This window comes from Cololabis saira, chromosome 11 (genome assembly GCF_033807715.1).
Source record: "Cololabis saira isolate AMF1-May2022 chromosome 11, fColSai1.1, whole genome shotgun sequence".
Taxonomy (NCBI): domain Eukaryota; kingdom Metazoa; phylum Chordata; class Actinopteri; order Beloniformes; family Belonidae; genus Cololabis; species Cololabis saira.
In genome coordinates this window covers 9,218,012-9,360,377 of record NC_084597.1, presented here as the reverse complement: position 1 = coordinate 9,360,377, position 142,366 = coordinate 9,218,012, and the positions used below count along the sequence as shown (strand labels likewise).

The 142,366-nt window shown below is 39.7% G+C and overlaps 1 protein-coding gene across 2 annotated transcripts; it reads left to right on the top strand.

Moving 5' to 3' along the window:
- Nucleotides 1-42,651: 42,651 nt before the first annotated feature.
- On the top strand, nucleotides 42,652-109,415 carry ccbe1 (collagen and calcium binding EGF domains 1). Of its 2 annotated transcripts, none has more exons than XM_061733268.1 (11): nucleotides 42,652-42,800; nucleotides 42,888-42,968; nucleotides 81,311-81,363; nucleotides 81,694-81,828; nucleotides 83,737-83,874; nucleotides 85,506-85,612; nucleotides 88,806-88,914; nucleotides 89,331-89,461; nucleotides 96,988-97,023; nucleotides 107,198-107,233; nucleotides 108,902-109,415. In XM_061733268.1, the coding sequence occupies exons 1-11, from the start codon at nucleotides 42,697-42,699 to the stop codon at nucleotides 109,160-109,162; spliced, it is 1,191 nt and encodes a 396-aa protein (XP_061589252.1). In that variant the 5' UTR covers nucleotides 42,652-42,696; the 3' UTR covers nucleotides 109,163-109,415. The 2 variants fall into 2 exon arrangements, with proteins under 2 accessions (XP_061589252.1, XP_061589251.1); XM_061733267.1 differs by having other exon boundaries at nucleotides 85,503-85,612.
- The last annotated feature ends 32,951 nt before the right edge of the window (nucleotides 109,416-142,366 follow it).

The following is a 142,366-nucleotide window of genomic DNA, read 5'->3' as shown; positions in this document are numbered from 1 at the left end:
TTCATGGCAATTATTTATGCCTTCCTTTTTAGTAAATTAACATTTCGTTTTTTTGCGTTGGAAACTTCTCGCGGGCCGCATGAAAACCTCTCTCGGGCCGCATGCCGCACATTTGACACCCCTGCTTTAAGCCAACCAGTCATCAGCTTTCCAATGTCAGCTTGGGTGGCCTTCGCCCCCAGCCTTCCCCCCTGGGTAAGTCACCTTCGCCTCTAGACCCTTCCAGACGAACCTGGGTGCGTCTTGGGACATGATGACATGGTCACAGCCCAACCATTACTTGTACAGACTGCTCCTGCTGAATCATACCCTGACCTTGCCAAGCCTTGTCATCTCAGGTGATGTCACAAAGGGTTTGTCCAGTTCTTTTTATATACTGTAATCTATAATGCAGTATTTGACAGGTACTGTAGATTAGCACAAAAGTAGAATTGAAATGAATATTGAACGATTGGGAAGTTTCTGTGACACACTGGTGACTGTTTGTATTGCATTTGTGATCAAAATCTGTTTATTTGTGATATGTCCTGCAGTGTAAGTGATGTCATAGCCATTACTCGAGTTGTAAAAAAAAATCAGGGGGGATGGTGGATTTTATCATATGGGGACAGATAATATGTGCTGATTACAAATAATATAATATATTACAAATAATAGCAGTGACCAAAACACCTGCAGAAATACTGCAGGAATGACATAGCAGCAGTTAAATGCAGCCTTCTGTAAGCTTTAAATATCCACTGGGCTTACATCAAATACATCAAAACACAACAATAAAAAACACTTTTCTGAACTTATCAATATGACTCTGTCCTTCACAGGATAAGTAAAATGGATCACTGCAAAAACTCTAAATCTTAACAAGAATATTTGCTTTATTTCTAGTTAAAATGTCTCATTTTAGTAAAAAAAAAATTACACTCATTACACTTAAAACAAGACTCATCACTGGAAAAAACAACAATTTTCACCTGTTTCAAGTAGATTTTCACTTAAAATAAGTAGAAAAATCTGCCAGTGGAACAAGATTTTTTTGCTTGTAATAAGAAGATAAATCTTGTCCCACTGGCAGATTTTTCTACTTATTTCAAGTGAAAATTTACTTGAAACAGGTGAAAATTGTCAAATAAGTTATTTTTATGGTGTTATTTTTCTGGTGATGACTCTAAATGTTGAAATAGCAGTAAAAACACATTCATTGACGAAATGACATAAGGGATGGAAAGGGGGGATGGCAGTTTTACAGAGGGGATGATTTTGACCGTTTTTATTTCAGGGGGGATGCCATCCCCCCTCAACCCCCCTCAACTCGAGTACTGCTTATAGCATCACAAATGCGCTTTAGAGAGGACACACCAGGAAGAAGATCTGCTCAATACCGAAGTCTGCAACAAAAGAAGTGTCAATCAAGATCATGGAAAGCCTTTTCAATATTACAGAAATGTGGGGAGTGTTGCTCTTACTTTTAGCCCCTTTTTTGGAATCATTCAGCCTAAATTGCTGTGATCAACATGATGAGCCTATGGTCACGTTTAATCAAAGCATTCCTGCCTATATGCTTTCTTGAATTTCACTCTTCATCTGCATGTTATGATATTGATTAATACATACAAATAATGAACATTTGCTCAACAGATATGCATGTTTAACAGACAGTTATCCCCAGTCAGGCTTCTCTCCAGATCAGAGAACTTACTCACAAGAGGAAAATGTTGTCAATTAGTTAGTTAGTTAGTTAGTTAGTTAGTTAGTTAGTTAGTTAGTTAGTTAGTTAGTTAGTTAGTTAGTTAGTTAGTTAGTTAGTTTTTATTTGGTCCATTAGTAAATCAAAACATGCACCACAGTAAAGCTGGATATATAAATAAATGAACTAAAAAAGGTGTAGACTGAAGCTGTAGCTTATATAATGCCTACCCTTTTTTACAATAAATCACAACAAATCAAAATAAAAAGTATTACAGTGATCAATTACAACAAAAGCATGTGATATAGAGGATTTACAGGAGAAGCTGCTCTTGGTCATAGTTTATATTTATCCATTGCCCTAAATTTAAACATTTTTTTGAATTTGCGGATAGAACTACACATTTTTAGCTCATTACAGAGACTATTCCACAAGTTTACCCCTTTAACAGAAACACATCTACTTCTAAAGTTTGTCCTTACCTTTATTTTTTTAAACATACAAGTGCCCCTGAGTTCATACCGACTTTCTCTGGGTGAAAACATTTCCTGAATGCAGTAAGGAAGTAGGTTGTTGTGTGCCTTATACATTATAAGAGAAGTCCTTAGCTCAACTAGATCTACACATTTTAAGGTATTTAGTTTAATGAAGAGTGGGTTCGTTGGGTCGCAGTATTTTGAATTATTTACAATTCTTATGGCTCTCTTTTGTAATTGTAAGGAACATGTGTAATAAACAATTTATGTTTCAAGGAAGCAAAGAAAGTCCTAACATTCTCAATTATTCTCATAAACATTATGCATGAACTGTATATCTAATTCTGGATATAAATCAGTGTTTTGTTCTGTATTTTCTTGTTTACTTTTTTATTTTGTTTTCTTCTCTTTTTTTCGCATTAAACACTGCAGTCTCTTAATTTTTTTTCACAACTGAAATCATTTCTTTTATCTTGCTTGTCTGTCTTTACCTTGTTTTTATGTTCGGTGCGACTCAGATACAGAACTGCATTACATAGAATTAGGATTTGGGGGGAAAAGAAAACAATCAATTTCCATTTTTCATATTGGCACGGTGTCTAGCAGTGTAATAGGTCTAAAACCAACCACCATATACTCTTAAAACAAAGCAGGCAAATGAATGAAAATGTATGAAAACAGATGTGGTGAAGCAATTGCACTGCTTCTGCCAGCAGCATTTTAAAGGCAGGAATCATGTAATCAGCAAGCAAAAAGGCTGAAATTAGAAAAAATTAGATCCAGTCTGTTTAACAGTGTAGGGAAAGAGCTGCAAGGGTCATTTAAGTACATTGTTGTGAATCTGATTAACAGCAATTACTGAGGATGTGTGCAGTTCACTGGAGCTGTAGGAGATTTACTGAAAGAAAAGACACTTGAAAAGATTATGACTAATGCAAACTGACATGCAGTGCTACACTTTCACATTTGTTTCCACCTTTAATTCATCACTGCCTTGGTAATCAGCATGCACAATCTTGTCTTAAAGGAGGAGTAAGGATTTTAGGATTAATTCATTTGAGAAGTATGTTTTACATGGATGTGGAAAAAAAAGAAAAGTCAATTGCGTTGGATGGTGAATGAAGAAATGCGATTGAATTGTACTATATGCTTGTGTCTCAAGTCATACTTGTCAAATGTGAACTACCGAGAACACAAGTCATCCCAAGACAGAGTTTTTTGTTAAGAGTAAATTACGCCAAATTACCCCAGCATCTGATTTTGGTGGGGAAGATTAAAGCACACTGATTATATGTTTTCATGTTTACATAAAAATACATAACCACCTCAACCAGCTTATTAACTATAACAGAAATCAGACTGCAGGCAGCTTTAGTGTATACTGTCTTCCTTAAAGGAAATTAGCTCTGAAACATGGACATCATGTCCTCCAGTTATGAGCCAGTTGTCCTTTCTTTCCTTTTTTGTGTTAGCCAGATGTGTGGTGAGTCACTTTAGCCTTTCCCAATAACCTTGCAGTCTCACAGCGTTTAACCTCAGATGTGACTGGTGGACTTCTGTAGCTGACCTTACAGCAGAGGCTAGAGGATTCCTGTTATCTCGTAAGTCACGTGGACCCTCTCTAACACACACACACACACACACACACACACACACACACACACACACACACACACGTAACACAGAAGCACCCACATACTCTCTTCCTGCCTTGAGCGAATCCCTTCATATGTACAGCATTAGCAAAATCCCGATTATGAGTGAGCAAAGTGCGCTGAGAGGGCAGCTTACCTCAGAAAAAGAGGTTCGCGAACAAAGAAATGAAAGCTACATTTTGCTGCAGCAGGGACACGTGAAGCAAAGTTGCAAGTGAATGTAATTAAATTTGCCACCTACAGGTCCTTCGTGTAATTCATGCAAGCTTGCCTTCAACACTCAAAGGCCTATTGATGAACTGTCAGCACAGAGTGTTTGTCATCTCCTTCATGCAACACGTCTTTCCATCAATTACACCTGGAGGATTTCTTTGCCCTGAAGCCCATTCGTGCATCATAAATTTCCTTCCGTGACCTCCCGACAGCCTCTGATGTGCCATCAATACCAAGTCACGGAGAAGAAAAAGCATGTGCGCAGAAGCAAAAAGCTTTAATATATTGGACTGAGTTTATTGATGACAATGCCTGAGAATCCATTACAATCTCAAAGCAAAACAAATATCATGAGTTGAGTTAAAAAAAGGGGGAGTAAAATCCTTTTGAAATGATCAGTGTCATAGACCTACAGTATTATTTACAAAATTTAACTCAGACCATCATTTATCTTCAACGTACCTCTACAAATTCCCTTCAGATAACATAATCTCTCAGTTGTTTATAATGTTGAGTTTGTCACTTAGGGTGAACATCAAACCTTTTATCCAAGTGGTATTGCTTTGTGCTTCATTTGATGAGACACACTCCTAAGACGGAAACATCATGCTATGAGAAGGGGATTCGCTAAAACCGTGTCGATCAGCAGATTATCTTTCAACTGTAGACAGAACAACTTTCAATATCCCTTCAACAGATCCACTCTTCCTATCTCTGATGTTAATCCCCCTGAAAAAAAGCGAGGATTAATATTTTCCCAGACAAAAAACAGCCTATAAAATGAACAAGTAAAAGAATAAAGGTAAACCTGACCTTTTTATCCACCTGGTGTCAACGCCCTACAGCAGATATTGCTGACAAATATCCACTAAGGCTGAATCAGATGTACAGTACACTCAAATGATCCATGGAATTTAATAACACTGATGATTTTGGATGGTGTTACTTTAAAACTTTGACAAAAACTCTTCAGGTTTAAATGTTATTACACTGAACTGTCTAGGTTTTTTTTCTTTCTTACTCATACCTTCAGTTAGCACAAAGGGCCGTTTTCATGTGGAAAACATCAGTTTCATTTAAAGGGATTGTGACATGAAAAACAAATTTTTCTTGATTTTTTGTGTTTAGTTGGGTGTCTTGACATCAATTACACCCAAAAAAAACGAACTTTTAACATTCAGTGTATTGTGTGCTTTCTGGGAATTTCCGCATAATTATGCAAAAACGGCGCATCAGGTTGGGTGGCGCCGCGGACCTATACGTATAGGTCCGCTAAATCACCGCCCCCTCCACCCAGCTCCCTGCCCATCAGCACTGAGCCGCGGGCTGGAGGGAGAGAGACGGCCATCGCCTCTCTCCTGTCCACCCGCGCTCTCCTTTTTTTTTCGCCTACGACCTCAGATCAGACGAGACAACCCGCTGAATTTAAGCATATTACTAAGTGGAGGAAAATAAACTAACAAGGATTCCCTCAGTAGCGGCGAGCGAAGAGGGAAGAGCTCAGCGCCGAATCCCCATCCGAGCGGCGGGCGTGGGAAATGTGGCGTACGGAAGACCGCTTGCCCGGTGTCGGTCGGGGGCCTGAGTCCTTCTGATCGAGGCTCAGCCCGTGGACGGTGTGCAAGACAAAATCACATACCATTGATCCACTGTCTGCTGTGTGCGGGGAGTTTGGGGGAGAGGAGGAGTGGAGGATGGGGGGGGGGAGGAGGAGCGGGGCAATGATAGACAGGAAAGGGGGAAAAGGACGCGTTTTTCACTGCGCAAAAAACACCGTCATAAACAAAGCTAGGCATGGAGTACTGGAGTGAAGTTTTTCTTGTTACACCATTTTAGACACATTTGAGGGATATTGGCCAAGACTTTTAATAGTGTTAAAAGCATGTTAAAAATTATGTCACAATACCTTTAAAGGAATATTAGCTACTGTGCGCTAATGGCAAAAACCTATCTTGGTTGACTTTTGCAACAATTGTGTCGTACAATGTCACATGTGAACAATGATGAAGCTAGCTCATAGAGCTACACTGGACATAATGCTAGAGGTCACTGGAGGACTCAAATTGAATGAGTTATCATAATCTTGGACAGTATCATACAAGTGACTTAACCTCTTTGCCAATAGGCAGACCCAATGAGTTACAAATTATGGAATAACAAACACATGAAATAAACAAACACATATTGCTACTCTCTGACTCTGTTTTTTTGTTGTTTTTTTTTAATAAAATTATGAATTTAAAGAAAAAGCTTAGTGTTTGGAGAAAAAATGACAGTGTATACTGTTTTGATTGTTGTTGTTAGTGTGATGAAAATTCAACCTTGGCCACTTGATTAAACCAAAACTGTTGAGAGTAGCAAAATTGGTCCGACTAAGGGCCAAATCCACAAAGAATAGATTTCGCCCGCAAATAGCACTGTGAATTGCGCCGCATTTGCGCCCGCAATTTGCCCCGCTTTAAGGTCCTATTCACAAAAGATTTTGCTCTAATGATATGCCGGCGCAAACACGCCCATAAAGTCTTGCAGCTGAGTGCAATTTTCCCTTGTCTGAGTAAGTGAGCGGGGCTGCAGTGTTCTCCATATTTCAGCACACAGATTGGTCCATAATGAAAACTGCAGAGAGCACAACAGCCTCAACTTTCACGTATTTGTACTTCTCTAATATTTTGCATGTATGACATAAGCTAATGAAATGTCAAATGTTAAGAGGCTGTGCGCATTTACGCACAAGGCACAGCACCGGTAACTGTTAACCCGAATAAGTTCACAGAACTCAACATTTTTTGTGTAACTGGATGCATCTGACAATGAGTTGACAACTTTAAGTTTCCACAACTTAAAACTTTCTATTAACACCGGATCGGGATCAGATCAGGATCTGACGGTAATTCATGTTCTGTGTTTTGCTACACACACCTACAGGTCAGCTGTTAAACACACACATTCTAGATTTATATGTTTATATGGTGGAATTGTTTGTAATAAAGCAGTCCACAACCCCACTTGATCTGACTGTCTACAGTCATGTCTGACTGTAGATTTCACCCTTAATATCATTCAGTATCACACAGGCTTGAATGATATTGAAGAGAGAGAGAAACAGAAACAGAGCGGGAGTGAGGAGTGAGTTTGCGCGCAGTTAATACACGCTTCGAAAAGACGGTATTTGCTCCACTATTTTTGCGTGTGGCAAATAGCGCTGGCCTTTGTGAATTAGACGGTTTTTGCAATGAGGCTTATTTGCATAGAAAGGGGGCAATTTTGTGCCAAATGTATGAATATTACCAAATTTACATGCATGCAAATGGCACAGGCGCACAATGACACTATTTGCTTGGCAGCGCAGTTTGTGGTGCAATTCGCCCTTTGCGGGTGCTTTGTGAATTAGACGCTCTCTTTTTGTCTCATTTGCACCGGTTTAGCGGCCGCAAAAGCCGCGCAATCCTTTTGTGGATTTGGCCCTCAGTGTACAGACTAGTAGTCTGCCCCAAAACGATTAACATGACCTTAATGATTTTGTCTACTAGAATCATAAGAATGAATCATCCTTTATGCCTTAAAATCCTTCCTTTGTAAAATCCTTCCTTTGTTTCATCATAATTGTGCATGGAGACACCTCATGTATGTTTTGACCCTTTTGCATGAAACTGTTTAATTAAAAGTACTGATATCTGGATTCTCTCTCAAGTCCTTATTGGTAATTTATCAGTTTCAGCCTGAATATTCACCTAATTGGAAAAAACATATTAAAGAGCGTTTAATAGGCTTTTTCACAACAGTTAGAATACAGGATTCCACAGTATAAATAACTGTACTGCGACACAAATGGAAACCGGTCAAGCTTCCGCTCCGAACGGCCCGCTGTAACGGCACATTGTATTATGGGATGCAGTTGTCCACTTGTTGTCCCTGATTGGCCTTTATTTTTCATTGTCAGATCCTTTATTAATCTTCAATTGCTTTAGATTGTTTAGTTTAGTTTTTTAAGTTCTTTATCTTGCCTTTGCTACTGTGGGGGTCTGAATCCAGCTTCAAACAATGCAGAAACAAATCCTGAACGTTATTTTTTATTAACAACTTCTTCATTATACTTTTTTATTAGAAATTATTTTGACAATTTGTTCATGTTAGTGACTAGTTTTCCTGATCAAGTTCAACTTAAGTGAAACAAAATGTTCACCACTTTCACCTTCAGTTCCTTCTTGTCAGTGGGTTTACAATATAATGAGCTCCCACTTAGAGAGGATGCTGATTAATTTAGACTTCCCATTAGAGTGATGGAGCACCACACACAGAGAAGGTTACAAAATATTTCAAAAGATTAATTGTCATCCTGATTAGAATGCTAAAGTAGTAATCAATTTATACTGTGTGGATTATCTGGATTCTTTTACACTGAAAAACCTTTGCAAACCAAATAATGAAAAAGTGTGGTAAAGTGTCAGTGCAAATGCACACACACCCACACACACACTTATACACAAAGCCTCACACAATTAAGCCCCTTGCATATGCATAGTATGGGACTGTTGACTTCTTGCCTGATTTTGGCTGGATAAGCTAAAATAGTTTAAAGCAGGAAATTTACTTTCTTTTTTTGGGGCGGGGGGTCTAAAAAATAACTGCACTTTGTTGCTGAAAATGGCTCTCAGTAGCAACCATGTCCTCCAGAAGGGTTAATTCTGTGTAAAACTGTGTAAATAAAAGCCAGGACGTGACTTTGATATGCCTCACAAATGCCGTAGAAAACTTGTTTCAGCTGTATTGTCAGTTTACTTTCAACATTAAAACAAAAGATTATTTTTGTTCAAAGGTTGACACAGTGTCCTGAAGTTTTAAACTAAATGTTTGTGACACACAGGGGCGAATAAATCCAGGGGGGGACAAGGAATAAAAGTTTTAGCCTTCCTTTAATACAGCATTTTGACATTTTCATCTCTATCTCGCAAACAGGCAGAAGACCTTTCTTAGAGTAATACAAAACAATGGTATTAGGTGGAAGGTGGCAATAATACAGCACATCTGACATAATACACTGCAAAAACCCACAATCTTAACAAGAATATTTGTCTTATTTCTAGTTAAAATGTCTCATTTTTAGTTAAAAAAAAATCTCATTACACTTAAAACAAGAGTCATCACTGGAAAAAAACAACAATTTTCACCTGTTTCAAGTAGATTTTCACTTAAAAATCTGCCAGTGGAACAAGATTTTTTTGCTTATAAGAAAAATCTTGTTCCACTGGCAGATTTTTCTACTTTTTTCAAGTGAAAATTTACTTGAAACAGGTGAAAATTGTCAAATAAGTTATTTTTCTGGTGATGACTCTTGTTTTAAGTGTAATGAGATTTTACTGTTTATTATTATTTTCAATTTCGGTTTCGGCCACAAATTTTCATTTTGGTGCATCACTACTAAATACTACTGCATTGTTCCAAAATTATTAATTCTGTCTCAAATGATTCTAGGGGGGGACAGCTTTACTAATGGGGGGGACTTGTCCCCCCTGTCCCCCCTGGGATTTTCGCCCCTGGTGACACAGTTGGCTTCTAATACCAAGAGATTAACACAACTGACCTCCCAACACTGCTCTGTTCACAACAGCCATTTACTCTCACCTTTGGTGTTTCACCAACATGAATCATATTCCACTGAAAAACTCCACTTCCTCCACTCCAAGTCTCTGTTTCATATCAAAATTGTAAAGATCCTCAGACTATTTCTGTTGGCAGTAGGAACAAAAGCAGTCGATACTGAGCCAGCATCTTGGAAAGTATAAACGTTTTTCTTTTTTTTTCTAATCGGATAATGGCTGAAATGATTTGTGAACTGCCGGTCGATTCTATTGCTGAGGATTTCAAAGAGGTGTGGATGAGCCTGATCCGTCAAGTTGGTCCTGAGAAATTGCTTTGCACCCACACAAACATCCACGGCTCAGCGATGAGGGCGCACCTGCATGAGGGCGCACATCGCACTTAGGAAATTAGTTGACACAAAGGAACCCAAAACAGCCTGGCCTGGTCCGAATCAGAATCAGAATCAGAATCAGAATCAGAATCAGCTTTATTGGCCAAGTTTGAACATTGCCCGACAAGGAATTTGACTCTGGTTATTTCACTCACTATACCCAGATTTAAAAATAGAAAAACAGTAAATAAACAAATGTGGCACTTATTAACATATATACAATTTAAAAAAAAACGAAGGTGCAGCCGTATGAGGTAGACATGGTAATGACGGCTCTAAATAACATATATGCAATTTTTAAAAAGTGAAAGGTGCAGCAGAATGAGGCAGACATGATTATTGTTGGAAGGTGCATTGTTACAGCATGTGATAGTGTTATTATAATTAGGGCCCGAGCACTTACAGTGCAAAGGCCCTATTGTATCTGTAGGAATTTTTCTCGTTTTTATTTTTTTCGTTTTTTTTTTCCTTCTTCCGACGAAATAAGGGCCTTTTTGCCCCCCTAAACGTGCCCCAAAAGTCACCAACTTCTGCACGCAAGCCAGGCCTGGCAAAAAATGTGATATTTAATGGTTTGCAATAATGGGCGTCGCCTTATGGCTCAGCAGCGCCCCCAAAAAACTTTGTGCCTCAAGCCCCACAATACGGTTTGACGTACATCCACGGAAATCAGTACACATTTGTATCATGTCGCAACTTAAAGAAAAGTCTCTTGGTGCCATGGCCGAAACCGAACAGGAAGTCAGCCATTTTGAATTAATTGTGTAATTTTGGCGAAATATATGCCATTCCTTCGGCAGTTAATGCGGCCCGAACCGTAACGTGCACCCAGTGTGTTATACATCAAAATGTGCGTCTCGATCCTGCAACGATGGGCATTGCTTTTCTCAGTCAAAAGCGTTACCATGGCGACAATAGACGCCAAAAAGCGCAGTCCCCCTTCATCTGGTTGGTCCATATTTGATAGTTCCCCAAAAGTCACCGTATTTTGCACGCAAGCCAGGCCTGGCGATAAATTTGATATTTCATGGTTTGCATTAATGGGCGTGGCCTAATGGCTCAACAGCGCCCCCTAGAAAACCTTTCTCTGCCATAACTTTTGAACGGGTTGTGATAAAGACATGTGGGTGGTATCATCTGACCCGGTTTTGACTCCTTCACCCGCCCCTTCTTCTGATTGGTCGATATCTGATAGTTCCTACTATCTGCCATAACTTTTGAATGGTTTGATATAGAGAGTCGTGGGTGTTGTCATCCGCTAAATATCCAGGCCTGAAGACATCTACATGCAAGTCTACAAGCACTTCCACTGCAGCACGCTTGAACGTGCAAAAGGGTGCGAGGGCCTGTTCATCGCTGCTTGCAGCTTTAATTTTTATCGTTATTGCATGGTGATTGATTTCTCTGAGACTCTATTAGTTGTGAGAGTTCATCAGAGCAGCAGCTTGGGGGAATAAATTGTCCTTGTGTCTGGAGGTTTTGGCATACATACATTCTGTAGCACCGTCCAGAGGGGAGGAGTTCAAACAGACTGTGTCCTGGGTGTGAGGGGTCTGCAGCAGGGTCGGCGCCAGAGCAAATATTCAGAGGGGGCACGAGGCTTATTAGGGCGGGCACAAAATCAGTCGTGTAGGAGAGCATTTTAAGGAAAAAAGTGCATTCTCACTGCTTTCCTATTAATAATCTGTCTAAAACAGCCTTTCTCAACCTTTTTTCAGTCATGACACCTTTCAAAAGTGAATAAAATCTCACGACACCCCAGAGTAAAATATCATTAAAAACCGCACTGCATCGCTCTGACTGTAAATGCATAAGTCACGTTTATTTTGTATCAATAACTTGAACACGATAACTGCACCAGAGTAGAAGTCATCGTTCACTGTTGTGCTTGGTCGCCACGCTGATGGACAGAAACTATGGTGATTTTTAAAAGAAAGACTGCCTAAAGAGCTTCACGCCGGCCGTTCAAAGTGAAGCATGATTTATGGTTCTGTGTTAAATCGACGCAGAGCCTACGCCGTAACGTACGCGACGAAGCGCACCGTACTTGCGAGTAAATTCGGACTGGCATAGCTGATTTAGCGGAGCTCTTTAATTCAGAAACAGAGGATGAGACTTCGATGGGTTTGATTAATGTAAAAACTGAAATAAAGTACAATCAAACAAAGTTTTGCTCCCGATCTATTTTTAAATATGCACACTTGTGTGCTTGTGTGTGTGTTCTGCGGCACGCGCGCGCATGTGTGTGTGTGTGTGTGTGTCCGGACCAATGAGCATACATCCCCACATGTGACGCAAATATAACAAAAAAAAATTTTTTTTTTTGTAAATGTATTTTTTAAATGTAATTTACGAAGGATGATTTCACGTTCAATAAGATAAGTAATCAATAAAATACAAAGTTTGGCACAAAGGCTTGGCCTGCTTGTGGGCGAGTGGAGGGGGGCACCATAACTCATTTGGGGGGGCATGGCCCGCGGATGACCCCCCATGACGCCGACCCTGGTCTGCAGAGATGTTACCTGCCCGTTTCCTGGTCCTGGACCGGTACAGGTCCTGGATAGATGGGAGGTTAGTCCCAATTATCCTCTCTGCAGACCTGATTGTCCGTTGCAGTCTGTGCCTGTCTGGTGGCTGATCCAAACCAAACAGTGATGGAAGAGCAGAGAACAGACTGGATGATGGCAGAGTAGAAGGTGATCAGCAGCTGCTGTGGCAGGTTAAACTTCCTGAGCTGACGCAGGAAGTACAACCTCTGCTGGGTCCACTGTCATCTCCACAGTCTTGAGCGGGTTCAGCTCCAGGTGGTTCTGACCGCACCAGTGGACCAGCTGTTCCCCCTCCTGTCTGTACACGGACTCGTCACCCTCCTGGATCAGGCCGATGACGGTGGTGTCGTCCGTTACTTCAGGAGCTTCACAGACGAGTCCCCTGAGGTGCAGTCGTTAGTGTAGAGGGAGAAGAGCAGTGGTGAGAGGACGCACCCCTGGGGGGCGCCAGTGCTGATGGTCCGGGTGCTGGATGTGATGCTCCCCAGCCTCACCTGCTGCCTCCTGTCACTCAGGACTTAAAGGAGCATGAGGCTCCTTTTAAGAAATGAGACTCTCTAGCGCCACCCTTCAACACGACGGCCGTTGGGGGTACTGCAGCCAACAGTGAAGCCGGCACGGGAGAACGGGGAGAACGTGCATGCAGCGTCATGTGACGTCACATCCGCAGCCCAGCGCGGGAAATTCAGGCCCAGAATTGCAGCACATTTTGCAGCACACAGCCTGTTCAAGGCAAAGGAGAGATACACTAGAGGGCTCATTCTTTTTGGTTTGGAACGCTTCATCTGACATTATTACTAGAAAACTTAACACCTATACGGATTCTTTTCATAAATCCTGCCTCAATCCGGCCTCAAGCTCCTTTAACTTCTCCTGTGATATCATATGTACTGTTATTTCTTGTAGTAGTTATGAGATATATCATCTTTGAATTGTTGGAAGAATCTGGAGTACCCACAGAAACACCTATGACACATGCCAAATCCACATGAACATCACTGTGTATTAAGTGATTTCCAAATAATTGGCCAATCTCATGTTAGTTAACGCATACTGAGTTACGTTAATAGATTTAGTACGTTTTTCAAAACACTTAAGACACAAGCATTTTCCTTCAAAATCACACAAAAATCACATAACTTCTCCATCTCGATACATCACAGCTGATCATACATAAAGTAACATCACGTTTAAACAAATCTAAACTACTTTAAAGTGGCCTGGCTTATAGTATTATGCCTCTTTTCTTTGCAACACTGTTTATATATCATATTCACACCCACAATTACGCTTGGAAACCTTTTAGCAAAGAATCGACATGCCCTTAACGCAACAATGAAAAACATTGATCAATAATAGTGAATATACAATTCTTTTAATGCTGTGATCTGACCTCAAACAATGTCACACTAGGAACAACAAGAAGTTATCTGCAGAAGTAAAAATATCAATACAATGAAATACTTGAAGACTGTTATTTAGGTAAAAAGTGATTTCAGACAATATTCTTTATTAACGTACCATCGATGAGATGAAATACTTTGTTTACACATTTTGATCCCAGTCCTAAATTACAGACACTGCTGTTTGATAATAATCAGTGTGAAGCTTTCTTGATCATATTTGCATGTTAAGGGTACAAAACTGTAATCTGCACAACCACATTAGTTAGTGGGATGTAGCTGATAGGTTAAAAACAGACAAATTGCATGTGATGTTTACATTTTACCAGGGTGTGACGTGTGTCCTTATGTAGCAACAGGAACTTACATAAGATTACGTAATTGCAAAACAGATCATGACATTGTATGAGTTATATCACCAAAACAAGAGTGGCCAGTTTGTATGACTGTTGGAGGTAAATCTTTTCTTCTGTATCAGAGAACTGCTGGCAATAATTAATAACTAGACTTCAGCGGCGCTGGATTACATGTGATTCAAGGAAATAACATCTACATTGTGTTTAAGTGGTTTTGACCTTGTATATGAATGAAATGTCAAAATATTTATGATATATTTTTTGGCAAGTGAAAAAATAAATCATAAATATTAAAGGAGCTTGAGGCTCCTTTTAAGAAATGAGACTCTCTAGCGCCACCCTTCACCACGACGGCCGTTGGGGGTACTGCAGCCAACAGTGAAGCCGGCACGGGAGAACGGGGAGAACGTGCATGCAGCGTCATGTGACGTCACATCCGCAGCCCAGCGCGGGAAATTCGGGACCGAATTGCAGCACATTTTGCAGCACACAGCCTGTTCAAGGCAAATGAGATATACACTAGAGGGCTCATTCTTTTGGGTTTGGAACGCTTCATCTGACATTATTACTAGAAAACTTAAAATGTATACAGATTTTTTTCATAAATCTTGCCACAATCCGGCCTCAAGCTCCTTTAAATATGAAATATTAAGGTCTCTTTCTTGATGTGATGCACTACATCTGTTATTGCACTGCTCAAATTGTCATATGTATTTACAAAATTGCCTGCAGCAGAGTTGCTCCGACATATAGACGAGTACTATCTGTTTATTCTGTTGCACATAAATATGCTGAGCTGTTTCTTTCCATAGACATGTCAAATGCCAAATGCCAAATGTCAGCAAAATTGGCATAAAATGAAAATGTGACCCTTTTGTACCTGCAAATATGTCTTTATCCTGCACAAGACAGCCGAGTGTTTGCGATTGTGAACGCAGGGAACCTGTGTTTATGCATCTGCTTACACTCCGTAGATGGACTGAGGTGCTGTTCATTCAGTGTCAGCCATCACTAAAGACGACTAATCTGGTCAGTTAGAGGGCAAAGAGATGCCAGAGGTTCCCTCTGATGTACAGGCCTGCCCATGTCCTAGACTCCATGGACATGTGACACCTAAAGCCTCCGGCCTGACTGTAAATAATCCTTCCATCGTTAAATCCAGCCAGATTAGGGAAAATTCCTTATGAATTGAGTGTTTGTTGTAGTCTCCATAACCACATTAAAGGTAATATTCAGATTTTCCCATCATTTTCCATTCCCTTTATCGTCAGCACATGAATGGGAACAGATTGTGCAGAACTGCTGCAATACACCGTAAATCAGGAATGTATCCATGATGCTGAGGGGGGAAAATAGTATTAAAAAAATAAATAAATAAATACACAGGCTAGGAAGCAGACCGACAGGGGCGGTAGGATGTACAAAATATGTATTTGTAATTTAATGGATTAAGGAGCAAGTGACCTCTGCAGCCTGTTAAATCTAAGCTGCAGAATCCTGAACCGTCTGTTGGACAACGTAAGCCCTTATTTCTCCCTGTCGCTCTCCTTTTTTTTCACCGCCCTCAAAATAAATTCAGAAAACAATTTGCTGATCTATCATGGTCGTGCTAGTTCCTCTGATGGTGCTAGTATGTCTGTTTGCATTGCCGGTTGGATGAGTAATGAAGAATGTGCACCTTCCAGCATGTATTTTTACATCAGAAATCCATAGGAAACCTCTCCTTTCCTCCCCTCTTTTGTGCCCAGAGAGGTTAACAGTCAGATTGAGCTGCAGCAAAGGAAAGAAAGAAAAGAAGAAAGCACCCTTCAGTGGGGATGCAGGTGCTTCATGCCTTACTCGGACTCTTCTTCTTAATGCGCAGTCCGCAGTTTTATTTCATGCCTGCCTTCAGCAGATACTGGCTCTGCAAAATGCATATAAATTCATTCAGTGTACTATCATTTCAACTGCTAGGTCTAATGCAAGTTTTAGTTCATCGCCAACAAGCATGAACAGTTAAGACTTTCAGCTTCAGTGACACAGTTGCCTTTATGTCCCTTATTGCGTGTCAAAATGATATTAAACTCTCCCTTCCGCTCCTTAGGTCATCAGATTAAATTTCTCTTCTGTGACATCCACATATTGTGCAGTTTAGTCAGCTCCTTGCACGACAGATGTCTGATTAAATCCAAACATAATCTGGCTTTGTGCTTGGACCCAAAAAAAAAAAAAGAAACAACTTTTTTTCCCCTTTTTTCTTTTGAAAGTTAAATGTTTGTTGTTGTAGCAGACATTTGTGATTTCCTCCCTCAGAGAGCCTAAAATGAACTTCTACAAAAGTAAGGACAATGAACACATTTATTGGTGAAATTGTCAAAAAGACACCACGTGAATCTCATTTTTCTACATCATTAAGATCTACTCTCTGTGACAGTCTTGCTGATTCACCACTAAACAACAATAAGCAGATATGTACAGCATCAGAAAGGGGACACTGTAGTGTTATAAAAGTCAGGGCTTTTGCATAAAACTCATGAATACTAATAAGCTGCTCTATAGAAAGAAAAGCCTTTAAGTACAAATAGAAGCACATGAAAAGAATATATTTGAAAAAGACATATGTGTGACCTGATATCACACTTTTGGCGCAGGGACCACCTTTCCTGCTCTGATGGAAGCAATGTGATAATCAAATGGTTTCATTACATCACATAATGAACAAATACGTACAGATGTGGTTTAAAGTGGCCAACCAGACGTTTATAATCAGCCTGAAGTAATACACACACTGACTGGCCATGTGGCTGTTATGCAGTCGGTCACAGCATAGCAAGTATCATTATTAAAGGGGACCTATTATGAAAAACACGTTTTTTCTTGTTTTAACATATATAAAGTGGTCTCCCCTCACCCTGCCAGCACAGGGAAGATAAAATACCATGGAATTCTGCAGGGTCTGCTCCCCCCCCTGACTGAGTCTTCCACTGTTACGTGACCTTTTTTTGAGCCATTCTGAATCTGCGCCTATGGTGACGTCACCATAGGCGCTCATTTCCATTTTTCAGCCTCCGCGGCTGAAACCACGCCCACAACCAGCTCTCTACGCCGGCTGGAGCGGTCCATCCTTCAGCCAGTCGGACGCGGCGGCACGGCGCCGCGGATCCGGGTTAAATCATCCAGGTTCCCGGGTGGTTTGGGAGCTGGGTCCTCGGAGGTCTGTCCCAGGTCGGATCAGCTTCACCCTCCACCCAGCTCCACCCAGATTTTCAGCCAAATCTGTCGGTTTGATCACCGGTAACGGGCGATGCGCATAGGATGCGCTCCGGAGGCGATCTGTGCGCCCGCCGTGGGGTTGCAGCGCCAGCGCGCAGCATCCGCCGGGCAGATCCGGCTGAAATTCCGCTGGTCGGTCCCCGGGAGTCCCTGCTACCAGTCCAGGCGGGTTCCTGCGGCCCCGGCCGGTCGGAACTGGTCAGATTCCCTGGTTAAAGTCGCTGTGATGCGCGCTGCTCCAGCCTACTTCCTGGTTCCCAAAGCGGGGTTTCCGACTAAATTGTCCAGGTTCCCAGCCGCTTTGGGAGCAGGGATTTCTGGGATACGTCCCAGGCTGGACCAGCTTCACCCTCCGAGATTTTCAGAGAAATCTGTCGGTTTGATCACCGGTAACGGGCGATTCCCCCCCGGAGCCAGCGTTCAGCATCCGCCGGGCAGATCCGGCTGAAATAGTGCATAAATGTTATTTATATACAACTCATATTTTATTTTTTTAACAATAAAGTTGCCATTTGTGAAAATTCAGTGTTGTGATAATTTACAGGCTCAGGCTGCTCTGGCGAGGTTTATGCTCCTCCCCTGCTACACGTCATTCAGGGAGCCAATCAGCACAGAGCCTCATTATCATACCCCCCCTTCCCTTAGAATGGAGCACAGAAAAAGGCTTTAGAAGCAGTAAAACTAGTGACAGGGCCCACAGGCTGGATTTCTGATTTATGTATAAAAAACAAGCTTTAGATTGTTTTTAAGACATTCAAGGCCTGTTTAAAATATACATTTAATGCCATAATATGTCCCCTTTAAATGCATTTTGAAACACATATATATAAGTAGGAGCTCAAAAGTTCTTAAGCCTATAGAAGCTGCTTTTTAATTGTGGTGGATGAGAATTATCTCTGTTCTGCGACTGGTCTCCAAAGTTGAATGTATTTGGAGTGTTGTATTTGTAGGCTGAGGGCAGCTGAACTGGTAATGTCACCTGCAGTGTTGGCAGGTAACACAGGTGAACTCTCCTCATTAGACAATGTGGATGGTCACACAGACAAACGCTCTGTTAGTTGATAATACTGTAGAGATGCTCCTTCACAGGAACATCTGTTGTTAATCTGTCGTCCCAGGCATTGGAGTCCAGATGAGGTTCTTAGTCACATCTTGATAAAACACACAGTTGTATTCATCAACACTCCAAGAGCAAAGTGCTTTCATTTTACCTGCAACAATCTTTTTATTTGCCTTCAGCTTTTCTCCTGCCCTACATTTTCTGAGCATTGCTTGGAGAACTGTTCCCCTATATAAATAACTTAGTTTCTGATGGTTGCCCATCAGAAACGATGTTGAAAAGTGTCAAAATTTCAGAAGATCTGCATGCAGAACAGCATCCAAACTATCGTGGACATTTTTTTTTGAATAATTTTAGCTTTAACTCTTTAAGCCAGAGTCCTTACAAACACCAGGAAACTGGACCACATTACACCGGTCATGAAATCACTACACTGGCTTCCAGTGAGTCAAAGGATAGAGTTTAAAATCTTACTGCTGGTCTATAAAGCACTGAATGGTCTTAGACCAAAATACATGGTTGATCTGTTAGTTCTTATGAAGCTCCCAGACCCCTGAGGTTCATCTGGATCTGGTTTGTTGTCTGTCCCAAGAACCAGAACCAAGCAAGGTGAGGCAGCGTTCAGTTATTCTGCTCCTCACCGGTGGAACAAACTTCCTGTAGACCTGAGGTCTGCTCCAACTGTCAGCTCCTTTAAATCAGGATAAAAACATTACTGTTTACTCAAGCGTACTCCTAAATTAAATACTTACTTGCTGGACTCTACTGCCCGTATTATTAACAGCTTGTGCTTTTTATTATTTTACTTCTTTTCTTATTATCTTATTCATAATTGTAGAATAGAATAGAATAGAATAGAAGACTTTATTGATCTCCCAGAGGAGAAATTCAGTCGTGCAGCAGCCAAAACACACACACGCTTTATACAAAAAATTTAAAATAGAAATAACCAATAAATAAATAGTTAAATAATAAAAAGAGCAATATAAAAAGTAGAAAAAGAGTATGTACAAGAGAGAAAAAAATAGTAAACACCAAAAAAATTGATAATATTTACAAAAAATTTACAAATATTTTCAAAAATAGCTGAGGTATTTACTGGTTATTGCACTTATAAAGAGACAGGTTTATTGCACACGGCAGGCTACAGTTTCTTGTTATAGAGTCTGATGGCTGTGGGGATGAAGGACCTGCGGTAGATTGTATTCAATCTTATTTGTTATGTACTGTCTAATTATGTCTTGCCTCTTTTAATGCCAATGTAAAGCACTTTGAATTACCTTGTGTTGAATTGTGCTATATAAATAAACTTGCCTTGTCTTGCCTAAGATGTCGCAAAGGACACAACTTTGACTTTGCTATCAGTGTGGTGCCATTCTTGCTAAATCTTGCAAGTGTGACCGTCTTTTCACCAGCTAAATGCCACGTGTCTCATTTTCATGCTACAGCATCGGTGAGGCAGACCCCAGGAGTGAACAACCTGAGTGCAGTGTTTCCCCTTCTATAATACTTTCCATTTTCCTTTTCTCTCATGCACATCTTTGTTGTAGCTTGTGTTACAAAACATGATAAGCATCACTGTTTACTCATCCATGTAAGAGCACCTTCTCATCGCAGAGCATTATAAAACTGTTAATGGTATAGGTATTGCATTTTACAAACATACAAAATCATCAGTGATGACACATATCTGATATCTTGATGTTATTCTGACCTATTCTGATTTTCATGCAATATAAGTTTCAAATCCAGAGCTGAAGTGGTACAGGAATTTCTACAAACCAAATAAATTCTCCCATATTGTATCCAAAGAATTCTAGTGGTGACCTGACTTTTCTCAAAGGAACAAAATACCCTTAAGGCCACTTTATTAGGTACACCTGGAATCCTAAGTAAAGTGGTCGGTGATTGCAAGCCTTATGCCCTGACCGAATAGAAACAGTAGTAGGCCTGCAGTGATTTGTTACAATTGCAGGGGACATCTGTACTATTAATCCAGCATGAATGTGTTATGCTTGTAATTTACAAAGTAAAAATTCCACAGCTAATTACCCGCCATATTTAAGCAAACACAGAGAACACAGAGGTTGTGGGAGAATTGTAATCCTCCAAAAATGCACGTCTCTGTAAATAGGTGACTTGATTGAAGTGTTTGTTTTCTTTTTTTTTTCTTTTACGTTAATTTTCAGCTCTGGTGGATACAATGATTGATGATATTTGAAAAGAAAATTTAAAACCTTGTTTAGCATTTAGCACATTGAGACGCATAAAAATAAAGAAGCCCAGAGCCATCAGAAGAGATGCAACACTTTTATGCATCGTCATTATTTCACCAGGTAGTCATCCTACATCTTTTGTGCTGTGCTGTGCCATGAACAAAATTGCTATTAGATTTTCTTTTTCAATTTAATACTAAATCCATGACAAACATATCAAACAACTGCCTATTTTCATTATTATTATCATTATTTATTCTGTCAAGAGAATAATACACACAATTGATGTAAAAACTACAGTTTGAGATTGTTACAATTAATTCGTACTGCTCAACTGATTCTCAACTGTGTGCATATATCAGTGACTTGTTGAAATATTTTTTTTCTTCTCTTTTTCTTCTTTAAAAAGAAAAAAAAAATATTATTTTTTAATTAAATTATATTTAAAACAACATAATTATTCATATACTTAGAAATTGGTGAGTGCATTTAAAAACAAAAAATACACTGTTTCAATACTTTACCAAAGGAAAAGGGCTACAGGTTCACATATATTTGAGAACTAATTTCAGTATTTTTTAGTGAAATATTTTATTTTTTTATTTCACCCAGACACACGTGCACCAGCAGAACGTTCAGCAGAGCCCTTTCCCAGCAGACCTCTTGCTGGTGTGCAGCTGCTCTTTATGGAGGCAGGCAGGGTGGAAAGGCTGATTGGGCACAGGTGTGCCCCACAGGTGTGCCCAATCAGCTGAGTGGTTACTCCTCTACCCTGCCACACACCCCCATCGCCCGACTCAGGCCGGGGACCATCCGGCCTAGCCAACCAGTCTACATGTGCTTTGTGGATCTGGAGAAGGCATTTGACCGTGTCCCTCGTGCCATTCTGTGGGGGGTGCTCAGTGAGTATGGAGTCCGGGGCCCTCTATTAAGGGCTGTCCGGTCTCTATATGATCGGAGCAGGAGTCTGGTTCGCATTGCCGGCAGTAAGTCAGACTTGTTCCCGGTGCATGTTGGACTCCGGCAGGTTCATCATTTTTATGGACAGGATTTCTAGGCGTAGCCAGGGGCCGGAGGGGATCTGGTTTGGGAACCACAGGATTTTCGTCTCTGCTTTTTGCGGATGACGTTGTCCTGTTGGCTTCATCGGACCGGGACCTTCAGCATGTGCTGGGGTGGTTTGCGGCCGAGTGCGACGCGGCACGGATGAGAATCAGCACTTCCAAGAGCGAGGCCATGGTTCTCGACCGGGAAAGGGTGGCGTGCCTTCTCCGGGTGGGTGGAGAAGTCCTGCCTCAGGTGGAGGAGTTCAAGTATCTCGGGGTCTTGTTCACGAGTGAGGGAACGATGGAGCGGGAGATTGACAGACGGATCGGTGCAGCGTCCGCAGTTATGCGGTCGATGTACTGGACCGTCGAGGTGAAGAAGGAGCTGAGTAGAAAGGCGAAGCTCTCGATTTACCGGTCAATCTACGCACCTACCCTCACCTATGGTCATGAACTTTGGGTAGTGACCGAAAGGACAAGATCGCGGATACAAGCGGCCGAGATGAGTTTCCTCCGCAGGGTGGCTGGACGCTCCCTTAGAGATAGGGTGAGGAGTTCGGTCACCCGGGAGGAGCTCGGAGTCGAGCCGCTGCTCCTTCACATTGAGAGGAGTCAGCTGAGGTGGCTTGGGCATCTGTATCGGATGCCTCCTGGACGCCTCCCTAGGGAGCTGTTCCAGGCATGTCCCACCGGGAGGAGACCCCGGGGAAGACCCAGGACATGCTGGAGAGACTATGTCTCTCGGCTGGCCTGGGAACGCCTCAGACTCCCCTCGGAGGAGCTGGAGGAAGTGTCTGGGGTGAGGGAAGTCTGGGCATCTCTGCTGAGGCTGCTGCCCCCGCGACCCGGGAACAGATAAGCGGCGGACGATGGATGGTCTGTGTCTAATGGTCCAAAAGCCAAGATAGAGCAATGATGACAAAAGACAACTGTTTTGTGGATACACGCCACACCGAGACTAATATCAAATTGTCAGTTAAAGTTGTTCTATGCAACTTCTGAGAGCTAGCAAGATTTGAAAGTGGCGCCTCCTCTAAGCCCCGCCCCCCCCGCCCCCACCCACGAGCGCTCCGTCCAAAGCCACGCCCCCACAAACACGAACGCGCATTATTAAACATTTTGGACAGCACATTTACAGCAAAACTAACCCATATCTCATTCACTTGTAAGCGAGGCCGGTTTTAGGGGGGGCAGGGGGGGGCTGTGCCCACCCAAACGTGCATCCAATGGGCGGGGCTTAGAGGTGCCTCTTTCAAAATTCTTGCTAGCTCTTCCACATCAGGGAGAAAACCTTTAAGGTAATCCTATGTCTGGTTTAAGACAGGTCCTGTAGCCAGACCGGAGCCATTTTCTTCCTTTCTTTGTATTATATATTTGATATTGTACAGGTTAAACTGAAAAACAGTTGATATTTCATTCATCTGTCTGACATTTTCCACTGCAACCCACATGATCTCAGTCTGAAGCCAACATAAATCACAACATGGCCTCACATTCCTGGAACAAATATATACACTGAAAAATTAATCATTTGTAAGGGAGTAAAGATAGAAAAAAAGCACTCTTTCAAAAGAAATTAGAGGACTATTCTGAACTATTTTCCTAGTTTTAAGAAACACACAGCGTAGCAGTAAATGCTCCGACATGGAGAAATTACTAAATTTACACACAACAAATTTCTACTAATTACACTTTTAAAAAGTCAAAATCCATGTTTTTTTTCTATGTTCACTTTTCCAACATCCCTGGATGTGGACCGGTCAACAGCATTTGCTCAGCTGGTTCCAATTATTGGAAAGGTTAGGGTACCAGAGCTGTGGAAACAAAGACCTGAAATTAGCTACGAGAACATCATCAACTGCCCTATTTTGATTTCACTTACTACAAGGGGAAGTGAAGACAGGGTTATGACATATGCTACTCAAAGACCAATTATGCAATTTATGCTTCTTTAGATGAAAAAAGAAAAGCTCAAGCCTAAAAATAAAGCAATCCACAACTGTCAATGTTTATAAGTGACTTAAAAGGGAATACAAAACGCCCAAAGTCACTTGTAATACCCAGCACTATATAAACAGTGCCATGTGAGCCTTTTGTTGTTGGAGCACCAAGGGGGTAACAGTGCTTAGGATTGATCTGTGACCTTCTCCTTGGACAGCCGTCGCCACTACTCTGCAGCCACCCAGAAGCCTGCATGCATCATTACTCCATATTTGCAACAAATCAAGTTACTGTTCCATTTTGCCGAGCCTGCTGACCTTCATAACGTCATAAGTACATTCCTCTCTTGGCGGCACATCTCTCTCTGTTCCTTGTATACTTGCCTTTTGCACATTATGGTTTGTAATTCAGGTGTGGGATGCAGTATGTAAATCAATCATAATCTGTTGGACTTGACAATATCTGCTGTTTTATTAGTTGTGTTGAGCTTAAATGTGCAGACAGAACAGAAAACATTTCTCACCCTGTCATGTCATGGGATGCAGCACTCCTCTGTTTCTCTTCTGTCATACGATGCTCTGAATATCAAACTTGTCACTGCCATCCTGTGTCCTTCAGTCTTACTCTATTAAGTAAATTGGCCAAATGACTTGTACAGAAACTAATTTCAAAATTAACTTAATTTACAGCTAATTTCAAAATATATTGTATATATTTTGAAAAAGGTACCCATCGTGAAGATGATAATATTTGTTGATCAACGTCTCCCTATGATAACATATATTGATTCCTCCATAATGTATATCCTGTCTGGTAGGAAGACCTTATTCCACTTGGTATTTCTGCCTTTGTTTTTTTTTTTTACCTGTCATTCTTCATCAGTAAAGGAGAAAAATGCAAAATCCAGCTAGATCCTTGTCACAGTGCAAAATATCCCCAGAGCTATTTCAGTTCTGTACAAAAATGATTGAAAGTACACCACTTTAAAAAGGTCCCTAATAAATGAGAAATCAGCTGTTGTTAAGGCAGGTGTTGTGTAATTGCGAACCTACAACAAGTGTGTGAATGTGTATTTGTGTTTGTGCGTGCACGCAAGTGGATAGAGATTCAAATGAGTCTGTTGCTGAAGTGGGAGAGAAGGAGCAAAGTGGCCAAGACTCCTGTGACGAGACTGCATGAGACTCATCCATATTGATGCAGTATTTACCACCACCGCCTCCCAGCATTGACCTGAAAGGTAATGTTTAATGCATCACTGAAAAGGCTCGAGGGCTTCAAGTGTTCTGAACAGCATATAGACTATGAGAAGGGTTTGATATTTAATGCTTCACCAGCATCAAGAAATGCATATATTACTTTCACTGTCTTGTTAACGCTGGTACTTTTCTGGGTTTTCAATCCGTAAAGATGAGAGATGCTGGGAGTGTGAAAAACTTACGTACAGTCCACAAAGCGCCCACTGAGGACCACATGTAAAGTGTGAAAATGGTTTCAGAATGTTGTTTTGTGAGCGTCAAATGAGCAGCCAGTTAGCGGGGCCATGCTGTGTGCCTCTTTCATGATTAAAGTCATGATTACCTGAGTGGCCTGCAGTACAGTGAGCTTTTACTCTGGCAGTAGCAGATGCAGATCACTTCGTATCCAGCTGTTTTTTTGTTATGTTTTTTGGATTGCTTTTTTTTCTGAAATGCTTTTAGCCATTATACTGCAACAAAACAAGTAATTATGGGTACTAAAGGTGTGCCCTAATAATAAGGTAATTTAATGGCCACATATTACATAAACTGTTACTGTGTTTTTAAACCTCTTATTTTTGCTCTCCGCGCTGAATTGATTTAACTGATGAGCCAAGTTAAAAAAAAAACAAAAAAACAACAAAGCCAGGCTTTACTTTTCTATGGTAGCAAACTGTTCTTTTGTTTGTTTGTTTTTTTATGTGGAAAAGAAGAGCCAGTTGTGCTGATTTGGCAGCCCGTACCTGAGATTGATGGAACCACTTTATTTTTCTGGAAACCGCAATCGTAGATCATGTGTGCATCCCTCAGCCAAAGAAGCCCGGCATCTCTGACACCCCATGATTAGTAGCAATGGTATGTGAGATAGTCCAAGACTATATGTAATGTTATTCCTGTTTTTTTTTTCCTCCCCCACATCGTATTTTATTTCATAGCATTAACCAGGTATCACATTTTCAAAACCTTGCACACAAGCTTTTCTTGTCTTGCTGATTCAAGTGCTTTTACACTACAAGCCACATTCACCCATTCACAAACACGTATAAGCTCTTTCTTAGTTTATACAGGTGCTTTTTCTGTTGACTCTGTTTCTATCACACCAGCAAATACCAGTTACAGGCAGCGATATCAAGTCAGGTAAACAATATTTTAGAGACAGTAGCCACCACTCACATCCATTAATTAGTGCTTGTCAATCAGTTTTTAAGCTAAAGGTCATGAAGCAACACGTTTTTTATTTATTTTCTTTTATAGGTTTCACAACACAGTGACACAGTAAATGAAAATTACCTTTTATTCTCTGGCACATAGTTTTCTATTTATGACTCATATCCTTCCTTGCATTTCTCCTCAAAGTGATGTACCCTATCTACCAAATTTCAAACACTGAAAAAACGTTTTCGTTATCTTTAAAGGAGCTGTATGTAAGAGCAATAATAAAACGAATCATAAAATGACCCCGATATGTCAACAGACATTTAAAAATCATGTTCATTTCAAATACTTATGTCACTGACAACAGCACTCAAGCCAGGATATTCCAGTTTAAAAAGAGGAGTTGCAGCCCTCAACTGATGTTTATGTTGTCATTTTTTGTTTTGGCCTGAAGCTCCACCCTGCACCTATCTCCCAATCACCAAGTCAGTATTGTTTCTGAAGCTCCACCCTCCACCTATCTCCCAATCACCAAGTCAGTATTGTTTCTGAAGCTCCACCCTCCACCTATCTCCCAATCACCAAGTCAGTATTGTTTCGGCATCCGGGTTGCCAGCTCGGCTCTAATTATCGCAGCCATGGCAGCCTACGTTCCTGCTGCATTCTGCAGCCTACCTGGCAACCTCTGGTCGGGGGGAGGAGGGGGAGGGTACACGCCGCTCAACAATATTTGGAAAGTGACTGCAGTACCAGTTTTGGCCATTTCTTACAGACGGCTCCTTTAAATCTGAGAATATAAATGAACATGAGGTTTTATCTGTTGACAGTTACAATTAAATTAGTCCCAAAACAGACGGTACTGAGTAAGTTGGAAGTTTTGAGGGCTCAGTCACAGTAAGAACCACTTTTTTAAGATCTACTCTTTGACACAGAATGATCATGAATAATTATTACTATGATTCATTTATTATTATTATCATTATTATGATTAATGTAAAAAAACATGAACAAACAGCTTAAGTGGAAAAACCTTAGATTTTACTTAAAAGAAACTGAAGGAAGAACAATTAACGTGGCATTCCTCTTCTATTTAGTTTTACACCTTGTCTAAATAAACCTGCATTGAGGTCAAAGGTTATTTCTGATCAAAATCAAATCACTTTGAATTAATGCGAAAATATAGAAAATATTTGAAATTAAAATATTGATCAGTTCATTTTCATGAGAGGTTTATTTGAGCAAACACTACAGCTTGATGACTGGACTTCTTTCTTGGTCCCAGACTACAGGCATGCACAAGGGAATCAGTTTACCAACCAGAGCATATCTCCCAGTAGCATCCGCTTTCGGCTTGTTAGAACAGGGCTTTTCCAGTTGATCTATTACGCCACACACCAACACAATAGATAAATCTTTGGCTTAGCTGGAAGCAGAAAACTGAAATAATGAGGACAGGACTTCTAGCTCTGTACATTTTTAGTGTTCTGTACATCGAACCTTTCTTCTTCTTATCTATATTGGCTTTTTCGGCAACTTCCAGAGTTGAGAACTACTGAAGATGCATAAAGCATGTAGAGCAGTTTACATTCATTAATTAGTTTGATTTCAATTCAAATCAGTACAGCTTTAATTATGGGTTACAGCACAAAATCATGCCAAATGTCATCTCAAACTAATTCAACAATACAGTTAAATTAATTCCGAATTAATAATAAAAGCAATAAAAGCAATAAATAAAAGCAAATAAAGCCATTCAAACCATTCAAAAAATATGGCAGAAAATAGGAACTATCAAATATCGACCAATCAGAAGACTGGGCGGGACTAATTATGGTCAAAGACTCAAAGCCGAGTCCGATGACACCACCCACGAGTTTTTATGTCAAACCATTCAAAAGTTATTGCAGAAAATAGGAACTATTACATATGGACCAATCAGAAGAAGGGGCGGGGCCATTTGCATCAATTAAGGTGAAGGAGTCAAAACCGAGTCCGATGACACCACCCACGACTCTGTATGTCAAACCATTCAAAAGTTATGTCAGAAAATAGGATCTATCAAATATCAACCAATCAGAAGGAGGGGCGGGGCTAATTCATGCAAATGAAGGTCGAGTTCTCAAAACGGAGTCCGATGACACCACCCTCGACTCTCTATGTCAAACCATTCAAAGGTTATGGCAGAAAATAGGGACTATCAAATATCGACCAATCAGAAGAGGGTGCGCAGCTAATTTGCACCAATTATGTTCAAGGACTCAAAACTGAGTCCGATGACACCACCCACGAGTCTTTATGTCAAACCATTCAAAAGTTATGGCAGAAAGTAGGAACTATCAAACATGGACCAATCAGATGAAGGGGGCGGTGTGCTTTTTGGCATCTATCGTTGCCACGGTAACGCTTTTGACTGAGAAAAGCAATGCACATCGTCGCAGGATCGAGACGCAAATTTTGATGTATAACACACCTGGGTGCACGTTACGGTTCGGGCCGCATTAACGGCCGAAGAAATGGCATAAATTGCGCCAAAATTACACGATTAATTCAAAATGGCGGACTTCCTGTTCGGTTTCTGCCATGGCGCCAAGAGACTTTTCTTTAAGTTGCGACATGATACAGGTGTGTACCGATTTTCGTGCATGTACGTCAAACAGTATTGTGGGGCTTGAGGCACGACGTTTTCTAGGGGGCGCTGTTGAGCCATTAGGCCACACCCATTAATGCAAACCATTAAATATCACATTTTTCGCCAGGCCTGGCTTGCATGCAAAATTTGATTACTTTTGGGGCACGTTTAGGGGGGCAAAAAGGCCTTCAATTCGTCGGAAGAAAAACAAAGAAAAATCCTACAGATACAATAGGGCCTTCGCACTGTCAGTGCTCGGGCCCTAATAATGCCATTATTGAGTTGAGAGATGCATCATGGGAGGTCCCCCCAGCAGTCCAAGTCTATAGCAGCATGACTGGGATGTTTCAGACCAATGTCCATAACTATATGCTTCATCAAAAAGGAAGATTTTAAGCTTAACCTGAGAGGGTGTCTGCTTCCCGAACACAAACTGCACAGTTGGTTCCAGAGAAGAAAAGCCTGATAACTGAGATTAGATAAATATTTGGTGACATCATGTTGAAAATTCACTGTTTTTTTTTTCTTTGTTTTTTTTTATCATTATTTTTGATATATGTACACATCTGTATTTGACTTACAGGGCATCGTGCATTTGAAGATGCTGCATTCGTGCAGATTGTGACTTCCAGAATGCTGGATATAGACACATATTACCAGACCCGTGGGAAGTTTGAGCTGTGGCCACCACCCACGCAGTCAGCAGGACTTCCTGTTTACATCCCCGCCAACTGTTGCTAACGTACTGACATTTTAAATTCATGACTAACCAATAACTGACATTTCGAGAGGGCAAATCAATAAAAAATAAAAAATAGAAATAGTGTGAAAGCGTTGGCAAGCCGTGATTGACAACTTGGGCCGTGTCGATAAAACACAATATAGTCAGACAAGCAGGACAGTATAGCAGTGATCTGCATGTAATGTCGACTAAGTGGTGAAATGTTAGGCTGCTGCCAAAGGCCTGACAAGAAATGATGTAATTGAGTAGATGCTTTTAGGTACAAACCTGTCAAAAGAGTGAAGAGATAATAATATGACTAAGTGTATGTGAACTTTACTGATGAAAGTTGCCAGTCAATTTTACTGCCAAGATTTAATCAAGATTCTCCTTCTCTCCTTGAGAGCAGCCAGATGAGGTGGCTCTGGCATCTGGTGAGGATGCCTCCTGGACGCCTCCCTGCTGAGGTCTTCCGGGCATGTCCCATTGCGAGGAAACCCGGGGACTGCCAAAGACATGCTGGAGGGGCTATGTTTCTCGGCTGGCCTGGGAACGCCTCGGGATCCCCCCAGATGGCCGCGGAAAGGAAGTCTGGGCTTCCCTGCTTAGGCTGCTTAGGCTACTGATCTCGAACAAGCGGAGAGAAAATGGTTGGATGGATTATCAGTGTGCCATCTAAAAGCCGTTGGAGCTTAGTACCATACCTGTCAAGTTTTGATTTAAAAATACGGGAAATTTTCTGCCAACCGAGGTCCAGTATCTTACATTTTAAGACAGGTCTACAAGAAATGTAAAATAACTACCTGTCAAACATTTACAAACTACAATGATGTGCTCAGAATCTGATAGTTCTACCTTTGTTGATACTGAAATGCTGTGGACATTCCTATATATGTAATTCCTATAATAGAGCCAAATGAAAACAAGAGGGAATTAAAGCACATTTATTTACTTTAAATATTTTCAGTTTATATACACATTGATTTTCTTCAAGTGAAACAATTACATTTTCTTTTTATTTGTCAATTTAATTCATGTATCTCTCTGGCGCCGCGCTGGTGGCGCTGACGGACATCGGTCTTTCCCCCATGAGAGACACTAAAATCTTAGTTACACATCTTTCAGAACATGTAACTGAGCCCCATCCTGATCCTCTTTAGGAAAGTAAATTCAGTTTCCCATTTTTCAAGATATTTACATGAATTCTTAGTTTTTTTGGGGCAGAAATGCCTTCACTCTTGTTACATCCATCCATCTCTGATTTGTTGTTCCGAGTTTACTCCCGTTGTCGCCACTAACCTCGTGAGAACTGTCACCCAAGCTACAGCAAGGGGCAGTTCTCGCGAGATTAGTGACAATTCAGTTTGCAATTTAAAAATTATTATATTATAAAACGGGAAATTTAGGAGAAAATACTAATACGGGAGGACGGCGGGAAAGAGGGGTAAAATACGGTTGTTTCCCAACCAAAATGGGAGACTTGACAGGTAGGCTATGGTTAGCACCCAAAAAGTTAAGATTAAAGAGAAGTTGCTCTTACTTTTGTTTTGGGCAAATTATGTATGCAAACTAAAAAAAAAGTTGAAAAATATCACACCAGCCTTAGTTTCTCAAGAATTGTGCATTTTTTGCACATGCTGTTATCCGACATTGAACACTGCTATGTGAGTACGACACAATAAAAAAACTGAATTCAGTGGTGTGTGCACAAATGCTATATAAAAATGTTAAGAACCCCTGTGGCAAAATATATACCATATATACTGTAGATGTAGTTATTTTCCACAATAGGGAAATGCATGTCAACTATAAACAGTCTATGCTTTTACTTGACACAAACTGGAAAAGACAGAGGGGGAAGTAGCCCATCTACAGGAAATTCTGTCACCTTTGTGATTTCAACTTAGCAAGAATGATCATTGTGAGAGATGCACCACGTGACTGTGCAGACATTGAACTGCACATGCAGGTCAGCCTTAAAAAAAACAGCGTGTTAAATGAAAAACACCCGAACATCTTGAAAAATGTCTGCTGGAGTATAAAAATCAGGAGCAATTCTCGCAGCTCTGCAAATTAATGGCAGTGACAAGGAAACTGGGGGGATGTTAATAGCTTCATCATGAAACAGCATGGCTCGGTGTACTGGTGCATGTTGCCACAACTGGGCCGTAAATTCACTGCGGGGCCAATGTGTAATGCTTCAGAACTAATTTAAATGATGATGAGTAATTTTATAAGACCTGTGCTGCTTATGATCATGCAGTCCCAAGCTGCATGTTAAATTAAAATTCCACATACAGTCCTGTATATATAATTAACTTTATAATTATTGCAATATTTATATTTATATTTATATTATCATGTCATATTGTCATCTGTGGGAATCCAATTTCCAAATGGAAGTCTATGGTAGTATGTAGTGGCCACATCTCTTCATCCCTCTAAAATAATGTTTGTTTAAACAACATAAAAGCTGTCATGTAAGAAATTGGAACTGGATGCCTTTAAACTACTAAAGATAATACATCATTTTAAATGTCACATTAGTTTTCAGTTGGTGGTGATGAAAAGAAATCCTTCATATTCCCCTTTTCCTGCAGGGGCTGCCACAGTTGAACCATCTGCTCACCTGATTGAAATGCAAACTATAACAACCCAGTCCTATGCTGCTGAAAAAAGGAGCATCTTTGCATCTTTATCAATGACTATCCGAATCTGAGAGAGGGATAAAGATTAAATATTAAATCAAGGAGAGTGTACATGTGCTTGTGTATATATGTCTGTCTGGGTGGTAAAATTGAACCAGGAGTACTGGGGGGGGGGGGGGGGGGGGGTATAATGGCACGCCGCAGCAGTGAATTGTTGCCATTTCAAGGACAGAGCACTGACATTATATTTATTGATTGCACCTCCATTTAGGAGGCACATGCAGTTAAATGCACTATAGCTAGAATACATTCAGTGTTAGTGTAATTGTCAGTGCTGCTGCTTTTTGTATGTTATTTTTAAACTGTTTTAAATCAGCTTACAGCAGTCCAGATTTTGATTGTTTCCATAATCAGTCTGTGAGATTGAATTTACGGGACTTCTACAATTTGAGAAAAATAAAAATCAATGTGTTTTTGAGGCGTTATTAAAATCAGGATCTTTCAGCTAGGGATAACCATCTTCTTCCTTTTTAAATCCAGGGTGTGTGTGTTTTTTTTTTTTACAAAACTGTCTCTATGTCTCCTCCTCCCTGCTTTCCCTTCACTCTGAATATCCTCATACCTCCATGAACTAAAATTTACAAAAAGAACCAAAGGATGAACATAGACAGCTGCACATATGGGTAATAATGGTTGCCTTTGTTTTTGCATTTATTAAGTGAAGATTTGTGAAGAAATTAAGAAAATGTATCATTAGGAACTATAGCAGGAGAGATCATATTCCCCCAGTTTTAGCTTACTCTACATTGGCTACCTGTGGAATCCACAATATAATTTATAATTATTTTCTTCACATATAAAACTCTTAATGAGCAAGGTCAATCATATTTTACAGAGTTCAAAAATCTATATTTTCCAAGCAGACCCCTTCGCTCTCTGACTTTTATCATAAAACGTGTAGTTATAAATGGGTCAGCTGCCCTGAAGCACTCCTTAGTTATGCTGCTACAGGCCTAGACTACCGGGGGACGTCCTATGATGCATCTCTTCTCACTCTGTTCTTTTAGTACGACTCTATTCATGACACTGTCATTATTAACCTGTGTTTCTTCTTCCCAGCAGGTGCTCCTGACCTGTTGTTGTTGCTCTCCTCTCCTCTTTCCTATTCTCTCAACACCAAACCGGTCTAGGCAGATGGCCTCCAATCCTGAGTCTTGTTCCGTCAGAGGTTTTTCCTATAAAAGGGGAGTTTTTCCTTTCCACAGTCGCCCAGTGCTCGCTCAAGAAGGGGCATTTTATCAAGAAACATTTTGATACAATTTGTTGTTTTCCTTACTAAAGCCATAGAAAGGGCCCAAACACTTATAGTGCAAAGGCCCTATTGTATCTGTAGGAAATGTTCTTGTTTTTATTTTCCTCGTTTTTATTTTCCTCGTTTTTCTTCCGACGAATGAGGGCCTTTTTGCCCCCCTAAACGTGCCCCAGAAGTCATCAAATTTTACACGCAAGCCAGGCCTGGCGAAAAATGTGATATTAAATGGTTTGCATAAATGGGCGTGGCCTATTGGCTCAACAGCGCCCCCTAGAAAACTTCGTGCCTCAAGCCCCACAATACGGTTTGACGTACATGCACGAAAATCGGTACACACCTGTATCATGTCGCAACTTAAAGAAAAGTCTCTTGGCGCCATGGCCGAAGCCGAACAGGAAGTCAGCCATTTTGAATTAATCGTGTAATTTTGGTGCAATTTATGCCATTTCTTTGGCCGCTTCTTCGCCCGAACCGCAACGTGCACCCAGGTGTGTTATACATCAAAATGTGCGTCTCCATCCTGCGACGATGTGCATTACTTTTTCTCAGTCAAAAGCGTTACTGTGGCAATAATAGACGTCAAAAAGCGTGCCCCCCCTTCATCTGATTGGTCCATATTTGATAGTTCCTTACTTTCTGCCATAACTTTTGAATGGTTTGACATAGAAAGTCGTGGGTGGTGTCATCGGAATCGGTTTTGAGAACTTGACCTTCATTTGCATGAATTAGCCCCGCCCCCTCTTCTGATTGGTCGATATTTGATAGATCCTATTTTCTGACATAACCTTTGAATGGTTTGACATACAGAGTCGTGGGTGGGGTCATCTGACTCAGTTTTGAGTCCTTGAACATAATTGGTGCAAATTAGCCCCGCCCCTTCTTATGATTGGTCGATATTTGATAGTTCCTATTTTCTGCCATATTTTTTGAATGGTTTGACATAAAGAGTCATGGGTGGTGTCATCGGACTTAGTTTTGAGTCCTTGACCTTTATTGGTGAAAATTGCACGCGCGAGGGCCCGTTCATCGCTGCTTGCAGCTTTAATTAATTTTGTTATTTTATGGGCTTTGTATTAATTGATCTAATGTTAAAGTGCCTTGAGATAACATTTGTCATGATTTGGTGCCATTGAACGGAAGTGAATCATTAAAGCCTATAAATACAGTGTCAGGTAGCCAAGTTGCATTTGAACAGCTTGAAGGTACCTTCTCTTTGATTCTGCATGACTCTATTGAGGTGATGACCACCGTGCTTTCAAAATATAATCAGTCAGATGGTCAGCTAGGCTGTGATTTGTGCACTGAAAATGGCATTGCATTTGATTAGCATATTTTCATTTCCATGAAATCCTTCAGTTGCCTCCATCTATAAAGCAGACAGGGTTATTGTCAACAGTCTAACCAAACGCAGGTTCAAGGTGATCACTTCGAACAACTTAGCATTGATTCACAGTAATCAGAATGAGAGGAGGAAAACCATATCAATGAAAAAACCCTAAGAGTTTTGCTTTGTATATATTAAGTTAAGTATTACTTGCTGTAACTGTTCTACGTCCCAGAGCTTTGATTTGTCTCAAGAGCTGGCTGAATGCCACCATATAATTTTGAATGAGGGACACCATTTTTTTTGTCCTTCTCTCTTTTCTACTCTAAGCGCTATGGAAAAACAAAAAGTCATATATGGCAGCTGTGTTAAAACACTGAAAAAAAAAACTGATATTCCAGCACTACCCACAAAATTTTGGTTTCCTTTTTACAATTTCAACTGTAATAATATGTTTCATGGTAAGTACGGCTCTGGCAGACCCCCATGACCTTGTACTGGATTACACGGGTATAGAAAATGGATGGATGGGTGGTAATTAATGCATCAGAGTGCTTTCATGCATATTTGTGAATTGAATGAATGAATGAATGAATGAATGAATGAATGAATGAATGAATGAATGAATGAATGAATGAATGAATGAATGAATGAATGAATGAATGAATGAATGAATGAGAGTCTGTTGCTAGGGGAAAATTATTGATTAAAATAACAGGAGAAACATACAATCATCAAGATCCTCTTAAACAGACAATCAATTGCCATCAAACTCAAAATGCAAGCTGACTCTTTTGTCTTTTTCATCTGTTATTTCTTGCATGTCTTTTGCAACAGAATTACAACCGTGACGGGAGATTTTAGGCTTTCGTCTTTTTTTTTAATTTTAAAGAGTATCACTAAACCATTGTAGCATATACTGCCTAAATAACCTTTGGAGGAGGAATTGGTAAGTGCAATATGGATTAAGTGCGTCGAAGCAATCAACATTGTGAACTTTTGCTAAATATACCTAACAAAATGAATTATTTGGAGTTTAGTTGGAAGAATATTGTTGATTTGTGATAAATATGGCTAAAATATGTAATAATGACAAATAAGCAATAAAAAATTGAACTGCTAATGTTGACATAAGGTGGTCTGAGTCTGTGAATTTAAGCCTCGCTGACACTGATTCAGTCTGTGCCGAGCAGTTTGAGTTTGAGAGGGAGAGTGACCTTGAGACAGCAGACAGCCCTCTCCACCAACAGCCAGTCCAGTCTAAGAGTGAAACAATCCACATCAATGGCATTAAACCCTAATAGTCTCCTGTTGAAAATGTTGTTTTATGATGTAAAGCCTGGCTGCAGGATGACATGAATGTGTCTGGGATGCGGGCTGTTAGTATTTTTTTAGTGAGCTCAAACTTGCTACGGCTCTCCCTCAGTCTCAGTCTCTCTGGGCATGTGCAGAGAGGCACTGCAGTGCTGCACTGTGAAGAGAGCGAAAGAAAGACAGAGAGAGAGGAGTTTTGACAGTAGGGTGCTCAGTCACCCTGCAACATTCTCATTGTTATCCCAAGTGTGTGAAAGGATTTAGGGGATGAAAGACTATATTTACGTGCAGGCCACTGCCGCAGCCTTGTAAAATCATGAATCCATTAAAGGTTCACATTGATGTCATCAGTCCACAATATCACTTTTCATGGGGTACGTTGTGCTTGCTTTGTACATGGGTGCAACATGCTGGTTTTCTCTTGTAAAACAAATAAGCAGACACTACTTATTACCACATAATCTCAGAAATAACCACAACAGGTCAAATAAATTATTTCCCCATCCTTCTGGCAGAGATCTTGATTACAATCAATAGAAACAACCACATCACCAACTAGTTTGTTTTTCTACTTTCCCTTGTTTCTTCTCGTACAAAACTATCCACCTTTATTATGGTGCTTATCCTTCAATTGTTTTTTTTTTCCTGTCTGATTTCATTATGGAGCTGTTTCCTCTCTCAGTTGTGCAGATTCCTTCGCTGCCCAGGCAATAAAGACAAGACACAACAAGAGTTTACTTTGTTAAATTAGAGAATAATGGTGTAAATAGCCCATCAATATCAAACTAAACACAGCTTATGTCAAGAACACTCCTAAACTAGCACATTGAGTTTATGCTTGTCATATGAAATGTGCTATATAAATAAATCTGATTTGATTTGATTTGATTAAACAGTTGCATGGTGATAAGAGCACGCAGACAGCCGGACTGCAGCAGGATTTTTCCCACCTGTTAGTCAGTTTTGAGCCGGGCAGCCAGACTGACACCTATGCCAACAGAGATGAGAACCATTAAAGCAAGTGTATCAGCAGCAATCGTAAACAGATTTTTCATTTAAATGAAAATGTATAATGTATAGTAAAATATCTGCATGAAAGCAACAGTAAGGAAAAAAAAACAAAGCTTCCTATATCATTCTTGTGTGTGTGATTTTTTTATTTTCTTATAAACTGATGAGAAAGCACAGATAATTATTTCAATTTTGTAAAGCAGAGGATGTGAGTGAGTTTGTTATCCCCGTCTCTTTGATGCAGTATCAGGCTGTAACATTAATTGGTGACTTTTGCCGGTGCAGGGATGGTATCTCCGTCTCTCGGGCTGCTAAGGCATCAAAACAGGTGGAATGTAAATGGCACAGCGTGTGCACCTCAGAGTCGTGACGCACCCTGGTATTTCTAAAAGCTGTCATCCATTTTGTGGGCAATGATGACGATAGTGGCAAAGGAAGGGGAGGAGGGGGTGTGTGAAAGAGAGGTGGGGGTGATGGAGGAGGGTGGAGGAGGGTGAGATCTCTTGGTTGAAAGGGGCCATCAAGTGGCCAGAAACTGAACTGCACCATCATACCTCTGCATGATACATGATACACATGATACCGGGATACAAGGAGCTGTGTCATCAACAGAGTTGTGCAGACCTTGGTTATAAGCTAATGAGGACCATTAATTAGAATCGGGTGTGCTGAAGCAGGGTGGCATCTAAAACGTGCAGGACAGTGAAATCATCTGCAGAACAGTCTGCCTCGAGGACCACTGCAGTAGAGGCAGTACTCAAGTTGAGGGGGGATGAGAGGGGATGGCATCCCCCCTGAAATAAAAATGGTCAAAATCAGCCCCCCCCCCCCTGTAAAACTGCCATCCCTTATGTCATTTCATCAATGAATGTGGTTTTACTGCTATTTCAACATTTACCAGAAATCACCAGAAAAATAACACCAGAAAAATAACTTATTTGACAATTTTCACCTGTTTCAATAAATTTTCACTTGAAATAAGTAGGAAAATCTGCCAATATTTATCTTCTCATTACAAGCAATACAATCTTGTTCCACTGGCAGATTTTTCTACTTATTTCAAGTGAAAATCTACTTGAAACACGTGAAAATTGTTGTTTTTTCCAGCGATGAGTCTTGTTTTAAGTGTAATGAGATTTTTTTTAACTAAAATGAGACATTTTAACTAGAAATAAGACAAATATTCTTGTTAAGATTTTGCGTTTTTGCAGTGATCCATTTTACTTATTCTGTGAAGGACAGAATCATATTGATAAGTTCAGAAAACTGTTTTTTATTGTTGTGTTTTGATGTATTTGATGTAAGCCCAGTGGATATTTAAAGCTTACAGAAGGCTGCATTTAACTGCTGCTATGTCATTCCTGCAGTATTTCTGCAGGTGTTTTGGTCAGTGCTATTATTTGTAATATATTATATTATTTGTAATCAGCACAAATTATCTGTCCCCATATGATAAAATCCACCATCCCCCCTGATTTATTTTTACAACTCGAGTACTGAGTAGAGGTTCTGTTGCAATGAAGCCTGCAGACCCATGAAACACTGCTTTCCCTTGAACTGAAATCGTCACACTTGAGCAGGCCCTTTTAACTACACCCAAGGTGTCATTTTCTGCATAATAATACTAATACAGGTACAATTCTGAGTGCTGAATAACTGTAATTGGAAATATTTTATTACCTTTGTGCTGCACGGACACCCTGACTAATAATGTGTCACTAATTTTCAGAACTAAGTTAAGTAATATGTCACTGACCTCACAGATACAAAAGCACCCACAGCAAGATGTAAGTGATACCAGGATTTCCTCTACGGACTGAAGAGGTCTTGAGTTCTGCAGGTAAATGCTGCAGGTGGATGCCACATTGAGGTCAAGGTCATTCAGAAATTAGGTCAGTATAGTTTCTCCGCCACCCTCTTAAGTCACTTGACCCAAAGAGAATAAATGAGACTTACTGTACTGATGGAGAGGATGATGATCGCAGTTTGTCTTCTACTGATCATTCGTTTTTTGATGTGTTATAACGATCTGTTGAAATGAGCGAATGAAAGCTGTTATTGAACAGTTGCAATTCACAAGCTGGCCACATAATCAGTTACGTTTGGAGATGAGATTGTTTATCGAAACACAGTGTTGCTTCTGGGATCCAGCCTAGAAATGGATCTTGTTTACCCTGCAGCGCTTTAGTTGATATTTCTTGTAGATGTTCAGTTAATTCACAAACTCTGCAATTCTCTTTGAACATGTATCTTGGCTTTGCTTTTGATAAATTACCTGCTATAAATCCCTTTGTGTGTTCCCGCACAAATTAGGGCAGTAATTTACTTTGTACATTTGAAGAATTTTCAGTTAAATAGCTGCAACCTGTTTTCTGCAGATGATGTGTAGTAATCAGTTTATTCAAGATAGTTTGAGATATGTAGGTCTGATCAAATGCTTCTGAAAGTTCATAGACATTTTAACACACTTTAAAAGACATAAAACCATATGGCACCATCACAAGCTTAAAATAGACGCGAGCAAGATTATTTTGGAATACTTTGCAAGATTCAAGTGGTTCTATTGCATTAATTTTTCATAACGTAACCTCTAAATGTTTTAGAAAAATCACATCAAATCAGTGTTTGAACAATGAATGCATACAACTTCATATATATATGTACTTTTCATCAGCAAAAGTAGAAAAGATCAAAGCTGGATGTGGTTTTTAATGTGGTATTTCTGCCCTGCTTTTATCGTTAGAGTGAAAAAAAGATTTTCTTATGGTTCAGTCTATCGGTAAAGATAAACAGACCCCAAGACCCGCACACTTTCAACACAATGATATGAAAAGCTTGTGAAAACTTCCCTAAACCTTTGACGGTGAAAGATTGTGTTCGTGTCGGATGTCAGGGGAAAAATAAGCACTTTGGAGTAGTGTACTAATGTGTGTTCATTTATGGGACATAATCTCTGGAGAAGAGGCAGTCAGGGTGACTTACTCCCCTCAGATTTGTTTATCTGTCTGGTCTCAGCTGGTTCACTTGGATACAACGGTATCTTCTTGTTTTGACTTGACTGTTTCTCAGCCTTTACAAATACTGTCTTCATCGTTTCTGCATTTCTTCTCACTGTCAAACCTCAATAGCGTCAGAATGCTCCCTTACGAGGTCTGAGCTCAAATGAGGTTTACTTTCTGAGATGGAACAACTTTGCTGATTTTACAGGCTATGCAAACTAAAAGATATAAATAAGTAGGACTTTTACTTATTAATGAAGCTCATACTCTTTGCAGTAAAGATGAAGAATCAGTGTAGCCCAAATTCACAAGTTTGTCTTAGGCAGGACTAAAATATTCAGGATTAGAGAGACAGAAGACAAAATGAAATGTTGCAAATATGATTTATTATAGTTTCATCTCATTTTTTCATATATAGTTGTGTATCTGGCAGTTTTTGTTCATTTTTTATCCTTTTGTGATCATTATCTTTAAGGGATATATGGGATGATATGTTCTGCCTTGATGCCATCTTTTTCATGTTTGACCAATTTTGAAAGTCTTGTGTTTTTTTCAGGAAGTCTACTCAGTCTTTTTCTAAAACAATATTTTCATCTTTTCCTCATAATTTTGTCTTCCTTTGAAGTTACTTTTTATGACAGCGCTTCTATGTCTCATTTACATCAGTTTGTGACACAGGGTTAAATTCTCTGTCTGAAAAAAGTTCATATTGTATCTACAGTAACTTTGATTGTTTTGTATCTCATTTCCAACACTTTGTGTCCCATATCTGTCAGTGTGTTTATTTTTCGCTGTTCTGAGTATAGGAATTTTTAGTGACTCCGTGTCTCAGATTGGTCTCTTTTGTGTTTCATTTCCAATCATTTACCTTTTTATTTTTGCCTCTCGTGTTTTTAATTTTGTGTCTCTTTCTGGGAAAAGACTAATAGCTACCAGACTATATATTTGTATTGTACAACAATTCATAGGACAGTTGCATGATCACCCATATGTAGGTATAATCTGCCTGATCATGAAATTGTTCAGTGGACTCTTGTGCAACACAATCTTCATAAAGACTTTGATATACACAGTCTAAAGTGTCTTGGAATTGGTTAAAATTATGTGTTGATTTGCATCAGTGGCTTTTTTGAAGTTTCTTGAACTGCATAATAACATATAGAGAAGTGTTGCGACCTGCAGATTATGATCAGAGTTGGGTAGTAATGAGTTACTTTTACTCCGTTACATTTACTTGAGTAAGTTTTGGGAAATGTTGTACTTTTAGAGTAGTTTTGAATCACTATACTTTTTACTTTTACTTGAGTAGATTTGTGAAGAAGAAACTGTTCCTCTTACTCCGCTACATTAGGCTACGTTGAGCTGTTACTTTTCTTTTATCCCTTTTATCCGCGTACGAGTCAATCTCATGACATCACTGGGTGATTCTTTGGGAAAAATATTTGTTTTTGCATGTTTTGACACATTTACACAGACTCAAACACACACACAGTTTCTATGAGTTCATGGGCTTGTTCTAGTTCTGGTTAAAAAAGAAAAGTACAAAGGCTTGAAATTTTGTGCTACTCGTGCTTAATTAATTTTTTTATTCTGTTATTATTTTATTTATTTTATTATGTATTAAAGTACTTTAATTTACTTTAAGATTATTTTAATTTAACCTATTTTTTTATTAATTTAGTTGATTTAATTTGCCTGAAGATAATTATTTTGTACTTTTGTCTGTTAAAATGGTTGTGTGTTAAAAAAATAAATCAGACGTTACTCAACAGTTACTCAGTACTTGAGTAGTTTTTTCCACCAAGTACTTGTTTTACTTTTACTCAAGTAATTATTTGGATGACTACTTTTTACTTCTACTTGAGTCATATTATTCTGAAGTAACAGTACTTTTACTTGAGTACAATTTTTGGCTACTCTGCCCACCTCTGATTATGATGCAGTTTCATTGGCCAAACATGTTGTTTTTGTCGTCATTTAAACAAAATCAGAGCATCGACGAAGGTCCTGGTTGATCTAAGTTTTTGATCTGCATTTGTTTTCTCCTTGTGTGTATTGCATTGTAGGCTATAGTGAGCCATGCGGATTTTCACACAGCCACACGATGGCAGCAAAGATAAAGCTCGCATTAGGACCCGCTCGGAGCGCAGGTTCTTGTGCGCCTGCTCGTGGCGTTATTAGTTTTCTTCTCATTAATTTTTAACCTCTAACCGACAACTGACCGCTTGGCTAGAGGTTTTATAGTGTGTTGACAGACTTGTTAAGTCATAAAACACGGTTGGTGAGTACAATTCCGTTTTTCCTATCTAGTTTATAGGACTATAGTGCTGATAGTAAAACGTTTCTGTGGCGACACCACAAGAGATAAGTAAGAGCGGTTCATGGTTGGTGGTTGCTCACCAGCGCTTGGTGAATGGGAGGGTCTGTCTGTGTGTCTGTCTGTGTGTGTGTTTCACGACTTGGACTCGTTGGAGTTGGAGCAGAGGAGGACGCAGTCTGTTCTGGTGCTCCGTGAGCGACGTCATGCTGCTGAGAGCCAGCAGCAGTCCTCTGGTGCTCACCGTCACCTGCATGTGCTTCTCCGGAGCTCTGCTCTGGTCCTACCAGGAGGAGGACGCCACTGATGGGTAATTCATGCCACATTTAAACACTGACCAAGTTAACTCAAGTGCAGATGAATTACTGAACTTGCTCCGATAATCTTCCTTTGACAGTGAGAAGTGCTCTGACAATAACATTTCCACCACAAAATACCCATGTGTGAAGGCGACCGGGGAAGTCACGACGTGTTACAGGTAAGACAGATTTATGTGTGCGGATTGTGGCTTTGTTTGAGTAAAACGCGTATAATGGGGTATCCTCAGTACTCGAGTTGTAAAAAAAAATCAGGGGGGATGGTGGATTTTATCATATGGGGACAGATAATTTGTGCTGATTACAAATAATATAATATATTACAAATAATAGCACTGACCAAAACACCTGCAGAAATACTGCACGAATGACATAGCAGCAGTTAAATGCAGCCTTCTGTAAGCTTTAAATATACACTGGGCTTACATCAAATACATCAAAACACAACAATAAAAAACAGTTTTCTGAACTTATCGATATGACTCTGTCCTTCACAGGATAAGTAAAATGGATCACTGCAAAAACTTACAATCTTAAGAATATTTGTCTTATTTCTAGTTGAAATGTCTCATTTTAGTAAAAAAAATCTCATTACACTTAAAACAAGACTCATCACTGGAAAAAACAACAATTTTCACCTGTTTCAAGTAGATTTTCACTTGAAATAAGTACAAAAATCTGCATGTGGAACAAGATTTTTCTGCTTGTAATGAGAAGATAAATCTTGTCCCACTGGCAGATTTTCCTACTTATTTCAAGTGAAAATTTACTTGAAACAGGTGAAAATTGTCAAATAAGTTATTTTTCTGGTGTTATTTTTCTGTTGATGACTAAATGTTGAAATAGCAGTAAAACCACATTCATTGATGAAATGACATAAGGGATGGAAAGGGGGGATAGCAGTTTTACAGGGGGGATGATTTTGCTGTTTTTATTTCAGGGGGGGATGCCATCCCCCCTCATCCCCCCTCAACTCGAGCACTGGGTATCATGTGCCAATCAAAGTAGTCCAATATAAGGTTATTTGAAGTAATACTTTAACCAGATATATTGAATTGAGAGTGAGTGAAGATGAAAAAACAGCTACTGCAATGTTCACACAGGAAACATTTCCTCTGCTTGAAGAAGCACAGTCTTACTACTTGAAACTAATAATACTATGTGTTTGTCAAAATCCCTGATTGTTGCAGATGCTAAAAAGAAAGCAATGCAATGTGTTGTAATGAAATCATTTCTTGTTAAGTCAAAGTGTATTTCTCCTCATACTCGTTGTTTTTGAACCAAAGGGATCACAGCAGTCTGGATATCCGCAAACCTCCAGATTGATTTATGTTCAAATGCCGCTGTTAACGATGACAGTTCACAGACACAGCGGACACAGTGTTGCCTCGCAGCAGACCTCCCATCAGAGCCTGAGGATTAAGTTGTAAGAAGCAAATCTGTCATCATGACATGGGGGCTGCCTCACAGGCACAGTGGAAAAAGAAACTACTAAATTTAATGAGCTAGCCCATTTAAAAGAAAAGAAAAACTAGAAAATTAGCACACGTTTTGTCCAAATATTCCTGACAGTAGAAATAAGACACATGTGACAGACATTATAGTCTTTGTTTAAAGCAGAAAAGTTTGACAATTGCTTACAAGCCTTCATCGTGACCGTAAACTAAAACAAGAGGAGTTCTCCAGAAGTGCTACTTACTGTGCCTTACTGATTATATACTCTTGTCTTGGGCAGCTGATAAATGTTCAAACACCACTTTGTTGGAATGTGATGCTCTTTTAACTGGTTTATTGTGATTCATGCTGTTGTCATGTGTGTTGTGGGTTCAGAAAACATTGTTCAGGGAACTTATCTCAAACATGTCAAAGAGCCTGATTAATTGCAAATATATTTCAACGTGTCCTATTTAGGAATGATAAAAGATGATTAAGAACTAAATAAATGGAAAAATGGAGAATATCTCCGCTGATATATTTTCCAAGTGTGGACTTTAAAAGGTTTTGTTTTTGCATTGCCTAACAAACTTTTGGCCACGGTTCAGCAACATCCTGTTTGATCTTTAAATCTCAAACACACTCTTGACATAATGATGTTGGTTTATGGTTTCTGGCAGCAGACACAGTTGTTTCCCACACTGTTTATTTAAAGAAGAAAAACGGTTTCAGCCAAGTGCCACGATAACATGTCCTGGGTGCATTTCAGTTCACCTGCACAGTGTGAGCGGATCACGCGCCGTCAGTGCAGACAGAAGTTATGCTGAAGGCACCGAAAACTGCAAACGATGCCTTGACTTTCATAGCTTTATTGAGGAATTTGCACACTGCATTTTCTGCTCAAAGCAGACGTAAACCAAAACTATAGTGCCTTGGCATGGCTGAGAGGTTGAGGGGAAAAAAAAGAAAAATAAGCATAATTTAGACCAGCAAGATTCAGTTGCCAAGGGAAAATATAGGCTTATGGCATTCATTAGTCAATCTGGAGAATATCAGTACACATCTCAGAGTATGTTGTTACCGTCGTAAACTGATTTATTTATTTATTTATTTATTTTTTAATTGTGAACAAGATGCTTTTTCATAGGCAATAGTTTGCATGCCACTAAAATTTACAATATAGTGTTTAAGTTCTCTCATGGGATGACAAACATGGGTGTAGGAGCATGATCAAATATTTGTGATGATATTTAAATCTTTACTTGAAGGTTTATTTAATGAATCTCAAATAATGTATTTGAAGCCTCACTATTTGGTGCTTTGCAGATTTGTTGGGTATTATGCATTAGCCAGCTCTGTGCAGAGCTTTACATTTCTTCTGGAACCGTCTATCTGTGAGAGGAGCCGGAAGTAGGGATGGGCGATATTTTACCGTTCACGATAAACCGTCAAAAAAATTCACCACAATAAGAATTTCTCATCTCGCGGTAAAAACGATAAGTTCCCGTCGTACAACGTTTTTGTGTAAAACTGATTTATGGTTCTGTGTTAAATCGACGCAGAAGGAAGGAAGGAAGGAAGGAAGGAAGGAAGGAAGGAAGGAAGGAAGGAAGGAAGGAAGGAAGGAAGGAAGGAAGGAAGGAAGGAAGGAAGGAAGGAAGGAAGGAAGGAAGGAAGGAAGGAAGGAAGGAAGGAAGGAAGGAAGGAAGGAAGGAAGGAAGGAAGGAAGGAAGGAAGGAAGGAAGGAAGGAAGGAAGGAAGGAAGGAAGGAAGGAAGGAAATGAGCCTGAAAAAAAAGAATGAAAGAAAGAAAGAAAGAAATGAGGCAAAAAGAAAGAAATGAGCCAGAAAGAAAGAAAGAAAGAAAGAAAGAAATGAGGCAGAAAGAAAGAAATGAGGCAGAAAGAAAGAAAGAAAGAAATGAGGCAAAAAGAAAGAAATGAGCCAGAAAGAAAGAAAGAAAGAAATGAGCCAGAAAGAAAGAAAGAAAGAAAGAAAGAAATGAGGCAGAAAGAAAGAAATAAAGAAATGAGGCAGAAAGAAAGAAAGAAAGAAAGAAATAAAGAAATGAGGCAGAAAGAAAGAAAGAAAGAAAGAAAGAAAGAAAGAAAGAAAGAAATGAGCCAGAAAGAAAGAAATGAGGCAGAAAGAAAGAAAGAAAGAAATGAGGCAAAAAGAAAGAAATGAGCCAGAAAGAAAGAAATAAATGAGGCAGAAAGAAAGAAAGAAAGAAAGAATGAAATGAGCCTGAAAAAAAAGAATGAAAGAAAGAAAGAAAGAAATGAGGCAGAAAGAAAGAAAGAAAGAAAGAAAGAAAGAAAGAAAGAAAGAAAGAAAGAAAGAAAGAAAGAAAGAAAGAAAGAAAGAAAGAAAGAAAGAAAGAAAGAAAGAAAGAAAGAAAGAAAGAAAGAAAGAAAGAAAGAAAGAAAGAAAGAAAGAAAGAAAGAAGGATAAATTCCCGTTGATGACGTTTTTGTGTAACAAACATGGCAGATCTGAGAGCGAGATAGATTTATAGTTACAAAGGTGGAGTTGAATTGGTATTTTTTTTATCCTCATTTTTATCGTTATCGGGATAAATGCCAGAAATGATCGTGATACATTTTTTAGTCCATACCGCCCATCCCTAAGCCGGAGGAGGCACCGTAGACGTCCTCAGCATACGTGATATATGCCCATGTCTCTCAGTGCCAGTTTAAGCAGTTGCATTCTCACTTTTTTATGAGTTGTCTTATTGAGAGATTCTCATGTTTGACTTCTTCTGTGTTTCTCGTGCACAAGGATTCAATATATTCAGAATTTTTGTTCTATTACTATATTTACATATTAACAAAAGTGCTGTGTGCTTATAAAAGCGTGATGTGAAATGCTGTTGTGCTTACGAGTTATGCTTAGATCACAAACGCTTGGGGATTGCAACATAATGCTTTGCTTAAAACCAGAACCAGGTTTGATTAGAATGATAAGCTTCAAGCCGCTTGTTCCTCTTTGGCAACGCGTCTAGTGCCGTTTTGGTTCTGCAGCGATTCGCTCAGCAATCAGTAATGATCAGTATGGCAAGTAGTAGGGCTTATCTGTGCAAAGATTTTTGTTTCTGCTCTTTTCATTTGTTGCACAGCTGGTAATTGCTGGCCATGCGAACTATAATTTCCTTTTCTTATAGTGTATTTTTCCCAGGCCACAGATCCTGCTCCATAAACCCTCTTAGTCCGCAGACTTTTCTGTCTGTGGTTTATGTGACAAAGCAGGATTACTGAACTAGCTGACTACAATAAGTATAACCCACTGGACTTTTTTTTTTTTTTTTTTTGAGACCATGTTACTGTTTTTAAAGGGCTCCTCACATGTAGCTTAGCATTTATCCATTTAACTTGATACTCCTGTTTTTTTTAGGCAAGACCCCTGAGGTAAATAGCGGGTGTTGGAAAACTGCATATCCCTGTGTTTTCATGCACTATTTTAGGTTGAATCGTAAACCTCTCGCTAGATAATAGCCAGATCCAACGTGTTAACCATCATAGGACCGAGACACATTAATAATCTTTGTTTATAACTTTTCTCAGGTGACAAGTGGATACATGAAACAGTGATTACACAGGCTTGATTTATTGTGTACACTGTGAGCCGTACCTACCCTGTTAAGGAAATGCTTCTCCAGAGAGAAGCAGAACGCAAGCAGAGCGACTCTTTCCACTCTCCAGCTGCAGCACTAATATGTAATTGATGTGCGACATGTGTAATTGTTGCCTTGTTATTTTTCCAAACAATTCTGGGGGTACATTTTGTTTTGTCCCCCCTCCATTTCTCCACTTCTTTGCACTCTTCCACTCTGGAACTCGAGGGAAACGGAGTAAAAACACTTAGGATAGCTTTTCCTCAACCCCCCTCCGAGAGAGACCATAGTCGTGACACATGCACTTGGCTTTTGCAACTAACGTATTTTTAAAGGAACTAAATAGATTTTCCATTTACTCCATAAGCAGTAACTGATTTATATCGTATTTCTCACAGTGATTCAGACGGAATAGGTGCTGTTCAGTCCCAATGAAGTGATCGCTTAAGTCTGATTATTCCACTTGGCTATGATGCCTAAAGTCTCTCTTGTTCCCCTTGTTTTTAAAATCTGCTTTTCACATCACATTTAAATTTATTCTGCATCTTGGAATAATCTTCTCAGTTGGACTTCTGTTCTCTGTCCCAACTCAAATAGCCTTCAACACCACACATTCACATGGGGTCTTTTGTAGCCATATTGCTGTCCCTCCAGTGATCACGGCTCCATGGAAGATATACTGTGGCATATCTCAGAGAATTCAGCAGTTATATTCTGTTTTGCTTTATTGGGCTACTACACGTCTGATGTTACAATAAATGTTCTGACTGAAAGCTGGAACGGGCTCAGATTTATGGACAACGCATGTGTGGCATCTTTCATGGGAATTACATGTTGGAAAAATGTGTAAGGGTTCACTCACACTAGGCAATCTGTATTGTGCCCGAGCATGATTTTTACCCCTTAAATAGGGTTAGGTCGTGTAAGTGTTGTGTTTCATGCTCAACCACGGCACAAGCCCTGGTCTCTGACGCATGGATGCAACAGTTCCTTACGCCAACATACCAGTGTTATCCTCAAATTGAAAAATGTGCCATGTAAAACAAAAAATAAGCCACAAAGTAGTGTCATGAGGGTTTATCATGTAACAAAATTACTCTTACACTTACGCAGGTTTTTATTTCTTTGCAGACCGTGTGAACCTAAAATATTTCATGCTCTTCAAAACATAACTGTTCAAAAGTAAGTATTGTGTTAAACTTTGATAAGTGGCAATATCAACACCTCTTGACTCAAAGATTTCTAGATGGAAATGTCCATGGAATATATATATATATATATATATATATATATCTATATATATATATATATTAGGGCTGTGCGATTAATCGATTTTAAATCTAAATCGGCTTTATTAATCACAATCGATGTTAAAAAAAAGCTGGCAGCTGGCTGCATTACAGACAGAGCTCGTCTAGTCATCTTTGTTTGGTCAAGAAAATTGTAAATGTTGTCACTTTACTAAACTCAAGGAGGATTTACAGTATCTTTCAATTGCACTTCATTCCCAATAGGGAAATTTGTTTGCTATTTTTCTTTAAAATTAAAGATACAATATTTGAAACAATTTATTCCATTGTCTTTTGTAGTTTTACCAAGAAAATCGAAATTGAAATCGAAAATCAGGTTTTCAGAGAAAAAAAATCCCAAAAAATGTCCAAAATCGCCCAGCCCTAATATATAAAATATCTATATAAATAATATATATATATATATATATATTTATATATATATATATATATATAAATAATATATATATATATATATATATATATGTATATATATATATATATATATACATATATATATATATATGTATATATATATATATATATATATGTATATATATGTATATATATATATATATATATATATATATATATATATATATATATATATAAAGTTTTTTTATATATATATATAAAAAAAACTAAAACTTGTCCTCAAAGTTTTAGTTTAAATACTTTTAAAATGAAAAATGCAACAACAATGAGATTGTACCATCGCACACTTGACTATGTTTGCAGGAATTACAGGACACAACAAAAACTAAAACTCTTTATAAGTCTTGTGCTGCTTTAGGGTCCCAACGTGTTGCAGGCCTGCAGAGCGGAAATGTATGGAAGTTGACAAAATAAATGAAATTGACTGAAATTGACCTGAGGTCTGTGATGACCTTTCACCAGAAAAGTGCAATAGTAGCTAAAAAACAAAGAAAATCTTGCTTTCATGTTCTTTTCCTTATGTGTTTTGTGCTTCGTCATCAAATACCTGTAAATGCGTCAGAGAACAAGTTAGTAGACTTGATCAGTTAAGACTCAAGTGTTGTTTACCCCTGTCTCCCTCAGCACTGTTGAGAGCATCAGTGCATATGTTTGAGCTGTTATTTTATTGGCTCCACTCAAGGCTTTCTGTAAATACAGGCAACCTACCAAAAAAAGGGATTATTGTGATTTATCTGGTCACTCATGAAAGATTTCAGATTTGGTTTAAGTCGCACATTATTTCCAGGAATGACAACATTGTATTTGTTTTGCAGTATAGCATTTGAAAGGCAAGAATGCATCACGATGGAGTAAATAAGTTGTCGTATGAAAAGAGCATGAAATAATGGAAGTTACGTAGGTAACTATGGTTCTTGAGTCCCTGGATGACTGCCAGTGGCAGCAAACAAAGTGGACATGTCTTCTCGCACTCCGTGCAGGTTGAGTTTTTATGTAAATAAAGTCACGTATGTGAACTGTATGGAGGATTTTTTGTGCCAAAACTAAATAAATAAATATATCATTAATTAATTAAAATGGGAATTAAATATATCATTAATTAATTAAATGTGTCATTAATTAATTAAAATTAGAATTAAATATGTCATTAATTAATTAATACAATTCATTTTAAGTAAAAAATATATATGAGTTTGACGAGTGAAACTTACATTTCATGATTCACACGCAGCAACACGAAATCATGAATTAAATGTGTCATTAATTAATTAAATGCAGTTTTACATTTCATGATTCACACACAACACGAAATCATTAATTAAATGTGTCATTAATTAATTAAATGCTGAAATAATGAATATATTTTTTTACTTAAAATGAATTGTATTTTAATTAATTAATGACATATTTAATTCTAATTTTAATTAATCAATGACACATTTAATTAATTAATGATATATTTCATTCCCATTTTAATTAATTAATTTATTTATTTAATTTTGGCACAAAAAATCCTCCATAGAACTGCCGGCTACCTTTGCGCTTGCGCTATAAATACAGCGTGGTAGCTGGTGTTCAGTCTCTTAGATCTTTTTGACCTGTGGCCTGGCAGGTCACTTTCGCTCCGTTGATCCAGATTAACGCTTGCAGGTAAGTAAAAGGAGGACGGGTTTTTGCTGTCATCCTGCCTGTGGCCAGTTGGCTGGACTGCAATTGCTGCCCTCTAATAGCCCTTTTCCACCAAACCAGGCTGGTTCTGGACCAGTGCTGAGTTTGGAACCGGATTTTCTGTTTCCACTGACAAAGAACTGGCTCCGGGCCAGAAAAACCTGGTTCCAAGGTAGCACCAACTCTTTGCTGGTCTAGATCAGGGGTCGGCAACCTAAAATGTTGAAAGAGCCATATTGGACCAAAAACACAAAAAACAAATATGCCTGGAGCCGTCTTGTATAGTCTTGTATAAGCCTTAGAATGAAGGCAACACATGCTGCATGTATCTATATAACTGAGGGAAGATTTTTTTTTTCATTATGCACTTCGAAGAAAAAAGTCGAAATGTCGAGAAAAGTCGAAATTTCGAGAAAAAAGTCGAAATGTTGAGAAAAAAAGTTGAAATGTCGAGATTAATGTTGAAGTACAATCTCGAGAAAAAAGTCGAAATGTTGAGAAAAAAGTCGAAATGTTGAGAAAAAAGTCAAAATGCAGAGAAAAAAGTCAAAATTTCGAGAAAAAAGTCGAAATGTTGAGAAAAAAAGTCAAAATGTCGAGATTGAAAAGGAAAGGAAAAAAGAAAAAAAGAGAAAAAAAGGAAAAAAAGAAAAAGAAAAAAGAAGAAAAAAAAGAAAAAAAAGAGGAAAAAAGGGAAAAAAAAGGTCAAACATTTTTGAAAAAGCTCCAGGAGCCACTAGGGCAGCGCTAAAGAGCCGCATGCAGCTCTAGAGCCGCGGGTTGCCGACCCCTGGTCTAGAGGAAAGAACCGCTTACATAACCGGATGGGGGGGTGTTGTGAAGACCAACGGCAATAGCAATACTTGATTCCGTCTGCTAAAAGTCATGCCAATCGAACATGCTTTGAATGATGTATAGCACCTGGCACTGTTTCTCCAGCATTGTGATGTAAAGAGTGGAAGGTGACGGGCTTAACTGGCAATTCAGTTTACAAACAGCAACTGTTCAGCTTTCTGTTTTAAAAAGACCATACCAGTGGTCAGACGTACCCTATAATCACAAACTATAGCCCTGAAATCACACATAACATCCTGCAAAATAAAATACATCAACATCTGTTTTCTATCAATAGTCATAGCGGATATGAAGGCTGTTAACTGGAGTAGACTGCTGCTGCTACGGAAACTGCTGCGGAAACTGCACTGTCAATTCAAGGAGTTGACGTGAACATTTGGTTTTGCTGTCCCGCCGACGCTCCCACGCGGCTCGACATTAAAAGTATGTAAAGACATAAAGGAGGAGGTCAACTGCCATGTTAACTGATTTTAGTACATTGGATTGAAATCCTGCTGTGCATCAAAGAGGGGAATACATTAAGATGCCAAGTAAAATACTAAATCGTCCTCCTTTTTTTGTTTATTAGGTAAAATCTGACAGCAATTTTACCCTTGATATCGACATATGCTTTTCAGTGCTTTCCAGTTATTAAAATCAAAATTAAAATATTTTGTGGACATGTTGGGAAAAAAAAGATAAAATATCTTTTTATAATTAGAGTCGATTGATGAATTATAAAAATTCTCCCACATGCCTTTGGGCTTCTGTACTTACTACCCACAACATTTTAATGAGGGTGTAGCTGTTGGTGTAAAGAGGATCTCTGGATTACCTTTCACTGTCAGTAATCAATACTAACCCCAAGCTTAACCCTAATCAGTCTTGTCTTCAGGAAAGGCAAGAACTTGCACATACTTTGAATTCTCAAGCGTTCTGGGAACTCAGGAGCCTGACGTGACCTATTTAATATGCAAGGTTTGCAGAGTCAACGTGAAGTCCATCAGCAACACAAACAAACATCCGTGGGTTGCATCATCTACCAGCACTCAGACATGAAAGAGGTTAAACAAGTTAGAGGTCCAGCGATGAATTCTAGATGAGCTGAAAAATAAAGCAAGTCATTGCCTGTTTCATCTCAAGACGTTCTCCCGTATGAGGGAGTTGACATTGATGGCTTAGATTTTAGATACAAAGATGGGATATTTGTATGAGCATGTGCAGCTCTGGCTTTGTGAACCTCGTTGTAAATGAATAGAATAGAATAGAATAGAAAGCCTTTATTATCATTATACTGGTACAATGAGATTAGGCAGCAGCTCCGTAAAAGTGCACACATGCAAAGACTATGTAAACAAAGACTGTAAACAACAAAATGAGAAACAGGAAACATAAATATATATACACTATGAGAATGAGTGAATGACAGAATAATGATGCACATGAATGAGTGGAAGAATATTGCACATAATGGATGACGAATATTGCACAGTATGGGCCTGATTTACTAAAGGTTTGCGTGCGTAAAAACTTGTGCAAACTTGACATCACCCGCAAACCAATGTGCAAGCTGATCTACTAACAGCGTGCAAAGAGGACTGCGCCTCTCAAATGAGCAAAATAGCACACGCTGTTCATTTAGTACTTTTGCCCTGATGAATAATCAATATGGGGCGTACCCGCCAGAAAGCTCTAAATACTGGGAGGGGAAAATGCAAATAGGTTAATTTACCACACGCAATGAGATTTACCAAGCCCGAAAGTTATTGGGGGGATTGTGATTGCGTCTGTATTTAATACGTTCGAAAGGAAGGTGCTAATCTGCCCAGCATTACGCACCGATGGCTGCTGTTATTGTGGCAAGGAGGCGACATCGCCAAAATCAAAGAATACGCAGAGAGAGTCTTTATTCTGCTGCATGCTATTTTAAAAATGGTTGCACAAGTTTTATTAAAGGCCACTTTTTCTTTAGTTCTTCGCCTTATATCTTGCCATCTTCTTTTAACCTCATCTGCCGTTCTTTTTGTCTTACCAACTGCATTTATTCTATCGCAGATTTTCTCCCATATTGCGTTTCCTTTGGTAATGTTTAAGTTTCTTTGCTGTAGTTCATGAATGTGTTTATTTGCCTCTTCCACTAATATCTCTAACTCCAACTCGTCAAATTTCATTTTGCGCTTGCGACTATCCTGCTTTCCATCCAGACTCTCCATGGCGCAAACCTTAAGACACGCAACACCTCATTTAAATACTGCGGTTTGCACCTGTTATCAATTGCGCACGCATTCTTAGTTGATCACCCGCAAAACACACAACAACAGCACGTGCAAACTTTTTCAGTGCACACGCAATTTAGTACTCTTTATTTAGGATCTTAGTAAATCAGGCCCTATGAGGTAGCTTATTGGTTCAGAAAGTTCACAGCTTTGGGGAAGAAGCTGTCCCTGAGTCTGTTTGTTACAACAAACTGTTTCTTCGAAAATGCTCATAATGCCTATTTCATTCTATCTTAAAACTGAATCCGCAAGACTAATTGAGTACTTTAAGGTGTAAAATGAAAATTGGTTGAACTGGTTCTGAGTCGTTTCTATCGGACTCATCCTGTCTGATATCAGCATTATAAAAGTAATTAATCTATCTACATCTGCTGTCTTTCTTTTTCTTCCTACTAATTGTTTTTGTCTCTTTCTTTTATCATTAAATTTTATTTTATTTCAAATTAGAACAAGCTGTTTATGCATACTCTGGACAACAGTTAATGTGATAGGTAAAGTATAAATCCTCATTGTCGCCACCAAGTGAGTGTAAATGATCCCAGTCAGAGTGGGGAGGACATGTTAGTGTTAAGGAGCATATTTTAGTGACAGATGAAGAGCAAAAGCACCAGCTAATAATATCCTCAATGTCTGTTACTATTTTATCTGCACCATTCATGTTTTATATCAGATATGACTAATAATAATAACAATAACATAATAATAACAATAATGTGAATAACAGATGGACATTAAGAACGTTTCATTTTTACCACTTTTTCCATTTTCTGTATTTCATTTTTATTTCTTTGAAAGTTTCATTTTTACCACTTTTTCCTCTTTCTGTATTTCATTTTTATTTCTTTGATAGACTCAAATTATCCTTTTTTCTGGTTCTGGGACTTTAATCAGATCTTCTACGATAAATAGTTTTTTATTTAAGAGGGATATACAGTATATATATATATATATATATATATATATATATATATATATATATATATATTGATATAAAGCATGCTTATACCAAATGCCTGGAGTTGTTTAATCAGTCCATTTAGTTAACTATTGATGGGCTGATTTTTTCAGCTGCTGCAAAAACTGTCAGAAGTTTTAGGCACATAGATGGCCTCTTGGACATACAGTAAATCTTATCCAAATGCCAAAGCATGAACATGTCAATTTCCATGCCTTAAAACATTGTTTTAAAATACTATCTGACAGTGCATCTTGTACAATATATTTTTTAAGATGTCTGATCATTTTAAAAACATGTGATGTGTTTCTCATTCAGCTTTAATGTCACAGACACTTTTCCATCCCTAAACCATGGCCTAAAAAGTTGGGGGGGGGGGGCTTTCTATCAAGACACTTAACATTTTTAAAAATCCCACTCATGTTTCTCTTGGCAGATGCTTGTCCATTCAACTGTTTCTTTCCAGGGAGAAAACTGTTGTGTGGTCACATCTTGGTCACGCTGTGGTTTTGTGGTGGTTAAGTGATGCAGTGATAAGTACTCTGCAGGCTGCGGTTTTCTGCCTTCATGCCTCTTCCGTGCATAACCAACACTGTGCTGTAAATGCATTCAACATGGTCCTTTTTTAACCTTTACAGGAACAAATTATGCATTCAATATATAATTAAACTCTAGCAACACTTGACTTAAAGCAGTGTGTAAAAACACATCTCAGTGAAACAGGAATATCAATTCCTAATTGCATTTTTTTTTAATTAAGTAGTAGTTTTTCAACACTTGAAGACTTAATGTATTCTGTCATTAGTGAAAATAATAAGCAGCTAATTTATCAGTCCTGAACGACTTCGGTAGTAGCCAAAGGAGATGGTTTTCTGCCCCATCAAGCACAAATCTGTTTAAACACCTGTCATTTGAAATAATAAACAGATGTAGGATTTAATGTTAATAACATACTGTAGAACAGGGGTGCAAGACTGGTGGTTTTAAATGGTTCCCCTTCCTTTGAGAATTTTGCTGCTAAATTTAAATATGTGTGTGTCAGGTATAGTTCAGTTAAATGCCCCAATACACTGCTACCATAAACTGTGTTAGTCCATCTGTCAAGTCAGCCTTATACTGTAGGTGCTAGTCTGTTTAAATTAGTCTAGCTTTTATCTTCCTCCTCACCTCACCCTCTTTTCTGTATTGAAAGAGGTATATATATATGTTTTATTTTCCAAATTAAGACATGCTACTTTAAATTATAACAGGAGTTAACCATTGTTGACATTTTCTTTATGCACAGCCAGCCCCTGGACGCAATATAAAATATCAGTATAGCATTAACATAACATGAACACCAGAAAGCCTTAAGCTGGCTGACACTCAATACATCTCATGACATTGCTTACCGCATGTCAAGAGAAAATTATGAAAAGATTGAAACTTGAAACATCAACAGTACATGTAATGGTCAATTACATAATCCGAACACTAAAACGTGTACTATATAGTCGTCATCTATTCCATATGTTTTCACTCAGTTACAGATAGCAATCACTTGTATAAATCTTGTATAAGTCTGGAACAGATGAACTCTATCAAAGGTTGGCTTTCTTCCTTCTTGAAGTTTTTTTTACAGTTCCCTTCAGCTGTTTGTAGGTCTTTCTACTTGGGCTGCACGACATTAGGGAAACATGTGATGTGCAACATCATAGGTAAAAACTGCAATGATCGCATAACTTTTTACATATAAACCAATTCTTTTGTTTTTCGTGCTAATGTATTCCTGCTTTGCAACTAAAATTGACACCTGTCAGCAAATAAGCCCATGCAGACACTTGTGTAGTTGCAGTTTGTTCGTTAACAATAAATAAACGCTATCACTGTGATGAAGCATTCCTGCACGGCAAATTCACAGAAGAGAAGCAGAAGTTTGCGCTTATGGTTGCACATGCCTTCATTGTGAGCACAAAGGTGATTCCACATGGCTCTGAGGAGCACTTTCTGGAGCCACCCCACATTATCATAGCAGATGTTTAGTCTGTATTTTGACTTTTGAGACTCTAGAGTTGGAAACTTTGGTGTCCTCGCTTCTTCTCTGATTGAATAAGTTCTTGCTCCACACAGGAGCCCATCAGGATAAAGGAAGATCCTAGAGTTAAATCCACCTCAGGTCGGTTACTGGATGGTAATGATTGTAAACTAAAGGCCAAAAGGACTTATTCGATGTAATTTTGAGTTAAAATGGGAAATATGCTTGCAGCACAATGGATTTAGCTAGATTACTTGTTTAAGTCTCATACAAAACTCATAATTCCACCCAAGTGATTCTGGATAGAATCCCTACAGACAAACCCAAGTAACTGTCAATTAGTCGTAAAATAGAGGATAAAAGAAGTGAGGTTGTTCTCGTTCCATTTCTGTTAAGTTTCATTGCTATTATGTTTCAGTGAAATGTTATTGCTTACTGTATTAGTGTTCCCGATCTCCATAGGTTACGCAGTTGCAGTAGTATAAGGAGCTGTAATTGCTGTAGGAGAGATGAATAGAGTTGTGGAAGAAGTTTGCTTAATCTATTTTTTCCATCTCTAACTTGAGTGTTTGCGAGTTGCCTTCATTCTGAAATCTGTGTTTGAGCGGTGAGCTTCTTGTGCTGGAGCTGTTAGAGGTGGAAAACGATGGTCAGTCACACCTTGAAGTGGAAATTGGCTGTCACTGTGTTTGGGCTTATTTAGCAATGCTGATACGTGGGGGGTGGGGGGGTGTTGCCAAGTGGATGTCAATGGCTAGGACTGCATCTGTTCAAGTCTGTTAAAAAGATAAATACATAACTTTATAAAGCCACTTTGTTTTCATTATATATATCAATGTTTTGATCTGCCACAATAATGTGATGAATGTGATGAATTTAGAGGAAAACACCTCAAGTTGAGGGCTTTTCTCAGCAATTTTTAGGTGAGATAAAAAAAGAGATTGATTTGATTAATTAATTACAGATCTTAATTAATGAATCACTCAATTTTTCTTGACAGCACTAGTCACAATTCCAACCTTCCTTTCGTCGGACTGTAGGCCATTCAAGCACTAATGATTATTTATTCTAATCAATACATATATTAGAATTATATATGAATAATTATCAATATATATTTCATTCAATAGCGCAATACCATCCAGCTTTGGATTTGTGCAATTTATTTGCAGTCAGGATGCAGAGAGGTGAATATCTCGTGCTGTAACTGCAGCTGAGAGCAGCTGGTGGAGGACTGAGCCACCTGAGACCTTTGGCCCACAGCAGGACAGACTGCTCACTGAGAAGAGTGAGAACTATACGAGCGTAAGTGGGAGTCTACAAAAATCTAGAAATGACAACTTTTTTTTAATGTTGCTAGAGAGGTCTAAATAGTTAAATATAGCGACAAAGTCACTAAGTTGACAAGGCAAAGAAAAGTTTATTTGTATGGCACATTTCCTTTGCATGACAATTCAAAATGGCAACACTTATGTCAGCTCACTAGTTACAACTGCTACTCTGGTTAAAGGTTAAAATCTCATCGATAAAAGAAAAAAAAAAGAATCATGTAATGAAGTAAAATAACATTTAAAAAAATGAAATCATTTCTTTTTTTTTTTTTTTTTTTGTCTTTTTTTTCTTTTTTTTTTTCTTCTGATCGCAGTCTGAGCTAAGCTATCGCTACCGCTACCTAAACCCAAAAACTAGAGAGCCAGCATGCAGGTGAACAAGCCAGTGTGTATATCTATGTGTGTGTGTGTGTGTATGTATATGATCATGCGTGTGTGTGTGTGTGTGTGTGTGTGTGTGTGTGTGTGTGTGTGTGTGTGTGTGTAAATGCATGTGACTAAGTGACTATATGTGTGTGTGTGTGTGTGTGTGTGTGTGTGTGTGTGTGTGTGTGTGTGTGTGTGTGTGTGTGTGTGTGTGTGTAATAAACCAAACAAAGCTCCACCTGAAGTGTATCTATAGTGGGGGAGGGGGGGGGAGCAACCCCGCCACCCGCGAGACCAGAGGCCGACACGGAAGAGCCCGGAACCCAGGCCACCGGCAACCCCACAGAGGGGAGAAGTAGGAGGAGGCAACCCACCGCCTGCGAGGCCCCCAACCCCCCCCCCCCCCGGCGGCGGCCGAGGGGGCCCGCGGGCCGGGCCCCCAAGGCGCGGGAAGAAGCAGCCAGGGATCCCGCGGCGGACCGCGACCCAGGCAATCCCCGGCCACCCGGTCCGGGCCGGACACGCGGCCAGGAGGCCCTCACCCTTCAGGCCAACGACCCCCACCCGGCAGGGGGCCAGCCTGCCCGGAGAGACAGAGCCGCCCCGGCCGCCGACGCGGGCAGGCGCACCCGTCCCCCACGAAAGTGGCCCTCCAAGACCAGAGGGGCGCCCCGCCGCAGAGGCAGCGGGGGGGACCGGAGACGGGCCCGGAGAGAGGGAACCCCCCAACAAGGCGACACCCGTGCAGGCCCGACAACGGAGGGCCCCAGACCCAGGCATCCCATTCATTCATCCATTCACCTATCCGATACCTATACTAATAATAATATAATATACTATACATAATAATAATACTAATAATAATACTAATAATAATACTAATAATAATAATACTAATAATAATAACCATCTTTGTATAATATAATATTCATAAATTATTAAGTTTTGATGTCCTGCCAATGAAGGCTCAAATCCTCCATGGCAGGACCCTTCCATACCGCATTCTCACCGACACAGACATACAATCACGCACCGTTTCCCCCTCCCCGGGGGGGTCCAGCACTGCCAGAAGGCACCCCAGGCTGCACGGCGGGCCCCGCCAGGCCCGGGTAACCCGACCCACCTGTCCCAGGCCAGTGAGGGAACGCGGGTGATGTGGGACCCCCTCCCGCCCCTGGTGTTGAGTGCGTGTGATTAATGCCATAAAAACAGGGAGGGGGGAGGACCAAGTATCGATTGACAGCGACCCCCCCCCCTCCCGAACTACGTGTCCTTGTCAAATGTATTTATTAAGTGTTGAATGTGCAGTGTCTATTTTGCTGTTAAAACCGTGAGGCGGGGAGTGCCGGGCCCCGCGGGACAGTGCCCCCCACGACCCGGACCCCCCGCCCTTCGCCTATGTACGTATGAATCGTGTAGGGGGGGAAAGAGGGGGAGCGGAGGCCGAAGCCAGGAAGCAGGACCAGCAAAGCCGGCCCTGGTAAGACACCCGCGTCCCCCCACCGGCCGTCCAGTAGACGGGGGCAGGCCCTCCGAGCCGGGCCAGGGCCCCACCGTACCTCCAAGGGCGCCCCCGGCGCTGCCGGAGCCCCCAGACGGAGGGGGAAACGGTCCAACATCCTCCCATTCATACTGACAACATAAGACATAGATACCGCGCCCGCCCGTGCACCCCCCGGTCAGGGGAGGCCCGCTCCCCGGACCCGGCCCCACCCCCCCCCGAGGCCACCCCGGCGGACACCCCAAGGGTCACGGAGTCCCCACATCCGCAGGGGCACTTGGCCCCCGCCCAGCGACGGAGGACCAAGGCAGCAATGCCCCCCCAGCGCAGACAGCCACCCCCCACCCAGGCAGGGCCGGGCCCTCCGGGTGGGACCCCCACGTCCACGGCCCAGCCCCCCCCGGGAGGCCCGGAGACGCCCTAGCCACAGCCCCCCGCCCGAGCCCTCCCCAGCCACCCCCCCCCCACCGCCATGAGGTAACCCCCCCCACAGGCCCCCAAGGCCCCCACCGGCTAGGGACAGGGCCCCGCGGCCCCCCCCACCGCCCCCCAGGGGCCACCAGAGGCCCGCGCCCCAGACCCCCCAAGCCGACCCCCAACCCCAAGGGCTACGAGATCACCACCCCCCCGCCCCCACTAGGTAACGAAGCCAATAAACGGGGACCACAGAGAGTGCAATTCAGCCGAATGTTGTTCAGTGGAGGCAGACATTATCTCACTACCAATATGATCTGATAAAAGATTCCTAAAATGGTTGATACATAAACTGGATTTTTGTTTCCAATTTACTACAATGGTTTTCTTTGCGATACATAAGGCAGTGAGAACCCGGTGTGTCCAATTAGGATCTATTTGAGTGTCTCCCAGGTGACCTAATATACATACCGTGGGGCACACTGGGATTCTGTGGTTGATCCATGTGGATAAATCCTCACAAATCTCCTTCCAGAACCTCTGTACCGGTGTACAGAACCATAAAGCATGCATATAATTATCTGGGGTGTTCTCTGTGCACTGTGAAATCATTTCTAACTGATCCTGATCATTTGGAAATCGCATTATCTGCCCCGTTGGAACATTATTGCGGGACACTGTACTATAAAAGGTACAGAAGACATGCTGCACATTTGCCTGCTTAGACCCTGCCATTGACTGTGGGTGAAGCCTGTCCTGTCACCAGAAATAGTTTCCTAACAAGTACCAATAAGCAAACAGAAGACGCTTGACTTTGGTCCGCCTCCAAAGCGTTAATTTTTGATGACAAGTGTGTTTTGGTTGAGTGTATTCTCATCACAGCGGTCCACTGGGAGAAAAACATTTTTGCACAAAGTGCAGATGTGCACTCTTGTGTGCTTGCAGTGTAGAAATGTAGTAGAAAATGCCCCCCTTAGGATGATAGTTAGGGATTGCGAGTATTATTCAATATACTCATATCACATGCAGTCACACTTGGTCTTCACATTTCCATCCAGTTTTTAGGTGAGTAGGCTTAATTTTTTACACTTTTTTACAACTTAACATGAACATGATTCCAAATAGTTTTGTATTCAGCAAGTAAAAGGCAGCTTTTCTTGTACCTTGAGTCATTGTTCATCGATACTGTGAAGATATGTACATTCACTTTTTTCAGTATTTGAATCTCAGTCTTAGCGTAACAGTACATAACAGAGCCCCTAAAGGGACACGGATTTTTTTTTTTTTATAATGAGTTTTACGCGCGCGCGTAAAACCTTTAAGTTAGCACGTAAAGTTGTTTACGTGAGCACGTAAAACGTTTATGCACTCACTAAAAAGTTTCACGCGCTCTCGCAAAACTTAAGTGAGCGCCTAAAAACAAGTACATGGGAGTTTTGCTGGAACTGGAGACCATCCAGTTGTGCCCTGCTCTGTTTATGAATGGAAATGACATTACAGGATTTAGCTGAGCTATATTTTAACCTGGGACTCCATTATAAGGACATTACCACTTTGCTTGCAAGTAAACAACTTTACGTGCTCACTTAAAGGTTTCACGCGCACGCTTAAAACTCATTGTAAAAAAAAAAAAAAATCTGTGTCCCTTTAGGGGCTCCGTAGTACATCCCTTAACAATACACTGAAGAATTAATTGAACTGTTACTCTCCTGTGTCACTTCATCATTAAAGACCAGCCAAAAGAGCAAAGAGTTTTACATAGGGCTGAAACGATTCCTTGAATAATTCAAGTAATTCGATTACAAAAAATGATCAAGGAATTTTTTCTGCCTCAAGGAATCGTTTAATTTTGCCAGCTCAAAGCATGCGTTTAATGCGGCACAACGCGCTGACAGAGGCGGCGGGTATGTTTGGTTTTAACTATGGACGTAGAGGTAACGTCGAAGGCGGCGACGAAAGCGAAGAGAAAGGCACAAAATAAAAAGCAGAAAATGTCAAAAGTGTGGCAGCATTTCAAGCTGGACACCAAGGCGACCACTGTTGCATGTCTTCACTGTAAGACCGCGCTAGCACACCACAACAGTACGTCCTCAATGCTGCAGCATCTCCACCGAACACCCTCTTTACTCCGAGAGCGGAGGACCGTCACCCGAGACAAAGTCAAATTAAGTTAACGTAGCGCTAATTAGTGAGATTAACGTTACGGTACCTTGCTAACATAACGTTAGCCCTGTGGAGGGCTAGGTTTCTATTAATTATGACTACTGTCGATGCATGGCTAACGCATTTAATTTGTGAAAACACATAGCTGTAGAGTGATGAGGGTGAAAAATAAAAACGTAATAAAGCTAACTGGGTAGTTTTCAATTTTGGCTCTGTGGTCATTGATGGATAAAAAAAAAATAAAATAAAACATCCAGTAGCGCTGGTGGCTAATGTTCTCCAATACAGCAGGTCTCAGAATTTTATTTAGAACACTGCCAAAACTCAAAATCTTATCAAGACTTTAACTTAAAACTTAACTAGAACTTAAAATTTGCTTGACACAAATGAAAATTCAATTGAAACACGTGGGAAAAACACCTAACCTTTTAAATGATGTGTGTTATCAGGTGTAATGGCATTTCTAGGTTAGAAATAAGTACATTTCTTGGTAAGATCCTTAGTTTTTTGAGTGAAGGCAGTGAATTTGATCAACTGGTGTAAGTTCAGGGTTTTTAAATGCACAACCTACTGTATTATATAATTCAGTCTTAGTAATGTCAATTAAGCACTGACAGTGCGAAGGCCCTATTGTATCCGTAGGGAATTTTTCTAGTTTTTGTTTTTTTTCCTCTTTTCTCTCATTTTTATTTTTCCGACGAAATTAGGGCCTTTTTGCCCCCTAAACGTGCCCCAAAAGTCACCAAATTTTGCACGCAAGCCAGGCTTGGCGAAAAATTGGCATTTTAATAGTTTGCATTAATGGGCGTGGCCTAATGGCTCAACAGCGCCCCCTAGAAAACTTTTCCTAGACATCCTTATTGATCCTTAAATTGACTATGATTATCATACTATTGGTTTTTCTGAAATAAATCCTTGATTCATCAGATATTATTCCTCAAAACAATTATATCAACTTTCTAGGGTCTTTTTCTTGCTCAATCTGCTTCAAAAGCTTGAATACAACAGTTCATAAAAATTGTGTGCCACAGAGGCTATGTCCATATTTTCTTAAAGTCTGTGATACTGTTCTGTTGAATTGGTCTTTTCTGAATCTTTGATGGCTTTGTTTGTTTTCTTGTCATTGTTTTTTTTAATTTTCCACGTCTTTTTTGTACTCCCCCTTATAGTCATTGAATAAATCAGTTACCTTCTTTCAGTTCAGAGCCCTTTTTCATGTTATTTCTCCATATTTTTCCTTAAATCGTAAAAAAAAAAAAAATGTTTTTAGGAAGTCTGACTGTTAAGAAGAAAAGCACATATGCTTTTTAAACTAGAATCTTTTTATGAGAATTGTCAACCCAGCGAGATGAAAGATGTTTCCTTTCATTGGCAAATAATCTGTCATAATCTTCTGTTGATCTTGGTTCCCCTTTCAGATAGCAAGTTCTTCAGAGACCAGTTTTCTTAAAATATGTATTCATCCCAAAAACATTTTCGCATGACTAACTTCCACAATGTAAATGTAATTCGCTGTTAAATCTGTGAATAATTGCAAAGGAATTTAATTACTAATCTTCCCTTCCTTATTCTGAAATGTACGTTGCACACCCTCACACTACCGTCAGTACATGACAAAGATCAGTAATATTTGGCCTTTGGTCTGTTTTCAGTTAGAAACACATGGAACCACTGATGATGGTTTACTGCAACAGCTCACAGACAGCCGTGCTGTGAATAATTTCCCATGGCTTCATCTTCAGAGACGTCACACAGAGAGACCACTTGCCTTTAACTTTTAAAGTGTGTATTTGGGACTTACTTAAAAACTTTCCTTTACTTTAAAACAGCTGCTGATGAGATGAGAATATTTATTAGAATATTTAGTCCCTTTGTAGCAGACAACAATCTCCACTGATTATCTCTGTTTTGAAGTGTTTTATTTAAAGGTTTTTGAAAAGACCTTTCAGTAAGAGTGTGCACCTTCTTTCCTTATTCACTGAATGATTTGTGTTTATCTGCTAATACGGCACCTCCCAAAGCTCGTTGCTACCTCTCCAAACAAAAAATATTAAGTCATGTTTAACATTGTTGGGGAAGGCATAGAAAACCTGACAGGGGGAATCCAAATGAACTGCTCTGCAGTTTTAAAGCAGCAATCCACAACTATAGTGTGTAAGACTGATTTTGTTTAACAGATGTCTATATAAATTAAAAAACAACACATTTTTTTAGTTGAATAAATGAATGAATGAATGAATGAATAAAATTCAAAACTGATTCATTTGAAACAAAGAAAACCCATCAAATGTGTTACTTGGGCTGATTTGGTCGTAGCAGGCGAATAGTATTCTGGCTGTAGAGTCTAACTGTAGAAACAGTGTTGTTGGGTAACGTTGACGACGCCAGCAGGTGTGCTGCACATCGCCAGTTTACCTGCTGACTCCAGATGGATTGCAGAGGTAACATGGCGGGGGAAAAAATTACTTCAAAGGAACATTTTCAGCTACATGGATATCAGGCATCACTCAGGGAATATGTGTCTTGTTTATTATGGTTAAATATTTTCAATGCAGGCAAAACACTTTTTGGACAAACACATGATTGAGTTTTGTGAAGCTCGCAGCAATAAATCAGAAAGCCCGTTATTAGGGTCCGAGCACTTACAGAGCGAAGGCCCTATTGTATCTGTAGGAATTTTTCTCGTTTTTATCCTCGTTTTTCTTCCGACGAAATGAGGGCCTTTTTGCCCCCCTAAACGTGCCCCAAAAGTCACCAAATTTTGCACGCAAGCCAAGCCTGGCGAAAAATTTGATATTTAATGGTTTGGATTAATGGGCGTGGCCTAATGGCTCAACAGCGCCCCCTAGAAAACTTTGTGCCTCAACCCCAACAATACGGTTTGACGTACATGTACGAAAATCGGTACACACCTGTATCATGTCGCAACTTAAAGAAAAGTCTCTTGGCGCCATGGCCGAAACCAAACAGGAAGTCGGCCATTTTGAATTAATGTAATTTTGGCGCAATTTATGCCATTTCTTCGGCCGTTAATGTGTCCCGAACCGTAAAGGCTGAGTTATGGTTCTGCGTCAAAACGACGTCTTCACTGATGCGTACCTCCCAAAAATTGTAACTACGCCTCGAGGCGACGCAGACCAAACGCAGACAAGAGGGCTGTGATTGGTTCGCTTGGTAGCAACGCATTTCCGGTTTATGGTTTGAAGCCGTCGTGAACTTTCAGCGCTCTTTTCTTCGTGTATGTGTGATTTTTTTTTTTTTTTTTTTGTTTTGGTTTTTTGCACAATAGTTGTCCTTATCTCTTTCATTCACTGTGACCGGAAAAAGCCTTCACCTGATTGGTCCATATTTGATAGTTCCTACTTTCTGCCATAACCTTTGAATGGTTTGACATAAAGACTCGTGGGTGGTGTCATCAGACTCGGTTTTGAGTCCTTGAACATAATTGGTGCAAATTAGCCCCGCCCCTTCTTCTGATTGGTCGATATTTTATAGTCCCTATTTTCTGCCATAACTTTTGAATGGTTTGATATAGAGGGTCGTGGCTGGTGTCATTCGCTAAATGTCCAGGCCTGAAGTCATACAAGTGCTTTCACTGCAGCATGCCTTAACGTGCACAAGGGTGCGAGGGCCCGTTCATCGCTGCTTGCAGCTTTAATTGACATTGGCCTGTGCCTTTTCAGTCACTATTTTTCAATAATGTTTGTGTTTAATGTTTGTAGTGTGATGTGACTGAATAAAGAATTTCAATCAATCAAACAATCAATCAAAACATTGTTTCTCCATTTGCCAGTGCTTTCTTGTTATCATTGCGGTATGAGACAGAAAACGAAAACAAAAGGGGAAGAATTAAATGCATTTTTCAGGTAGGGATGTTAAATTGAACTTTGAATTTACCATGAGGGTATTCCACAGGTCTGTGTTACCTGTCATGCGCTGTAAGTGATGAGTTCAAATCATCATCAACCATAAAACTACTACTAAGGTTTAGTTGCATGTGCTATCTACTGAGAATCAGGAGTTTTCTCATTAAATTTTGGACATTATTTTGGAGATCATTCTCTTGGATGCTGTGGAGCCATTTATTTATTAATCACCTACGACCACATCTTGGTTTGTTTTTTCTTTTTTACCTTTTAGGTCTTTGTCATCAAAAACCTCTTGTGGCCTTGACATTTTTTAGGTATGGCTCCTTACCTCTCACCTCATTTACTTGACAAAGATATATGAATATGCTAACATACCCCCTCCCAAATCTCCCCAGACCAACACCGGCATGTCCCAGGCTGACTCCCGGTGATTAAACGGTAGTAAAGTTTCAGTGCATGTTACACATAATTGAACAGGTGGAAACAAGCTCATAACTTTCTTTCCACCCCTTTTTGGCAGACTCACCTATCTCTGCTTTTCTACTGTGAAGTCCTGCTTTATTTCTTCTAAACTTAATGTTTTGACTCCATCACTATGCTTAAAGGTTGCTTGCTTGAGCCATAGCCAACATCACTGCCTGATGTGAAAATAAACTATTTAATTTTCAGATATGGTCAGTGATCAACCTTGGACATGTCCAAGTTATACCTTGCCTCTTGCCAAATGACAGGTGGAAAGCCTCCAGCCTCAAACTAACTCAAAAGGTGCATATAGAAAATAGATAGTTAGGTGGATTTATGGATCATAATAATATGTTGATCCTAAACTCTTCTTCCGCTTTGTGACCATTGATAGATCAGTGCATTTTATTAACAACCTACTATAGATCCTCAACAAGGAACTAATAAAGATATTGCAATAAGTACTGTATATGAGGTATGTTAGAGGTTATATTAGTCTATGTGGGAAATACTGCAATCATCACTTCTGCACTTCTCTCATCTTAGTACAGATCATGTAACAATGAAATTATGTGTGTCAAATGTATTAAACTGTCAGAGAGCTGAGTTGTTTCTGGATGCCACGGTCAATGAAAATGCGCTTTTGGTCTTCACAGCAGTTTAAAGTTACAATGCTATAAATGCTGTCTTAAATGCTCTGCTTCCACCAGACAGAACTCCTCGATTTTTTTTTTTTTTTTTTTTTTTTTACCTTGTCTGCACACATATTAATGATTGATACCATGCAGGTAAAAAACCAAAGGAATATATCTGTGCATTATTGCTATATTGAATATATATACATATATATACGCATACATATGCATACACATACATAAATATACACATAGAAATTTTGAATTTTTATTTTTTTATTTTTTTCCTGAACTCCTCAACTTTTAAAACCTCTATGATATCAAAAAAAAATCTATGGTAATTGATTTATAATTTGTAACAACAAATTCTGAAATTTGTAATTGTCAGACAACTAAATCCAAACTGCACAGACACAATCCTGGTCTGACCTGAGGGGACTCATAATGACGTCACTGGAAATTTCCATCACAGGAATGCTGGTGCATCGGTGTGTACTTATAGTAAATCTTCTGCTACAGAGAAAATGTAGCTCGTAGCAATCTGATTTCTTCACTTTACGATTCTTCTATTTTTAGTGGAATAAGTGACCATTCAAAGAGTTTTTCATAGTCGGGAGATTTGGAAACACCAACGTATCCAAGCATTCAGGAGATGCACTCAATGTATTTTGTGTTCTTGTATGTCAGGAGATTGTTTCAGCACTGGTAGACACAACTGTGCCTATTGATGCACTTAAGTTGTGTCCAGCTCTGCAATAAAAGTGTTCTGCATTACTTTATCTCCTATTTGTCTTGACAACCGATGTGTGCTTGGAGAAATGAGACACATTTTGACGGGAATTTTGTTTCAAAATGACATTATGGGAATCCCCAGAACAAGCCTGCAGACCAAGAGGCTTTATAAATTGCACTGCATGTCTGCTCCTTTGTTTAGATTACACCATAGGGACCCTAAAACTGCAGCGGCTGTCTGATGATTTTTTATCAATGTTCTCTTAGTCCTAATAGTCAGAAAACCACAACAATGAGAGAAGATACAAGTGTATTTGTTTAATCTAAAGTTTCGCTATTTGGTTCTGTTCTAATCATCTTATGATACATTTTGGCAGGAGTGGGTTTAACTTGTCAGTTTTAGTAAATGTTTTGGATATGCAATAATGTTTCGGAATACAGGAGATAATAAAGCGTAGGGAAGTCTCCCCAAAAAGACAGTGTATATCATGCCATTAGAAAATAATCCACTGATATATATATTTTTTTTATTCAATTATTTGTTTAGGACTAACAGTTTGTTTCAATTTGTTCAATTAATTAAGTTTGGCCAATGTTTAAAAAACCCAAGGCTTTATATTGGGCTATAAGTCCTTTAAATGAATTCTCTCACGTTTGCAGATGAGCAGATATCTCTTTCTTTTTAATTGTGTATCATCAGTGCACACAGGCCAAAACAGCTGCTAAACTGTTGTACTGCCATTAAAATTGAGCTCAAGGGAAAAGGTCAAGCACACAAGTGAATGTGTCCAGCTGAATGGGTAGAAAACAAATCACTTTGTTTCGGGGTTTGTTTGTTTTTTCAAAATAGAGCAAATTCCATGTTTCGTCCTCTCAGTTTATCCCGACTAAAGGGCAGCAATTGCTTTGACGTAACAACCAATAACTTTGACGAATGTTCTGATGACTGAAATTGACTGTGTTTTTTAGCTGATAACAGAAATCTCCAAGTGGCAACAACAGCCTGACCTGAACGTAGTCCACAGCAGCAACAGTTTACTTGAGCAACATTCTTTTTCACAATACCTGTTAAAATCTTTCAGGCCAATTTGCCTGAACTTACTAGAATCATTGCTGTCCTCACGACGCAGCTGGCAGTATTTCTCACAGCTCTGGTTTTCATCAAGATAAGTGTTGCACATGCCGACGTCACATCAGTGCCAGCTGCACAACATTATCCTATCTGCGTATCCGTGATGCTCTTTAGAGTTACGACATCATTTGACTTTAGCAGCATTAAAGAATCCAGATGATCAAATTAGATACTGTGATGGTTGTGTGCATATGTTTGTACATCAATAAGATAAATCTGCTTTAAACTGTAACGTTTCCAGCATATCAAGTGCAAGTCCATGCTGATGAATTAAGTAATTTACAAATTACCAAAAACATGAACATTTAATCATGTTGATGTCTTCAGTGATTTGAGAAGCTGGGACTAGATAAAATAGCTGTTGTTTTTTTTAATGCACATTATTTATCTATTTATTTCGTGCATGGTGGTCAATCTACACACCCATGACCGAAAAGGAGCAGGATGAAGACAAGTCTTATTTTACCTGCCCCTTATTAAATACCAAAACAAAAAGAACAGTCAATGTAACCAATATTTACAAAAATATACACTTAAATAGAACCAACCACATATATTAATAATACTGCTTAATTCCCAGTCTATTCATGATCATATAACTTAAATATTTTATCGTTATACATTTTTTTGAACCTAAGTGAATTTGTGCATTCCTTTAAATCATTCTGTAGAGAGTTCCACAGTTTTACTCCCACAACCGATATACACATCTGCTTAAGAGTGGTCCTTGCATGCTGATGTTTGAAATTATATTTCCTTCTATAATCTATAACTTCTGGATTTGAAAAAACAAACAACTGCTGTAGATTACTTGGTAATACTTTTCTTTTTGCCCTATGCATAACTAATAATGTCTGTAACTCAACTACTAAGTACCGAATTAATAAATAATCTGTTGGTGTGTTCTCTGTAATTTGCTTTATGAATGATCCTCACCGCTCTTTTCTGCTGGATAAACAATGGATGTACATTGCTAGTATATGTGTTGCCCCAGACTTCCACACAGTAATTGAAATAAGGTAAAATCAGTGAACCATATAAAATTTGCAATGCCTTATAATCTAATACATATTTTGCTTTGTTCAGAACAAAAATACTCTTAGAAATCTTTTTTTTAACATGTGATATGAGCTTTCCATGTCAATTTGTCATCCAGTACAACACCCAAAAATCTAAGTTCACTTACTCTTTCGATATTTACTCCATTATCATGCAGTTTTCAAAAAGGCTTGTATAGCTCACTAGTGTCTCCACTGATGTTGGTTTAATCAGGACTAACAGGACTCAACGTGAAGATATTGAGTCCTCTTCACTTTGAAAAACATCTTCTCATGTGTGGAATGCAGACGTGTTATTGTATATCACTGGCAGCGATGCTAGAAAAATAAGCCTCCACACAAACCGCATGTGTTGTCTCACAGCTGTGTGTTTGTGTATTTGATACCCTTTAGTTTCAGTTCAGTGATTGTTCGAGAGAACAGGCTGCTCATGTAGTCTTCTTCATCCTTGTGCAGATTTCTGTGTATTCCTCCACTTTAACTTGTGTGTCAGTGTGAATTAGTGTGGTTCATCACAAAACAAAACCAGGCCAAGCTGGCGAACGATGTTGATTCAGAGGACGGCCTCTGTTTATAAGGTGATTAGAGTGCTTATGCTTCACCCCGGGTGGCTGAGGTCAGACTAGCTTATGTCTAGATTTCAAGGGGCCCTTGTAAAACGATACGTGTTGCTGGCTAAATGAAATAACCTATAGGTGAAAAAAGGCACAGGTGGCAAAACAAACAGAATGTCTGTGATGTTGTGATCACTGAACAAGTGTAGGGCTCTGTGTGTGAAAGTGAAAATGTCAGGACAACATGCCTGGATTGCAGTTGACCCTGCAAACTCTGCTCATTGGTATTCTTGAAGAAAAGTATCATGAACACAGTTAGGAAATCTTTCGCCCTTGTTCTTTCACTTGTGAATATGAATGAAATCCACATATGTTTCGGATTTGTTTTGTGATTTGCATGAAGTACACGAGCAAACAAGCAGCATGCAGTGTTCTGCATTCTCGGCATATACAATAAAACGTTGCGAGTTTCTGCGTCGTAACTCTTTGGGGTTTTGCTTTTGTACTGACTATCATGCCATTAGGGATGGGTGGTATGGACTAAAAAATGTATCACGATAATTTCTGGCATTTATCCCGATAAGGATAAAAATGACGATAAAGAAAATACAAATTCAACTCCAACTTTTCAAATATAAATCTATCTCGCTCTCAGATCTGCCATGTTTGTTACACAAAAACATCATCAACAGGAATTTATCCTTCTTTCTTTCTTTCTTTCTTTCTTTCTTTCTTTCTTTCTTTCTTTCTTTCTTTCTTTCTTTCTTTCTTTCTTTCTTTCTTTCTTTCTTTCTTTCTTTCTTTCTTTCTTTCTTTCAGGCTCATTTCCTTCCTTCCTTCCTGCCTTCCTTCTTCCCTTCCTCTTTTCTTCCTTCCTTCCTTCCTTCCTTCCTTCCTTCTTTCCTCCTGCTCTCTCCTTCCTTCTTCCCTTCATCTTTTCTCCCTTTCTTCCTCCTTTCTTTGTTTTCTCCCTTCCTTCTCCCCTTTTCTTCCTTCTTCCCTTCCTCTTTCTTTCTTTCTTTCTTTCTTTCTTTCTTTTTTTCAGGCTCATTTCCTTCCTTCCTTCCTTCCTTCCTTCCTTCCTTCCTTCCTTCTTTCCTCCTGCTCTCTCCTTCCTTCCTTCTTCCCTTCATCTTCCCTTCCTTCCTTCTTTCCTTGTTTTCTCCCTTCCTTCTCCCCTTTCCTTCCTTCCTTCCTTCCTTCCTTCCTTCCTTCCTTCCTTCCTTCCTTCCTTCCTCCCTTCCTTCCTTCCTTCCTTCCTTCCTTGTTCCCTTCCTTCCTTCTTTCCTTCCTTCCTTCCTTCCTTCCTTCCTTGTTCCCTTCCTTCCTTCCTTCCTCCTGCTCTCTCCTTCCTTCTTCCCTTCATATTTTCTCCCTTCCTTCCTTCTTTCCTTGTTTTCTCCCTTCCTTCTCCCCTTTCCTTCCTTCCTTCCTTCCTTCCTTCCTTCCTTCCTTCCTTCCTTCCTTCCTTCCTTCCTTCCTTCCTTCCTTCCTTCCTTCCTTCCTTCCTTCCTTCCTTCCTTCCTTCCTTCCTTCCTTCCTTCCTTCCTTCCTTCACGTACGTTGTGCGTGGATTTAACACAGAACCATAAATCAGTTTTACACAAAAACTTCATCAACGGGAATTTATCGTTTTTACCGTGAGATAAACAACAAATTCTTACGGTGGGGAATTTTTTTGACAGTTTATCGTGAACGATAAAATATCACCCATTATTACATGCCATGCTTCATCTCTAATAGCCTAAGCTGAATCTTTGACTGTCCCCCAAGTAGGTCACTGTGGGGGGATTTAGACATGAACAGTCGCTGCTGTTCAAATAGAGGGGGAGCAGTTGATTTGAAGTCTTGAACAGCTTTTCTGGAATCAATGCCAGATATTGCCGTTGACAGTTGTTTCGTTTATTAGACAGTCATCAAAGCAGTAAACGATCATCAACCACACTTTATGTTTAGAAGTTTATAAACAGTTAATTTGGCCATAATTTTTCTTTTTCTTCTTTTTCCTACAGATTACTTTCTACATAAATATTTTACTCTGCAAACACTACTTGGCTCATTGATTTGCATTTCAATATGTGGAAAACTCCATGTATAGTATAAACAGTCATGCTTTGTTTTTTTCTTGTATCAGCACTTTATCTCCAAGGCCATCTGTAATAGACATATTTTCCACATTCAGAACATAAATCATACAAATCATAACCACTTAAGTTATTTTATTGCTTAAGTGTTCTGACCTTAAGCCAACTATCCTTCTCCCTACATTTTACCAGCCGTGTTGTTTTAACTTCTACTTAGGTCATATCAATACAGTCTCACTTTGCTCTCAGGTTTACGTTCACAGACGTTAGCAAAGGGATGACAGAACAAATCAGCATCTTGAAATTAAATCACTTGTTCTAAATGGAAAATGCCTGATAACAATATTATTACATTTAGAAAAAATATTTATTCTGCAAAGTGGCCAAATACATTTAGAACTGTTTTTGTAATTATATGATGAGAGACTTTACAGTTAGGTGAAATATTATTTAGCATTTCCCTGAATGTTAATTCAATAACAGCTCAGTCCAGCATAAACGAACTTTAACACAGATTTAGATCCAGTTTCCATGGGATGCCGTTGCCTCTTTTGTGATCTTTTTGAGATGGACTTAGATGTTTGTTTTTTCTTGATTGTTAAGTTAAACCAATTTATTTTTCTTAGCTGATTATTTGCTATAAGTGCATTCTGTCCTCATGAGGATATTATTGTGCCATCAAATATTGGGTCACACAGGAAGTCATCCTGAGATTGACTCCCAGTTGGGTCCAAGTTTTATCCTCCTCCATCCACAAACACTACAGTATCATATACTGACGTGGAAAAATTAGACGGAAAAACATACACATTTCTGTATATTTATGTTCAAGGTACAGTGTATAGGATGTAGTGTAAATTACAGACTGCAACCAAATGAATGCCCTTTTTAAAAGGAACCCTGGCTATTAAGACATGTAGGTCTTAAAAGATAAATGTTGTTATCAATTATAACAATGTGATATAAAAAACCTTTTGGATGTCTTCGTTTTTATAAAATTTGAAAATATAATTTAACTCGTAGGTCGCCATTGTTGTTTACGTTCTGGGTAGTACGTCACACGGTGGCACCTGCTAACCCCCGTACACTGTTTTGACACCCAGAAACAGATGAAAACACAGCTAAACAGGTGACGGCGCACCAGAAACACAGATCAAAACACAGCTAAACATTAAGGTGACGGCGCACCTACAAAAAAGTAAAAAAAAAAAAAAAAAAAGTGCCGCACCATAAAGCATGCTTTCGCTCTCGCCGCCGCCGGGATGGAGACGTCACTGGGCAGGATGCACGTTTGGGTGGGCATAGCCCACCCCACCCCCCCCCTAAAACCGGCCTCGGTGCTGGGTGATGACAGACCAGAGGCTGAGGGGAGCGGAGAGCGGGTGGCGGTGCGCTGCAGGCTGCGTAGCCGTGGCTGGCCCGGGACTTTGACGAAACGGGAGGCGCAGACTTCGCGTCAAATAGGCAAGAACATCTTTATTTAATTTAATGACGCCAGATCTGGCTGGGGTTTTTATTGTAGCATCGGCTATCTGCTAGTTGAAACGTGTGGTCTGTTAGTCTATCTGAGTTTTATGGTGTTTTTATAGTTCATGCTTTATGGTGCAGCACTTTTTTTTTTTTTTTTTTTTTTACTTTTTTGTAGGTGCGCCGTCACCTTAATGTTTAGCTGTGTTTTGATCTGTGTTTCTGGTGCGCCGTCACCTGTTTAGCTGTGTTTTAATCTGTTTCTGGGTGTCAAAACAGTGGACGGGGGCCAGCAGGAGCCACCGTCTGACGTCACTACCCAGAATGTAAACAACAATGGCGACCTACATGTTAAATTATATTTTCAAATTTTATAAAAACGAAGACATCAAAAAGGTTTTTTATATCACATTGTTATAATTGATACCAACATTTATCTTTTAAGACCTACATGTCTTAATAGCCAGGGTTCCTTTTAAGCAGTAGCTTCAGAAAAAGCGACACTGTAGCCAGAGCTTGGCCTGTCTGTTGCCTGATAAAAAGATATATTCATATAAAATTGTATTGTAAGTTAAATTCAAACATATTAACAGTTACATGAAGTAGTTGAATTCACGCTTTAATAGTCTTCTAGATGCTTCGAAGAGGACCTCTTATGCTAGTTTTTATTAGCTCCATATTTCATCATTCGGCTCCATTAAAGTGCAGGATTGTTTAATGCAGAGGTTTTTCAAAGACACATTTCAAATCCACTAAGTTAAACAATTTTGAATACCTTATTAGCAACTACAGCCACTTCTTACGTGTAAACTATTGGCACTTGCAATGCAGAATAGTTTTAATACACAAAACCACTGAGGGTTGCTTAGTGCCGCCTCCAACAATACATTTGGCTTTTTTTCTTCTCCCAGTGGTGTCATTCGCTAAATTCACTACTTATGATCAAATAGTTCTGTTCATACTTATAAATATTAGATAAATATTAGACCAACGAGTTATCTTTGTTTTCAGGCTATAATGCAATACATATATAACTTTACTGTAAAGTAGAATGTATACTATTCTATACACATGTACAAAAGCTGATGCATTTATTTCCAAAGGTGTTTGAATCAGAGGAGACTGTTAGCCAGCCCAGACTGAATCCAAGTTCATGTGCATTAGAGGTGCACTATACTCACTAAACAAGCGCTATCATTAGCATATGCATTTAAGATATCATACAGTTCTGTTCTACATGCAAAATAATCCCAGCTGTCAATGGTTCATATGTCGAACTCAAGTAGTTTTTTCAACCTCAAGGTACATTAGCATTTTTGTTTCTTTAGCTGAAAAATAAATGATCATGTCAGGGAGTACTAAAGATAACAGTGCTAATCGAATGCTAGTCTTGCCGACATCAAGGTCGTTATTTGTATGTTTGTAGTTCAAGTCCAAATGAAAAAGATAAAGAAACCAGTAAAAAAAAATGTCCCCAATGATGTGGATATAAACTTACTAAGGTGAGTAGTGTGGCTTCCAGATGTGTTTAAAAAAATTCATAATAATAATTAGTTTTGTTTGAGTATACTGAAACTCAAGCATTAAAGGAGCCGTCTGTAAGAAATGTCCAAAACTGGTACTGCAGTCACTTTCAAAATATTGTTGAGCGGCGTGTACCCTCCCCCTCCTCCCCCCGACCAGAGGTTGCCAGGTAGGCTGCAGAATGCAGCAGGAACGTAGGCTGCCATGGCTGCGATAATTAGAGCCGAGCTGGCAACCCGGATGCCGAAACAATACTGACTTGGTGATTGGGAGATAGGTGGAGGGTGGAGCTTCAGAAACAATACTGACTTGGTGATTGGGAGATAGGTGGAGGGTGGAGCTTCAGAAACAATACTGACTTGGTGATTGGGAGATAGGTGGAGGGTGGAGCTTCAGAAACAATACTGACTTGGTGATTGGGAGAAAGGTGGAGGGTGGAGCTTCAGAAACAATACTGACTTGGTGATTGGGAGATAAGTGGAGGGTGGAGCTTCAGAAACAATACTGACTTGGTGATTGGGAGATAGGTGGAGGGTGGAGCTTCAGAAACAATACTGACTTGGTGATTGGGAGATAGGTGGAGGGTGGAGCTTCAGAAACAATACTGACTTGGTGATTGGGAGATAGGTGGAGGGTGGAGCTTCAGGCCAAAACAAAAAATGACAACATAAACATCAGTTGAGGGCTGCAACTCCTCTTTTTAAACTGGAATATCCTGGCTTGAGTGCTGTTGTCAGTGACATAAGTATTTGAAATGAACATGATTTTTAAATGTCCGTTGACATATTGGGGTCATTTTATGATTCGTTTTATTATTGCTCTTACATACAGCTCCTTTAACTCAGAGAATAATTTTAATCGTACAAATTTGTATTTTAAATAAGTTAATGAAAGTTGTATGATGTACAAATTAAGTTAATATATTTGTAAAAGAAACTAAGCAAATAACAGAAAGTAAGACTTATGTAAAAACATTTTTTAGATTCACACTTAATAAGAGTTCAATTATTTCAAGTCAGCACAATCAGTTTGCCTCATGTGAATACCTGCACAGCTCTTTGTCTGTGGTTTATAAATAATTGCACTAAATGACTTGCTAAATCACTCACCTAAAATGCAGCTACTTAAATGCTCAAAAGTACTCAACATGTGTCAAAGAAAAGCACTTGATGCCACAAACTGTTTATTTAAATTCAGACTTGAAAGTCTCCGGGGAGGGATTGTTCCTCTTATGCAACGACTTCTGCTGTGGCGTGGAACGTCTGAACAGACTTGAAATATGATTGTTGAAGGTTCATTTCCATTGGCGGAAGTCTCAAGAGTGGTGAAGAAAGTTCTTGTGGCCCCTCTTTAGGTATTACATTTTCTGTCATGTGATTGGTTTTCTTGGTTTCTGTAATATCCTGTGCCCATCAAAATGACTGTAAAAACAGTTGACTGTAAAAGGTAGACCCTATGGATTAGCAGAGGCACAGCGGTTATGATTTACTCTGTTTTTACTAGGATTAGATTTCTATGTTAGAGGAATCCATTTCCATTTATAACTGTGTCATTTGATTCATAGATAAAATTGGAAGTAGCAAGTGGAAAATTTCACAGCAAGAAGATAAAACGCCTAAATGAAGCCATTCTTCCTTTCAAAATCAATGTAATACACAGTCATTCTGCTCCGGGTCTCTGGGGCCTTTTTAAGAGCGAGATCTTAGAAATCCTCCTGCGTTTTGTCAGCTTAACTGCTTTCAGATAGCACACTCTATTCTTTTTCTACTCCATAAAAGTATTTCCATTCAATTACTCATATTATCCAATTATTTCCTTGTGTATCTTCTCAAGTGCATCTGTTTTCACAGTGGTCAAGTTGTTAATGTCTTGACTTTTCATACAGAGCCACCATGTGGTTAACATCTGTGGGCTTGTGTAAAATACAGATTTTCTTTTCTTTCTCCGCCTTAAATTGAAATGGTCGAAATGGTCATACTGTAGACATTTCCTATTAGCAACATGTTGACCTATATTAACACCAATCTGACGATATTAACAGACAAACACTATAGATCTAATCGATTATCACTTTAAATGCTGATGTGTACAGGAGTGAATCATGGCATGAAATAGCCCTATCAGCTACCTGGTCTTGAAGAAAAACTGAACAGTATAATCAAAGAGAGCAATATTGTCATTATTTCATTACTTTGTCATCTTTTTTGTGAAATTAACACATGGCAACACTTTTCCTCCAGGCTGTGTGAGTAAGTACTTTGTAATAACTGGTGAAGATGATGATGATGATGATGATGATGATGATGATGATGATGATGATGATGATGGTGATGATGATGATGATGGTGATGATGATGATGATGATGATGATGATGGTGATGATGGTGATGATGATGATGATGATGATGATGATGATGATGATGATGGTGATGGTTTATGAAGATGATGATGTGATAAAACCCAGCACGGAAAGTTTTCATGTAGGCGTTATACCGTAAAATGAAATATGCAATAAATAATTGTTGTCAGATGATGGAGAGTTATTTTGTTGCTTCATCTTTTTTCACCTCATTGAAAAAAGTGAAAGCATTTAACAATGAACTAGACTCTTTCTTTTGACTAAATTGAAAACATCCAAGTAAAAGAGTACACTTTTAAAACAAAAAAAACTACATACATCGTAAATAAATGTAATTGATGGAGCAGAGCAGACTTATTAGGAAGGAGTTTTACTGCTGAAATGACGTCATTGGTGGAGGATTTTGAAGATAATTCAAAGGAGTGTCATCAAACATGAACAAACAGGCAGACACAGCAAAAAGAAATACGACGTGCAGGCAGCAGTTTGTACAGTGGCGGCCAAAAGTGTTGGCACTGACACCGATACAATTTTGCTGATTCAGTCTTTGTGGTTGTGATGCTCATTTTTTCTACATTGTTATGTAAAGTGAACATATGTTCTCAAATATACTACAAAGAGCTTTATCAGCAAAACGAAAAAAACTAATCTTAATCTTAATCTAAACTTAATCTAAACTTAATCACAAAAACATAGATTAAGCTGTGTATATTCCCAGGCACAAATAACCAACTAACCCAGTGGTTCTCAAACTTTTTTTTGCCAGGCCCCCCTTTTGTACGTAACAGAATTTTCGAGCCCCCCGACCCCAACACAGACACACACATCTTTTGCATTCAAATGCGACGGCAATTTATTTCATATATTGAACATATGTGCAAAAAAATCTAGGTAAAAATAGATTTTCAACCTGACCAGCTCACAGAGATTGAAACAACAACAATACAAACAGGAGCCAAAATCTGAACATTTGCTCTACAAAAATTACACCTTTAATACCCACATCTTTTCAGTGACGTGAGTAGGCTTTCCAAAAATAACCATCTCCCTGAGGAAAAAAAAACAGCAGAAACAGCTAAACAACTTTTTTTTTTTAATTAATCTACCTTCCAACATCGCTGCGCCCCCCCTTAGGGGCTCACCCCCCAGTTTGGGAACCAATGAACTAACCTCTAATCAGCAATCAGATCACCACAAGGGAAGTTGAAACCACTTTATCATTCTGGCTAAATAAAGTGTTTCGGGTTTTTTCGGGTTTATTTTCGGGTGTGTTTCGGGCTTTTTCTGGTTTATTTTCGGGTTTTTTCGGGTTTATTTTAAGGTTTTTTCAGGTTTATTTTCGGGTGTGTTTCGGGTATTTTCGGGTTTATTTTCGGGTTTATTTTCGGGTTTTTTCGGGTTTATTTTCGGGTGTGTTGCGGGTTTTTTCGGGATTATTTTCGGGTTTATTTTCGGGTTTATTTTCGGGTGTGACAACCGGTCGTCACAAAAGGAAGTCAGTAACAACGGCATTATCTTTTGGTGCAAGAACTGCTTACCTTCAAAGAAATACATTCAGGCATTATTGCCTTCCACAAAACTGGCCTCACAGGCAAGAATATTGCTTTTTCAAAATATTAGCACCAGAAAGAACCATTTATTGCATAGGCAAGCATTTTATTAAGTAAGGGTCGATCCGTTTTAAGAAATCCTCCCGATGCAAGAACCGTGACCATTTCCTTGTGAGGATTTAGCTGAGTGATTGTCACCACAAGTGCTGAGCTTGCTCCGAAAGGGCAGCTTGAGGCTGTGAATGCATCAGCACGCACAGTGAGGCACAGGCTTTTGGATAGCAGCCTGGTGTCAAGAAGGGGAGCAAAGAAACCACTTCTCTCCAAGAAAAACATCCAGCACATACTGACATTCGACAGGAAATGCAAGAACTGGACAGCGTTAAGAAGGGGACAAGTTATTTTCTTAAACTGGGGAGGAAAAAAAAGGTGGAAGCCCCTTTTCGAGCCACAAAAGTTATTAAAAATAATTGAAAATTTGGCTGCGTTGTCAGGAAACTTCCCAGATCTGATCTCATTCCTCAGAAAACAGGTGGGAAGGTAGAATATGATCAACTCGGGGACTTATACACCAAAAATGGATCACCATCAGTCAGGATTTGGCTTTTTTACATGATTTTAAGATTAATTTAAGAAAAGAAAATGAAATCCTGATCATTGTTGTTTAGTACACTATGGTATCATGTTTAAAAACCTGACTGAATAATGTTTAAGCTGCAAAGTTTTGAATGTTAAAGGATTTTGACTTTGTTTTCTTATGATGCTGTCTTTCTTTTTTTAACAGGAAAAAATGTTGCAAGGGCTTCAAGTTTGTGTTGGGCCAGTGCATTCCTGAAGGTAGGAAAAATTGTTTGGATATCACCCTTGTGTATTTGTGATCATTTCAGACTTCCTGTCCTAAGTGACCCAGACGTTCTGCTGTTGCATAACTTACTCCTTTACTTTCTCCTTTTGCCAGTTATGAATAAAACTAAAGATATGTACTGTAGATAAGTGTGTGTGTGTGTGTGTGTGTGTGTGTGTGTGTGTGTGTGTGTGTGTGTGTGTGTGTGTGTGTGTGTGTGTGTGTGTGTGTGTGTGTGTGTGTGTGTGTGTGCGCGCGTGTGCGTGTGCGCGTGCGTGTGTTTTCCACACTAACATGCTAATACACTTCTTGTTCTTACACAGACTATGATGTGTGTGCTGGCGCCCCCTGTGAGCAGCAGTGTACTGACCATTTTGGTCGGGTTGTGTGCACCTGTTACCATGGCTACCGATACGACCGTGAGCGCCACAGAAATCGAGAGAAGCCCTACTGTCTGGGTGAGATCTTGTAATGCCTCAGTTGAATGCAAAGATTTAAAAAAATATTGTGCATCATCACATTTTTCTTTTGTTTTTCTTGAAATAATACTTGAGTGCTGTAATACATTAATTTAAGTGATGGTAGGAATTCTGGTGTTAAACTTAATTTTTAAAGCATGTTAACGTGATACTTCACAATGTGAGTTATAAGGATCACACAAACACACTGTTTTTAAAGTCGCATGTGTTGAAATTCTGGGACATTGTCAAACTAAAAACTCTACAAATCATATTCAAAGCGAGAACTGATTCACTTCCAGGCAATTTACAGAAAATGTTTTGTGACAGGGAGGGGGGTTATAATTTAAGAGGAAAATATCATTTCAAAAAACAATGTTTTCATTCTAAAAGGAAAAGCATGCGTATCTCAGTTGTTGGAGTGGATTTATGGAATGGGTTGGGTGATGGGTTGAAGCAATATACAAATATAAATCATTTTAAAAAACGGTACAAAAAGGAAGTTCTGGGAAGTTATTTGGTTGAGGAGTTATGTTAAGGAAAGATTGTGTTTGTTAGCTGGTTAGGTGCAAAGGCACAACCAATGGGAAAATCGGTAGCCTATTAGGTAATTGCAGCTATTTATTATTAATATTTATGTTTAATTTATGATAGAGGTAACAAAGGGGCAGGTTTAAATAAGTTTTACTTCTACCTGCTCCTTTTCGGACACTGTTTTTTTTTTCCCCTCTTTGTATTACGTTTTTGTTGTTGTTGCTTTTTTTCTGTATGTTTTGAATTTGTTTTAAAATCTTATATTTTTTTCCTTATGTGTTCGAAATAAACAATTCACTCAATCAAATGTTAGCGATTGGCATGCAGTGGTTAATTTGAGCTTTGAATTTTGTATCTTTAATTGTAAAACATCTACAGTATAACAGCTTATTCAGAGCAATAGAATAGAATAGAATAGAATAGAATAGAATAGAAGACTTTATTAATCTCCCAGAGGAGAAATTCAGTCATGCAGCAGCCAAAACACACACACGCTTTATACAAAAAATGTAAAATAGAAATAACCAATAAATAGTTAATTCATAAAAAGAGCAATATAAAAAGTAGAAAATGCTCTGAATACGCTGAATAAGCCTCCAAGCACATATCCAATGCTTCAGAGAACAGACAGTACCTTGCCTGAGAGCTTACGTTACCACGCGTTACAAACTAATACACAGAAAAATACATGACTGGCCGTTTTATTCTGAAATAGTTTCTGTTTCCCTTTTCTGCAATTGTACTATGCACACGGATCCTTCTTTCAGGCACAATCTCATCCCAAGTTGTTCATTGAACTGACTTAGGTTGGGAAGACATGGCAGCTGAGATAGGAGGGCTAACATGAGTCGTAACAACTTGCATACTGTTCCCATCATAATCTCGCTGTAATATTGACATGAAAAACTCCAGACTTCCCTGTTAGTTCAGCTGTTCTTTGCTTCAGTTTTGAGAGGCTAATGTTAGGATGTGTTGCTTATATGAGCTGAAAAATTGTAAAATAGAATTTCCGACGTCTGGCTTTGAAGAGTTTAAAGAACACCAACCAGAAGTCTCATTTCCTTATTATAAACTAAAAATTTTAATTTGACTTCCCACATCCCTACAATGCACCACGTTTACTGTGGCTTGATTTTAAGGTAAAGTATGCTGAATATAAAAATTAGGGAGGCAAGATAAAATCCTCCCTGAGTTTGGTCTGAGAAGCACCAATCCTCTCCAATTATGAACAGATGCTTAACAAAGTATTTAATGGTTTTTTGTATCATTAATGACCTCAAACCCGAGAATGCTCTGAACTGTAGAAAAGGTGATATTTTTAAGTGAATGTATGATATTTTAATATACACTTCCTACTTTTTCTAACACATACAGACATTGATGAATGTGCAGACAAAAACATGAGTGGATGCTCTCACATCTGCATCAACTCTGTGGGGAGCTACAGGTGTGAATGTGAAAAAGGCTTTTACCTGGAAGAAGATGGGAAAATGTGCAACAAGGGGGAGAAAGGTACGCTAAGAAATTTTCATTTGATTCAGCAGCACATCTGACATGAGACTTACATCAATGTTTGTGTATGTGTGTGATAGAGAGAGAAAGAGAGAGAGAGACAGAGAGACCATGAATGGAAAAGAATGGAAAGTGTGTGTGTGTGTGTGTGTGTGGGTGGACGGATGGGTGAGGGGTGTCTATGTCTAGAAATATAGATACACCTGGTAGTCATTAGACGACCCTGCCTCTTGTGCATGTCAGAACGGTTTTGTCAGCCCAGGGTAGTGCTCCCCCTGTGACTCCTGGTCTTTTCTGGTTTGCTGGATCCACATAAAGAAAGCACAAATGGTCGAGGTGATAAAAACATTTTTATTTTGTTTTGCCCCAGATTCAGTTGCCTGTGAAGCAGTGATGGACTGCAGATTTGCTATTTCCTCCCATGAGGGGTATCTTCCGTTACCTACAATAACATATCAGGAGAGGCTGGAGAGTGAGAAACCATGAAGCATATGATTGTGCTCCTGCCTCAAGTCTCACTGCTTTGTAATACAGAGGGGGGTGTGCGGACATTTTCACCCATCCATTAAATATATGCACATGTACAGCCGGGCCAGAGACCAAAACCGTAGGAGGTGGCCGGAGTTTATTGATGTCAGTGTGTCGATTTAGTTTGTGAGCAAAGAAGCAGTGATGTGAAAGTCAAAGCTTATTGAATCTCTAGATGTATATCAAGACTTGAACTATTTTGTATTTTGATTAGCAAAAGTAACAAAACGATTCTTTGCATTATAATATTAAGGATGTGTCATGTGCCACCACAGTAAGAACAGTCTATTTCCAAAGCTTTGCAGTAATAAGTTTTAAATAGTGATGCACCGATTGTTCGGTAACCGAAATTGTTCGGCCGAAAATAGCAAAAAAACACTTTCGGTGTTCGGTGGAATAAGTGTTGGAAAAAACCCAACAATTAATAACGGCGTGTGATGACGCAAAAGAAGTGGATAAAAAGAAAATCAATCCCTTTCCCATATTAATACTTGTATGGGAACGGGATTGATTTTCTTTTTCTTTATTTTGTTTTATCCACTTCTTTTGCACTTTTTTTACAATGCACTTTAATGCACTTAATACATTTTTTTTTTGTTTTCAAGCCCTATGTTACAGTTTTTCAGCAGTCAGTTATAGTTAATGTAAGCTCAAAGATGGTCAAAAAATGTATTTTGCTAATTAATTTATTTTCTACGTTTTTTTTATTTAAGTTAAGTTTTAAGTTAAGTTTGGAATACTTAAAAATGCGGGGAAATCTAAAAATGTTGAGTTGTTCATGTTCAATAAATATTTCTACCTTGCAATTTTGTAAAAGATTTTTTTCTTTGAAAAGCCATGCCTAAAGCACATTTATTTGATTTATGCAATGGTGAAAAAATTGGCAAAATAAATGGAAAAACTGCGAAGAACCATGTTCGGTATGTTATTTGGTATTCGGCCAAGTGTTTATTATTATTTTCGGTTTCGGTTTCGGCCACAAATTTTCATTTCGGTGCATCACTAGTTTTAAATGTTATTTAAACAAACCTTTTCTGTTGCCTAACTTTCTGAAAAAAAAACAACCTATGTTAATAATAATAATTTATCTAATTTCCCAGCAGTTCATCTCTTTGAGGAGTGTGATAACGTAATGAATGCTGGAGGCTGCTCGGCCACATGTGAAGATTTTCTCCTGATAAAGATGTCAGTTCTCCAGCTTAAACAGAAGGTAAGCAACAGGAAACATCACGCAGTTGTGAAATTCATGACCAGTTTACCTCTTCTGTCACACATCTTACACATCACTTTTCTAGTAACACTCTTGGATTCAGCTGAATGTAATGTTTCATAAAAAAATAAGTATTTTCTTTATGACTTCTTAATACTCTGGCTTTGTCTCCAAGTACATGTCTGCTGTTTCTTCTACTTTTTAGAGCATATTCTTACAGCTCTCGTGAGACACATTAACAAACTTTATTCCCCAATAAATAAGAAAAGAGTGAAAAAATTATTTTCCATACACATCAACTGCTTGAAAATGTATGTAAAACTCAACAGTTGTGTTACGTTTCCATCTGTGTAAATGCAGGTGTCTGTTGACAGTGGCACTCAACACCTTCTGCTGTAACGTATGATGTACTGCTTCCAGCTGTATATACCCCTGAAGCTCCTAAAATTCTACATATAATAAAGCATGTACAAATAGAAACTACAGTAAATTAAAATGCTGTGTTTGCTACTCACTGTTCACTTTTACAGTAATGTACATCAAAACATCAAAAAGTCTATGTTTGCAGACTCTTATTATAGGAAATTTAACCATTTAGAAACCCCCCAGTCCAAACACCTGCTTCAAAGGTTGCAGGCTACAGTCTTGCATAATACTTGTTAATCAGCAGGTGTACTCCAACCTCACTCGTTTTAGCACATGTGTGGACATTATGCTTCTGCATTTTGCATGAATTCTGACTCACGAATTAGGCTCCTGTAGCATAGCTCTGCATTGTCTGTGTTTTCCCACCAGGGTTGCCAAATCCTTGTACTGTTACGCAGATCAAAGATAACTTTTCCCACGGATGCCACTTAGCATACAGTGCAGGATCTCTGATGCTGAATAATGCAAAGGGTTTGCCTGGCCCCCATCTGGTTTGGCTACAGCTTGTGATGTGGTGCACACAAGATATCAATTTTCAACTTTGGCAGGGTACATAATTTTAACATAACCTGACTTCATGCTGGCTCTCCAGTGTATAATTTCCCTGTCCTGTTTGACAATGAAAATCTTTATGAATCATCTTATGTAAAAACATTTAGGGAACAAAACAATGAAATTGCAGTTAGACATGTGGAAATAGAGATAAACTAAAATTCCCAATTCAGTTATTTCCAGTTAACCCATTGTGGCAGGGTGCAGGATTGGGGGGCAAAGGTGCTTTTGGAACAGTCGGGGGATTAACTAGCTGGCATTCGGGACAGGATGCGCACCAGCGGCGCACCGGCCAATGCCCGGCCAATAAAATCGGTCCATTATGCGAGCCAGTGTTTTGTTGCACCCCATGTGACCAGCCATCGGGTTGGAATGAGCCGCCTGGAAAACCATTTCCCGGCGGTTCTTTGGTACCAACAACTGGGTAATAATCCGGCCAGATTTAGTGTCACGGCTCACTCGATACAACCTGTCCCTATTCAATGCAAAATGGGGATATGTGAGCACTGCATCAGGGAGCACCTTGTGACCATCAATTGGTATCACTTGGTCGAAGGCTGAGCGTAGAGTATCGTCACGAGACTGCTCAAGGGGAAAATCTTCCAGAGAGTGCAGCGGGACCCGCCGAGCCTCCACCGGGTCCCTCTCCCTCTTCGTCTGCAGCGTCGGACAACCTCGCGTCACCGCTGAGCACAGCGTATGTCCCTGGCTGCCGTGATTGCATACCCACACACTGACTCACCAAATTTCCAAACCCCTGCCAATCGTGTCCCAAAATCAGAGGATGCAAAAGGCGGGAGCTAACCGCGGCCTTTACTCTATGCTTTTTCCCCTTGTGTCTAATTTCCACTGGCACCACGGGGTACTTATGCACATCACCATGAACACACACAATCTCCACCCAGGACGACACATTCATCAATGCCTCGGGGCGCACCAGGCTTTGGTGAATTACCGACTGCATACAACCGTAATCCACCAAGGCCGAGTGTATACCCCCACGGATCCTTACCGGAACCCGGTACGTCCCTCCTGAGTCTGGGGAGGATGCCGGCGGGCCGGCCACCCGGATCACCTGGCCCACCACCATCAGCGGGCACTCCCGCCTGACGTGTCCGGGCTGGCCGCACCGCCAGCAACCCTGCCCAGGCGTTTGAGGGGCCCCATCAATCAATCAATCAATTCATATTTATTTTGAGCCATAAAACATAACATAAGTGACCTGCGTGCAACATAAAATTAAACAAATACCTTTTATCAGGTTTATCAGGTGCAGGTTCAAAATACAAATTAACTCGTTAAAACTCGAAAAGGAGTGGGAAGAAGAAAACGTATTTAATAAGGTCAGTTGGCGCGGGCAGAACAGTGTGCGGGCCGTAGGGAGAGAGGGGCGAAAAGGAGGAGAGGTGTTATTCGGCGGGCACCCCGCCGTGGCGAACCTCCGCCGTGGCGCGGGGGTGGGTCGCGTTGCGGGTCCCCCCGTCACTGTGGCCGCCGGATGGACCGCCAGGTGGTCCTCTGCGAGGGTGATGGCCTCCTGCAGGGTCCCCGGGCGATTGCAGCGGACCCACGCCGCCGTCCGGGTGGGGAGCCCCTCCACGAACTGCTCCATCACCACCTGCTGCGTCAGCCGCTTCTCCCCCTCCGTCTCGCCGGGCCTCAGCCACCGCACCGCCGCGTCGTGGAGCTGGTGGGCGAAGGTGAAGGGTCGGTCCTCCGGCCCCAGCTTGAGCGCCCAAAAACGGCAGGCGGTAGTCCTCCGGGGACCGCCCGAGACGACCCATCACCGCTCGCCGCACCTGGACGTAGATGGCACGTGCTGCTGCTGGGAGGGCGAGAGCCGCCAGCTGGGCCTCCCCTGACAGGAGTGGCAGGAGGGCCTAGCTCTGGAGCAGGGCCGCCATGTCCGACACCATCTGCGCCAGGGACGCCATCATTTTTAATCACCCAGACGTGTATCAGTACTCCGCTTTATGTCATTCCTCTCCGTCTCCAGGGCCTGCACACTACTGAAATACACAGAGCATGAATTAGGCACACCTGTGCACCATCAGCTATTCCAGCCGCGTCACCTGTGCGCCACTCCCTCGCACTTCCTCTCTCCCCTGCAGACCACGCCCCAATCCTGCACCCTGCCACACCCATCTTCTTCTTAAAACCATTTATTTTTTCATGCATTGTCTTTTTCCTTTTTTTTTATTCACATTTTCATCAGGTGGCCTTGCTGTCAAATAGTGCTGACATCCCCATGCAGAAGACAGAAGAAAGAATCCTGACGTCACCTATATATTTACCAGGGCCTCCAGGTTCTCCTGGCCTTCCAGGTAAGAAAAGCAGTTTACTGGACTTCAAGATGCTACTAGATTGAAATTTTCAGAGGTCGCAAAAACATTAATATCTGAACCACATCTTAGATGTCGAGAGATTTTACTCAAAAAATCAATGTCAGCACTATAGCAACAGGAGAGATAACCAAAGTACTAAAGAGGTAAAGATTTTATAATTTCATACTCATGAAATCTTTCTCCTGCATGATTATGCCAAAAATGAAAACAGAAAACAAATTATTATAATAGTTAATGTTTTCAATTTGGAGCCATAGAAATAAAACATACATTTAAAAAATCCATTCAATCAGCATCTAATCTCTACAGCAAAAGCCAATGCCTATTTTTTTTTTTTTTTGTTTTTGTTTCAGCGCTTACTTATGTTTCTAACTTCAAGCGATTGTTGTGTTTAGGAGATCCAGGACAAGAGGGCCACCAAGGTCTTTTGGGCCCCCCTGGTCCCCCTGGTCCCAGGGGCTTGATGGGACCCATTGGACCTACACCAGACCTGTACCACATCAAACGTGGACCTCGAGGACCAGTGGTTAGTCAGTGTATTTTGTTTTCTTCTCGTTAACAAAGCTACAGCGAATAGCCATTATGGGTATGATTGGCATGGCAATATTAGGCTTTCATTCAGTTTCTTTTCTGATATGAAGCGTAACTATAATGTAACATACATCATTAGAGGTCCAAAGTAAAAGTTCACTCGAAGTCCCTCCAACAACTTGTAGACCTACACACGTTGACCAATGTGTTGGTTCCCTCCCATTAAAGAAAACTACCCTAACTGACAATAGTTAGAATAATCATTTACCTAATACTGTCTGGTAAAAATCAGACACTGCTTTTGTACTGCAGCTTGAATCAATATGCCACTCAGCTTCTGGTGCAGGCCGGGATTAGGTCTGACCTTTATTACTGCAATCCCCTTCGTGCTGTCCTACCACTCTGTGGGGAAAAAAAACCTTTACAAAAAAAACCTGAATCAGAATCAGAATCATGTTTTTTTGGCCAAGTCAGGTCAGAAAAGACAGGGAATTTGACTCGGTTATTTTCTCTCACTGTACAATAAATAGGCAATAGACAAAATGACAGCTCTTTTTTAACATATATACAAGTTTTTTTTAAGTGAAAGGTGCAGCAGTATGAGGTAGACATGATTATTGGAAGGTGCATTGTTACAGCATATGATTGTGTTAATTATTAGGGCCCGAGCACTGACAGTGCGAAGGCGCTATTGTATCTGTAGGAATTGTTTTTATCCTTGTTTTTCTTCCGACGAAATGAGGGCCTTTTTGCCCCCTAAACGTGCCCCAAAAGTCACCAAATTTTGCACGCCAGGCCTGGCTGGCGTGCAAAAAGGTGATATTTAATGGTTTGCATTAATGGGCGTGGCTTAATGGCTCAACGGCGCCCCCTAGAAAACTTCATGCCCCAAGCCCCACAATACGGTTTGATGTACATGCAAGAAAATCGGTACACACCTGTATCATGTTGCAACTTAAGGAAAAGTCTCTTGGCGCCATTTATGCCATTTCTTCGGCAGTTAATGCGGCCCAAACCGTAACGTGCACCCAGGTGTGTTATACTGTACATCAAAATGTGCTTCTCGATCCTGCGACGATGGGCATTACTTTTCTCAGTCAAAAGCGTTACCGTGGCGACGCTAGATGCCAAAAAGCACCCCCCCCCTCCCCCCCCTTCATCTGATTGGTCCATATTTGATAGTTCCTACTTTCTGCCATAACTTTTGAATGGTTTGACATAAAGAGTCGTGGGTGGTGTCATCGGACTCGGTTTTGAGTACTTGACCTTCATTGCCATGAATTAGCCCCGCCCCTTCTTCTGATTGGTTGATATTTAATTGATCCTATTTTCTGCCATAACTTTTGAATGGTATGACATACAGAGTTGTGGGTGGTGTCATCAGACTCGGTTTTGACTCCTTCACCTTAGTTAGTGAAAATTGCATGCGCGAGGGCCTGTTCATCTCTGCTTGCAGCTTTAATTAGGGCCTGTATTTTTAACAGCTTGTGCTTTTTATTATTTTACTTCTTTTCTTATCATCTTATTCTTAATTTTTTCAATCTTATTTTTTATTTACTGTCTAATTATGTCTTGCCGCTTTCAATGTCAATGTAAAGCACTTTGAATTACCTTGTGTTGAATTTGTGCTATATAAATAAACTTGCCTTGCCTTGCCCGAGCACTGACAGTGAAGGCCCTATTGTATCTGTAGGAATTTTTATTATTATTATTGCACGGTGATTGATTTCTCTGAGTATCTATGAGTGTTGAGAGTTCATCAGAGCAACAGCTCGGGGGAAGAAACTGTCTCTGTGTCTGGAGGTTTTGGCGTACAGTGCTCTGTAGCGCCGTCCAGAGGGAAGGAGTTCAAACAGTATGAATGTGGCTGCACATTTTAAGTTTGTAATCAACCTAAAACAGGATATGTCACACCTCTTTTCTCTGAAGTACGCTAGCCAGTGTGGCTGCCCACATCAAACACAAGTCGTTGGTATTAGTCTACAAGGTTACTTCAGGGTTATTTAAGCTCAATTGTAAAGGCTTATGCATCTCCTGGGCATTGCACTCATCAGAGGAGCATCCATTGGCCTTCCCCTCTCAAGCCGATCTAAGTGTAGACCAGGGGTCGGCAACCCACGGCTCCAGAGCCGCATGCGGCTCTTTAGCGCCGGCCTAGTGGCTCCTGGAGCTTTTTCAAAAATGTTTGAAAAAGAAAAAAAAAATGAATGTTGTCCTTTTTTTCCTTCTTTTTCTTTTTTTCTCTTTTTTTCTCATTTTTTTCTCTTTTCTTATTTCTTTTTTTCCTTTTTCCTTTTTTGACCTCGACATTTTGACTTTTTTCTTGAGATTGTACTTTAAAATTAATCTCGACATTTCGACTTTTTTGATGAAATTTTGACTTTTTTCTCGAAATTTCGACTTTTTTCTCAAAATTTAGATTTTTTTTCTTGACATTTCCACTTTTTTGATGAAATTTTTACTTTTTCTCGACATTTCGACTTTTTTCTCAAGATTGTACTTCAACATTAATCTTGACATTTCAACCTTTTTCTCAAAATTTCGACTTTTTTCTCGACATTTCGACTTTTTTCTCGACATTTCGACTTTTTTCCTCGACATTTCGACTTTTTTCTCAAAATTTTGATTTTTTTCTCGACATTTTGACTTTTTTCACGAACTTTTGACTTTTTCCTCAACATTTCGACTTTTTTCTCGAAATTTCGACTTTTTTCTCGACATTTCGACCTTTTTCTCGAAATGCATAATGAAAAAAAAAATCTTCCCCCAGTTATAACTAATATAGAAACATGCAGCATGTGTTGCCTTCATTCTAATACAAGACTTTTCATTTTTTGCAGCTCCAGACATATTTGTTTTTTGTGTTTTTGGTCCAATATGGCTCTTTCAACATTTTGGGTTGCCGACCCCTGGTGTAGACTGTTCTCCGACCTGTTTCCTCAATGGTGGAACAAGTTACCAGTCTACATTCAAGAAGCTTCAACTAAGGCCTGACTGTGTTTTCTTTGTAGTGTTGCTTTGGATACAAGCATCTGCTAAACATAGAGTAGTGTAATCAAATCATGAATCTGGCCAAGAGAAAAATAATGGAACCTTCAGTTTATTATTTTGTCAAACACCTTTTAAATAGTCACTGCAATCAAGCAATTGAATTAACTCTCAGTGGGACTTCTGCACCTGCAGACTGACATTTTGGGCCATTCTTCATGAGCAAACTGCTCCAGCTGTCATAGATTTGGATGCTTTATTCTCCAGACTACATGTGTCAGATATTCAATAGAACTTAGTTTCAAATTACTGTTTTGTGTAATGTATTAGAAAAGCTCCAGAATGTGAAGCACGTTCATCTTATTTTAGAACGTTTAAAATCAATGTAACCACACTGGCAGACTTTGTTAAGTTCGGTTAAAGTTATTGGCTTCCTGGCACAGACCTCATGTTGAAGGTTAGACAACATATTTCTTAAGAAGTTTAGGTCAGGAAAGTTTAACGCTGGTCTGCGTCATCCATTTCACAATCAGTTTTGGCGTATGGTCGTAGCCACTATCTGATTAGAAGCCCAGTTGCATAAACAACACAAGATATTGTTAAGGTAGTTGTCCTTTTTCATTATTCCATCCTGTTTGGGCACCCTGACAGCTCCACTGGCAGCAGAACAGCTGCAGAACATGATGCTACGTCTGCCGCGGTGAACAGCCTGCACAGTACGATGTTCTTGGCGTAGGATGACTCGCTTTTTACTCCTTTAAGCAGACTTACGCTCACTACGGCCAAACAACTCCTTTTTTTTCTGATTTGACAACAAAACCTTTCCCACATTTTGAAAGCATGATTCTTTAGCCAAGCTTGAAGCCGTTGATACCCTGCACACACCGATGTAAAACCCATTACACTCTAGATCAGTGGTTCCCAACCTTTTTTCCTTGTTTCCCCCCCTACTTGTGTCTAAGACCAGCCGGGCCCCCCGACCCGTACGTACTAGCAGCAAAAGAGTAAAGTTATTCGTTATAAACCTTTAATTGAAAAAATTAACATTAATTATGTTTTTTTGATACATTTCTCTTTGGTTTACCCTGTACTTTGTTTTTTTCACCTTCCTTTTGTGTCACCAATGTATAAAATACGCACAAAAAATAACTGCAAGGACATAAAAATATTTCTGAAAAATGTCTCTTTTAATATGAGAGCAAATTTTTTTTACATTTTTCCTTTAACAACCTGTAATAGTATGATTAAATGTTGAATAATGATATAATAATACGTTTTTAAGTTTTTATCCTGGTAAATAACTATTTTAAAATGACCAAAATATATTTCTAAGTGGGTTTATACCGACTTGGATTACTGTATTCCATTAGGTGTGTTATTATGATTTTTTTATTTATTTAACATTTTTAAATATCATTTTTACAACTGCATATCCTCAAAGCAGACAAAGTTTCGCGCCTGACCAGAGAACTCTGGCGCCCCCCCAGGGGGGGCCTGGACCCCAAGTTGGGAGACACTGTTTTAGATCAGGGGTCGGCAACCCAAAATGTTTTAGAGCCATATTGGACCAAAAACACAAAAAACGAATATGTCTGGAGCCGCAAAAAAATGAAAAGTCTCGTATAAGCCTTAGAATGAAAGCAACACATGCTGCATGTATCTATATTAGTTATAACTGGGGGAAGATTTGTTTTTCATTACGCACTTCGAGAAAAAAGTCGAAATGTTGAGAAAAAAGTAGAAATTTCGAGGAAAAAAAGTCGAAATGTCGAGAAAAAAGTCGAAATTCCGAGGAAAAAAAGTCGAAATGTCGAGAAAAAAGTCGAAATGTCGAGATTAAAAAGGAAAGGAAAAGGGAAGAAAAAAAGAGAAAAAAAGAAGAAAAAAGAAAAAAAGAGAAGAAAAAAAGAAGAAAAAAAGAGAAGAAAAAAAGAAGAAAAAGAGAAAAAAAGAGAAAAAAAGTTTAAAAAAGAAGAAAAAAAAGAAGAAAAAAAGGAAAAAAAAGGTCAAACATTTTTGAAAAAGCTCTAGGAGCCACTAGGGTGGCGCTAAAGAGCCGCATGCGGCTCTGGAGCCGCGGGTTGCCGACCCCTGTTCTAGATAGTTTCACTGATATTCCAGCAGCTTCCTATGCCAGGCTTGTGTTGTTGTGCTTCCTGGATTTTTTTCTGGTTTCCAGATTTAAAAAAAAAACTGTTCTGAGAAACCCCTGAATGCCATAATGTTCACGTTGGTGACGCAAGCATGAAACCATCCACCTGGAACTGCAAATCATTTTGTATGAATGAGTCCTCACTTGACTTCTGAGTAATGTTGTGTGTCATGTATGATTCTCATATCTTTATCTTTGTTTTTAATGCTCTCGGTCGCATACTTCAAGCAAAATGACTAACTTATTAAGAAAGATTCCCTTTTAACATTAATTTTGCCAGAATAACTCAGATGATTCTGTAATCGTATATCATGAGACAAGCCCCAGGAGAGACAGAAAATACACTCAACCCCCTTATTTTTGCAAGGTGAAAAAGATGACACGTGGCAACAGAGAGGCCTGAATCCATTTACAGCTTTAGGTGTTTTCTTTGGCTCACTTTGCCTTTGTGCAGCGCTCGGCCTTTCTTACAAGCTTGAGCCCTGTGTTGAGGTGTGGGATTTGAATGAAGAATGTACAAGATATGGCCATGAGATACGTATCTGCTTTTTAAAACTCTTGTTTTCATAGTCTTGTGACTGATCTTGTTACTGACTTCGATATTTACACTCACGAGCAGCAGGAAGCTAAACCGTAAAGTCGTGAACGATGGTTCCAATGTAGAAAGTAACGTTTGTTTCGTCTTTTTTCATCTTTATAATCTGGTAATACATTTAAACACATGCTGGTGAGAACCAGAGATGTCAAGTAACGAAGTAAAAATACTTTGTTACCTTACTTAAGTAGAAATTTTGGTTATCTATACTTCACTGGAGTAATTATTTTTCAGACGACTTTTTACTTTTACTTCTTACATTTTAACGCAATTATCTGTACTTTTTAATCCTTACATTTTAAAAACAGCCTTGTTACTCTATTTCATTTCAGCCTTTAAAACAAAACTATCCAGTTAAATTGCTCCATCCGGATAGAGTGAATTTGGTTGTGGTTGTTTCAGATGTTCTTGTCCAGTTTTGTTCTTACATCCGTTCCCTCAGATTCCTGCAACTAAACTTGGATGTACATTCCAATAAAGGTTAGGATAAATGATAACATGCCTCTGAAGTTTGACTTTTTGTACCATTACAATACTTATAGGCAACTAGTCATCATATCTCCTGCTCTCTGAAACACATGTTAATGCTCAATAGTACACATATATTATGGTTCTTTAATATATCTGCATTATACTAAGATACATTCATTTTCAATGGCTTTTGTCCTTAATGGCTTTTTTCCCCCTTACATTACTTTTACTTTTATACTTTAAGTAGTTTTGAAACCAGTACTTTTATACTTTTACTTGAGTAAAAAACTTGAGTTGATACCAGGGTTATAATAGTTTTGAATTTTTCATTTTAGTTTAGTTTTATTTTGTTTTGACTTTTTCTCCTTCAATTCAGTTAGTTTTAATTTGTTTTTAGTGTGGGTTTGCTAGTTTTTATTAGTTTTTATATTTTCAAAAATGCTTAGTTTTAGTTTAGTTTTTATTAGTTTTAGTTCAGGTGCCGTAGCTGCCAGTTGGAGATAAACGGCCAGAGCGGAATAAATTGATCAAACCAAGAGTCTTATATTGACAGGGATGAAAACGGAGGAAATTATATCTATAATTTCAGTTCGTTTTAGTTAGTTTTCTAAACACGTAATATAGTTTCAGTTAGTTATCGTTTTAGTCTTTTAATTTTCGTTTTTATTTAGTTCAGTTAACGAAATTGTTTTTTCAATTTTAGTTTTCGTTATTTTGTTCGTTTTCGTGAACGATAATAACTCTGGTTGATACTTCAACTTCTACAGGAGTATTTTTAAACTCTAGTATCTTTACTTCTACCTGATTAAAGAATGTGAATACTCCTCTGGTGAGACCTGACCAAGAGGGTGTTGCTTTCTTTTAGAGTCTAAGCACAGTTTTGGTTTCACGTGTTGAATTGGATGTCAGGGTTTTAGAAATGATGACTGTATGACTCAGAGTACTGTCCTGATCTGAATATTGGCACTACTCCCTGTGCAATGTGTTCATGTGTCTTTGAAGATGATTATCTCAGGACAGAGATCAAAGCAGCCCCCTTGCATTGATCTAAGTCCCTCGGGAAGCGCCTGGAGCTAAGTACATTTTAGTTGATCTGGAGTATGATGAACATGACAATGTAGTACTTACAAAGTTCAAGTCAGTGTTTTTTTTCTGTTCAAATAATGAATTCAATATGAACACGTTTTTGTTTGCACATGGGACATAATGCATTGTGTGTTTCCAGGCCACATTGATGAGCCACAATAACCTTGAAAAATCAGAGAAGTGACATACAAGATTAAATGTAATTGAACTACTTTTTTTTCTTTAACAGGGGCCTCCTGGAGCAGCAGGAAAGGATGGCCTGAAGGTAAGGTCAGATGCTGTTTTGTCAATATATTGTCCTTACTGGTTATTTTTAAATATACTGTAGCTTCCTTGTAAGAGACAGTAATCTTACACCAGAGTAAAACTGCACTCTTTGGCAGTAAGAGGACATTTTGGCAGCAGAATCTTTGCTCTCTGCCTACTGTGTCACGTCTTAAAGGAAAGAAACCCAAGTTGGTGCAGAACGTTCAAAGGTAGAAAACTTTAGAGATTTGCCAAAACCATGTCAATCAAAGGCGTTTCCTCAATAACTAAATTTTTCTCATGGCGGGAAGCTGACAAATACCAGTTTATTTGGAAAATCCTCAGCTGGATGCTGAACAATCAGAGTCTGTCCCTGCAGGTGATAAGATTATTTAATGGCAGGCTGCTACAAGCTGACGGAACAAAACTGGTGTTGTATCATGAACACTAAAACAGCTGGTGGCGCCTGGAGCGCACCTCTATCCGAGGATAACTGTTAGGTGAATTCTTCACAGCTGGTTGGGTTTTTGCAAAGAAATGTCTTTGTAAACAATGTTAGTCAATAATTAAAACCTAAAGCCTGTTGCTTCTTCCTCATGACCACTGAAGACCGGATACTTCCAGTTGGTGGTGGTTGCCTGGAGGATCAAATGGATTTTATGAGCAGTGCCTTTAGAGCAGGGATCTCAAACTCATGGCCAATTGTGGCCCGTGGGATGATATTTTGTGGCCCCCACCTTAAAGGAGCATGAGGCTCCTTTTAAGAAATGAGACTCTCTAGCGCCACCCTTCGCCACGATGGCCGTCGGGGGTACTGCAGCCAACAGTGAAGCCGGCACGGGAGAACGGGGAGAACGGGCATGCAGCGTCATGTGACGTCACATCCGCAGGACAGCGCGGGAAATTCGGGACCGAATTGCAGCACATTTTGCAGCACACAGCCTGTTCAAGGCAACGGAGAGATACACTAGAGGGATCATTCGTTTTGGTTTGGAACGCTTCATCTGACATTATTACTAGAAAACTTAAAACGTATACACATTTTTTTCATAAATCCTGCCTCAATCCTGCCTCAAGCTCCTTTAATATGAAAGTTTTATATTGTAGCAACCCAGTTGTTGGCTGCCGTGTGGGACAATGTTATGATATTCTGGTTTCCCACTGTGTGCCTGTCCAGTGAATGCGGCATGCATGTGAGTGAATTTGGGGTGTGTGTGTGTGTGCTTGTGTACATGTGAGAGCAAGTGAAAGAGAGAGCCGGGAGAGAAAAGAGTGGCTTTGGATGTGCAGAGAGCAGGAGGGTGACATTTTCCGCCCTCGTTTTGCGCAGGTCATGATGCATCCAATGCTTCATTTCTAAGGCCCCGTTTCCACATAGCCGGGTATTTGCAAAAACGGATATTTCCCCCTCTACGTTTTGAAAAATTCCATCGTTTACACGAGATCGTTTTCAAAATCTCTTTGTTTGCACGAACCCGCATAAATATGCTGTTAAGGTGCTATGAGCAGCCAAACCTGCAGGGGGCAGTGTAACGAGAAGCGTAAAGTCCTGCTAGCCAATCAGAATCCTGGAAAAAAACGTCAACAAATGACACGTGTGAAGCCTGAATAATATGGTTCCGCGTTAAATCGACGGCGTAGCCTACGTACGGTACGCGTCGCCGCGTACCCTACGCCGTAGGCTCTGCGTTGGTGTAACGCGGAACCATAAATCAGCCTGGACTGCCAGTTACTTCCAAGATGGAACAAGAGTTTTTCGTTTGGAGTGACAGAGAAGTGGAGTTACTTTTAAGTGTGACTTTATAATATAAAACAGGTAAAATACAAGAAAATATTGACGGTGGCCAAACAAATTGTAAACACAGGTCGCACACATGACGCTGGTGACGTTTCTGTTGCATAATGTGACGTTCTGAAGCCTAAATCTCTGTTTTCCTCTGTTTAGACGCAAACGTGAAAACTGAGTTTTTGAAAATCTCTAATTTGGCCGGAGTTTTTAGAAATGATCGTTTTTGGTGACTTTGAGCTTCATTTTCGTGTAAACGGACGGCCAAAACGCATGAAAACGCCTCCGTTTTTGCTCCGTGTAAACGGGGCCTTAATCACAAGGTGGCCAGGCCTGGCAGCATTGGGGACCCAGTCCACCGAGTCAGCTGTGCCCGCCCTGGACTAGAAGGAACATTTTATGTCAATTTTGTCTGGGTTTTGATTTTTCCGACAGAGTCAATAAATCCGATCTATCTAGAAATGTCAATCAATCCAAACAATCCAATTGATTGAAATTAACCAATTACAGGTAAAGGGGGACGGGCTACTCTCCGAGTCAAAGTTCACGGAGTCGGCAGACTCGGCGCGTTGGAAAATGGAGTCGATAGTTAAGATAATGTATATACACTGAGTTTTTTTGTCCGTCAAAAAAGGAGGAGACTTGAGCTCAGTGTGGCCCTCCCTGTGTTGGTAGAGGGAGCAATGCCCAGGACTGACTTAGGTAGGAGCACTGGGTGATAGAAATGGGGAAAAATGGGGATACAAATATTGAAGAAAGAAATAAATGAACACAACACAACAGTATTTTGTTTGTTTTATTTTTATTGTATTTTTTCTGTTTTTATTTATTTTATTTAGTTTTAATGGAATATATTTAAAGATGAACTGCCTGTTGTTAGTGAGAGAACACTGTGGGAGTTGCCACGGAGCTGCTGTTAAGCCTGAAGCAGATAAAATATAGTTTTAAATAGGTGTTTTAAATTTGTTTCTTTTTTTAGGTTTTAAATTTGTGTCCAGTGGAGAAAATGAACGAAACACACACACTGTTAAATTGAAGGCAAATTCAAGGGACACCACGGCTCTTTTACGCACACTGCGGTGTGAGGTTTGAGGGAGCTGCTACTAAATAACTGTCAGTGATGATATTTGAGAAGTTTGGATTTTTTTTTAGTAATGTTTTTTTGTGAAATACCTGAAATACCCAGCCTCATGCAGATATTGCATCCAGCGACCCCCAGGTAATTTGAGTTTGAGACCCCTGCGTTAGAGGAAGGAAAGTAAACTATTTTTCAAAGACCTAACAAGAATGTTTTTGTTTAATCTGTTTTTCCTGCCTAAGGAAAGACGAAGTGTAATGAAAAGGATGCTCTCGCAAATGACTAAATCTCAGATTATAGTGGAACAGTACAAAGATGTTAAAAGTATACAGAGGTGGGTAGTAACGAGTTACATTTACTCCGTTACATTTACTTGAGTAAGTTTGGGGAAATGTTGTACTTTTAGGAGTAGTTTTGAATCACTATACTTTTTACTTTTACTTGAGTAGATTTGTGAAGAAGAAACTGTTCCTCTTACTCCGCTACATTAGGCTACGTTGAGCTGTTACTTTTCTTTTATCCCTTTTATCCACGTACTCGTCAATCTCATGACATCACTGAGTGATTCTTTGGGAAAAATATTTGTTTATGCATGTTTTGTCACATTTACACAGACTCAAACACACACAGACACACAGAGTTTATATAAGTTCATGGGCTTGTTCTAGTTCTGCCTGATTAAAAAAGAAAAGTACAAAAGCTTGAAATTTTGTGCTACTAATTTATTTTTTTATTCTGTCATTTTATTTATTTTATTATTTATTAAAGTACTGGAATTTACTTTAAGCTTATTTTAATTTAAGCAATTTTTTTAATTAATTTTAATTCATATTATTTTATTGATTTAATTTGCCTGAAGATGATTATTTTGTACTTTTGTCTGTTTGAATGGTTGTGTTAAAAAAATAAATCAGACGTTACTCAACAGTTACTCAGTACTTGAGTAGTTTTTTCACCAAGTACTTTTTTACTTTTACTCAAGTAATTATTTGGATGACTACTTTTTACTTCTACTTGAGTCATATTATTCTGAAGTAACAGTACTTTTACTTGATTTCAATTTTTGGCTACTCTACCCACCTCTGAAAGTATATTACACTAAGATTTACATTTGGAGATTTACATTTGGCTTAACATTTCAGCACATATCTATAGACAGAAAAAGCAGTAACATAGGTAAAAAAAGAACAATGTTGTGGTTTGCAGAGCTCCGTTTGGTTTCAGCACTGTGTTTGAATCAGCTGCAGCTGAGTTTAACAATAATCTGCTGTCATTCAGATAGAAATACACAGTATGTGATTTAATCAAGAACTTTCTGCCAGTGAATGATTTGACGCTCGTTTTTGATGAGTGCATTTGATGGGTGGTGAAGTGAGTTAGGTATGGTTTCTTAGCTTTCAGTGGGAGGTTGACGCTTCCTGATCCTGCAGGATGTCAGAGTCAATTGAGACTGAGAGCTGACAGTTTGGGATGCTTACATGCAACAAACTTTGAAACATAACCAGTAGGAATGGGCGATATTTTACCGTTCACGATAAACCGTCAAAAAAATTCCCCACGGTAAGAATTTGTCATCTCGCGGTAAAAACGATAAATTCCCGTTGATGACGTTTTTGTGTAAAGCTGATTTATGGTTCTGTGTTAAATCCACACACAACGTACGTGAAGGAAGGAAGGAAGGAAGGAAGGAAGGAAGGAAGGAAGGAAGGAAGGAAGGAAGGAAGGAAGGAAGGAAGGAAGGAAGGAAGGAAGGAAGGAAGGAAGGAAGGAAGGAAGGAAGGAAGGAAGGAAGGAAGGAAGGAAGGAAGGAAGGAAGGAAGGAAGGAAGGAAGGAAGGAAGGAAGGAAGGAGCCAGAAAGAAATGAGAAAGAAAGAAAGAAATGAGAAAGAAAGAAAGAAATGAGAAAGAAAGAAAGAAATGAGAAAGAAAGAAAGAAATGAGAAAGAAAGAAAGAAATGAGAAAGAAAGAAAGAAATGAGAAAGAAATGAGAAAGAAAGAAAGAAATGAGAAAGAAAGAAAGAAATGAGAAAGAGAAAGAAATGAGAAAGAGAAAGAAATGAGAAAGAGAAAGAAATGAGAAAGAAAGAAAGAAATGAGAAAGAAAGAAATGAGAAAGAAAGAAAGAAAGAAAGAAAGAAAGAAAGAAAGAAAGAAAGAAATGAGAAAGAAAGAAAGAAATTAGCCAGAAAGAAAGAAAGAAAGAAAGAAATTAGCCAGAAAGAAAGAAAGAAAGAAATTAGCCAGAAAGAAAGAAAGAAAGAAAGAAAGAAAACATGGCAGATCTGAGAGCGAGATAGATTTATAGTTAAAAAGGTGGAGTTGAATTGGTATTTTCTTTATCGTCATTTTTATCGTTATCGGGATAAATGCCAGAAATTATCGTGATAAAATATTTAGTCCATACCGCCCATGCCTAATAACCAGACATAAAAGTGTGCTGAAAAACCCAGGGGCATTGGTTGTGACGCTATAGAAAATAAACTTGAAATCATGAAAACAGTCAACTTCAGGTCCTTTGATGTGTAACTATGTTGAGTCTCATGCTCACGGTATTGTTTGCTTTGTTTTCGAACGTATGGAAAGACTTAGGTGCATCTGCCTTTTTGACACAATAGCTTGGTTTTCTTTCGGTGCAACTGGGATGTTTGTGTGGATAGATCTGAGGATGATGGTAATCTTGCTCTCTGAGTAACAAATCCAAACCATCTGCCAAAACACTCACAACCTCAGTGTGACCTTGAGCCTGCCTAACTGCAGCAGTATGATCAATGTGCACTACTGTAAATTAATAAGATACTATTATAACTAACTGTCGGGGATGTAGTTTCATTAAGCTGTAGTCATACACTGTAGAGTAGAAAGTTATTTACTGTAGTTTCTAGCTGGAAAAAGAAAATATTGTTCTAAAGCTACCCTGAAGCTACACAGTCATCTTAGGCCTGAATGTAATGGCAGTACTGGACCTTGAATAATTTCGTATCTTCTTTTTCTTATATGGAAAGGGGAAATCGGTGAACAAGTCTAATTTATTTAGGGGCCCCTGAAATCCAAAATTACACATAATCTACACCCAACACAACACCATCATTAATAGTGTTGGAAATTCTTTCTCATGCTCTAGGAAAACACCTAAATGTATTTCATATGGTCAAAAATAACTCAAGAACCACCAAGATGCAGGTCTGCTATAAACTAGGACCCCCAGGGTGACTGTCTACGGTCAAGCAAGTTTTTCTTGTCTTGGAGACAGAGACTGCAGAAAGAAGCCCCTGATCCAAAGTCAACACTTTCAAGCTCAACAAACGTTTATAGTGGACCACGTGGAGGACAGTTTTATGGTCAAATGAGAAAAAGATTGACTCGTTTCACCCCAGTGACTAGAGGTTGGTCAGAAATGAGTCATTCCACTCCAGGATCACCGTACTGTGAACATAAAAGCATCATGCTCTGATGGTACTCGCTGCCACTGGAAATGATATATTGCGCGTTCTGGTTGGAGTAACGAAGGAGTTAGTCTACCTACAGTAAGAACTCAGCACTGGTGTTATTTCAAACCATCACTTCGGCAATTTAAACCAGATTAGTTTTTCCAGTGTGACAGTAACACACAACAAACTGGTTCAGGTATGGATAAAAGGGAGGTGGGTTAAAGTGTTCTTATGTCCTTTCCAAAGTCTTGACATCAAAACATGACCAATCGGTATTTGTGGACTTATCTTAAAAATTAGGTTTGTTCTAAAACTTCATATTAGATTCAGTTTCAGTTGACTGTGAACTCTGCTGCTTGTTCACTTCCTGTGAACAAGCACCCCACCCATGCATACCCACTTCCACCAGTACCAATGACAAACTTATTCAGATGCATCCAAGCATCCAAGAGACATTCCTTGAGAGAGCTAAGATGGCAGCAGAATTACTAATAAGACCTGGGATCTGTAGGGGTGGGAGTTGGGGAATGGTTACAGAAGCGGGCTTGGGTCTGGAGGTTCCAGGTTCAAGTCCCTTGGTTGGCAACTGAGGTGAATAACTACAGGCGCATAACCCCCTAAGTGCTCCCACACACCCCAAAAAACGGAGACCCACTGCTCCGAGTGCAACCAGTGGTGGGATAAAAGCAGAGGACGACTTGGCTTAGTGGTGGCTTAGTGGTTAGCACTGTTGCCTCACAGCAAGAAGGTCCCCGGTTCGACTCCCAGGCCCAGCAGGGTCTTTCTGTGTGGATTTTGCATGTTCTCCCCATGCTTGCGTGGGTTTTCTCCGGTTACTCCGGTTTCCTCCCATAGTCCAAAAACATGCATGCTAGGTTAATTGATCATTCTAAATTGCCCGTAGGTGTGATTGTCTGGTTGTTTGTGGGGACTGCGGGTGGAAAATATTATTTTAATTTAATTTAATGGCCGGGTCTTTGCCCGTGGGACCCGGCCGGGCTCAGCCCGAAATGGCGACGCGGGTCCGCCGTCCCGTAGGCCCACCACCCGCCGGAAGGACGATGGCAGGCCGGTGCCTTGTGATCTGGGTAGCAGTAGAGGCGGGGTGCCTCGACGACCCAATCCCTGGACTAAAACCCTCACAGTGGGGACATGGAATGTCACCTCGCTGGGGGGGAAGGAGCCGGAGCTTGTGCGTGAGGTTGAGAGATACCGGCTAGAGATAGTCGGGCTCACCTCCACACATAGCTTGGGCTCTGGAACCCAGCTCCTTGAAAGGGGCTGGACCCTCCACTACTCTGGAGTTGCCCAGGGTGAGAGGCGGCGGGCTGGTGTGGGCTTGGTTATAGCCCCCCAGCTCAGCCGCCATGTGTTGGAGTTTACCCCGGTGAACAAGAGGGTCGCTTCCCTGCGCCTTCGGGTCGGGAAAAGGTCTCTCACTGTTGTTTCGGCCTACGGGCCGGAAAGCAGTGCGGAGTACCCGGCCTTCTTGGGGTCCCTGGGAGGAGTACTTAATAGTGCTCCAACTGGGGACTCCATTGTTCTACTGGGGGACTTCAAAGCTCACGTGGGCAATGCGCTGGCGGAGGAGGAGGTTGGACAGACCGGGCAGACCCAAACGGATTGTGAGGGTCTGTTGGGAACGTCTGGCCGAGCCCTCTGTCAGGGACATCTTCAACTCCCACCTCCGGGAGAGCTTCTCTCAGATCCCGGGGGAGGCGGGGGACATTGAGTCCGAGTGGACCATGTTCTCTGCCTCCATTGTCGATGCGGCGGCTCGAAGTTGTGGACACAAGGTCTCCAGTGCCTGTCGTGGCGGCAATCCTAGAACCCGGTGGTGGACACCGGAAGTACAGGATGCCGTCAGACCGAAGAAGGAGTCCTACCGGGCTATGTTGGCTGGTGGGACTCCTGACGCAGTAGATGGGTACCGGCAGGCCAAGCGAGCCGCGGCTCGGGCAGTCCTGGAGGCAAAAACCCGGGTCTGGGAGGAGTTCGGGGAGGCAATGGAGGAAGACTTTCGGTCGGCCTCGAGGAAATTCTGGAGGACAGTTCGGCGCCTCAGAAGGGGGAAGCAGTACTCTGCCGGCACCGTTTACGGTGCGGGTGGGGAGCTGTTGACCTCGACTGGGGACATCGTCGGACGGTGGAAGGAATACTTCGAGGATCTCCTTAACCCGACTGACATGCCTTCCACTGAGGAAGCAGAGAGTGTGGACTCTGGGGCGTGCTCATCCATCACCCAAGCTGAAGTCACTGAGGTAGTTCGTAAGCTCCTCAGTGGCAGGGCACCGGGGGTGGATGAGATTCGCCCTGAGTACCTCAAGTCTCTGGATGTCGTAGGGCTGTCTTGGCTGACACGCCTCTGCAACATTGCATGGAGGAAGGGGACAGTACCGCTGGAGTGGCAAACCGGGGTGGTGGTCCCTCTGTTTAAAAAGGGGGACCGGAGAGTGTGTTCCAACTACAGGGGGATCACACTTCTCAGCCTCCCGGGGAAAGTCTACGCTAGGGTACTGGAGAGGAGATTACGGCCGATAGTCGAACCTCGGATTCAGGAGGAACAATGCGGTTTTCGTCCCGGTCGTGGAACACTGGACCAGCTCTATACCCTCCGCAGGGTGCTCGAGGGTTCATGGGAATTTGCCCAACCAGTCTACATGTGCTTTGTGGATCTGGAGAAGGCATTTGACCGTGTCCCTCGTGCCATTCTGTGGGGGGTACTCAGTGAGTATGGAGTCTGGGGCCCTCTTTGGGTAGTGACAAGATCGCGGATACAAGCGGCCGAGATGAGTTTCCTCCGCAGGGTGGCTGGACGCTCCCTTAGAGATGAGTTTCCTCTGCAGGGTAGCTGGACGCTCCCTTAGAGATAGGGTGAGGAGTTCGGTCACCCGGGAGGAGCTCGGAGTCGAGCCGCTGCTCCTTCACATTGAGAGGAGTCAGCTGATGTGGCTTGGGCATCTGTACCGGATCCTCCTGGACGCCTCCCGAGGTGTTCCAGGCATGTCCCACCGGGAGGAGACCCCGGGGCAGACCCAGGACACGCTGGATAGACTATGTCTCTCGGCTGGCCTGGTAACGCCTCGGACTCCCCTCGGAGGAGCTGGAGGAAGTGTCTGGGGTGAAGGAAGTCTGGGCATCTCTGCTGAGGCTGCTGCCCCCGCGACCCGGGAACGGATAAAGCGGCGGACGATGGATGGATGGATGTATTTTTTAATCTTTTTTATATAAAGAACTTTAAATTGTTGAAATATGCTATACAAATAAACTTAACTTGCCTTGCCTGTTCTTCCATTGGTTCCTGATAGCATGTGAAAATTATCTTGAAATCTCCAAGTCTTCCACTCTTGCGTGTGAAATGTGTTACGGCCGGCAGAGAACCCAAAAACAGGTTGGATGACTTTTCTGAGCTTGTAGGTGGTCCTCTGCAGAGTCACGGCAGAAATCCACAGCCGTATCGTTGATGGTTGATGTTGATTATGATATTTTACATAGAAGATGATTATGCACATTAGCATCAATGTTAAGTGAATTGTTCTATTTACAAATGGTTTGCCTTTAATAGAAAAACATGATATGAATTTAAGTATCAAATTGTTTAACATGAGAGAAATAGAAAATCCCCAACAACTACCAATGAGCAAAGGTCACATTATTCTTTCACCTGAGTGAGGCGGCAATACAGAATGCCACCTGCTATTAATGTTCCCACATAAAATGTTTCTTTTTCCTGTTTTCACTCATTAAAGCATCTACTCTTTTCTTACTCTAATCTCAAATGTTCCTCTCTCAACCATTCCTCTGTGAGAAGTTCCCTGAACAGAGTATTATGAATTCTTCTCATGCCTTTTCCCACCACAGTAATTCATCTTAACTAAATATTTGTTTTGTTTCCTCAGGGGGACAGAGGAGCTCCTGGGCCTGCTGGACCACCAGTAAGACCAACGTTATCCACATAGATGCCACATTTTTGTAATATGTCACTCTCCTCCAGAACAATACAGTTGAACTAAAGAAGCGCTTAAAAAATAATGAAGGGATCTCGTCTTTAAACAACACAGCTGGTGATGGGAACTAAACTTGGAGAGTAATCCTCTTAGATAAACACGAGGGTGCTAACATTAACAAAGCCTGAAAAAAGCTCACTTGTCATTGGCCAGTTCTGACCAGGTTGAACTTTGTTGTGACCAGCCCTTCTGAGGTTACCAAGGAAATGATGCAGTGTAAAAGTCATATAACCATTAGGTCCAAGGGGTTATTCTGTAAATAATTAAGATGAAAACAGAATTTAGTTTTAGTTTAGTTTATTTATTTAGCAATATAAGACAAATATGAACAAAACATTAAAAACAATGAAATAACATGCAAGGAAAGGAAGAAGCCTGGTGGCTTATATAGAATCCTTTCCATATATGAATAAAAAACATAAAGATGAAACAATAAGAAAGTTCTTTAAATGTTTTTTGAATATTGGCAAGGATGGTGATGATTTAAGAGATTTATTGAGTGAATTCCACAAGTGGGGGCCTCTGTAAGTGATGAAAGATTGATGTTTCCATGTTCTACAAAACAGTAAATTAAAATCATCTTTATGCCTTGTGGCATAAGAATGAATATCGGAATTAACACAAAAGAAATTATGAAAAGAAGAAGGAAGATCTTGTATATCATTTTTAAATTTGAACATAAATAAACATGTTTTAAAAATGTTAATTTTATTAACGGATAATAATGAATTATTAATGAAAAGGGGAGCAGATGGCTCATATCTGTTTGCGTGTGATATCATTCTGAGAAACCTTTTTTGAATTATCAATAATTTATTAATATATGTTGAATGTGTCGAAGCCCAAACAATGTTGCAGTAATTAAGATGAGGGAAGATTAAACTATAATAGAGAGTTAAATGAGAGGAAGGAAGAACAAAAGGACAAACTTTTCTCAAAATACCAAGCATCTTCATAGATTTCATGCATACAGTATCAATATGTTTCCAATTTAAACAATCATTGATAATGACACCCAAGAATTTGGTATGAGTAACCTGGCAAATTTCAGAGCCATTGATTATAATTCTAGGTTTTTCTTTGGGGAATGTTTTGTTTTTGTTACTAAAAATCATGAAGTTACATTTTTTAATATTAAGAGTAAGCTTGTTCAGTTGAAACCATTTGAAGACATCCAATAATTCATTGTTTACATGATTGACAAGGGTATTTAAATCCCTGTGTGAGGCAACAAGATTAGTATCATCTGCAAATAAAATAGGAAGAAATGTATTACAGTTCATGGTTAAATCATTAATATAAATCAAAAACAATAAAGGACCAAGTATCGAGCCCTGTGGAACCCCAACTGATATTTTTAACTTTGCGGAATAGCAACCATTGATGCATACATATTGTTCTCTGTCTTGTAGATAGTTAGAAAACCACTAGAGAGCAACATCCTGTAGGCCATATCTTTTAAGTTTAGAGACAAGAATCTCATGATTTACTGTATCGAAAGCTTTAGTTAAATGAACTATTAAAATTAACAAATTCACAAATTAAATAAATCTTTGTTTAATTATTCCGTTTTTTTTTTTGTGCTTGATCCCCCAGGGCCCCCCAGGCTCCTTTGACTTCCTGCTTCTTGTGATGGCAGACATCCGCAATGACATCGCTGAACTTCAGAGCAAGGTGTACGGTCGGGCGATTAACTCTCTGGAGGAGGACTTTCCTTTAGCCCCCGACAGCTGGAGAGAGAGCCAGGACAACGTGGACACAGGGTCTGGGGAGGACTATAAGGAACTCCCACCTCAAACAGGCCGAAGCTCCAGGAGGAACAGGAAGAGGAAACCAGCACGAGAGAGAACAGACTGAATAGACTGCAGGGTCTTAACTGTTTAAAATATTCCACATTAGGTGTAAATATGATGAGGCTTGTTGTTTATTTAACTGAATTTTAAAAGAAAGTAATGTATGCCTTTTTTATCACAGATGTTTATTTTTGTATAATATTTCTTGTATTTTTTTAAGCAAATGTGAGTAGACTGTGCCAGTGCATGTTTTTTCTACTGTGTATTTTCAGAAATTTATTTTTTCTCTCCTCAGCACATTAAAGACGTTTCTAATATTTTTTTCTCATTTCTTCAAGCCACTGATTACATACCTAATTTTCAGAAAAATTTGCAGCAAAACCTTGAAACTGCACTGTAAGAAAAGCCCGTAGAAATTACTGTAAAAAACTGAAATAGCAACGGTGAAGGACGTTAAATGTTACAGATGAAAATCTTTGTGTCAGATTTTGTCTGTCTAACGTGTAATAACTCATTTAATGAAGACATTACTCAAAGAATTCAATGATAGTATGTAGATATTTATTTCACAACAAAACACCGCTATTAATACTACAAAATATGTTACACAACACACAATCTTTTAATAAAATAAGTGGAAAAATTCAGTCAAATTACTGTTTTATACTTAAGACTTACTTAATTACTTATAATGAGGCTTTTACCGATTAATAATGCCTCTATTTTGATGTTTTCCAGTGAAATTTAATGGGATTAGGTGTAAAATAAGCAATGGCTGCACATAAATTGTACAGGAGAAAATAGCTTTCATGAAGGCATAGTCATGCTAATTTGGCTGAAAATGGATGTTGAATTTACCAGTTTTGTACGTAAATTGTATAATGTTATTTTGTAAAGGATTACAGTTTAAAATTGTAAAATTCACATCTTTTACAGTATTATTCTGGCAACCACAGCTGCCAGTTTTTTTCTGTAAAAACGTTTTTTTTCTTACAGTGTGTTATTGTTTCAGTTCTTTATTTAATGGGCAAAAGTAAATCAAGTTTTTAAACAAATGTTAAATTAAACGCCAGTAAAACCCTTAAAATGTTTGGAAAAAGCAGATTTAGGAAGGTAGTAGTAACCTAATCTAATCTAGAAAATAATTTTGCTGGTACATTAATCAATAGAAAGGTGACTGCGCCAGGTCTGAAAATGTGATTAATGTACCGGCAAAAGAATTTTCTTTAAAGCAGAACCTTTAAAGCAAGGATATATCTCATCTCACAACTTTGTGCCAAACTCAGTCAGAACATTTTTAAAGTTAAAAACAAAAATGCAAAATGTAAAAGTGCTTAGGTCTTTTCATCTCTACAGTCCATAATACTTAAGAAAGACTCAAGGAGTCTGGGGGGTCCACAAAAGGAACTGCATTGGGTCATATTATCGGTAACATTGGGTCATATTATTGGTAACATTTTATTTCCTTAAACATATTCATTATTTCCTGCTGCTAGTAGGCTACTTCATTATCGATAGACTACTGCACTGTTAGTGAAATAAATACTGTTGCTCATCGGTTTTATGATCTGATATGTTTTATTTGCGTCCTTTTTTTGTATTCAAATGTATATTATCAGAATAGTTTGTGTATTTTTTTTCTATCCATTAATTGGATTTCATATTTTATTTGTTTATATTTTAGTGGTGGTCCTTTCTGTCTTCAGTGTCCATTACTTCCCAAAGATATGTTTTCAGTTCATGTTTCCATTGCAACGGTCCATCTGGTCCGGGTTTTTTTTCTTCTTCTTCTTCTTCTTTTTTTTTTATATTCACAGTGAAACTTCAAGTGCTGTTTTATGAATGTAGCTCTTTATTGCAGGGCTTGACTGCGGTTTCCCACAGCAATCCCTTGTGGTCGTAACAGCTATTTTTGAATGATGGTTCATGTCACAGGGCTGTCTGAAGAATCGCTTCAGGTCTAAAGTTTGCACACTACCCCTTAACATACTGGAATTCCTCCAGATTCCTTGTTGTGTTTGTGAAGTTGACAAAAGATTAAATGTCTTGGGTTCATACCGTCCACAATTAAAGTCAAGGTAAATAATATTTTTATTGTATTTTCTATATCAATCCATCTTTTTCCTTTAATATGGAAATGTAATCATACATACCTTGCACATGTAGTGTGTATGACGATGTATTAAATGCCAGGTGACTGGCGTGTGTGCTGTGTGTTATCAGCATATCAACGGTGTTTTGAGCTGTTTCTCCACCAGAGGGAGATCTTCCAACAGCAGTGAACAGCATAAACAGAGCATTGATTCTGAGTTTGGTCTATTCTGATTTCCAAACAACAGAAATGGTTTGAAGTCATGATATTGACATTTTAACAGACAGCGAGAAAGCAGTGTGAGCATTTAGCTTTGAAAACAAAAATTATGTTTGGCTTTACAATTCAATTCAATTTTATTTGGTAAGGAGGGACAGTGCACATCATTATGCATTTTACAAAATAAAAGCAGATGCACCCAAATGTAGCCTATTGGCTAATTCCCATTGGCAGTCCCCCCGGCTAGAATATAAAAACAAGCAAGTTTAAGAGCAATACAATGTTCAGTTAAAAAAAAAAAAATACAATAGTACAATAATATAACCAATATCACGATGATACAACCAACCACATAACACATTTCATAGTATTTTTACATTTATAGTTTATAAGTTACTGTTATAAGTTATAGCAGCAGGCTAAAGTAAAGTGCAAGTGTCTATGTAAAGTGTCACAGCTATAAAGTGCAGAGTAGAAGTATAAAGTACGTGGTGCATGGGGTTATGGACTTAAAGCGACACTACGTAACTTTTCCACCTTAATATCATATTTCCAGAGTCATTGTGATGGTACATCAACTTCCAACAGGTTTAATGACACCTCTTTCATGATCTGAGGGAGTCTGTATCGCCTTCACTGGCACTATGTAACTTTGAGGAGCATGGTAGGAACCCTGCCACACTAAAAAACTACAAATTTTACGGCTTTGACTGCTTTACGGCACATACGTCACTTCCCCCTCCTTCCCGATTCGCAGTCGAGACGAAAATGGGCGGGGCTTGGAGCGCAGAGCTCCGCAGAAGCTGGTAACCAGCAGCAGCTCCACATATAACAGACCAGGGAAAAGATCCTAATGGTTTAACTTTTCAACGGTTTCCTGCTCGGAGGCAGAACCACGCAGGCCAAGTATCTGATATAACGGAGTAAAAGAGTGAAAAAGTCGTCGGCTCGCTTTGGATCGCGGCTGTAACGACCAAACACACAGTAAAGCCTGAATTATGGTTCTGCGTTAAATCGACGCACACCTACGGCGTAGGGTACGTGGCGACGTGCAACGTACGGTGCGTGTCGCCGCGTACCCTACGCCGTAGGCTCTGCGTCGATTTAACGCAGAACCATAAACAGCCTTAAACCACAAACACTCACACAGACGGGCGTCGGATCAAAACACGGGTTTTATTCCCCACTTCTCCAGCTAAACGCAGTTGCTGGCCAGCTCTCTGCGGTGCAATTAACCCCAATCTTCAGATAAAACTAGTTTGTTGAGGAAAAAATATTAACTCTTATTTGTAGCTGCAGAGGAAAAAAATAATCTCACGAGGAGCCTCTTCAGCATAATACAGCGGTCAAAAAAGAAAAAGAGAGGTAAGAGGGATACAAAACATGTACTGTATGTTGTATTATACAAATGTATTGAAACATATGGCTCTTCAGTAGAGATTTCATATGGATCCAGAGCGTTAATAATCATTATTTTCTCCACATACCGCTCCCTGGCTTCCTTGTTTAAGGTATCCCGGTAAATTCCAGTTCCTTTCCAGCAGTTTAACATCTTTTTTTTGCGTTCCGTCTGTTCACTTGGTGAAACAGAAAAGCATCCAGTCTCCTCCATGGATGTATTATAGAAACCTCTCATCAAAACAAATGCAGCGAGGGGACAGGAGTTTTCCGGCAGTACGCGCTGGTGCTCATGGGAAACGTAGTGTTCTTTCTGGTAAAACACTACCGCTTTTGTCCAAAAGATGCCGCCAAACTCAGAAAAGCTGAAAGTTACGTTGTGCTGCTTTAAGAAAGAGAGAAAAAAAAGAAAAATAAACAAAACAAAACAAAAAATAATAAATAAATAAAATGAAATAAAAAAAATAATAATAAAACAACAACAAGGGGTATTGTAGGTGGAATGGGGTTGCAGCAATGCAAAACCGGGTCATGCTATTGTTTTAGATGTGGTGTAGAAGAATTGATTTTAGTATTTAGTCATTGTACTGTGGGAATGGGGAGAAAAAAAAACAATACAATGCATTAACTAAAGGAGAGGTAGTAGTAATAACAGTAAGACAGTACTACATGACAACAGCGGTTACGTCAAACATGGTCACAAGTTTGTCTGTGTAGTAACCATTTTTTCAGATTAACTTTAAATGTGTCATATGTATCACATATGAACATACAGTAGTATGTGAGTTTGTATTAAGTGTTATTTAAAAAAATAAATAAACAAGTATAAAGTATTATTTAAAAATATAAATAAAAAAAAAACAAGTTTAAAGTGCTGTCTCAAAAAACCAAAGACTGATGCTCACGTTAATGCATCTCACGGCGAGGACATCAACAAATTGAACTGTTACAAAGTTTTGCATACTCAATTTAATCACTGTTTTTTTTTTGTTTTTTTTTGTATCTCTAGATGTCAGGGTCATCATTATAAGACACATAAAATGCAAAAAAAAATTAATAAATAAAACCATCAGTCATCCAGGTCAAGCTAATTCCTGAAGAACCAAGAACGGGAAGTCCAGTTTCCTTTGAGGTTTGTTTTGTTTTTATACATCTCTTCCAACTGCAATAAGACTATACATAATTGTATGTTCCAATTTCCCCTGCAATCTTACTCTGGTCTGCCATCTCTTACCATAAAAAGTATATAAAGTATTTTCTGGGATTAACTGAGCTTTTTTGGCCCTTCTAAGGTAAAAATGAGATTTTGGCATTGCTGGAGGTTTAATGTTGGTGGAACTTTTTTTTTTCAACTCATAATCATTGTTGTTTCAGCTCTTTCTGCTGGCCTTTGTTTCATACTCATAACTTATACATACCTCTCTGTCTTTGTTTGGAAGAAGAGACTTTTTAGATAAAATCTTGGGAGCTCAAGAAAAACAAGGTGATCTCAGCTTTGTTTTCATGAAAAACACGATGCAGCAACAACTGTAGGAGAGCAGCGTGCTTTTCACATTGGCGTATCGACCAGTCCAGCATGTAAGCAAACACTCTTCAACTTGTTACGATGCAATGTTCTGCTGCAAAAAAACCTGCGTGCTGGCTGGCGCTATCACGTGACGGAAATGATCAGTGAAGAGCTTATGTCGTCATCTTTGTAGTATTACCACATATTATCAGAGGTGTCAAGTAACAAGTAACCTTACTTTTTTTTTGTTTTGATATTTTTATTAGGGGGTAAGGCACAGTTGAACAGGAATAAACAAAAAAAGATATACAGTCTACCTCCTTTTTTTTTTTTTTTGGATTAAGAACAGAACAAAAAATCCACACAAAACAATGACAAATACACGAAAATTATTGTATTCTTATATATAAGTAATATTTAAGTATTTAAGCTAAACATTATGAATTAAAAAAAATAGATGATAAAAAGGGGGAGAAAAAAAAAGAAAACAAAAAACCCAAAGCAAAAAAAAAAAAAAAAAACCCAAAAACAAAAGAAAAGTAAATAAAAATATAAATAAAAAGGAGGAAGAAAGAGAGGAATGAGAGAAGAGGGGGAGGGGGGGATCCGTCAATCAGGAGGCAGGGACTGGAGAGAGTGGAAGAATGTAAGAAAGGGAAGCCACTTATTATAAAATTTGTTGCAACTACCCTTCAGTGAATATTTAATCTTTTCCAGCTTCAGAAAAAACATGGTGTCGTTGAGCCACTGGGTACTAGAAGGAGCCTTAGTCGACTTCCAGTGGAGAAGAAGGTGGCGTCTTGCCAGTAAGGAAGTAAAAGCCAAAATGTCTATTTGATTTGAAGTAAACCGGCCATGGTCCTCTGGGAGCCCGAATATGGCAACATGGGGGAGACTTTTATATTCACCGAGAGTATTTTTGACATGGTGTCAAAATAATTCCACCAAAAGTGAGAAAGTAGTGGGCAAGAGTAAAACATATGGGTTAAATTGCAGGACGAGGCATGACATTTGTCGCATTCGTCAGTGACACTGGGATAGATCTGTGAGAGTCGAGCTTTAGAAAAGTGGACTCTAAACAGTACTTTAAACTGTATAAGTGTAAGACGAGCACAGGATGAACTTGTGTAAATTTTTTTAAGAGCAGCGTCCCACCAGTCATCCTCCAAATTTAGATCCAGTTCATCTTCCAAGACAGCCCTAACTTTAATAACTGGAGAGAGATCGAAAGACAGAAGGTCATCGTTTCGTTACCTTACTTAAGTAGAAATTTTGGTTATCTATACTTCACTGGAGTAATTATTTTTCAGACGACTTTTTACTTTTACTCCTTACATTTTCACGCAATTATCTGTACTTTTTACTCCTTACATTTTAAAAACAGCCTCATTACTCTATTTCATTCGGCCTTAAAAAAAAACTATCCAGTTAAATTGCTCCATCCGGATAGAGTGAATTTGGTTGTGGTTGTTTCAGATGTTCTTGTCCAGTTTTGTTCTTACATCCGTTCCCTCAGATTCCTGCAACTAAACTTGGATGTACATTCCAATAAAGGTTAGGATAAATGATAACATGCCTCTGAAGTTTGACTTTTTGCACCATTACAATACTTATAGACAACTAGTCATCATATCTCCTGCTCTCTGAAACACATGTTAATGCTCAATAGTACACATATATGCTTCTTTAATATATTTACATTATGATTATATGCATGCTTTATGGTTCTGTACACCGGTACAGAGGTTCTGGAAGGAGATTTGTGAGGATTTATCCACATGGATCAACCACAGAATCCCAGTGTGCCCCACGGTATGTATATTAGGTCACCTGGGAGACACTCAAATAGATCCTAATTGGACACACCGGGTTCTCACTGCCTTATGTATCGCAAAGAAAACCATTCTAGTAAATTGGAAACAAAAATCCAGTTTATGTATCAACCATTTTAGGAATCTTTTATCAGATCATATTAGTAGTGAGATAATGTCTGCCTCCACTGAACAACATTCGGCTGAATTGCACTCTCTGTGGTCCCCGTTTATTGGCTTCGTTACCTAGTGGGGGCGGGGGGGTGGTGATCTCGTAGCCCTTGGGGTTGGGGGTCGGCTTGGGGGGTCTGGGGCGCGGGCCTCGGGTGGCCCCTGGGGGGCGGTGGGGGGGGCCGCGGGGCCCTGTCCCTGGCCGGTGGGGGCCTTGGGGGCCTGTGGGGGGGGTTACCTCATGGCGGTGGGGGGGGGGGGTGGCTGGGGAGGGCTCGGGCGGGGGGCTGTGGCTGGGGCGTCTCCGGGCCTCCCGGGGGGGGCGGGGCCGTGGGCGTGGGGGTCCCACCCGGAGGGCCCGGCCCTGCCTGGGTGGGGGGTGGCTGTCTGCGCTGGGGGGGCATTGCTGCCTTGGTCCTCCGTCGCTGGGCGGGGGCCAAGTGCCCCTGCGGATGTGGGGACTCCGGGACCCTTGGGGTGTCCGCCGGGGTGGCCTCGGGGGGGGGTGGGGCCGGGTCCGGGGAGCGGGCCTCCCCTGACCGGGGGGTGCACGGGCGGGCGCGACGGCGGGGTGGCACCATTCCCAGGTATCTATGTCTTATGTTGTCAGTATGAATGGGAGGATGTTGGACCGTTTCCCCCTCCGTCTGGGGGCTCCGGCGGCGCCGGGGGCGCCCTTGGAGGTACGGTGGGGCCCTTGCCTGGCTCGGGGGGCCGGCCCCCGTCTACTGGACGGCCGGTGGGGGGACGCGGGTGTCTTATCAGGGCCGGCTTTGCTGGTCCTGCTTCCTGGCTTCGGCCTCCGCTCCCCCTCTTGCCCCCCCTACACGATTCATACACACATAGGCGAAAGGCGGGGGGTCCGGGTCGTGGGGGGCACTGTCCCGCGGGGCCTGGCACTCCCCGCCTCACGGTTTTAACAGCAAAATAGACACTGCACATTCAACACTTAATAAATACATTTGACAAGGACACGTAGTTCGGGAGGGGGGGGGGTCTGTGTCAATCGATACTTGGCCCTCCCTCCTCCCTGTTTTTATGGCATTAATCACATGCACTCAACACAAGGGGCGGGAGGGGGTCCCACATCACCCGCGTTCCCTCACCGGCCTGGGCCTGGGACGGGTGGGTCGGGTTACCCGGGCCTGGCGGGGCCCGCCGTGCAGCCTGGGGTGCCTTCTGGCGGTGCTGGATCCCCCCGGGGAGGGGGAAACGGTGCGTGATTGTATGTCTGTGTCGGTGGGAATGCGGTATGGAAGGGTCCTGCCATGGAGGATTTGAGCCTCCATTGGCAGGACATCAAAAACTTAATAATTTATCAATATTATTTTATACAAAGATGGTTATTATTATTATTATTATTAGTATTATTATTAGTATTATTATTATTATTATGTATAGTATATTATATTATTATTAGTATAGGTATCGAATAGGTGAATGGATGAATGAATGGGATGCCTGGGTCTGGGGCCCTCCGTTGTCGGGCCTGCGCGGGTGTCGCCTTGTTGGGGGGTTCCCTCTCTCCGGGCCCGTCTCCGGTCCCCCCCGCTGCCTCTACGGCGGGGCGCCCCTCTGGTCTTGGAGGGCCACTTTCGTGGGGGACGGGTGCGCCTGCCCGCGTCGGCGGCCGGGGCGGCTCTGTCTCTCCGGGCAGGCTGGCCCCCTGCCGGGTGGGGGTCGTTGGCCTGAAGGGTGAGGGCCTCCTGGCCGCGTGTCCGGCCCGGACCGGGTGGCCGGGGATTGCCTGGGTCGCGGTCCGCCGCCGCGGGATCCCTGGCTGCTTCTTTCCGCGCCGTGGGGGCCCCGCCCGCGGGCCCCCTCGGCCGCCGCCGGGTGGGGGGGGGGCCTCGCAGGCGGTGGGTTGCCTCCCTCCTACTTCTCCCCTCTGTGGGGTTGCCGGTGGCCTGGGTTCCGGGCTCTTCCTTGTCGGCCTCTGGTCTCGCGGGTGGCGGGGTTGCTCCCCCCCCTCCCCCACTATAGATACACTTCAGGTGGAGCTTTGTTTGGTTTATTACACACACACACACACACACACACACACACACACACACACACACACACACACACACACACACACACACACACACACACACACACACACACATACACACACACATATAGTCATTTAGTCACATGCATACACACACACACACACACACACACACACACACACACACACACACACATGCATGATCATATACATACACACACACACACATAGACATACACACTGGCTTGTTCACCTGCATGCTGGCTCTCTAGTTTTTGGGTTTAGGTAGCGGTAGCGATAGCTTAGCTCAGACTGCGATCAGATCTCAAGATTTAGGTCGATTGCTGTTCGTGTTTTGGATGGCTCCGTGCCGGTTTCGTGCTTTGTTTGTGGTTTTTTTGTTGCAGATTTGCAGTGCTTGACGTGTGTCTCCGTGTGTTCCTGCTTCCTGGATTGGCAGTGGATGTCGTCACCCCCCCCCCCCACCCCCCCCAAAAAAAAAAAAAAAAAAAAAAAAAAAAAAAAAAAACACTGGGTTTGTATGTGTATATTTATGTATGTGTACGCATATGTGTGCGTATATATATATGTATATATTACATATAGTAATAATGCACATATATACACTTTTGGTTTCTACCGTCATGGTATCAATCAATAATATGTGTGCAGACAAGGAAAAAAAAAAAAAAAAAAAAAAAAAAAAAAAAAAAAAAAAAATATATTTACATTATACTAAGATACATTCATTTTCAATGGCTTTTGTCCTTAATGGCTTTTTTCCCCCTTACATTACTTTTACTTTTATACTTTAAGTAGTTTTGAAACCAGTACTTTTATACTTTTACTTGAGTAAAAAACTTGAGTTGATACTTCAACTTCTACAGGAGTATTTTTAAACTCTAGTATCTATAATCTACCTGAGTAATGAATGTGAATACTTTTGACACCTCTGCATATTATAATCAGTAATGGGACATTAACTTCTTATCATCAAATTGGTTTTAAGCTGACACAAAAATTCAGAGGAGAGAATATAAAACACAGATATGGTGAAGGACTACAAGTTCTCCCTCATCCTGTTGACAGATTTACTGTGAAAATAACATGTGATGATCAGAGCAGCACGCAGGTATCCACAGGAAAATAGATGCCAGCTGGAGCTGCTACTTTACAGCTCCGATAAAAAATTGCAGGAAAAATAAAGAACATAACACAACTGGATGTGTCATCTATTGGATGAGACAAAGCAACATTACAAAGCAGAAAAAGCTCAACTGTCCCAACTGTTTCTGGGAGGCTTTTGTGGCATGAAATGTCGATTAGCTTCCAGAGATGATTCGATTGTTTTTTTTTCATACTTTTTTAGTTTTGCACTTTTAACTTACTCTGACTTTTCTCAGAAGTTTATGCAGTTGATACATGACTGTCAACTAAAGTCCCAAATGTTGATCAGGATCATGGGGTATAAGCGATGATTTCCTCTCAACCACCTCACCTGTTTCCAGTGGTAATGATGCTGCCGAGTGTCTCAATCAGGTAAAAAGTGATTTACTCATCAGTTTGATCATGTTTGTAATGTTCTACACAAGTAGTCTATGATGTACATACGGTACATAGATTCATACGAATTCACGTTTCAAAATGTTTTCATGTTTTTCTTTTTGAGAGATCCTGCAGAGATAATTGAAATAGGAAATTAAATTGAAATTAAAGCTGCAAGCAGCGATGAACGGGCCCTCGACATTTAGCGGATGACACCACCCACAACTCTCTATATCAAACCATTCAAAAGTTATGGTAGAAAGTAGGAACTATCAGATATCGACCAATCAGATGAAGCGGCGGGGCTAATTTGCACCAATAATGTTCAAGGACTCAAAACCATGTCCGATGACACCACCCACGACTCTTTATGTCAAACCATTCAAAGGTTATTGCAGAAAGTAGGAACTATCAAATATGGACCAATCAGATGAAGGGGGTGCGCGCTTTTTGGCGTCTATTGTCGCCACGGTAACGCTTTTGACTGAGAAAAGTAATGCGTATCGTTGCAGGATCGAGACGCACATTTTGATGTATAACACACCTGGGTGCACGTTACGGTTCGGGCCGTCAACGGACTCGGTTTTGAGTCTTTCACCTTAATTGGTGAAAATTATCCCCGCCCCTTCTTCTGATTGGTCGATATGTAATAGTTCCTATTTTCTGCCATAACTTTTGAATGGTTTGACATAAAGAGTCGTGGGTGGTGTCATCAGACTCGGTTTTGAGTCCTTGAACATAATTGGTGAAAATTAGCCCCGCCTCTTCTTCTTATTGGTCAATATTTGATAGATCCTATTTTCTGCCATAACTTTTGAATGGTTTGATATAGAGAGTGGTGGTTGGTGTCATCTGACTCGGTTTTGGGTACTTGACCTTCATTGGCATGAATTAGCCCCGCTCCTTCATCTGATTGGTCGATATCTGATAGTTCCTACTTTCTGCCATAACATTTGAATGGTTTTTACATAGAGTTGTGGGTGGTGTCATCCACTAAAGCCTGAACGTGCACAAATTGCAGCTGAGAACAGTGACATAGTGCTGTTATATCCTGCTGAAAGAAGCTGCAAAGCGCTGGTGAATATGACCCCTGATCAAATAGTCTTAAACAACGCTTTTATATTCATGCTTTCAATCAGGTAAAAAGTGATTTACTCATCAGTTTCATCATTTTTGTAATGTTTCAAAATGTTTTCATGTTTTTCCTTTTGAGAGATCCTGCAAAGATAATTGAAATGGGGCTGGAAGACTTTGAAGAACTACAGGGGGAAAAGAAACAATTTGAAGAGGTGAATATATACCACTGAAATAGAGAAAACTAATGCAGCAATCCAAAGACAAAGAAGGGAAAATTAATAAGGAACTACAAGTAGAAAACAAGAGTCTGCAGAAACAGGTAAAAAAAATGGAGAATGACAGGAAACAACTGGAAGAGCAAAGGAGAAATCAATGAGACGAAGATTAAAAAGTATAAAGGTCTCCAAGAACTACAGACAGAGAAGGAAAAGCTTCTGCAGCAGATCTTAATGTTAGAGGACGAAAAAAAATAACATAAAAGAAACATCAGAAAGAGATATGGAAGAAAGTAAATGGGAGAATGAGAAGGAGAGAACTGCTTTGATTGAGCAGAGGACAAGATTGGACCTCGAGAAAGATGAACTTATCAAAGAAAAGAGAAGACATCAGATAGAAAAAGAAATTCAAACAGAACAGAAAATCAGTGAGATGAAGATTAAAATGGAGGAAGGTCTAAAAGAATTCCAGACGGATAAAGACAGAGATGCTGCAGCAGATCTTCAACTTAGAGTAGAAAATTAAACTTTTGAAGAAGAAAAGAAAACCTTGGAGATGGAGAAATCTATATAACAAAGCAAGTCAAGCTAAACGTGGAGGAAACCAAGCAACAGTTAAAATGTCAATGTAAAGCACTTTGAATTACCTTGTGTTGAATTGTGCTATATAAATAAATGTGCCTTGCCTAAAATTAGAAAAGAATCATCTGCAGCTGCAGGTGAGAAAACTGGAGGATTTCAGGAAACAATTGGAAGAGGAGAGGGAGACATTAGAGCTGGAGAAAAGACAAATGAATGAGACAAAGATTGAAATGAAGGAAGACCTTCAAGACCTCCAGACGCAGAAGGAAAAGCTGCTACAGCAATCCTTCAATTTTAAGGAGGAAAAGAAACTCACTGCAGAAGAAAAGAAAACCTTGGAGATGCAGAAATCTCTAAGAGAGCAATCAAATCTAAAATTGGAGGAATGTGCACAATAATTAACATTAAAAAAGAATAGTCTGCAGCCACAGGTGAAAAAACTGGAGGATGACAGGAAACAACTGGAAGAGGAGAGGGAGGAACTGCAGCTGGAGACAAGAGAAATCAGTGAGACATACATAGATAAAAATGGAGGAAATGTTTGAAGAACTCCAGACAGATAAGGAAAACATGCTGCATCATTTTTTAACTTTAAAAGAGGAACATAACCTCATGGAGGAAGAGAAGAAAATCCTGGAGATGGAAAAATCTAACAGAGCAATCCAAGGTAAATGTGGAGGAAACCAGGCAGGAAGTAAAATTAGAAAAAAAAATCATCTGCAGCTGCAGCAGGGGCGTCAATTGGGTATAGCAAGGTCTGGCAGCCTCCACACCTTGGCTTCAAGGGAAAATGTAAATGTTTGTTTTTTAAATACATTTATGGAATTACTCTGTGTCTATTTGTATTGATTATTCTATTACTTAATACATATAGAATAACTACAAATACAAATCAGAACAACATGATCGATTTCACTAGTTATTATACACTGCAAAAACTCAAAACCTTAACAAGAATATTTGTCTTATTTCTAGTTAAAATGTCTAATTTTTAGTAAAAAAAATCTCATTACATTTAAGACTCAAAAACAACCATTTTCACCTGTTTCAAGTAGATTTTCACTTAAAATAAGTGGAAAAATCTGCCAGTGGAACAAGATTTTTGTTGCTTGTAATGAGAAGATAAATCTTGTCCCACTGGCAGATTTTTCTACTTATTTCAAGTGAAAATTTACTTGAAACAGGTGAAAATATTCAAATAAGTTATTTTTCTGGTGATGAATCTTGTTTTAAGTGTAATGAGATTTTTTGACTAAAAATGAGACATTTTAACTAGAAATAAGACAAATATTCCTGGTAAAATGTTGAGTTTTTGCAGTGAGCGAGACTGCATTTGAAAAAGTTCCAATTTTCTTGACCACACAGATAAGCTACATAGACTTCTGTGATGAGTATTTGCTGGACGTGTTGATTGATACTCTAGTTAAGTTCTGTGACTCGTAACTTTGCCATACCTTAGCTTCCACTGAATTGACGCCACTGAGCTGCAAGAAAATTGGAGGATAACAGGAAAAAACTGGAAGAGGAGAGGGAGAAACAAACTGCAGCTGGAGAAAAGAGAAGTGAGACAAAGATTGAAACGATGGAAACCCTTCAATGCCTCCAGATGAAGAAGGAAACGCTGCTGCAGCAATTCAACCATCAAAAAGCAGCTTTGGAAGAGAAAAAGCTTCAAGTTCAGAACGAGATGGATGAATTGCTGAAGAGGAAACATTGCTTGAAGAAGGGTGGAAATATTATCAGTGAAATGAACAAATGTTTGGATAACAAACAAAGAGAACTGGGTGAAGAGAGAAACAGACTGATGAATGAAATTCAGGAAGAACGAAACAGTTTAATTAGAAGAGGAGCTGAAAAAGTTCCACGAGGCAGAGAAGGAACGAGAGCTCCAAGAGCTTCCTGAAAAAAGAGAAAGGGGGGATTCTTCTCAAAGATGTTCAAGAGCAGAGAATCAGACCAGTAGTTCCTCTCTTTTTTCCAACATCTGACTTCCATTCCCACGAGATTTCCATTGACCCGGAAAATAGTGTAGAGAACGCGCCCTCTGCTGGTGAGAGTTAGACACTGCATCACCACATTGTCAAACAATAAACTATCCTTTTCGTATCAGACAACACAGATCATTTTCAACACACTCAAGGAGCTATACTTAATGCAAGTCATATTAAACAGATAACTAATAATAATGAGGGTATATTACCAATTGGGTATGAAGGTATGGCAGCCGCCACACTTCGGCTTCAAGGGAAAATGTAAATGTTTGTTTTTTAAATACATTTATGGAATTACTCTGTGTCCATTTGTATTGATTATTCTATTACTTAATACATATAGAATAACTACAAATGCAAATCAGAACAACATGATCGATTTCACTAGTTATTATACACTGCAAAAACTCTTAACATTTGTCTTATTTCTAGTTAAAATGTCTATTTTTTAGTCAAAAAAAATCTCATTAAGACAAGACTCAAAAACAACCATTTTCACCTGTTTCAAGTAAATCTTCACTTAAAATAAGTGGAAAAATCTGCCAGTGGAACAAGATTCTTTTGCTTGTAATGAGAAGATAAATCTTGTCCCACTGGCAGATTTTTCTACTTATTTCAAGTGAAAATTTACTTGAAACAGGTGAAAATGGTCAAATAACAAGTTATTTTTCTGGTGATGAATCTTGTTTTAAGTGTAATGAGATTTTTTGACTAAAAATTAGACATTTTAACTAGAAATAAGACAAATATTCCTGGTAAGATTTTGAGTTTTTGCAGTGAGCGAGACTGCATTTGAAAAAGTTCCAATTTTCTTGACCACACAGATAAGCTACATAGACTTCTGTGATGAGTATTTGCTGGACGTGTTGATTGATACTCTAGTTAAGTTCTGTGACTCGTAACCTTGCCATACCTTAGCTTCGACTGAATTGACGCCACTGTATATTACCGATGGCTCTGTATGCCACACCTGCGATGACAAATATGTCCACAAGGTGGCAGCCGTACCTCACTCTCACTGCGTGACTCCAGCCCTTTGAGTGACGCGTCTCACATGGTGCTCAGTGAACTCATTCAACTTTGCAATGTCGTTCACAGATGCACAATAACTAATCAAATCACTGCTGTAAATGAAGTTTTGTGGGAACGGTCGTCCAGCATGCATAATATGTCTTTTTATTTTTGTTTTAAGACTCAGTGACATTAGATGTTCTTGCTGGCATCATCCTGCTTTCACTTTGATTCATATAGAACATGTTTCAGATCTGAAAATCACATGAACAAGTGAAATGAGAAGAATATCTTAATTTCATATATTTGAACTAAATTAGAATTTTTTAATTCGGTCGGGATTTTGAATGAATTGAATGAATGAATGAAGTTTATTCAGTCATGACAACACAAAACAACACCAAAAAAACATTGTGCACAGCATTAACATTTCATACAAAACCAAAAAATGTGTTGAACAATAACTGAAAAGGCATAGGCTGAAGCAAAATGCTTATAAAAGCCTATCCTATATTACCAACTTTCTTTTTTTGGCTACCGACCTCCAGAAAACCAAAAAGAGAATAGAAAAGCAAAGAAACAACAAAAGGCAAAGAAACAATAGAAAGATGGTCAATTGCACTTATACGCTTCAAAAATAGCTTTACAAACCATTTTCTTAAAAAAAAAAAAAGAATTGTATACCGCCACTTGTTTTTTGTCAAGTGGCGGTATACAAAATAATTGAATTGAAACACTATCTAAAAAGATATAAAAAACAAAGTAAGGGGAAGAATTGAGGTGTTATTTTTAATTTCTATTGTCACATCATCCCAGCTTTTCCTAATCTGTGTCATTGCCATTCTGAAATATCTCTGCAGTGCTGTTAAAACACATGTTTTGTTTATATATAATGTATTTATTTTTTCCTTTGTGCCCTCTTATCAATGATGAGCTCACGCTGGAATCGTACCAGGAGGGTTTGAATCACTGACTTGGTGTTTCACAAATCAAATCGACCTTTATTTGTAGAACACATTTTAACAACCAACATTGACCAAACTGCTTCATAGCATTAAAACAAACACTCATACATGCATACAATAAAATATTACAATAAAATAGACTAAAGGGAGGTAAATACAAATATATCAATAAACAAATTCCAGCTGAGAACAGTGACATGGTGCTGTTATATGCAGCTGAAAGAAGCTGCAAAGCACTGGTGAATATGACCCCTGATCAAATAGTCTTAAACAACTCTTTTAGATTTATGCTTTCAATCAGGTAAAAAGTGATTTACTCATCAGTTTCATCATTTTTGTAATGTTCTACACAAGTTTGATGTACATACATACATTCATATGAATTCACGTTTCAAAATGTTTTCATGATTTTCCTTTTGAGAGATCCTGCAAAGATAATTGAAATGGGGCTGGAAGACTTTGAAGAACTACAGGAGGAAAAGAAACAATTTGAAGAGGTGAATATACCACTGAAATAGAGAAAACTAATGCAGCAATCCAAAGACAAAGAAGGGAAAATTAATAAGGAACTACAAGTAGAAAACAAGAGTCTGCAGCAACAGGTAAAAAGAAATGGAGAATGACAGGAAACAACTGGAAGAGCAAAAGAGAAATCAATGAGACGAAGATTAAAAAGTATAAAGGTCTCCAAGAAATACAGACAGAGAAGGAAAAGCTTCTGCAGCAGATCTTAAACTTAGAGGAAGAAAAAAAATAACATAAAAGAAACATCAGAAAGAGATATGGAAGAAAGTAAATGGGAGAATGAGAAGGAGAGAACTGCTTTGATTGAGCAGAAGACAAGATTGGACCTCGAGAAAGATGAACTTATCAAAGAAAAGAGAGGACATCAGAGAGAAATAGAAATTCAAACAGAACAGAAAATCATGAGAGATCCTGCAAAGAAATGGGGCTGGAACACATTACCTGATAATACCTTGTAATCAATCCAGAAAACAATCATAATGAATTTATGATTTTTCAGGATTGGTGCGTCAACCACTCCTTCCTGATCCGATTTACTGGAAGCCAAGTGAGCTGGAGGAGATGACCGTTTCAGAACACTATTAGTTTTTTCCTCTAAGATAAAATATCTTTGCTGTGACACTTATTGGAGCCAAAATAAATAAATAAATAAGACACAAGGAAAGAAACGCTGAATGCCTGAAGGATGTTCCACTTTATTTGAAGAGATAGGCCTACTTAACGTGAGTGAGAAAGAGTGGACCTATCAGACAGACTAGCAAATTAAAATTGTAATCTATGGGACAAAATTAACTTTATTAAATCCTAATTTTTATACCTAATAGTATAATGTCAGTGGTGTGTACATTAGAGAACAATATTGAAGAATTTATGGATTTCACGCTGTGATCGGTGATTGGGAATATCGGGATCGGCAGATACTGCTTTTGGTGATCGGTGATCGGCCATCAAAATCCTGATCGGTGCATCTCTACATGCAGGTGACGAGAGACGCTGTGTGGAAGACTAACGGTGCCTTTAGTCTTCCAAATAAAGACAGAGAGGTATGTATAAGTTATGAGTATGAAACAAAGGCCAGCAGAAAGAGCTGAAACAACAATGATTAAAGCTGCAAGCAGCGATGAACGGGCCCTCGCACTCACGGCCACCGCCCCCCATAAGCATATCAGAAACGACACCACCACCACGACTTCCTATGTCAAACCATTCAAAAGTTATAGCAGAAAAAAGGGACAACCAATCAGAAGAAGGGGCGGGGCTAATTGAGGCCAATGAAGGTCAAGGACTCCATACAGAATCTGATGACACCACCCACGACTCTCTATGTCAAAACATTCAAATGTTATAGCAGGAAATAGGGACAACCAATCAGAAGAAGGGGCGGGGCTCATTTTCGCCAATTATGGTCAAGGACTCAATACCTAGTCCCATGACACCACCCACGACTCTTTATGTCAAACCTTTCAAAAGTTATGGCAGAGAAAAGTATTCTAGTGGGCGCTGTTGAGCCGTTAGGCCACGCCCATTAATGCAAACCATGAAATATCAAATGTATCGACAGGCCTGGCTTTTCTTTAAGTTACGACATGATACAGGTGTGTACCGATTTTGGTGCATGTACGTCAAACCGTATTGTGGGGCTTGAGGCACAAAGTTTTCTAGGGGGCGCTGTTGAGCCATTAGGTCCCGCCCATTAATGCAAACCATGAAATATCACATTTTTCACCAGGCCTGGCTCAGTGTTTCGAGAGGAGGTAGTAAAACGTTTTTACTTTTAAGTTTAACAGCACACTGGTTGGATGAAAGCTTCATGCCACACAGTACAATTCTAAACACAACTTTTATCTTATTTCTAAAGATAAAGGAAGCTCTGAAAACCTTAACAAACCATGGTTTACTATAGAACTTAGGAAATCTGCTTTAAAGAAAAACAAGCTTTATAAAAGGCATTTTCAAAGTCCTAGTCCTTTAAATTGTGCTACATACAAAAATTATAGGAATAAATACAACCATCTTATTATAAATAAATAAATGATCTATGGAAAATATTGAAAGAATCACTCAACAAGATAAAAAAAATCATCTATTCCAGCCCAGTCTACATTTCAGGATGCTGCATAAGATAACAGAGCATACACAAATTGCTAATAAATTCAATGATTTCTTTATAAATGTGGGTCCACGTCTTGCAAAACATCTTAAAAACTTTCATGGTTCTTCTTCTAACTATAAATGAAAGTTATCCCTCTTTAAAGAAGACCTATTATGAAAAACATAGGAACATACAACGACATAGTTATGCTGATTCTTTAATAAAATGTCTTTAAATTTGTCTCAAATCTTAACTGTCTGCTGTTTCTCATCATTTGGGGCAACCACCCGTCATGTGGGGTAACCAACGATTCAACATTTAATGTCTATGAGTTTTGGTTCAAATATAAATCATTGGTATAGTATGCATAAGTGGATACTACTTGTACACATTTTAAATCAGTTTTATGAATTGTAGAGAAAAAAAAAATATATATAATGGCTTTATGAGGGTGACACTTCCATTATAGATAATATGTATTTAAAAATGGTTTTCGAAAATGAAAGGACACATGAGTCTATCTTTCTTGAACAGTTAATTTAATTACTGATACTTATTAAAACATAAATTTTGTTAAGGAAATCTATTAATTTTGAGATAAATAACTCAAAGGCCTTATACATCATTGACCCATAACTGTGATTTAGGCTTAAAGCTCCCCTGCTACACGTCATTCAGGCAGCCAATCAGCACAGAGCCTCATTAACATAGCCCCCCCTCCCCTCAGAATCCCTCATAGAGAAGGTTAGAAACGGTAAAAATAAAGACATGGCCCAGAGGCTGAATTTCTCATTTATGTAGAAAAAACATTCAAAAGCTTGTTTTTAAGACATTCAATGCCTGTTTAAAATATACATTAAATGCCATAATAGGTCACCTTTAAATAATTTTTAAGCAAATGAAGCAATTCTCGCCAAATACAGTAAATTCCAGTTGTCCCTGAACGCACCAGTAGGATAATCGGTAATTTTAGAATTCCGACCGGTCCCTGAATGCACCTCTTCCGCGGCGCTGCGCGGTCCTGACCAGATCTCGGCTGAAAGCCGATAATAATATAATAAAATTGCAAAGCTGCTGTGCAATAAGGTGTAATACATGCACTGTAATTATTTTCTGTCTAAAAATTTAATGTAAAAAGACGGGTTTGACTCAAAATCAGTGTGGTTTTATTTAAGTGGTCTCTGTAGATGAACAAAGCGAGCTGCATGTCTGCTTAAAGACATGCGCCGCCGAAATACATCGGTGAAAAGTATTCCACAGGATTATTACACCATAGATGTCTTAAGACTACTCTACAATTATGCACACAACAAAAAATACTTACAGATTCGGGACCATGGAGTCGGGCTCGTGAAAACACGACGTGTCATGTCTTGTGAGTGACGTCACCACGCAACAACGTCCCCCCGCTCCCCCCCTCCTCCCTCCCCCTCGGCCTCCGCTCCGCTGCAGGGCCGGCACACAGAGCCAGTTTGCTTTAAATCCAATGGATTTAAATAAATCTTCATTAAAAATCCCGCGTTGTACCCACAAAATATATTTTCACATCACAGTAAACAATATTTTTACGAAGTTTACGAAGTTAATTGGACATGGCATGACAAAGATATGATTTAATTGTATATGAATACATTTTTGGAAAAAGAGAGTTACAAAGTTCTTCAAAAGCGATATGTACCAGCGTATGATTTTTTAATCCTGTTGTAAGCTATCTGAAACTGCCATTTTATTGTCTTAAGACCAAGCCTATGATTTTAAATTATTATTTTACCAAAAAATTCAGAGTGACGTAAAATGGCAGTTCCCTTCAAGTTATGACCACGATACTCAACACAGTTAATAAGGACGCTTATGACAATAATATGTGTCGATTTCATTGTGATTGGATGAATGAAACAGCAATGACAGCACATAATTTGATGAAAAATGTATACCTGACCAAAAGGTGGCGCTATGGAGTTCATCCAAGATTGTCATATCCACTTGTTCAGAATGGAAGCCTGATTACATGTATTGATTTTGGGTTAATTCTGACCAATTATGTTTAAGTTACAACAACTTTTATGTTCATGGCGAGACACCGAAATTTTACTACCTCTAACGGCCACGCCCTTCGATAAGAACGTACAGTTTTCTCTGTCAGTCATCGTCAATGTCTTACCTATTATCTGACCAACTTTGAGATCATTAATCTGATCTTGCTTGGAGCACAGATGCATACTAGAAGACATGACAATTCCTGGTGCCAACAGGTGGCGCTACAACCGATCCTGAATATTCCACCATAGATGGGTTCAGGCTCAGTCTACAATCATGCACATACGTTTTCGGCCACATAAAATAATGTATTGCTGAATTACAGCCAATTGATGTTTGATGGCGAGGCTTAAAAATGACCTCAAACTTTGCCGGATGACTACGGTCAAGCCCTCTGCTGAAAACTTAAAAGCTTCGCAATTTAGCGTCGGCCATGTGTCTAGATTGTACAAACCAAGTTGTGAGCCAATTCGATAAAATCTCTAGGAGGAGTTCGTTAAAGTACGAGGCCTGGAAATGACCGTAATTCATGAAAAATGACATTTTCTGTTCAAAATGACGGACTTCCTGTGTAACTTAGAGCATGGGTCCAAGAGACTTTTTTGTAGGGCTTTGTCTGATATAATAGACACATAAAGGACATTGCTGTAAGTCTAACCATATTATGGGGCTCTTCAAAAACATAAAATAGGTGGCGCTATAGAGGCCCATTCTTGTGGACCCATGCCTGTCGCCCATAAAATACGTAATTTTACGCGACCCTGGAAGCGTGTGCAAAATTTGGTGAGTTTTTGAGCATTTTAAGGCCTCCAAAAAGGCAATTTATTTACGGCGAGAATAATAATAATAATAATAATAATAATAATAATAAACATCACAGATACAATAGGGTCCTCGCACTTTCAGTGCTCGGGCCCTAATTATGAGTTGAGACAAAAGTTCCACCAACATTAAACCTCCAGCAATGCCAAAATCTCATTTTTACCTTAGAAGGGCCAAAAAAGCTCAGTTAATCCCAGAAAATACTTTATATACTTTTTATGGTAAGAAATGGCAGACCAGAGTAAGATCGCAGGGGAAATTGGAACATACAATTATGTATAGTCTTATTGCAGTTGGAAGAGATGTATAAAAACAAAACAAACCTCAAAGGAAACTGGACTTCCCTTTCTTGGTTCTTCAGGAATTAGCTTGACCTGGATGACTGATGGTTTTATTTTTTTTTTTTTTTTGCATTTTATGTGTCTTATAATGATGACCCTGACATCTAGAGATACAAAAAAAAAAACAGTGATTAAATTGAGTATGCAAAACTTTGTAACAGTTCAATTTGTTGATGTCCTCGCCGTGAGATGCATTAACGTGAGCATCATTCTTTGGTTTTTTGAGACAGCACTTTAAACTTGTTTTTTTTTTAATTTATATTTTTAAATAATACTTTATACTTGTTTATTTATTTTTTTAAATGACACTTAATACTTGTTAAAATTCCTGGTAGCTGGGTCACTCAGTTTGTAAAGCCAAAAATAATTCTTGTTTTCAAAGCCAAATGCTCACACTGCTTTCTCGCTGTCTGTTAAAATGTCAATATCATGACTTCACTTCAGGTGTCAAGTAACAAAGTACAAATACTTCGTTACCTTACTTAAGTAGAAATTTTGGTTATCTATACTTCACTGGAGTAATTATTTTTCAGACGACTTTTTACTTTTACTCCTTACATTTTCACGCAATTATCTGTACTTTTTACTCCTTACATTTTAAAAACAGCCTCGTTACTCTATTTCATTTCGGCCTTTAAAAAAAACTATCCAGTTAAATTGCTCCATCCGGATAGAGTGAATTTGGTTGTGGTTGTTTCAGATGTTCTTGTCCAGTTTTGTTCTTACATCCGTTCCCTCAGATTCCTGCAACTAAACTTTGGATGTACATTCCAATAAATGTTAGGATAAATGATAACATGCCTCTGAAGTTTGACTTTTTGCACCATTACAATACTTATAGGCAACTAGTCATCATATCTCCTGCTCTCTGAAACACATGTTAATGCTCAATAGTACACATATATGCTTCTTTAATATATTTGCATTATACTAAGATACATTCATTTTCAATGGCTTTTGTCCTTAATGGCTTTTTTCCACCTTACATTACTTTTACTTTTATACTTTAAGTAGTTTTGAAACCAGTACTTTTATACTTTTACTTGAGTAAAAAACTTGAGTTGATACTTCAACTTCTACAGGAGTATTTTTAAACTCTAGTATCTATACTTCTACCTGAGTAATGAATGTGAATACTGAAGACACCTCTGTAGAGGAAACCCCCACAGAGACCTGTGGCAGGAGTCTGCGGGGCCTCCGCCGCAGGTTGGCGTCCGTCCTGCAAGACAACTACAGCTAAACGACAACTAGCCACCGTCTGGTGGTTCAGCTGCTGAAGAACCGCAGGGCAGCGCGGCGATGATGGTCTGATGAAAGCAGCCGGCAGCTGGAGGCTTGTACATGTAAATACGTGGGGGACTGTGATTTTCTGGCTGCTTCATCTTCATTGAACTCATTAAACTTCATTAAATCACTGTTTTCATGCTGCACGCTTATTTGACAATAAGACATTTTTCAGAGAACATCATTGTCATTTGATTAAAGAGGGACCGATATTAAACACCTCTGCAGATAATTTTAACAAGCATGTGTTCATCTCATCCAAAGAAAAAAGAGAAAAGAAAAAAAAAACAACAACAACTTGGTAATATGTTTCTCTAAAATCCCCTCTGGAAGTAATTAATCACCATCAACAAAGATAAGCTTTTAAAAGATTTCAAATATTTCCTGAAGTGCCCCCTTGTCCCTAATTATATCTCCCTGCACCTTCCCTTCATTAGAACTACCCACAAAAAGATGCCACGCTGAATGGGAGTGCACACACACACACCTCCACAGAAAATATGTAGGGACAAATGAATGAGTTAGTTTCTTTATTGCGATAAAAGGCCTTAATGTGGTAATTTTATTAGAAGCGGCTGCCCAGAACTGTTGGAAACAGATGGAGGAAACAAACAGGGAGATGCGGAATAGAGAAAATGAGTGTTACTCGATTCATTAATTAATGCATTAGTGTGGGCAGCAAATTAACTGCCCCCAAAAAATCTCCTATTCAGTGAAGATTATGGTGAAAAAAAATACATTGTTGCCTTTCAACATAAATTACAAAACAGTGCAAATTCAATTCTAATGAGGTGAAAGGCACCCCCTCAACATACATCCCCTATTTCCCCGGCTAAAAAGAGCCTGCTCTTGTTGAGGCCTAAGTTTAAGGAAGTATTGAGAGTGAAGGAGACAATAATGAGAGATCGGCCCAGGCCTAAGTGCTTTACAAGCTGCAAACAGGTAGAGAGGATTGAATGGCTCTCTTTCTGGGACTCCTGGTGGGCCTGTCTTCCCAGCACAACAACACTTGGCCCTGAGAAAAGGGCCCGCTGAGAAGCCTGGAGAGTGAATGGACCTGTGCCGCAGCAGGTCACGCTGAATGGCTCACAAGTTCTTCAATGATTAAAAAATATGTTGTGCCGGCCTGGACCCTACACATGTCCACAAACACACACTTCTGCATGGACACACAGAAGCACACACACACACACTGGACTGCCCTCAACCTCCCAGCTCTCTCTGAGTTATCTTTACGCTGGTTTTGTCTCCTCTAATTGGAGCTGATGAGTGTCTAATTGGTAGCTTTTTTACAGCGCCCAGTACTTAAGCGATGGCAAGCCGAGGGAGGCAGCATGAGCGGAGTTAATAAGAGGCTTTCCACAAATAAAAGCTTTAAAATGGGCCTGTCTCTCAGAATGGGAGTAAAGGAAGGTTGAGGATATCTTTTGTATCCTCCACATCTTTCACTCATGTGCAGGTATCTAAAAAGAAGAGGGAGTGGTGGGGGGGCACACAGGGGTGGCTGAAACGTTGAGCACTTGTGCTGCATAAAGGGGTCTGTTCTGTATTGTTCGGGGCCCATCGTTTAGTGTGTCTGTTAAGAATGAGAAAGGGCTGCTCCTCAAATGAATGTGGCAAAGTCCTTAGTGGACAATAAGTGCCCTCTTGTGCTTGGACCACACTGGACCGTGTTGAAGCGGTCTGAAATAAAGGTGTAGTCCTTCGGCATTGTTCAGGGTGAGTATGTGGCCTATTCGTAGAAAACTGAACCAACAAATAATACAGCAGCAAAACTCTACAGCGCTCTAAAGTGATTCATCGCTATAGATTATTGGCTGGAATTAGGGCTGTACGATTAATCGATTTTAAATCTAAATCGGATTTATTAATCACAATCGATGTTAAAAAAAAGGAAAATCGGAAAATCGATTTTCTTTTTTTGCAGCTGGCTGCATTACAGACAGAGCTCGTCTAGTCATCTTTGTTTGGTCAAGAAAATTGTAAATGTTGTCTTTACTAAACTCAAGGAGGATTTATATGGGCTCAAATTAATGCCATAAGTATTTTGTATCTGTAAATAAACTTTGTACTTGTAGAAATATTTTGTACTTGTGCAAAAAATATTTGTACTTGCAACTTTGTAGCTTTTGTAAAAAAAAGTTTGTAGCTTTGTAAAACGTTTGTAGCTTTGTATCTAGAAGTACAAATATGTTTTGCAAGTACAAATATTTTTTGCACACGCACAAAATATTTCTACAAGTACAAATATTTTTTGCAAGTACAAATATTTTTTTAACACGTACAAAATATTTCTACAAGTACAAAGTTTATTTACAGATACAAAATACTTATGGCATTAATTTGAGCCCATAGATTTACAGTATCTTTCAATTGCGCTTCATTCCCAATAGGGACATTTGTTTGCTATTTGTCTTTAAAAAATAAAGATAAAATATTTGAAACAATTTATTCCATTGTCTTTTGTAGTTTTACCAAAAAAATCGAAATCGAAATTGAAAATCGGGTTTTCAGAGAAAAAAATCGGGATTTTATTTTTGTCCAAAATCGCCCAGCCCTAGCTGGAATCATTACAAATTGAGTCAAAATTTGTCTTAAAGTCGATTCTCTTTTAAATATGATGTTACAAGAATACAGAAGAAAAATCCGTCTCATTTAGGTTCAGGTTCAGGTTACTTTATTGATACCCAAGGGTAAACTGGTTTTGCAGTCGAGAGTTAAACAAGCAGCAGAAAACAGACAATCAGTTCAGGAACAAGACATTTAAGAAGAACACATACACATAAAACAAGAGACAGAAAGGGCTGCAGTTCATGAAATAAATATAAGAAATAAAAGACATGAGGCTAAAAAAGAATTAAAACACCAAGAGCAAAATTTCCTCCAAGTTAGGAATGGATAAGAGCAATAAGATAAAAACATTGTAAAATATATCGTGCTCCGAAAAGTGACTTGTGCAACTTTTGTGCAAACTACAGCTTGTTCACCAGTGTTACTGCAGCTGGAACAAAGCTGTTTTTATAACGTTTTGTTTTACAAAATGGGACTGACAACCTCCGTCCAGAGGGGAGAAACTGAAATTCACTGTGCAAAGGGTGTAAACTATCATTTAAAATGGTCGTGGCTATCCGCTGTAACTGCCTGGTGCACAGGGAAGAAGGGTTCATTTAATTATATTTTCATCATAAAAATCATGATTCTCCAAGGAGAGTCGGAGATTTAAATGATAATGTTTGAACTAAGAGTACAAAGGGTTCAACTCTAGGACACTTCCTTAGGATGTTGTCGTCTCAACAGACATTTATTCCCCATGATAATGAACTGCTTTTGCTTTTCAGTCATGAACAAACACTACAACGCAACAGGCTTAATTTAACACGGTGTCACACCAGAGGTGACAAGCCACTCTCCCTTTCCCCCTAATGTGACATGGGTAATTCAAACATCTTTAGATGTCCAGATCCCCCGGGAACAAAGGCCGTCGTCCACAACACAACAGGTATTTGTTTTTTATCAGTTAAGGCCAGTATAGGATCTCTAAATCTCAGCTAATCCAAATGGTGGGTGAATACATAGAGGAGCTTATGTGTGTGTGGTGGTGGTGGTGGTGTGTGTGCATGTGTGTGTGTGGGGGGGGTTACGGCATTGGCAGACATCAGTCAAAATTGGGAGACAGGCAACACATCAGACTTGCAAAACTCACATCAAGTTGCTGTCATCTCCTAGCGTAACGTTTACAATGGCGTTGTATTAATTCACTGGGCAAATATTTGTGCTGACTCATGTGATAGGCCTTTCACAGTCTCAGTGACCCATTAACATCCCACAGGCTCCCATTGTCCGCGTCTAAATGGATCTAAATGGATCTATTAGCATTGCTATTTATTCAAATCCTACATTTCCTAACAAAGAGTGCGGTTTAACTCTCTAATGAGGGCTTCCTCAGACAATAGACCAGGCCTCTATTTTCTCTGCTCCCTAAATCCACCGGTTAGATTTGAGGAACGAAAAGGTTTTTAATTTCTAGTCTTGGAGACTTTGTGATGTTATTACTTGATTGCTACCGATTGTTTTTTGCTCAATTTGTATTAACTAATTTTTTACTGTCTTAACTTATCAAGATATAATTTTGAATAATTATGTTCTCACTGAGTGTGTGTGTGTGTGTGTATGTATGTGTACTTGTATGTTTGTGTGTATATGTATATTATGTACGTACAGTATGTATGTGTGTGCGTGTGTGTGTGTGTGTATGTATATATTTATATATAATTAAGAAAAGAGTAATGTAAAAATAAGAAGGACATAAATAAATATTGTTAATATTTTATGGAGAAGGGGCGGGATTAAATAAGTTATACTTCTTCCCACCCCTTTTCGGACATGCAAGTGAAATTACTGTGCTGTTTTTTGTTTTATTTTGTTTTGTTTTGTAAAATTGTCTTGATCGGCCATTTTGTATTATTATTTCTGTTTTACTTGTTCATATTTACATTATATATCATTTGCATGTTCGGAATAAATCACTAACTAACTAACTAACTAACTAACTGGAGAAATACCTTTTTTTCAGTAATTTTACAATCAATATGGTGCCTGACTCAGCATGTTGACCGTTTGACAGAAAAGTTAACATCATGTGATTAGTGTCACTACAATAGCGGGTTTTGCTGTGAGGATTGATCCTGAACCCGTAATCACGGGTCCACACAGTGACACTGCTCCTCCAGGAGCCACAGGAAGAAGCATAATGGAGCAAATGGAAAACGAACAGCTCATAATTGTGTCCCCTTCAATCTCCCACTGAGGCTTTCAGACTGCAGTGAAAGCTCTTGTAGCCAACAAGGACACCTGGGTCATCTTTCACCGACCCGTTAGAGGGTCACGGCATACACCAGCTGAGAGGGCTCCTTCTGTCTGCATGTTCCATGCTCGTAACAGCATGTGTCCACCTTGCCATGAGTGAGTAGTTTTACTTTAGGTTTCCCAATTCCTCAGTCCTCCAAGAAGTTGAGACACTGTGGAACATGTTAAAAACATTGTAATGAACCGATGACCAATGGGAGGAAACATTTAAAGCAGGACATAAACTTTCATAATGTTTTTCTGTTATCATCAGATATTCATTCTTATTCAGTTAGAGGTGAGAAGAACTTTCATTTACCTCTTTGTCGTACCTGCAGTCACCAATCCTTTATCAAATTCCATGGCCCTCAACTCTGGAACTGTTTAGATAGATCTCTTAAGTTAGCGTCATCCTTAAAAATGTTTAGGACCAGCTTGGTGGGGTATCTTTTATTTAGACAAAATTAATCAGGCTATTCTTACTGAAATGAAATTGCCATTTCATGGATATTTTTGTTTGTGTACTTATTGTATTTTTCTTTGTTTCTTTTACCTTTTCTTTTTTCCTTTCTATTCTTTTGCTATTGACTGATTTGTTTTGGTGATTTTGGTGATGTTTTGGTTTGTATTGAGGGGTAGGATTTTTTATAAGCCCTACGGGCTTCTTTTCCTCTCCTGCACAAATTATTTGTCCTTGTATGATAAAAAAAAATTATTGTGTTATCACTGTGCAAAAAATAAATAAATAAATAAATAAATAAAAAACTGACTAATAGCCCATTATGGAGGGAATTTGACTGGAAGGTGAAGATGCGGTACTTCGACGTCCCTGTCATCACATCAAAATATGGCAATATGTCTGAGCTGTGTTGGAGAGGATGTGGTCGGATTGGGGACTCCAGACATATATTTTGGGACTGCCCAAAGCTCGCTGATTTCTGGAAGAAGGTTGAGTTGGAGATTAAGCAGATTCTGCATGTGGATTTTACGATGGGGCCGGCCTTAGTCATACTAGGTATACTTCCGGAGGATATGATGGAGAGAGATCTGGCTTCTCTACTGAGAATTCTGCTTTTAGTTGCTAAAAAAATGATAACAGTCAACTGGCTGAAACCAGATTCCCCAAGCATGACACACTGGAGAGAGAGGATAAGACATGTGTATGTGATGGAGAAAATTACAGGATGGAGAAGATTGAGGCTAAAAACCAACCAGTTCAGTGACCGCTGGGCGCTAATAACAGAAGCATTGAAAAAGCTATGAACACTTCCTGTTAACCTTTTGTTTTTCTTTTTTTCTTTCGACTTTTATTTATTTATTTATTTTTTGGTTTATTAATTTTTATTTCTTTTCATGTCTTTTATTTCATTGTACACGATTGCACCTGTTCTGTTAGTATCTGTTAATATTGATAAAGTGTGTAAATGTGTATTCATCTGTTTGTGTTCAATAAAAAATAAGTAAAAAAAAAACAAAACATTGTAATGACTTGCAAATCTCATATATCTCTGCGTATATGTAATAAGGCCAACAATCGACACTGGATGCCCCGTGATCTTGGGGCCCCCAAGTACTCAAAGAAGCCGTAAAAACAGGTATGATTCTGTAATGGAAATCGCAGCATAAGCTGCAGGGACTGAAACCATTTCCCCAAAAATGGGAAAGTCTTTTAGGAAACCATGGACACAGCAACCCTCAGACTAAAGAGGAGTGGCAACATCATGAAGCTCAATGGGGGGGGTGCAGTAGCTTCTGGAAATGAATGCACAACCGGAAAGGAAGTATCAATGCCAGGAGGTTTGTGGAAGTTTTAGAGCAATATATTATTCCATTCAAGAAAAATCATTTTTCAGGGAAGGCGTTGCATCTTTAAGCAACATCATGCAACACTGCATACTGTAAGCCAGTGGTTCCCAACTTTTTTCCTTAGAGCCCCCCCTACTTAAGACCAGCCAGGCCCCCCGACCCATACGTACTAGCACCAAAATAGTCTTTAATTGAAAAAAATGAACATTAATTATGTTTTTTTGATACATTTCTCTTTGGTTTACTCTGTATACATATGACTTTGTTTTTCTCCAATGTCACCAATGTATAAAATACTCACAAAAGAACATAGAAGGACATACAAATATTTGTGAAAAATGTCTCTTTTAATATGAGACCAAAATTTTTTACATTTTTCCTTTAACAACCTGTTGGAGTAGATTAAATGTTGAGTAATTACATAATAATAAGGAATGAAATAATTTCCTGTGTTTGTCACCAGTGTATAAAAAACACAAAAAATATTCAAGACATTCATAAATTATTCCTAACAATGTCTTATGAATGACTCATTCGCAAATATAATTTTTACAACTGCATAATTTCAAAGCAGACAAAGTTTTGCGCCCCCCCAGAGATCTCTGGCGCCCCCCCAGGGGGGGGAGGACCCCAGGTTGGGAGACACTGCTGTAAGCCATTATGAAAGCACAGAATACTTCCGGGGTTAAACTGGCTTGACTGAAGTCCAGGGGCCTCATTTGTAAAACTTAATGGGAAAATGTGCGTATCTCTATGCAAACTTTGATCCTAGAGCACAAACATTTTGAAGATATGGGGAACTGGCGACGCAGGCGATGAGGTGGTGAAATGAAGCCAGATTCATGTCATACTTTTAATGTCATCACATATCAGACTTATAGATCCATGTACACCCAAGCCGGCAGTGTTGTAGATCTATGTGTTCCGTAAATGAGCCATTATGCCTGTATATGTAGTAGGTACTACATTCATATATCATACTTCCATCTTCAAATGTATGGAGTGGTGAATAGCACCAGACTGATTATTTATCGTGACAAGGTGTGTAACAATCAGTCCAATTGCTGAGAAAAAATATAAATTGCATGGTGACAGGCGTGTGTAATGCTGCACAATGGATGCGCTGGCACTGCTTGAGGATCACGTAAATGGTAGGATCAGGATGGAGAAAGTATTTAGGGACCATGAAGATTTCCTGGCCCATGTTGATGACTGGCTAATAAGCCGATTTTGATTCCCTAGAGCAGTGGTTCCCAACCTTTTTTCCTTGGAGCCCCCCCTACTTGTGTCTAAGACCAGCCGGGCCCCCTGACCCGTACGTACTGGCACCAATAGAGTAAAGTGATTCGTTAAAAATCTTTAATTGGAAAAAAATTAACATTAATTATGTTTTTTTGATACATTTCTCTTTGGTTTACCCTGTACAGATATGAGTTTTTTTTCTCACCTTCATTTTGTGTCACCAATGTATAAAATACGAACAAAAACATAAAATAATTTCTGAAAAATGTGTCTTTTAATATTAGAGCAACATTTTTCAACATTTTTCCTTCAACAACCTATCAGAGTAGTAGTATGAATAAATAAAATACTAAGGGCCTGATTTACTAAGATCGTAAATAAAGAGTACTAAATTGCGTGTGCACTGAAAAAGTTTACACGTGCTGTGTTTTGCGGGTGATCAACTAAGAATGCTTGCGCAATTGATAACAGGTGCAAACCGCAGTATTTAAATGAGGTGTTGCGTTTCTTACGGTTTGCGCCATGGAGAGTCTGGATGGAAAGCAGGATAGTCGCAAGCGCAAAATGAAATTTGACGAGTTGGAGTTAGAGATATTAGTGGAAGAGGCAAATAAACACATTCATGAACTACAGCAAAGAAATTTAAACATTACCAAAAGAAACACAATATGGGAGAAAATCTACGATAGAATAAATGCAGTAAGACAAAAAGAACGGCAGATGAGGTTAAAAGAAGGTGGCAAGATATAAGGCAAAGAACTAAAGAAAAAGTGGTCTTTAATAAACTTGTGCAACCATTTTTAAAATAGCATGCAGCAGAATAAAGACTCTCTCTCTGCGTATTCTTTGATTTTGGCGATGTCGCCTCCTTGCCACAATGACAGCAGCCATCGGTGCGTAATGCTGGGCAGATTAGCACCTTCCTTTCGAACGTATTAAATATAGACGCAATCACAATCCCCGCAATAACTTTCAGGCTTAGTAAATCTCATTGCGTGTGGTAAAGGAACCTATTTGCATTTTCCCCTCCCAGTATTTAGCGCTTTCTGGCGGGTACGCCCCATACTGATTATTCATCAGGGCAAAAGTACTAAATGAACAGCGTGTGCTATTTTGCTCATTTGAGAGGCGCAGTCCTCTTTGCACGCTGTTAGTAAATCAGCTTGCACATTGGTTTGCGGGTGATGTCAAGTTTGCACACGTTTTTACGCACGCAAACCTTTAGTAAATCAGGCCCTAAGTGGGTTTATAAAGACTTGGATTACAGTATTCCATTAGGTGTGTTATTATCATTTTTTTATTTATTCAACATGCGCAAATATATTTTTTACAACTGCATAACTTCAAACCAGACAAAGATTCGTGCCCCCCCAGATATCTCTGGCGCGGACCCCAGGTTGGGAGACACTGCCCTAGAGCAGTGCTCTTGGATCTATGTGCTGAACTGGGTCCGGTGTTAGACAGACCGACCCGCCGGAATCACGCCATCCTGGTGCATATACACGTGCTACCACTCACTCGCTTTCTTTTTGTTAGTGATGCCACTACTGTGACCACCAAATAATGTGGTTTTCCTGGCCTCCACCTCATCCACAACATCTCGATCTCGGTCTCCGTGAAATTTAGTGGCACGGTTGCTCGACACGTCTCATTCATCCTGACGCACAGCAGTGTAGGAAACAGACTGCAGGCAGGCG

What these genes read in the sequence shown, in the direction of transcription:
- ccbe1 (XM_061733267.1), top strand. Translation starts at nt 42,697, where the DNA reads ATGCTGCTGAGAGCCAGCAGCAGTCCTCTGGTGCTCACCGTCACCTGC. An exon ending in TTCTCCAGCTTAAACAGAAG is followed by an intron (nt 85,613 to 88,805) that starts GTAAGCAACAGG and finishes CATTTTCATCAG; the next exon opens with GTGGCCTTGCTGTCAAATAG. An exon ending in CAGGAAAGGATGGCCTGAAG is followed by an intron (nt 97,024 to 107,197) that starts GTAAGGTCAGAT and finishes TTGTTTCCTCAG; the next exon opens with GGGGACAGAGGAGCTCCTGG.